The sequence below is a fragment of the Thamnophis elegans genome, chromosome 5, assembly GCF_009769535.1.
Source record: "Thamnophis elegans isolate rThaEle1 chromosome 5, rThaEle1.pri, whole genome shotgun sequence".
In the NCBI taxonomy this organism is placed as follows: domain Eukaryota; kingdom Metazoa; phylum Chordata; class Lepidosauria; order Squamata; family Colubridae; genus Thamnophis; species Thamnophis elegans.
Genome location: NC_045545.1, coordinates 31,677,696 through 31,821,874, shown reverse-complemented (window position 1 = coordinate 31,821,874; position 144,179 = coordinate 31,677,696). Strand labels below are relative to the sequence as shown.

Genomic DNA, 144,179 nt, shown 5'->3' with positions numbered 1-144,179 from the left:
AACCTTCTTAAGCACCATTAGCTTATTCATTTTAATTTGATTCCTGCTCAGCACCCAACAAGGGATTTGCAGATTCTTAAAGAACATGTACCTCAAAGAATATGTTGCCGTTAATATCTTTTCCCCCCCCAACAGTCACCTGAACTCTGGAGAATGCTGCGTCAGTGCACAGAAATATAGCAGGTAAAATATTTTGTCTTTCTTACTGATGGCTCTGAACTGATGGGAGTTTCCCAGGATGAAAGCAGACTAAAAGCTTAGCAAATTATTATGCACACTGAAGCATAATAACCCACAGGTAGGGTTTCTTTTACTTAGGAAAAATGCTCCAGCTGATTTTCCCTTTAGCTTTCTAGAAAATGCAAATTCTAATATATTTTTTCTCTCCCCCTGCTTACAAGTGAAGGGAGGGTTTTAAAAAAAGCCACACACTTATAGGAAGACAATTTCTCTCCCCCACCCACTCATGTCAATTTAGGATGTCTTAATTGGGATTGGGATCTGATGCCAGAATCCCTCCCTACTTCCCACAAATATAGAGGGAAGAGGAAGAAACTGCCAAAGAGCCAGTTTGGTCTAGTGGTTAATGCACCAGCCTAGAATGTGGGAGATCATGAGCCCACCTCAGCCACGAAAGCCAGCTAGGTGAGTTTGGGCCAATCACTCTCAGCCCAACCCATTTCACCAAATGGGGGAAATAGGAGGAGGAAGTGCATTGGATATGTTCAGTGAAAGTAATAAAGGCGGGATACAAATAGATAAAAACAGACTTGCAAGATTCTGTTAACATAAGCCAGTGATGGCAAACCTTTTTGGCACTGAGTGCCAAAATATCGCATGCACATCGGGGCTGCACCTGATTGTCACGCGTGCATGTGCACCAGAAACCAAGACGAACAGGCAAGACCGCATGTGCTGGGCGACATGGCTTCATATGCCACTTTGGCCATGCGTACCATAGGTTTGCCATCACAGACATAGACAATAAAACTAGTACTGACCTATACAATGGTTTCTGAATTTGGCCTCTCTTGATGGACCTACATTTGGCCTGATAGTTAAATGAATATTTGGGTTTAAGAGACAAGAACTTCTGGGCCTTCCTTCTCTTGGTCCCTTCCTTGTAACAAGGTTCTTCTTAATCCTTTCTTTCAAATATAATGAATATTTGTTAGCATATTTCAATGGCTGGGCTAAACCAATAGTCTGCATCCAAGGCAACTACAGTATATTATTTTACTTTTTCAGTGTAAGGTTCTACTGTGTGTTCGCTTGGGATTCTTTCAGTGTTTATGTTCAGGAGCACATCCTATTAACAAGACTTCCTGCAGAATATAAAACTCTATAGCTATGGAATAGTTTGCCTTTGGAACTGAGACAGTTCGGGAGATTTAAAAAAACCTCTTTAATCTGTATGGCCTAAGTTTCTCAGATGCAGTAAGTATTATTAATTTGTTCGTTTGGATTTTATTGAGGTGAGTCACCTAGAATGACAAGTAGGGCCAGGCTACATATAAATTATCATGATTCATCCTTCATTTTAACCTCTATTTCCCACAGACTATTCATTTGTTCTTAGCAGAGCAAAAATCCAATACAATTGCAGAGTCCTCAGCTCTGCATTCTTTTGTTTTCTTTTTAAAAGACAGACATGGATAAATTGGACCTTGATCTCTGCTGTCCCAAGAAACTATTTATTGAACTATTTGTTGATCAGCATGAACCTGCTAGATCTGTGATGATGAACCTATGGCACACGTGCCCAAAGTGGCACACAGAGCCATGTCGCCAGGCACACGGGGCATCGCCTGTTCCTCTTCCAGGTTTCTGGCATGCATGCATACACGTCAATCAGCTGGCCTTTGTGCGTGGGGCAGTGCTGGAAACCACATGTTCACTCCGGAAAGTATTCTGCTTTCCAGAGTGAACATGTGTGCCAACCAGCTGATCAGCACGTGCATATGTGCAGCAGCAACCAGAAGACTTGCTGGCGCGTGCTCCGTTCATTTTCCAGTGCGTGCATGCCCTCTGGGAAGCTTGTCTCCTCTTCCTAGTGGCGGCCTAGATGAGCGCGCAAAGTACTCCCTTTTCAGCACTCAGCGCCGAAAAGGTTCGCCATCACTGTGCTAGATAGTAACAGGAGAAAAGCTGGAAACTATTGGGTCTGTTAAATCCAGTGCTGCAGACTGAACGTAAGTATGAAAAATGCGACCCAGACCCAAATGGTTTCATGAATCTATAAATGAAAAATTGATATTTAGAATTTTTAATAGGTTAGCTAATATCCCAAAAAGTTGCTTCTCTTATGCAAAATAGTCTGCTACTTTAAACCCCAAAGGCAACGTGTTTATTTTGTTTTGTTTTAATTTATTGAAAGGAGAAATAAGATAGCTTAGCTATTCAAATACAGAGGGAAAGGTAAAAGTATAGTAGAAATAGCACTTAGACCTATATACCGCTTTACAGTGTTTTATAGCTCTAAGCAGTTTAGAGTCATCATTTTGCCCCCAACAATCTGGGTCTTCATTTTACCGACCTCGGAAGGATGGAAGGCTAAGTCAACCTTAAGCTGGTGAGAATTGAACAGCTGGCAGTCAGCAGAATTAGCCTACAATACTGAATTCTAACCACTGCGCCACCATGGCTCTTAGTAGCCTGATATACGCTTATCTTTTCTTAATCCTAATTGTTACAGAAAAATATATACTCTGAAAACATTCCAATTTAGGACACTGCATAAATGGTAAGAAGAGAGTCACTGCTGATCTTTGCTTTCTTGCTGAGGTCATCCCAATTCACTTTACTTGATGAACTGTCTTCCCAAATAAATAGCTTTTAGGGAAAGGAGCATCTTTCACCAGGACTAAAAAGGCGGGAGTTCCAGCTTTTACAAAATACCTGCAAAACAGTATTTAGAAAATCATGTTCTGGTCTTAGCTACCTTATATATTTAACTATATTCAAGAAAAATCTAGATTGGTGTTTGAAAATGTTTGCTTTATAGGACTGTTTCTATAATTCCAAAATTGGTAACTACTACTACAAACCTACAGGTTAGATCAACTTTTTCCAACCATAAGGTCTCCAGATGATGTAGCACTCCCTTAAACTTCCATCCCAAGTATCTATGTTTGTGCTGAATTCAGGATAATGGGAGCCTAATTACAACATTTCTGAGGGGGATTAGCATGGGGAAAAACTGTTCTGATACATGCAAGAGATTTTTGAAGGAAATTAATAGGCTATCCCAGTATATAGAGATGTTTCACCTACAGATATTCTTGACAGAATATCTAATTCACCCACTGTCATCTAGTAGGTGAATTAGGTTACAGATCCTATAACCCTCAGCCAGCAGAATGATGGGAACTGTGGTCCAGTGTATCTGGAGAGCCTAACAGCTTCATTCAAGTGGAGATTTATCATGTCAAGAGTGAAGAGCACCCCTGGCAGGTCACTTTGACATGCCAGTCATCCATAAATATAGCATAAATGTCTTCAATAAAAATGACAGTCATGGGGCGGCTTCGAGGGGAGGAGCTGCCGCCGTCGGGAGCTCAATAAAGCTCCTGCCAGGACTCTGGTTCGTATATCTCATAAGATCTATAGATATCTCCCCTTTCTGGCAGAAAGGGGCAGAGAGGAGGTCAGTCGTTAGGATCTCTTTGTAATTCATAGCTTTTCTTTTTGCTGTGAATGGAGAAGAGGTTCAACATTAGCTGAGCCTTTACTCCGGCCAGTTTTCCGCGCTGCCTTTTTTGCAGCCTAGGCAGATTGCCTCCCCCCCCAGGACAAAGCTAAGCTATTTAAAAGCCAATCCGGGCGGGGACCATTCCCGAGGAATTTCTTCTATTACTATTTAAAATACCAGCTTCAATTTTGCAAAAGGCTCCCTTTCTTTTTTAGCTGCGTCACAAGATGGCGATCTCGTAGCTTTTGTGTTTGATCTGACGTAGCTAATTGACCCTACCCTCCTGAAGGCTTCTCCGTACTAATTGCTAAAAGATTAACTGAGGGGAGCACAGACTTTGATTTTTGGCTCGCTTGATTGCTTGTCTTTTATTTTTATTCTGGAATGGCTCCCAAACCTAAACAGAAGCGCTTCCTTAATAACATATCTCCAAAAATTGCTATGAAGTCGCTACCCTTGTCTCCTACACCCTCCACGGGAGACTTGCTAACACAAGAATTCCTTCTCAAAACGCTTAATGATTTCAGACAGGAGATTAATCAACTGATATCGGATTTATGTGATCAATTTGATGCTAAAATTGCTCAGGCAAAGCAGGATATGATCGGAGTAATGACAGTCATGACAGATTATATTGCTGAAACGGAAGACAAATTGGAACTTTTGGAAGAAACTAACCTTAATCTGATATCAAAAATTCAAACGTTAGAACAGCAAATTGAAACTGCTCAAAAAGAACTTGTCATGATAAATTATGATAAGACTGCCTTTGCTATACGAGTTAGAGGACTGCGTGAAAACCAACAGGAGAATTTGAAACAGACATTCTTTGAGGCTTTCAGTCGCTTGGTGGGAAGTCCGGGACTTAACTTTGATTGGCAGATTCAAAGAATTTACCGCCAGAATTCCTGGGTAGCAAAACAGCGACAGCTTCCGAGGGACATAATAATATACTTTACTACAAGGGAATCTAGAAATGAGATAATACAGAGGCTTTACGGAAAGAGGTTGATAATTGATGGGGAGGACTTGATTGTTTTTAAAGAGATACCATTTCAAATATTAAGAACAAGAAGACAGTACGCTTTCTTAACCGAAGAACTCAGAAACTCTCAGATTCCATACAAATGGGAAGTCCCAGCTGGTATTACAGTTACATTTGGCAATCAAAAACACCGCATTAACTCCGTCTGTGAAGCCCGAAAATTTTACTACGAGACCCTGAAGGCGGGACTTCCTGATTCATCCGGATCTGGGGAGAGGCAAGGAGAAGGAGAAGACAAACAGCGAGACACGTGGCTACAAGGCGGAGGTTGTTGTTTCTCTCTTCCGGAAGGGCAGAAGACTAAAGAATAAAGACTAAGCGATGTTTTTAAAGTTTTATGATTTCCGTCTGGGATAAAATGGAAAAGTGGCATATCGAGGATGAGACATGGAGACTGAAAGAAGCGTTGCTGATTGTGGACATATATTGTACAGAAGTTTTGTCTGAACTCTAACTCAAATTGTGCATGAACTATTTTCTTAGGCGAGGAGAGCGGAAATTGTGATCTTTTTGAGTTGCGGTTTGGGACGAACGGAGTTGGGAGGTGCGTGGGAGAGGGAAGGGCAGCGAAAGTTTAATTAGATTACCTGGGGCTAGAACGCAAGCTGATGTTTGTTTGAGTTGCTATATCAATATAAAGTTAAGAAAGATTGGTCGGAGAATCTTCAGGAAAGTGGAGTAAACATGGGAGGAGCAATGAATGTGGATAAAATATATATGTGGATATGGATAAAGGCAGGGTGGAAGGTAAAAATTTATATGTGGAGGTGGGTAAGGATAGAAAGGGAGGTGTTGGAAATGAAAAATGAAAGAAGTATTTGAGTTTAATGGTGTTATAGAAAGGTTTGGATATTTGGATAAAAAAGAGATAAATTAAAGGTCTGAATAGATAGACAAAGCAAGGAGACTTTTAGTTGGGGAATTCTAATTGATCAACTTACCTGGCTCTAATACAGTTTGAAACCCTGCAAGTAGCAAAATAATCGAAATTTGGAATGAGTCACATTGTTTAAGATTTACAGATAATGGGAAGCTGTGTTAACGTAGTGGGTTTATTGACCCTTTTTGTTTCTTTCTTCTTTTTGTGTGTGAGTGTGGGTGTTTTTTATTTTATTTCTTATTTTCTACTATTTTTCCTTTTTCTTTTTGGCTTTACTTTTATCTTATTTTTTCAATTTTAAAGTTAGCTGGCCTTATTATACTTAAATGCTTGTTAAAGAATTATGCCGGGCATGGGACCTGCGAAGCCATAAGGGGGTTAGGGAGGGGGGATTATAGGGGGGAGGGGGGAGGGTGGAATTACAGTTTCAATCCTTAGAACAATAAGAATTCACTTGTGTACTGTGGCTCGTTTTTCTTTTTTTTTTTCTTTTTTTCTTTTTCTACTTTTATTGTAAAAAACAAATTGAATTGTATGGATACACCAAAGTGAGGAGAAGAGGGAAAGAGAAGGGAGAAGTAAAGAGGGAGTGAGAGGGAATGTAAGGAGGGTGAAATGGAGGGAGGGGGAGATGTCTGAGGGGGTAGGGAAGTAGAAGAGGGGAATGCTGGAGGGGTGAAAGGAAAGTTGGAGGGGGAGAAGAGAGGGTGTATGGGGGAATGAAGTGTTATGTTGGGTTTTTTTTTTCCTTTTTTCTTTTTTTTATGCACAGTATATAAGTGATTGTATAAAATGAAAATGAAAATGAAATAAAAGGTAATTTGAAAAAATGACAGTCATGGGGAAGCATTTGCATGTACAGTCTTTTAGCTAAACATCGTCACTACAGAGTTGTGTTAGACATTACAATACAACTCAGAAAGAAAGGGTTGCTTGCCATTCCTTATGTGGCAAGGTCTACCTACAGAAATATAGGTAGACAAAACTATAGGATTCTCTCCATCTTTTTTCGTTTTACTTATGTAACTGTTTTAAAATTAAAGCCTTGTTGGGAGACCAGCCAGCAAGTATAGTGCTGTGGTATGGAACCATTAAATCAATGTTCGGAAATATTAAAACTATGTTGGGAAAACTTCAATGAAATATATTAGCTAACTGAGCTAGTGCATAGTGCACAACACAGGCTAAGTTCTGTACTGCTTCTTTACTTTTAATAATGTGTTGTTGATAATCCTATGTTTCTCAACAGTAGCGAGCACGAGCACACACATCAATAAACCAAAGTGCGTGTGCACGTAAACAAGCAAACATGTGGGAAGAGGAAGGGGAGGAGTGGAAACGGATAGCAGGGACAGGCAGATAAGTTTTGTTATCTTATAAAATAAAGCGGAGCAGAGCAGTTGCAAAATAGGAGAAAGAAAAGTTATAGGCAGGAGAGAATTGTTGTTGGCTAATAATAATAAGTGGGCTGACCAGCTCAGCCTTACTTTTGTACATTGCCCTAAGGAAGGTTAAAAAAAAGGAGATAAAAAGGAAAAGATAAAAAAAAATTAACAAAAAAAGGAAGAAAAATAGAGAAAAGGGGATAAAATAAAGGAGGAGAGTAAGCAGTGTTTAGTCTGGCTCATAAATTAAGTTTTGTTATCTTATAAAATAAAAGAAAGAAATAAGTAAAGGAAGGAGAAGGAGAAAATAAAAAAGGGAAAAAGATATCCTTGATATAGTAAAATACTATAAGAAAGGTAAAGAAGAAGAAGGCAGGAAAAGGAATTTTGTTTTGATGATGACACTTAATAAAAATTGGCACCTAATACAGCATTGTTTTTGGTGTTTGTAATAAAAGGGAAAAGAGGAGGGAAAAAAGCACTGTGTGGAGTGCAGATCAAAACGTAAAAGTAGTTGTTAAATTGTGAAACAAATTTAGAACCCATGTCTGAAAAAAAGAAATATACTCATGTTCCGCACTTGCGCAAAAACTGGTGGGCGGTAAGGAAATTTTTCCATCAAGAAAGATCCATTAATGGGTGGTAAGTAGAAAAAGGTTGACTACCACTGAGCTAAACTATCTAATCAGCACAGCCATAAATCACAAGTTCAGTTTGTTTCATTTTCATGCAAAAAGTCCATAAGAAGCTTCTAATCACCAATAAATACAGAAAATGTCTTTTATGTAATCAAAAAAGTAAACAAGTGCTCTTACCTGGATAAATTTTGATGTATTTTCCTTTTGAAATCATGACCCTATTCATTCAATACCTTGCATTCTGAGAGTCAGAATTAATAAAATGTTCTTAGTTGTTTTTATGTTTATTTCTAGTTTTGTATGTTGCCCAGAGGCCATTAGAGTTGGATGGTCATTTTAAAAAAATAAATAAAAATAGCAGCAACAAAAACACTCAAGTCATAGTTCGACATCTCACCTTTTGTGCTGCAACACCTCTAACAATGTGGTTTCTGGGTTTATCTGATATATATCTCCTCTTTCTTCATCCTCAAAATAAAGCTGTTCATTGTCACAGGAGAAACAAACAAATTTAACACATGAACAAAATGATTAACATATTATGCAGACGAGACAGAACTTACTTAAAAAACTAATAAGCAATTAACTGGCTGATGAGAAACTGAAGACTTAATTATTTTATTCTGGTTATGTAAAGGTGGGTGAGGAGTCTTGAGATTTTAATAACTTGAGAACTACTAGGAGACTGTTACTGGACAAGGTCAAAGGGCTATCTAGTCTAGCATTGTGGCAGATGTGATCAGTGAGTTGTGGTCAGGAAGCTCAGAAACAGGCATAGTGGGTAACAGATCCTTTTCACTGTTGTTGGTGCCTAATAGCTTAGATACCAATGAATCAGGAGGTAACCCACAGCCCTCGGAAGAATCTTTGATAGCTTATTCTTCCATGAAGTTCAGACTCCTTTTAAAACCATCCAAATGTGTAGCTATCACGCATCTGAGGGCACAAAATTCCATCCACTCATTTTATTTCCTGGAACTTCTCTACTGAAATACATCACATTCAAAATGAGTTATTATTCCTAAGCTTAATCTTTCTTTTTTTTGGAAATAAAAGATATTTATGACAACCAAGAAGGAATTCTTTTAGAAAGGTTTTATTCACAATGTTGGCTTGTCTAAGATTAATAACTGATCATGTTATGACACTGGGCTAGATATGCAAACTTAATGGAAACTTAATTAAGATGCCATATTATTGCTTTTTTAAATGCGCGTTAGGGTCCATTATGTAATATAAACCTAGAATTTAAAATATCCCTTCTCCAAAAAACTCAACTGAGTAAGCAAGTAATCCAATGTAATATATACATACATGTATACAAATGCAATGTAATTCTAACAATTCTAAGACTATATCATTTTTAAAAAAAAAATTTAAAGTACTGACTGTGCTTTTGTACCTCTAGTTTTTTAGGAACGTATTTTCTTTCTGTATCCCAGGCAGGAGATTCTTCAAACATAACAACTAAATGGTCAGAAAATCTGAAACACAAAACGCATTAAGTGAAAATAGTGCTTTAGCCACCGGAAGTGTTCAACTTGAGCAGTGTTTTGCTTTGTTATTTCAAACCAACTTAGTTTCATTAAAAGCTGATAATGGGTAACAAAATTTTCAGTATTATGGCATAACCCTACTCTATTATTTCAAAGAAAGATCAGAATTTCATTGTCTTTTATTTAAGGCTGTGTTACTAAAGTCAAAAGTGTCTTATGTACCAAAGAAATAACATAATCCCTGCTTCACCATGAAAATGAGGTTTCCCTTGGCAGCTTATGCTATATGGTGGAAGGGCTCCTGTTTGGTATTATCTGATAGAAAAGAGCATAAAACATTCTGGGAGTAGAACAAGGGAGACTTACAGGATCAAAATAGCTGTCCTGATTTTCCCCAGAATGGTAGGTAAAAACTAAAGCAGCCCTAGAATTTTTCCCTTCCTATTGCCTCAAGTGTCATCATTTTATCTTGCTCCAAGTGCAACTACAGAAAGACAAAACAACCAACCAACCAAAACAAAGTACGGCTGAAAATGATCCAAGAAAACATTCCATTTTCCCTTTCACCAAGAGAAAAGAGAACAGCAGTTCCTCAAGAATGACAGGAGTGCTCTGCTCATCAGAACCTCTCTATGTCTACAGTATCATGGTTGAAATACTTAGAACAGGGTACATTTGCTATTCCACTTCAACATGTGCAACTTTTTTTACAATGGTAGAGGAACTAGGTATTCAAGATGCTTGGCGAGGAAGATACCTGGATAGAAATAGTACCCATTTTATTCGAACAGACACATGTCGTGGTCTAGAATAGACATGATGTGGATGTCAATTGATTTACTGTATAATATACAAGACACAAATATTGAAGCAAGCACATGACCCAATGATAATTACATGGAAGGGACAAAAAAAGAAATCAAGATGGACATTACACCAAACAATATTAAATGAAAAGGAATTTCAACAATTCATGGAAAAGGAAAAACAAATCAAAGAAATTGATTTTCTTTTTTAAAAGAAAATAAAAGATACCTCATTACAAAATGTGTGGGATACAGCTAAAGAATATATTAGAGGACTATGTGGGGGAAAGAAAAAGAAAAGACAAGATCAGAAAAAATTAGAAGAGGTGTATAAAAAAACTAGAGACGGAATGACAAAAGATACACAAAATAAGAAAATAAGAGATCAACATGTACAGCAGGCCAGCAGACATAAACACATTCCTCTATATATATCACTGGCATAAACCACTCAGGTGTTGGACTGTGAAAAAAAAATCACACAAACTTGACCTACAATTTAATATGCTATTTTGTGCTTTGAGAAAACATTAACCTGGATTCTTCATGAAAAGCAGAAATGAAGTCAGTTTGTCCATGCTCGGGATACAGGAAGAGCACTGGCCAGGTAAGGCTGCCACTGTCCTCTAGGTAAACTTTGGGCCCACTGCCGTTTTCAGAGCTGAGTCCGTCTAAAGACACCTCTGCAAGGTCTTTTGATATGGCCATCTCATCTGCTGAGGGGATCGGAGACAATTTGATGTTTCGATCCTAGGTCAGAAAAGTAAAACAATCCAGCTTGAGGCACGGATCTAAAACATATCAGGACAGGTTCACATTTCAAGGATTGCTTTTTTTTCACAGCTACCTTAATAGCTTTAAGCAAGGCTTCTTTCTGAGACTGTTCCTTCTTCTCCTGAAATTTTGCTTTTCTCAAATCTCGCTCTTCAATACGCTGCAAGACAAATGAAGTTATGCAGCGATAGTGTAAGAGCTGCCAATGCTTCACCGAACTCTGTATCAGAGGGACTACATGTTTTTATTTTTAATCCATTCTAACCTTAAGTCTGTCTGCTTTTGTTCTTATTTCCAGAAGTTTTTTTTCCTGTGGATCTAATTTCAGGCCCTCCTCACACCATGCCATAGCTTCAGAGAAATGCTTGAGTTCCACATGGCACAGTGCTCCTATAAAAGTACAGCATATTTTTATACAAGTAAAAATATACTTGTATTCCATAGCAAACAATATACTTTAAACAGGCCAATGTAGTAATGTTGGTTATGAAAGTGAAAAAAAAAAGATGGGATGTAAAGACTCAATTGAGGGATTGAACCATTTATCCAAGCCAGAGGGGCTATTTTTCATCATTAAACTACCAGAGATCATCACTCCAGGTGCTTCTATTTAGTTTGTCTCCTGCTGCCAAGAAATGCAAACAACCCTTAAAATTACATTGTTAATATCTGAACGTTTCTAACTTTCCACAAAGTAACACCCTGCAATATGCATGAATGTATTGCTGTGACTCTTTTATTTTGATAAATAGAATTCCCTTAATTACATGGAATCTAACATACTGTGAGAATTGGACATTAAAACAGTAGTGGAGTTTCTTACCCCTTATTATTGCTTTGAGGTGGCTGGGTTTCAGTTTTCTTGCTGCAACAGCATCATTCAGAGCTGAGCGATAGTTGCCTAAAAAATATAAGCTGAATTTAGAGATTTCACCTATGCAAAGCCTCTATAGTGAGATTTTCATTAGAAAAAAAATTTGAAACATTCTGAAATAAGACTAATTTAGTATTGGAATACAAGTATTTTAATTGATTAGGGCAAAATATGATGCAACCCCTCCCTCCAGTTACTCATGTTAATGTTGAAGGTGGTTTATTTTATTAATGTACTTTTGATTTCGTAGTACAGGACAGTTTCTGAGGCTTTGATTTTCCACAGTAACACTACAAACTCTATTTTACCAAAGCTGTATTAAAATGAATCCTCTGAAGAGATAAATGAGCATTAGAACAAATGAATGTCTGTGTGTGTGTGTGTGTAATGCATCACATTACCCAGATAAAAGTGGGTTGCTGCTCTGTTTGTATGAAGTACAGTATTCAATTCCAAGTCACTGCATTTCTTTTTCAGTCCTTCTGTGTAGGATATCACAGCCTTCTTATAATCCTTTTCTTTGAAATAATCATTACCTTCATTCTTATACATCATAGCTTGCTCTGGTGAGGAAAACACAATAGACATCACCGTTTTTAGAAAGCGTCTGGTATGAATTGGTTTAGCCACCAATACAGTTCCAAAGAGGGAAATTATAACCTGTATAATATTAAAATATTATGCATAGTATAAAAGGGTACCTTCAGAACTCTGTTCTCCATCAAAAATGAGAGACTGAAGGCATGCCAGATCAGGATTTTCTTTAGGATTTATTTCAGTAGGGGCATTCTTCATGAAAATTGGAATCTGGTCAAATTCCTATGAACACATAAAAGGTAAGTCAAGATAGCAGGAATGGAAGAAAATAAACAATTCAAAACTTCTATTCGATTTTGAAAATATACCCAATATCTGAAATATCTAGAAGAAAGAAAATTTTGCTTCTCCTGTAAATCTGAGGGCCTCCAGATATTGCAGTTCATTCAGCCAGCATGGAAAAACTGTGGACTTCAATTACACACATCTGGAGGATAAGTTCCTCACACCTGGCATGAAAAGGTAAATGTACTCTTGATTTTTTAAAAGAAGTTTTAAGTTTTCAGCTGTTAACTTTGTAAATGAGTACAGCCATTGTTAGGAAATATTGCATTTAAACTTCCCTAAAATAATTGTCACTAAGAAAAATTATTTATCAGGTTGCTAAGTATCAACACCAATTAGAGGGCAGATTAATCAATAATAATCCATCAAAAGAAGCAGATCTATAATCAGACTAGTTTGACACTGTAGGCAAAAGGATGTAATCCCTGCAAAGATCCATTTAAATCCCCACCTAGGCTTCCTGATGACCGGCATAGCAGATCATAGGCTGTTCACAGGTTCAATTGCAATAGAGGTAGTCCTCGACTTATGACCACAATTTTTTAATATATTTATTTTATTTTAATTCAAACATCACCTTCCTTTAAACAGTATGTCATCTGGATACACATATTTTGTGCAAATATTTTATACTATAGCAATGACAGATTACAGCTGTATTTACTATTTTATCTATTCTTAACATTACTAATATATACCATATCTAATACTATAACAATCCTTTTCTTAACTTATTTAACTTTGTTAAAACATTTTCTCTATTTCATTCTTCTGCTTTTTTCCACTTTTTATATTTATTCTCTAATCATTGATAAAATAATTCCCATATATTGTAATAATCAGATTGTTCCTTCTCTTTAATTTCAAGTGCTAACCTATTCATTTCTGCACATTCTAATATTGTCCTAATCACGATGTCATCCATAGGGATATCCTCATTTTTCCAATTTTGTGCAAATAGAACCCTAGCTGCGGTTATTACATGAATGATCAAATATACATTTTCTATACGTTCCTGGTAAAATCCCCAATTTACAACCACAATTGAGCTTAAAATTTCAGTTGCTAAGCAAGACAGTTGCTAAATGAGTTTTGCCCCATTTTATGACTTTTCTTGACTGTTGTTAAGTGAATCACTGAAGTTATTAGGTTAGAAACACAGCTGTTAAATGAATCTGGCTTCCCCACTGACTGTCAGAAAGTTGCAAAAAGCGATGACACAACTCAGGGACACTGCAACTATCATAAATACATGCCAGTTGCCAAGTATCCAAATTTGATTGTGTGACCACGGGGATGCTGCAACCATCCTAAATATGAAAATCGGCAAGAGGTTAGAATAGAATAGAATAACAGAGTTGGAAGGGACCTTGGAGGTCTTCTAGTCCAACCCCCTGCCTAGGCAGAAAACCCTACACCACTTCAGACAAATGGTTATCCAACATCTTCTTAAAAACTCCCAGTGTTGGAGCATTCACAACTTCGCAAGTTGTTCCACTGATTAATTATTCTAACTGTCAGGATATGTCTCCCCAGTTCTAAGTTGCTTCTCTCCTTGACCAGTTTCCATCCATTGCTTCTGATTCTACCCTCAGGTGCTTTGGAGAATAGTTTGACTCCCTCTTCTTTGTGGCAACACCTGAGATATTGGAACACTGCTATCATGTCTCCCCTAGTCCTTCTTTTCATTAAACTAGACATACCCAGTTCCTGCAACCGTTCTTCATATGTTTTAGCCTCCAGTCCCCTAATCATCTTTGTTGCTCTTCTCTGCACTCTTTCTAGAGTCTCCACATCTTTTCTACATCGTGGTGACCAAAACTGAATGCAGTATTCCAAGTGTGGCCTTACCAAGGCATTATAAAGTGGTATTAACACTTCACATGATCTTGATTCTATCCCTCTGTTTATGCAGCCTAGAACTGTGTTGGCTTTTTTGGCAGCTGCTGCACACTGCTGGCTCATATTTAAATGGTTGTCCACTAGAATTCCAAGATCCCTCTCACAGTTACTAACATTGAGCAAGGTACCACCTATACTGTACCTGTGCATTTCGTTTTTCTTGCCTAAATGTTCCCCCCCCCCCCAGTGCAGTTGCAACTTTGCATGGTCACTAAACAAATGCTTACAAGTCGAGAACTATCTGTATTACCCGGAAGAATCGCTGGAGAACTGCATGCAGCCGTTGTGGCCTTAACAGGGGTCATCCCCTTCCATGTCTCCGACTCTCAGCCCACCTTACAGGGCTGTTCGGAAGAACCAAAACGCCCCTTCGGGACCTCTGGAGGAACAACTGTATAAAACTCTAGGAAAGGGAGACGATCTCGTCCCCGGATCAACTCTTGAAGATTTGCTTCGCCTCTCCCGTTCATTCCAACCAGCAATGGCCACCCGAGACACGAAACGCGCCTCCCAAGCGAAGAGCGCAGCCTCCCGCCGGGCAGTGCCCACCCCCGGCTCCGTAGCCTCACCTGCTCCCACGTCGTGGGATCGAAGGCCCCCTCGTACCGCTGCGGGCCCTGAAATTTGTCGAGGAAGGCATCCCAATCCGCCTCCTCGTTTTCCGCCATGTGTGAAAGCGTCCTTCCCCTCAGCCGCTCCGCCCTTCCGGAGGCGGCTCTTGCAGCCGAGAAAGGCGAACGCGGGCTGTTGGGGCTTACAATGATGCGAGGCCGGGGTTTCTCTCCTCGCCTTTTCTGCTACCAGGCCCGCTGGACTACAGCTTCCATTATCCTTACTTGGGTGTTTACTCTACTACAGCGGTGGCTCAGAAATTCTGGGAGTTGAAGTCCACAGGTCGTAAAGTTGCCCTGTTGCCCTGCTTGCCCATCCCTGCTCTAGTTAGGAAACCTGGCTAGAGAAAACAATTGTAATATAACCCAGTGTTTCTCAACCTTGGCAACTTGAAGATGTCTGGACTTCAACTCCCAGAATTCCCCAGCCAGCGAATGCTTAAGTGTGTACTGCCTAGTTCACATTTGTCTAATAAAAGATTTCTGCCTTCCTGGTCCATCAGCCCAATGACACTGCTTTTAGAAATAGCAATAGCATTTAGAGTTGCAGACTGCTTCACAGTGCTTTACAGCCTTCTCTAAACCACTTACAGAGTCAACCTATTGCCCCCAACAATCTTGAATCCTGATTTTACCGACCTTGGAAGGATGAAAGGCTGAGTCAAACTTGAAACCCTGTGACTCGAACTGCCCAACAGCTGGCAGTCATAGATTACAACTCTCATTGTGTAAACTCTTGAAAGTTTAAAATCCTGCATCTGTTCAAGGCTGAGATATTTTTTTCAGCGTAACTGCTCTCACTTTGCTCCACAGCAAGGTGGCAGCCACGACCTTAGCTAACTTCATAAAGCAGGCTCACTTTGGCTAGTGCTAGGATGAGCCACTAGCAGAAAACCCCTGTAGGACTGTAGGTGAAATTAAAATTTAAAAATTACAGGAGGTGACTGTCAAATAATGTCCGTTTCCCCCCCAGAAGACACCATTGATATGTTATGAATTTAACGCAAGGGAGATTGTTGTCTCTCTCCCCAGCAACACTTATCCAGGTAGAAGTATAGGATATACACAACGTTTGTCTCTATTACTAAGTTTATTATCTGAATTCCTAGAATACATTGAATTAGCAGCTCACCGAAAGGTTCTGGGTTTGCACATCAGCCTGAGACAAAAAAAGACCCAATCTCAAGAAAACTGAATTTAATATATAGTATGAACACTTACTCTCGTGGTAAATCTAAGAGTATGTTTTGGAAAATAGGCCTAATGAGTTTGGCGGCATTTTGAAAGGTGCATATTTAAGACTACAACTTTATGGGCAGGTTCTAGAATAGGTTGTCCCAGATGCTTTTTCAAGAGGCAACTGGATTTTCTTTCTTTCAAAGTCCAGTTGCCTCTTGAAAAAGCACCTTGGAGACAACCACAACCTGGATGACTGAGCATTTCTAGACTTCGTTCTAGACTAGGGATGCTCTAGAACAATGGTTCCCAACCTTTTTTTGGTCATGCCCCACCTAAGCATCTTTAAAATCCTGATCCCGTGACATATAATTCTTAGTTTACTCAAAAAGTGAACTCTACTCACGTGGAGGAAGCCTAAAAGGCCATTAACTTAGTTTAAACAAGGTTCAAATTGCCCCATTAAAAATCCAGTTGTCCCCCTGTGGGGCATGGGCCCCACATTGGAAACCACTGCTCTAGAACAAAGTTGACCTTAGCGCCAGAGAAACATCAAACTAATTTCTCTTGGCCTCCAGACTAATTTTCTAGAAATTGCTAGTTTGGATTTATGGAATAATCAAGTAGTTCCTGCTTTCTATATGACAGGGGTGGGACCACTATGGCAACTTTACAACCTGTGGACTTCAACTCCCAGAATTCCTGAGTTAGTCAATTACAGGAGTTGAAGTCCATAGGTCATAGGAGAAGGAAGAAAAGAGAAAGGGGAAGAACCCTGAATCAGAGTGGACAGAAAAGAATGGCCTGTTCCAGATATATTTGGAGGCTCTTTCCCCTCCTTATTTTAACTACCTGTAATGGCATGTCATCCACCAGTTTATTTTGAAGGAAATGAAGAGATTGCCTTTCTGTATTGAAAACAATGCCGTTGCCTAATGAAGTCAGCCTAAGGTAGATTCTAAAGCAGGCAGAACCTTATGATCAAAAATACAAGGCAAACACTTTCATTAAAAAGTTTGATTAGATAGGCAGCTTGAATGACAGAAGACTTTTAGGGGCTTGCACTCCACGGGTCTGCCTTTTGATGTTTCAAATCAGTATCTCTCGACTTCAGCAATCTTAAGAAACGTGAACTGCAAATCCCAGAATTCCCCAACTATCATAAGGTGTTCAGGTCTACACTTAAACCTGCTGAGGCTGAGAAACACTGGTTTAAACTATATCAAAAATAAAAATGGAACTCAAAACATTGTGGTAACACACACAGAGGTAATCTACTCTCATTTAAGGAAGGGAGCAGCTTTTTTTTAAAAAAAAAGTACTTAGGAATTCTATGGAACTTTTTATAGGGAGAAGTTCACACAGTCCAGAAAACCCCCTCTGTACATTGGCCTGCTGTTTCTGTACCTGAAATGTACAGCTAGCCTAAGAGAGGCAGTTTGGTTTAATGGTTAAGGCCTCAGGCTAAAAAGCAGGAGACTATGAGTTCAAATCTTGCTTTGGCCATGAAAGCCAGCTGGGTGACCTTGGGCCAGTCACTCTCAGCCTATCTCACTTCACAGGGTTGTTGTTTGTTGGGAAAATAGAAAGCAGCAGAATGTATTGGACATGTTCACTGCCTTAAGTTTTCTAAAAATAATAAAGGTGGGATATAAAATAATAAGTAAATCAAAAAGCAGGTTAGCTTATAGTAGAAATGTAAGCGGGGCAAGAGGCTCAGAAGAGACCCCCCCTAATTTTGGGGTTATAAAGGGGATGTGGGGAGAAGGGCCCAGACGATTCTGTTCATGTAAACCTCCAATAAAGTACAATTATCTTATCTGAACATGTTTCCTATCTAGCCTACTTACCTAGTATGGGTGGCACATACAAAGCTTCAGAAAGAGAGGAATCATTCTGCTTCATTGTGGTGCTTGGGTTACAAACTAGAAATTAAAACAATAAAAAATCCATATACTCAAATTATTGTATGTTTTGGTATGACAAAGTTTTAATATTTTAGAACCGCCAGTACCCCAATCCAGTTTTCAGGGAATGTGGACTTTACGTAGCAAGTCAATTGTAGCCTCTTGGTAAGGAATACGGTTTCACACCGTGGTTTGGTTGCATACTTCAAGAGAGGAGGGTCATTCAAAGCCTTCTTCCCACATACTATAACAAAAGGATAGCCAAGTTTGTCAGCGTCTTTAACCTTTTTCCAATGGTGAACTGAGTCCGGTCATCCAGCACAAGTTCTTCTTTAAGTTGGGGTATGGCTTCAGCAACACACCTGTGTAAATCCTCTATGAGTTCTGTTGTTTTGTCTGCCTTACTGCCACTTTTGGGAGGAATAAGGCAAACCTGATAAGGTGCTATGAGGTTTGGCCAACGAATGGCATTCTCTGTTGAAAGCAACTCAATGGAGGCGGCAAGGATGCGGGTGACACCCAACCCATAACATCCCATTTCAGCTAGAACGGGCACATTGTCAGCGGTTTGAACAGTAGTTTTAAAAACGGAAGAATATTTCGTTCCCAAGAAGAATGTGTGGCCCACTTCAATTCCTTTCTTCTCAACCAGCTTTCCTTTGCAAATGGGGCAATGCATCTCATCTGACTTTACTATCTCTAGATTGGCTGAAAAGTCACAGTTGGTACATATCGCCAATCGGTCCTCACCGACATCCGAAGGTAGCTGGAATTCATGAGACAATGTCCCTCCGATGCTTCCTGTTGCTCCTTGGACTTTCAGAAATTGAAGCCCCAACCGGCTGAATATGTTGCAATAGGCTTTACACACAAGGGAATAGGTCTGGAGTGCGGCCTCCTCAGAGACATCAAAGCTATACATATCCTTCATGTAGAACTCTCGGCCACGGAGTAACCCAAAACGAGGTCTCGGCTCATCTCGAAACTTCCTTGTCACCTGATACAACAAAAGAGGAAGCTGTTTGTAAGACAAGGAGCCTTGAGAAGCTACTAGGTCTGTGATGGCCTCTTCATGGGTAGGCCCTAAACAATATTCTTGACTATGCCTGTCTGTCACTCGCAGAAGCTCTTTACCCATCAATTCCCATCTTCCACTGGCTTTCCAGAGCCTTCCTGAACATAACGTGGGCAGGTTCACTTTTTGGCCACCTATGGCTTGCATTTCTTGGTCTAAAACTTTGATAAGCTTCTCCATCGCTCGAACGGTATAAGGCATATAGTAATAGCATCCAGGGTTGGCAGGACAAATCAATCCAGTCTGTAACATCAATGTTTGGCTTTTACACATTGGTTCTCCAGATCTGCTCTCCTGGAATGTTTCAGTGTCATCCCGCAGGTTCATTTGTGGAAAAAACTTTTGTTTTTTATGAAAATTGCAGTAAGACCTGTAACTCTGTCTTTGACAGCACATGACCCAATTAGCCAGACAAGGCAGCACTATTTTTCCTGTTTTAAAAAGTTGTTCCATTTTAAGATTCATTTTAACATTCATAGAGGAAGCTTCAGTTCCAGATCTGCAGGAAAAGAGAAAGTAACAAAAACTAATTTCACATAATTAAGCTTATAAGCTACACTATGCTGTATGACAAAACAATTTACACTACATTGATTGACAAGTAAATAAGAATTATTCTGGATGATATTGTAAAATAGTATGAAAATAAAGCATTTCTAGAAAAAAAAACTTGAAGCTTGTTTGCAGAAACTGTCTCAAAGAACCATTAAAAGTTATCCCACCATCTCATGTATGATAAATAAAATGGACATCTTAAATCCTCATGTGAATTTAAATATATTTATAAATGGTAATTTTCTCCAGACCCTCCAATCAATTGGTATCAGAATAGGAAGAATAGAAAGAAACCCAAGTATCTTCTTAATCTACTTCTTAGCTAAAAAAAAAAACCCAAACATTTTCCTTTTTTAAAACCCTTCAGGGAAATATAAGAGAGAGAGAGAGAGAGAGAGAGAGAAAGTGGGTAAAGGAGAGTGGAATTTTCCTTTTGTATTTTATAATATAAACTTGTTACAACAATTTCTTTTTATACTATTTAGCTAAATAGTAGTTTGGACTTTAAAAAATGTAGCTGGCATTTTAACTAGATCCATCCTGAACTCCAATTGAGCAACAGACATAAAACCAGATTCTCTGGTTGATGTTGTAAATTGTGTAACTAATACAAGGAAATATAATGCAGGAATCAGCTAGCTTTGCAGCTGCTGAAGTGAGCTGAAAAAAATAACTTCAGAAGCATCCAAGAAATTACATACATTAATTGATTTTGAGTAAAGTTTTAATATTTTTGGATATCAATTTTTAAATTGCATACCTATTACATGGAAATTGGACAGACAGGGGTTATGTATGTCTTTCTCATTGCCAAGAATCCTTTAACATTGGAAAGACACATCAATGGGCCAAATTACTTAGTAGATTGATAGGGCTTGCAACTAGAACAAACATAGAATATATTGAAGGGCATAATAAAATGTGCAATACTTTATTAGAACTGGACAAAAAAGTATGTATGCATTGAATTTATTTCTGGATTAATATATTGCTTTCTTTTCTCCTTTCCTTTTTTTTCCACTGTTGCTTTATTTTTATTTCTTCCGTTTTACTAAAGCAATCCTTACCTTAGTAAGCACACAACTAAATAAAATATATTTAATATTAAATATACTAACTCCTATTTAAATTTTACTCCTTACTATGTATCTAAAAGTAGGCTACGTTTTCATTATCTTACTTATAAAGTAATATATATATATATAGTTGTTACAGTGCACACATTTCTTGTAACATTAGATCTTGCATCATTTTGATGCAGAAAGAAACAATGAGTTATTTAATACCACCCAATATTCTATTTTCAGTGTTATCCTATATTGCAACAAGGAAGCAAATAAGCATTATTAATGATGAGTTAATTGTGTACAACAATTCTAACTCAAGGCAAAGGTTATCACATTTTGGAAAAGACACATCTCCATTTAGAAGACCATAATGATGGAAAAGGCAGAAGGAAAGAAAAGAAGAGAACAAACAGCAGCAATGTGGATGGCCCGGATTACAGTGGTGATGGGTACACTTTTGGAAGACTTGAAGAGTCAAATGGTGACAGATATCCTGGTCAAGGTCTACATTAGTGTATTTCAACCTCAGCAAATATAAAATAAGTGAACTTCAATTCCCAGACTTCCCCATCTAGTGTGTCCACACATGTTAAAGTTGCTGAAGTTGGGAAATGTATGGTTGGTCTATGTATTTGCTAAGTTGGTCTATGTATTTGCTAAGAGTCAACAGTGACTTGATTAAATGTAATGAATCAATCAACTATAAAGAATGGAAATGGGGAATAAAGGATCTTTATTCAGCCATATCTTTACTTTAGTTGCTTTTCAGAATGAGATTGGCATTTTAGCAATAGCACTTAAGACTTATATACTGCTTCACGGTGTTTTACAGCCCTCTCTAAGGGGTTTAGAGTCAGCATATTGTCCCCAACAATCTGGGTCCTCATTTTACCCACCTCGGAAGGATGGAAGGCTAAGTCAACCTTGAACCTGATGAGATTTGAAATGCCAAATTGCAGTCAGCTGGCAGTCAGCAGAAGTAGCCTTCCAACCACTGGGCCAAAGTGCTTGGGATAATGAAAGCATAGATGTAACCCCTGCCTGCCACTTTTTTAAAGCAGTTACATTTTATCTCAGGAACAATCCAATCTTTCCTTAGCTGTGGCAGGATCCAAGGGAAAAGATAGGGCAGGTTTAAAGACTCACAGGCAGGTATTGCATTCATGTTCCTATGCATTCCAAGCACTTTTGGGATACTGGGATACTTTTGGGATACTGAATATGAAACTTTGCAGTCTTGTAACTCACGGCTTGCATGGCCAGTGAAGATAGCTAAGGAGAACTTTAGTTCAGCTATATCTGGAATAAGTTTTCTAACTATGCTTTACTACAGCCATTCCCAACCTGATGCCTTCCAGTTTTCTGGAAAAGTATGGGTACAGGTAGAGGAGGTTATTCCAATGCGTACTTTGTTAAATTAAATGCTTCTTGACGTTTTTTGTGAAGATCATCAGCAACAAGCCTCCAAAGGAAGAAATTCTGGGAATAAGTCGCACAGCACGCAATGGGCATGGAAGATTGTATATTTCGAGAGATTCAACCTAGAAATAAGGAGAAATTTTCTGACAGTGAGAACAATCAACCAATGGAACAGCTTGCATTAGGAAGTTGTGGGAGCTTCACCACTGGAAACTTTCAAGAAGACACTAGACTGTAATCTGTCAGAAATGGTGTAGGATCTCCTGCTTGGGTGGGGGTCGGACTAGATGAGAAGATCCCTTCCAACTCTGTTATTCTGTTATCTGTTACTCAAACTGCACCGCTGCCCCAACTGCAGATATACAGCTCGGTGTCTACAAAACAACAGTCCCGTGAGCAAACTCGCCAGGAACAGCCCGAAAACAAGCTGCCCCTCTTTCATGTTGCGTTCACTTACGGCACCGACCGTGGCCAGGATCGCTTTCCTCGTAAAACTCACCGATGCCATTCAATGCGGAGCGTGACCTTCCAGCAATTGCGCAAGTCCTGCGAGTAATTCGATTACAACTACGCATGCGTACACATAGTTTCCTTTTTATTTTGGAACGCTTCCGGGCTGACGCAGTGAAGCAGGCTTTTCCCGCGTCTAATACTCTTGGGGGAATAATGGCATATGTTTCTGGTCCGAATTCCACCATGTGTCATATTAAGGAGGCAGTGCAAAGCTATTTTTTATTTACATTTTGACGGCAAGCGCACGCACACGTTCGCCAGGTTTTAAATCTTACTTGAGACATATGCCTGGTCAGAACATTGGATATAAGCACGACATTCTGTTATATACCCGCGCCCACGTTTTGGGGTTATAAGAGGCTTTGTTTTTCATACCTGTTAGGTTGCTAATATTGCAATATTCTTTAATTTAATAGCTATTATTGAAGGGCTAGCCCTCATCTATGAATGAGCAGAAAAGTATTGCAGCATGGAATTTGCTTCTGCGTTGATAGGCATCCAGTCTACATCGGGACTGAACTGGATCGTTGCGCAACGGTGCAGTCCAGATGACATGTGGACAATGCGTGATGGGCAAAGGAGAAGCTGATTATTTTGGCTTTGCTGTTCTTCCTGTTCCCCGCTTTTCCAGCTGGCGGGAAGAAGAAAAAACCTTCCTGTCAGATCATATCAGGAATGGGCAGGTCCAACTGCAAGACTTTCCGCCGATTTCTAGTCTTGTACCCTTTAACCTCCACCCCATTCCTTGTAAAAATAAAATTAAAAAGAAAAACAGATTGAAGAGAGAGGAATCACATTCAGTATTTGGATTTAGAACTTTTCTCCCCATATTTTCCTTTAGCACCAAGACCTGACTTCCCAATTCTTCAATGTCCCTTCTGTTCAGGAGGCAATGGTCTGTCATTACATGCTTTCTATTTCAATCTTGCAATAAACTGGTAGGAATTAAAGCAGTTATGCTGAGCAATTCTGTACTGCAGTGCTGTTTCGATAGACTTAATTTTACTACTTGGCTATTGATTTTATCATGAAGGATATAAAGTGATAAAGAACTCTCTGACAAATTGAAAGACAAAAAAGATAAGTATAAAAAGTAGAAAGGGGGGGACATAACTAAGGCAGAATATCCAAAAGCCTCGCCAAAGCCCTGGTGCTGTGTCCGCCATAGAGGCATGCTGCGGGACGCCTCTATGTCGGACACAGTGGCAGGGCTTTCGGAAGGGCTCTACCACACCAAGGGAGAACCCATCTTTGTCCCCTGTCCTACAAAACAGCATCAGAAGGAGGAAGGGGCAGATTATATTAATGAAGACACCCCACACTTAAAGTGGTTCCCCTTAGACAGGAAACGGAAAATGATTATAAACATGCCTGCTGAATGGTCAGCTACCTCGCTTTACCAGTTTTGGGTTGCCAAATTCAATTCAGACACTTCCCAGCTGAGGGATTTCCTACTGCCCAATAAATGCGTTTATTTATGGGAATGGTTCCGAAACATAAAAAAAAAAGTGCCAGCCCACACGTCAGCAGAGGCAGGTAAAACACACACACACACACACACACACACAAATTACTTACAAATTACATTAATTTGGAATTCCTCCCCCTCCCTCCGACCCACATACCTTTTCCAGCTCTTTCACAGAGGATTTCAACTTGCTCTTGTCTGCCATGATGAAAATGTAAAAATGTAAAAGGTAAAAAGCAAGAGCTGCTGAGGTCAGGCTGGGCTAGCTGCTTGCCAGAGTCTCCAATGGATGACTCTGCTTAACTGTTTAAAAAAGCCTCTAAAAAAAGTGCCCTCTACAGGAGGAGGCGAGAGAACCACGTGCCTCACTACATAAGGAATTTTTCAGCTTTTAACCCTTGCTTAACTATGCTCGAGTGATCATAAAGATAGACTAAATGAGGCACGTGGTTTTCCCGGCTCCTGTAGAGGGCACTTTTTAAGAGGCTTTTTTAAACAGTTAAGCACTAAGCAGAGTCATCCAATGTGACTCTGTCAGCAACTACCTCAGCCTTTTTCCTTTTACATTTTTTTTTCTTTTCATGATGACAGTGGTGAGGCCCTGCCTCCCCTGACTGCACGTCACTGCCTCCCGATCAGCTGGGACTCGGGAGGCAGAGAACAGATGGGGGCAGGGCCAGTCAGAGGTGGTATTTACTGGTTCTCTGAACTACTCAAAATTTCCGCTACCGATTCTCCAGAACTGGTCAGAACCTGCTGAATACCATCTCTGATGGCAGCCCTTGGTTTAGCTTCCTTTCAGACAGAGAGCTATGCTTGGACCATACCTGTTCTGTTCTCTGAAGGAGTATCTGCGTTTGGCTGGCATCATAAAGATTGCCCTGGAACAGAGGAAGTTGCAAAATGCCTGACGGAACTTTTTCATTCTGTAGATTTGTAAACCATTCCATATGTTGATCTCATGGTACGTGGAGGGTCCCAATTCTGCAGCCTTTCAAGAGCATGTCTCCAGAATCTACGATACCTTTGGTAAGATTCCTGATGCAAACCCTTTCAAAACCTTTCTCACCACATGTGACATATAGGAGAGGTGTTGTGGATCATGAGGACAATGGAAGATGTCATGCAATTTCCCCCTATTTAAAGTCCTCCAGCCGCAACACTTAAGAACCCCATCTATCATTATCAACAGCCTTGCTTGATGGGAAATCTAGGCTTTGTAATCTATCACAGAGACATAAGATTAGGAAAGCTGCCCAGAACAGTGCCACTGTAAATCCAGAGCAGATTTTAGGTTCTGCAGAGATCTGTCTTCCCTTTTCCCCTAGAAATCACGGTGGCCAATGTCTACTGTTAATTCCAGAGAATTTTTAGTCATGAAAAGAGGCTTTTAGAAAGATATTATCATCTGCTTCCATTTTTAAATATCTGCATGTCATCATGCTCCCATACTATGCCTTTAAATTACCCTTCTAGCCTTTGCACATACTATAATCTGTCTTTTTAATACATCTATGCAGGCTGACAGACAAGGGGATGATAATGAAGGTAAGATTGTGGAAAGGAAATTGGTTATTGTTAAAGCCCATCTGCCCTTTTACTGCTTTGCAGGCTGGAGTCAATTTTTTTTTGACAGCAATTGTTTTTTTAATGTAAAAAAATGGTTGTTTGACAATCCCCATGGACCTCTTTTACCATGTCCATGTTAATAAGTGATCTAAATCATAATATAATTTGTATGTGGTTTAGGATGTTCTGTAAGCCCAATCATTATGGTTTATTTGATATGGCATAGTTAAAACAAGGCAATTGTTTTGGGGCATTGTGAGAACTCAACCAATTTGGATCAGAAAGGACATTTGGACCAAGTGGAAGTATAAACAACTCTGAGTCCTCTGAAGTACTAACTCTTTATTATGGCTTCTGTAAACACTATCTACTTCATTAAATGTGTAAAATGTTATCATCAATTTTAGTTAGATCACGTGAATATGGAGAGGGAGAGGGGGGAAAGCCGAAAGAATTATCTCCTCTTCTTATTGTCACTTGCTCTGCTTTGATTCTGCAAAAGTCTAGACTTGAAGAGGAGTGAATGTTTGACACAGCATTAATGTGGAAGCACTGTAAGTTTTGAAGTATGATATAATCAGGGGTGAAATGCTCTGAAGTCTGGTTTGCTTCATACATGCATGTGCGCCAAAAGCACACTTCACGTGCATGCGCACCGTGGGCACTAAGAAGCCTTTTCTGAGTCTGCAAAGGTAAGTAGAATAGCGAAGGGGGGGGGAACAGCTGTGCCACGCAATTTATATTCTGTAGAAAGCAGGATTTCCTGCTTTCTAGCAAATATACAGTAAATTGTGCGGCACAGCTGTTTGTCGCATAAATAATTGTTGGATTTTTTTTTTTTTTTTACTTTTTTAAAGCATTCGGATGAACCGGTAGTAAAAAAATAGTAAAAAAAAGGTTTTTAAAAAAGTTCCGACAATCAGCTCTGTGACAATCAGCTGTGCCGCGTGATTTCTAGATGCGGCACAGCTGATTGTCGCAGAGCTGACTACTGGTTTGCCCGAAATAGTAGCATTTCACCCCTGAGTCTAATTCAGAAGAGGAGCTCCTAGATTTTGATTGAGGGCTGTGAAAATTTTCTTAGTGGCAGGAGCACTGTTTCTCAAATTTGACCATATTAAGATGAGCAACCTGGGTGAAAAATTCTAGAAGTTGAAGTCCACATACAGTATCTTAAGGTTGCCAAAGTTGAAATCACTGAGTTAGACTGTACATTAATTTATTAAAAAAGACTACCCTTTGTTAGATGTATTGAAGAAGATAGATACAATTATCAGGGATGCTTTAATATGGATTCCTACATTGAGTGGACAAGTTGGGCTTGATGACATCAATGGATAAAAAGAGGAATTTGTCTTTTTTTAAAAAAAAATTAAACTGTGTCTATTTTTCTTGTCTAAGATGATTGGATCTCAAACCTGGGATGCTACATTTACAATTTTTGGTTTCTAGAGGTATATTTTCCTATTATATTCTTGTTCAATTGTCGTGCTAGAAAGACTTAACATGGTTTTAAAAAGCTTTTCCAAGTTTCTGGCCATTAACATAATATGTGATGTATCTCAATCTCATCTTCAAAGTTAGAAGTGTTTAAAGAGATCATCAGGATATTTGACAGTTTCTGGTTTTAGGAGACAATGTCAAAAGATAGGCCAGGTTACATTAACAGACGAAAAGTACCTGTTCAATACCTGTTCAGGCAAAGCTTTGCTTTTCCCCAGGAAGAGATATTCCAATGGCTCTCATCTGTTTTGGGCGTTTAGATCTTTGATCATTGATCAAATGGATTTATTTTGTGGGAGTTGCAGCCTAAACAATATCTGGAAGCACCAGGTTGGGAGATAAACACAGTGCAAATATTTTCAAGTTATCCTTCAATTGTCCTGGTTCATGATAGCATGTCACTTTTACATAATATTTAAAAAACAGGAACCTTATTGATAATAGAAATATTTCTGAGAATCAGGTTTAGCAAACAAAGCATCAGTGACGTGTGGTGAGGTTTATGGCTGGTGAGGCACTGATGTCACACACACACACAGGCAGATGTCACACAAGGGCCCTTCAAAGACTAAACATTTTTTTTTACTGGTGGGAATTAAAACTATCCTTTTCCTCAATGGGACTCATATTCAGACAAAGATTATTAAAAAAATATCCTTTCCTTTCTGAAGCCTGGCTCTTTCTCTGCACCTATTGGGAGGGGGGGGGGGAAAGGGGAAATGCAAGCGGCAAGGCCAGCCTGCCCCTTCTTGTCTCCCACCCCCGCTTCCCAACGGGACAAGAAGGCGGAGGGACTGGTCTTGCAATGGGGATCACCGGGAGGAGCTCTGCAGCGGGACAGATGAACGGAGGGGGAGATCGCCCCTTACTGCTCTGCACCCCCAAACCCTGTCTTCCCTGGCCTGCACCCCTGCGCTGGAAAGGCGAGCAAAACGCGCAACTCGATGCTATGCCGTGCAATGCAAGCGATGCAATGCAATGCAATGCAACCTGCCCAGGCTCCTTTGGGGTTTGGGGGTAATCCGAATGGAGGAGCAGGTGATCCCCGGAGCGGAGGCTCCCGGTGCAACGGTCTTCCGCACTTCAGGGAAGCCTCCTGAAGGTCCCTGAAGGCCTCCGGATGGCTTCCAGGGGGGCAGGGAGGCTGTTTTCACCCCTCCCCAGGCTCCATAAAGCCTCTGGAGCATGGGGAGGGAGAAAAAGGCATGCAAAAAATGGGGGGGGAGCGCCTGTAATGCGTGCATGCACAATGGGGGGGATTGCACATTGCATTATGGGTGCAGCACACCTGCACACAACCCCCCTTGCGCTCCCCCCACTTATGGCACACGAGCCAAAAAAGGTAGCCATTGCTGATATATATATATATATGTGTATGTGTATGTTATGTGTATGTGTATGTGTATGTGTATGTGTATGTGTATGTGTATGTGTATGTGTATGTGTATATGTATGTATGTAGTATGTATGTATGGATGTATGTTGTATGTGTATGTGTATGTGTGTATATAATATATATATATATATATATATATATATATATATATATATAATATTATATATATATATATATATGAGATGATATACAAGATGTTCTAGAGGGCAGAGAGCAACAACAGAGAAGGTCCTCCTCTTCCTAGACCCCACCAGCCAGATAATTGGGCCGATTGGAACCACAGCATGCCTCCTGCTGCACAAATGTGATGGGACATCACACAGTCCCACAAGTAACCTTCCATAACTGAGTCTAGAGCTGAAATATAGATTCTTTTCTTTTATGGAGCAAGCAATCTATTTATTTATTTAGTTTGTCAAATATGTAAAAGATAATAGGTATAAGTATAAACATAAATATGAACCCAGTAAATTAAGTACAAATAAATGGAGACAATAGAACAGGGACGGTAGGCACACTGTGCACTTATGCATGCCCTCTTACAGACTTCTTAGGAATGGGGTGAGGTCAACAATAGACAGTCTTAGGTTAAAATTATGGAGGTTTGGGGATGTAACAACAGAGTCGGTAGTGCATTCCAGGCATTGACCCCTCTGTTACTGAAGTCATATTTTCTGCAATTGAATTTGGAGGGTTTACCTTGAGTGTGTATCTATTGTTTGCCATCTATTATTGTGGTTGAAGCTGAAGTAGTCATTGACAGGTAATCTACAAGAAACATCTTCTTAATATCTTTTTTTAAACTGCTAGGGAGGATTCCCATTCCGCAATCGGGACAACAACTGGATAGTTAGTGACGGCACTGCTGAAGCAATAAGAGCATTGATGTTACTTGAAGAACAATGTCCTTTCATAGAAGATCACATAGCTCCACAACGTATCTTTGATGCTGTCAATGTGGTGGGTGCATGGAACCCCAAAGAGAAAACATGGCATTATGGTAATGAGGTTTCTGAGGGCTGGAGGGAGGTGATAAAACATGCATTTATTTGGAGAATCTCTTCTGCAGGAGTTGGTGATAAATGACAACACTTTCTCTTTGACAAATTTGTCCAAGAAGGGATGGGAGAAAAAGTTTGGTCCATACCCAAACCCCACACACTTCCGGTAAACGTGTGGGGATGGATCAGGACCAAATTTTGTGTGTCAAATTTGTACACAATTTGGGAAACACTTTTTTCCATGTTAAAATTTTGCAAGGCAATCTCAAAGCATTTAAAATATATCAAATATCGTGTTTCCTCAAAAATAAGGCAGGGTATTATTTTCTTTTGACCCCCCAAAATACACATGGCCTTATTTTCGGGGAGGTCTTATTATTTTTAAAGTGCAGGTGACGGCGAGCATGGTCACCTCATGGCTGCTGCTGTCTTGCAATATTTTCAGGAAGAGCTTATTTTAGCGCATGCGCTCAAAAGTCTGATTGGGCTTATTATCCGGGGAGGTCTTATTTTGGGGGAAACAGGGTAATAAAAAAAACTTATAAAGAAAATTGCATTGGAAAAAAAGCAGTCTTTTGAAAGAACAGGCACAAAAATGGATAGTCGAAAAAGAAGGTTAAAAATATAAATGTACAGATTTGGAAACCTGGGGAGAATAAACTATATCCAACAGATTCAGTTGTCTCAAAGTTAAAGGATCAAAGTTGCAGTCAGACTAAAAAAGTTCTTAATTTTCTGAGAGTCAAACTGAATACATGCTGATAAACAGCATCAACAATAATAAGTTAGTCTGATTCATTCAATTACCTTATATTGTCAATATATTAATATATATGTAGTAAAAATAAATTTTAATTAATTAATGATTTATAAAAATGAAACAGATTCTGTTCTGAACTCTCATTTGGCTTTAGTCAATAGCAAGAGAACAGTTAATCTGAGACCATGTTAGGAGTTTCTGTTCTTTTAATCTTCATTTATCTGACATGGTTATGACATAAGATGAGAATGTGAGAAAAATATACATTATATTTTTCTTTTCTGCATGAAGAAAGGCAATTGAAAAAATGGTCAAAACACATAATAGTAACTGAGGAAAAGTATCATGGAAAGCAGAACTAAATTTCTGTTTGCGGCATACTGTTCAAATTAGAAGTGCTGTGAAAAATAGAATTTGATAGCCATGAATAAATATTTGTATGAACTGTTTTCTGAGCATATTTTTCTATTGTGCATAGCATGCATTTCGACTGAGACAGACCTTATCAGAACTTGGGGCATCAAAAACTGGCTTTGGTTTTCAAATGATTGACATGGAACAATGGGTATTTTTAGAGGTGCATTACTATTAATATAATTACACTTGAGCACTTAAGAGCACCCAGATAGTCCCCATTTAGTAACCACAACTTGGACCAGCAACTCACTGAGTGAAACCATAGTTGTGCTTATGATCTTATTTCAGTTTTCCTTTCCTTTATAGACAGGATATTTTATACCTAAGTGATCTTGTGTGAAATAACTATTGTAGTGTGATTAAATTATTTGATTAGGATTACAGGTAGTCTTCCATTTACAGCCACAACTGAGCCCAACATTTCTGTTGTTAAGTGAAACATTTATTAAGGGAATTTTGCCCCATTTTACAACCTTTCTTGCATCGGTTGTTAAGTGAATCACTGCAGTTGATAAGTTAGTAACCTTTTGTTAAGTGAATCTGGCTTCCCCATTGACTTTGCTTGTCAGGAGGTCACAAAAGGTGAGCACATGATATTGGAATACAGCAACCATCATAAATTTGAACCAGTTGCCAAGCAACTGAATTTTGATCACATGATCATGGGGAAAGGTCGTAACTGTGAAAAAAGGTCATGTCACTTTTTTCGGTGCCTTTGTAACTTTGAATGTTCACTAAATGAACTGTTGTAAGTTGAGCACTACCTGTACCAAGATTTAATAATATTTGGCTAGTAAAATCAGTCTTAATGAATTGAAATGACACTTTTTTAAAGGAAGGACTAAATCCGTGACGGTGAACTTATGGCACACGTGCTCTTCAGGAGGGCTCCTGAAGGCTCCGGAGGGTGAAAAACGGCCCTATGGATAAACCGGAAGTCACCGTTCCTGAGCCTCCAGTTTGCCCATAAGGCTGGTTTTTCATCCTCCAGAGGTTTTAGGGAAGCTCCTGAAGCCTCCGGAAGACTGTTTTCGCCCTCCCCAGGTTTCTAGAAAGCCTCTGGAGCTTGGGGAGGACGAAAAAAGTATGCCAAAAATGGGTGGCAGGGTTGTGACACTTGTTGCACATGCATGTGCGGGGGGGGGGTCATGCACGCATGCGTGCTGGGGTCGCGTACATAGCATTATGGGTGTGGCACGCCCTCACATGACCCTCCTGTGCTCCCTCCGCTTTTGGTACACAATCCAAAAGAGGTTAGCCATCACTGGACTAAATGTTCCTTTGAGATTTAGAACTGGGATCATTTGCTGATCTGCCCTCAACTTTCCTCCACATCAAATATCCATAAGTAACTTCAAATATTGAATAGGCAGTACATAAACAAAAAGAATGGTGATCTACTTACTCTTAAGTTTTAAGACATCTATGTGTACAAATATTAACCAATATATTTTATTGCTTGATGTAAAGGAGAATATAACGCTTTTTTTCAAAAGTGAACTTTTATAATATTCCGATAGTGACAATAAAATATCCATCATTCTACCTGATTCATAGTACATACAACTGGACCTGCTAAAAACTTGTGGGGCCTGCTAAAATCAGCTGTCTAATGATAGGATGGCCTTTGAATTTGTGCCTAATTTTTGTGGGAGGTGTCTAATAACGTCACTTCTAATGCCACCTGTTTCTTCCCACCTCTATTTCGCTAAATGTGCAGATCCTGAACATGAGAAATTCCGATGGAGGTTTTTCTTCTTATGAAACCAGACGTGGAAACTGGCTGTTAGAGGCCGTAAACTGCGCAGAGACCTACGGTAAGAAGAAATTATCAGATGTTATCTGCAAAATTCAGATTGGAGATCCTGATTGGAATGTAGCATGGATACAGGCTCAGGAAATGAGTAAATTCCTTCATTTCCTTCCGGATTGAGAGTACTCTCAATCTGTACCGACAGGCATAAGTAAACCAAAACCAGGAATTGTGTCTGGAAAACTCAGGCTATCCAGTCCAAAATAGTAATTGTTTCAAATTCAAAGAAGGAAGATGAGATGAATTAAGGAAGTCTCTCAGCAGTGAGCAAAAACAGGTTATTAAACCAAAAGACGTGAACATCATTTAAAACCAACCACAGGCAATCATCACTTAATAATTGACTCATGTATCAACAATTTTCAGTTACAACTGTGATGAAAAACTAACATTGCAACCAATCCTCACTTTTATGACCACTGAAGGTCTGGAAAGGAAAGGAAAGATGAAATAAGACCATAAACACAGTTTGGTTTCTCTCAGGGACCACTTAACTTGATGAGTTACTGTTCCAGGTTGTGGTTACTAAATGAGGATCACCTGTGTGCTCTTAAGTGTTTGTGTCGTTTTAATATAACTGAGCTGAGGAATCATAATATCTTATATAGTTGTTGTATTGGCAGTCATTTAATGTAGCCAAAATGAAGTCAGCCAGCTTCTTTGGTCATAGAGAGGCTAAGATACTGGAGTATTGCTACCAGAGCGTCCTATTTGAGTTTCCTAGCTTCCTACAACTACTTGCACATGTGACGCTTGCTTTGAAGATGTTCCAGAAATTATAGGGAGATCACAATGCCATCACTAGCCTCTTGATTAAAATGTAAATAGATACATAAGGGTTGTGCAAGTTATTATGCATGTTTATGAGTTTAAGGATTCAGGTTTCAGAACCTACCAATAGTAGATGACCATGCTGAGCCTGCGGGAAGAGTTAAACATCTCATCAGTCTTGAGTTCCTTTGCACCCAGATCTCTAGTCATTTGAATAGCCTTTTTTCCTGAGTTATTGCACTTGTCACCACTTCTTTGAATAGTAATCCCCTGCATGAAAAATATGATTTTGACTAGAAAGGTGGAACCTTTTCTGAAATAGAATCTATACCATGGGCATTATACTTGATAGCTCTTTGCAAAATAAGTGAGTACATAAAGTCTATTTTCCTGCAAGTTTGTGGGCTGCAGAGGTAGCAAGGGGTTCTCTGCCCAGTTGCTGGGTGGGTATGGCCATGGTAGGTGGCCCAGTTGGCCTCCTACACCACAGCGGGCGGGGGGAGGTTTCCCTCCCCGGACTCTGGAGGCTTTCCTTGAGCATCTGGGAGGTGAAAACAGCCTCCCCAGGCTCTGGAGGCCCTCTGGAGACTGGAAGCTTCTGGTAGGCCCATTTTTTCCCTCCCTGAGCCTCTATGTGCGCCTTGCACTTAACTGCATCCAAAACAGGCCATGTGGGGACTCCTGGGAGAGGTGGATGGGACCAGCCAGGAGTGGAATTTGGGGGTTCTCCAAACTGCACAGAATCTTCGCTAGAGGTTCTCCCGAACCCCTGCGAACCTCCAGCAGCTCACTCCTGGCTTTAAGAAGAAAAGAACTATTGTTCTGTCCTTGTTTTCATCATTAGGCTTGCTATTTTTCAGTGAAATGTTTTTAGATAATTGGTACTATTGTAATCTAATGCCATTAATAGAAACCAATAGGAGACACCTACCGTATTTTTGGAGTATAAGACGCTCCGGAGTATAAGATGCACCTTAGTTTTTGGGGAGGAAAATAAGAAGAAAAAGAATTCTGCCTCTGCCTACCAGCATCCATGGTATTCAGCACATGGTAACAAGGTCAGCCAATGAATAGGCATAGCAACTAAATCAGCCAATGAGTGCTATTTGCTCTGAAATTTTCTCTGTCAGCAAGAACGAGACAGGAAGGAGCCTGGGTTAGCCGATAACTGAAAGTGAAATTGCTTTGTTTTGCTTGTATTTACTGCTACCTGGAAAACCTGCTTTTGGTAATGTATTGTATTATTATTATTTTGAATCCTGCTGAATCGGTTACTGAGCTTTCTGAATGTGATTGCTGCTGCAACTCTGACCAGCCAGATCAGCTTCAGCACTTATTGCAGCCTGATTCAGCACAGCTGATTGTCTGCTGGATCGGACTGCTGGAATACCCCCAATCAGCTGCAGGGATTGCCACAGACCATTGCTGCCTCTATGCCTCACGTTTTTGGCCTCTGGTAGGGGTAGGTGGGGCTACATTCAATGTATAAGACGCACCCAAATTTTCACCCTCTTTTTTGGGGGGGTAGAAGATGCATCTTATACTTCAAAAACTTTCTTTATGTTTTCCAGGTGACTGTATGGTAGATCACACCTATGTTGAATGTACCTCATCAGTAATGCAGGCACTGAAACATTTCCAGAAGAAATTCCCAGATCACCGGAGAGAGGAAATCAGGTAGCTGAAACAAGAAATCCCTGAAGCTGAGAAAGAAATCAGTGTTGTAAATTGAAATAGACTTTACTTAGAGCTTAGTAATAATGTACTTATAAATCTGATCCACATTGCCTGTTAGGTGAATCTTGCAACCCTGTGCCATTACATTTTGAATTGGCAAAATTCAGTATAAATTTTCTTAGGGTTCATTTTCATGTCTGCCTAGCCACAACCCATAAGTATCCTAGTTTAATTCTCAGTGGGAGGGGAGACAAATGAGGAATCCACCAGTCACTTACTTTAACTCATCATTAATTAAAACAGCAAGGATAGCAACCTCTTACTACTGAGGCAAAAAGGGAAGAGGAATGAGGGCAAAACAGTGTGTGCCACCAGGGACGTGCAGTCACTAGAGGCAAGGGAGGTGGAGCCTCACCACTCTCCTCAGGAAAAGAAAAGAAATTTAATTTTTTTAAAAAATAATTAAAGCCAAGATAGTTGCTACCAGATTCCAGGTCACAGTGGCTTGGTGTCTGCTTAGTGTTAACCAAAGCAGGAGGCGAGAGAACTCGGGGTCTCTTTTCCATAAGGAATTTTTCGCCTTCTAAAAGTTAAGAAAGAGTTAAAAGGCAAAGAAGTTCAGATGGAAAAGAGGCACTAATTCTCCTGCCTCCTGATCTGGAAGCAGCCAATCATGTCTTCTTGAGCATGCTTACGTTGGGCGGGTTATTTCAGAGGGCGCGCTTCAGAGGAGAGAGGAGTGGGGGAGGAGGAGGCTCGCTCTTCACCCCTCCCCAACCTTCCCAGGGTCCAGATTCCCTTTGCTGCAAGCCTTGCTGTCTCTTGCATCCCAAAGGTGGGTGGGTGTGGAAGCTTTGGTGGCCCCAATTCTTCTCTGGGGGGTGGGGGGTGTCTCCTGGGGCTGCTGGCTAGAAAGACTCCCGAGGAGCGACTCCTTCCCTCCTAGTCCCCCTGTGGGTGGCTGGAAATGTCCGCGCATTTCAGCCAGCCACAAACACTTAGCCGGGGGTTTCCTTACAAGAGCCAGGCGGGAGAAGCCCTCGCTTCTTTCTTGTGGAAAGTGGGCGGCGGGGCACTTTGCATTGCGGGAGCTGCCAAGCGCCTTTACTGCAGACCCGGGCGCTTGGCGGCTCCCGCGATGCAAAGTGCCCCGCCGCCCACCCGCTGACCCGGCCTGCGGCCGCTGCTTCTCCAAGCTCCGCCGCTAGAAGTCTCGGATCGCCTGGGGGAACGCTGAGTGAGAAGCTTCGCTCCGCTCTCACTCAGCTTTTCCCCAGAGGCGATCCAAGACTTCAAGCAGTGGAGCTTGGAGAAGCAGCGGGCAGGCCGGGTCAGCGGGTGGGTGGCGGGGCACTTTGCATCGTGGGAGCCGCCAAGCGCCTTTGCTGCAGACCCGGGCGCTTGGCGGCTCCCGCGATGCAAATTCCCCCCCCACCGCCGAGGCCGCAAATTCCCCCCCCACCGCCGAGGCTTCGCAAAAGGATGCCCAGCTGAGCCTCACCAGGCATAAACCTCACCGCACGTCACTGTGTGCCACTATACTTTTCTGCCATTTCAAGGACTAGTAGGTTACACTTTAATACTGCCCAAGAGTGGCCCAAAAGCTAGCAATTAAGTGACATCTCCCTAAATATTTAAAACACAAATACCTTCCACATCAGAAAATGATTTAGAGATTGGATAGTTCACTAATGATTTAACATAGATAAAATACAGAAGTGAAATCCCATTACTGAAAAGATCAAAGTTGCAATTCTGTTACTTATTTTGGAGTCAGTTCAAGAGAAAAGAGGGAACTGTTAACTATAGTTTGACAATGCAAATTCCCTCTTTATAATATTTAATTAATTAATTCTTTGCCATCCATCTCGCTGCAAGGTAACTCGCACAGACTATTCCTGGAACTCTGTCTAATTTCACAACCTTCCAATTACTTTATGTTTAGTTGTTATCTTCAAACGCCCACATACCTTCAGGTTTGCTCATGCACTATTTCATCTAGATTTATTTCAGATAAATTTACAAGGCCATTTTCTTTTGCTCTGTCCTCCCTCTGAGCAACCCATGATAAAATTTCATAAATAGTTTGATTTAGAGATTATGCTCCAAAAGAGGCTAAATAATAGCATTTAAGACGTCAAAGTTCATACCACGTCCTCTGGAAGTTAATACTTTTAGTAGCTTACAAAGAGATGGACAGTATTCAAGTTATTTTGCCTTCCGGGGGGGGGGGGGGCAGCCGGGCCTGCTATAACACAAATCACCACTACACAAGTTCTGCCACTGTACAGGTAGTCCTCAACTTACCATCACAATTTAGTCCAACATTTCTGTTGCTAAGCAATTCAGTTATTAACTGAATTTTACCTAATTTTACAACCTTTCTTGCCACAGTTGTTAGGTGAATCACTGCAGCTGTTCAGTTAGTGACATGGTTGTTAAGTGAATCTGGCTTCCCCATTGTTGTTGCTTGTCAGAATATTGCAAAAGATGATCACATGACCCTAGGACACTGCAACCATCATAAATATGAGTCTGTTGCCAAGCATCTGGATTTTGATCACATGACCATGGGGGTACTGCAGTAGTTGTGTGAAAAATGGTCATTAGTCACTTTTTTCAGTGTCGTTGTAACTTCACTAAATTAATTGTTGCAAATTGAGGACTACCTATGGTTTAAATAATTAACAAGTGAATCTTAAACCTCTCCTGGTTTAGAGGCCAGTCCCTGGAATCCAAGTTTTTTTTAAAAAAATTTTTATTTTTTTGTTACATAAATAACACATACCCACAACAATGAAAAAAAAGAACAAAAAAAAAATAGAAAAAAAACCCATCACATATAGCATGTCATTTGGTTACAAGTGTTTTAACATTTATCATTCTTATACATTTATTATTTCATTTAATAGGTTATAATATATGGTTTGGGTTGCTTTGTTTACCATCCCTTCCTCCTGTTATAACACCACCTTATTTACCCTTTTTTTTCCCTTCCTCCCTTCTCTACTTTCTTCCTTCCTGCTCTCCTTTCCCTTCCTTCTTCCCTTGCCTCTCCTTCGCTCCTACTCTTCCTTTTTCCCTTCCTACCCTCTTTCCTTCCTTTCTCTCCCTTCCATCTTCTTTTCCTTTCCCTTTCCTTTTTCCCTCTCTTCTCTACATTCCTCCTTCCCCTTCCTTCTTCCCATACCTTTCTCCTACTCCTGCTCTTCCTCTTCCCCTTTCTACTCTCTCTCCTCCTCTTTCTCCTTTCCATCCTCCTCTCCTTACCTCTTTCTCCTTTCCCCCATCTTCCTTTCATTCTCTCTCCTTTTTCCCTTTCTTTTTCTACTATTGTTGGTGTTTCTATTTTAAATCTCAGTTTATGTTTCCTTGGAATGGTACTTCCGCCAACCCAGATATAATTTAGTATCATTTCTTATTCCCTTACCTTTACTAATCTATCCTAACTATATTTCCCCCCACAGACACACTTTGTATCTCTCTATTATATATGCATTTATATATTTGATATACACAACAATAAAAAAAAACACACACAAAAACACAACAAGTACATGTTATAAAAAAGTATATCAGCTGGTTACAACAAGTTTTTGTGCATCTCTTCCATTAATTCATATTAATTCGAATGTCTTAACTCAAATGTTTACTATATTAACATCATCATACCTCCACTTTTAGTTGACTACAGTTGTTTAAACATCCTTCATCCTTAACTATACCAAAGATTTAATCCATAACCACATGGTGGCATTTCATTTACTTATTTATAAAATCCTCCATTAACATTAAGTCCTCATATCCTGTTTTAGGTAAACATCCATAATATTTAATACCAAAAATTTCATCCTCCATGTATATAATTTATTATCATTCTCCTTTCTTTATTTAATTATATCCTATATCATGCCTTTTCCCCTATTAGTTAAGATTTAACTGTATATAGTTTTATTTTATTTTTTATAATAATTATTATTGTTATAATAATTTTATATAGTCCAAATATATTTCTAACCTTCCCTTCTCATATCCAATTATTACTTATCATATCAACTCAACATTTATACATTACTATCATTATCAATTTTTATTCATCTATACCTATTGCCAATGAATTTAACTAAGTTTAGCTAATTTTAAGTTATACTCTTCCATCTATCAACCTGTATCTCTCCAATAACAGAACAGTCTTATATCTGCTGCCTTTTGTGGGTCCAGTTCTCCAAACATCTTTATGAGCAAGTTCATACGACGAAATCTTTGCACTTTTTTGTCTGTAATGCTTCATATAATGTTGCTGCCCCTCTTTATTTCCTTTATCAATTTGTTTTTAATTCTCAGTGGTAGTATCAAATGTTTTGCAGATGGTATTTCATAAACTGTGAGTTCTTTGATGCTTCCCACTCCTCCCGCTCCCCATCTTTTGAAGTAAACTTTCAGTCCACTTAATTCCTCTTCAAACATTCCATTCTTTCCTCCCTCAGAAGTAAACCAATTATCACGAGTATCAGGTTCTTTATCTCCGAGATTCTTATTTTGTATTTGAAAAACATTCTCAATTTTTCCTCATACTTTGTTGCCAAAAACACCAAATAATCCAATCTGAATTCTATCTTGTGTGTCAGACAACTTCTGTAGTGCTGAAAAATCATTTGAATAGACACTTGAATAGACGCCATGTTTGTACGCAGTTAGTATTTTTTCTTGAGAGCTCTGAAGTATTTGCAAGTAAAAGCAGGCTGGAAGCTGTGCAATCTTATCAGATCTTAAGCCAATACAGCCAAGCAATAAAAGTGTCAAGTTGTAAACAACCAAATTATAATGAATTGGTTTACAGCCCCCTTGCAGATCCGAGGAGATGTTGGAGTAATCTATCCTTTGTCTGTGTGAATAACATTTAAAACATTTAAAAGGTAGGATAACCACCGTCCAAAAACCAGTAAAAAGATCAAAATCGCCGCTAGATTCTTCTGTTCTTTAATTTAAATTAGTTTGAATTTTTAGGCGGTCCATTTTTCTCTGAATGATAAAATATTCTTACCAGCTGGAAACACTTTCCTCTTTCTTTAGGGCTGTCTACAGTTTCAGTTAGCCTTGTGGCTAATCCGGAAGTCACTGGCAAAGGAGGTTTTTCCAGGTCCCCAGAGACTTTGCGAACATCTCTGGGACCACTGGGTCTCCCCCTACCTTTCACTGTCTCTTCGGGACAGCTTGGGTCCAAAAAGGGACCGTCCAAATGCTTTGGAATAGAAGGAGTTTCAGGAGTAGCCTGAAAGTCCGTCTTCTCACTGCTAAGCCCCGCCTTCTTCCTCTGGAATCCAAGTTTTAAAGTCTTGATCACTGAATGTCATTTTTTCTATTGACACACCTTGATTAAAATTTCATCCAGAAGCTTTTCAGTTCTATAGAATAGAATAGAATAGAATAGAATAGAATAGAATAGAATAACTTTATTGTCACTTTGAATGTACACCAATTAGCATACATTAATAATGAAATTTCATTGCATACAGCTCTTAAAGGGTCACCATCTCCAGTTTTACTACATAAACATGACAAGATAAATAAATAAATGAATGCAAAATTATGTATATACCAACATATATATGACACAGAGAAACAAGATTACAGCACAATCTAGTTATACATGTTTATGGCACTACCTTAACCAAACCCTTTTCTTTCTTTCTCTTCAGTGATACACTCCATAAGGCTCTGCAATATTGTCGTAATACACAGAAAGCAGATGGATCCTGGTTAGGGTGAGTTGCTTCTCATTGCTACTCAGTGAATTTAGTTGCACTGTGCTGATAACATTTTGAAAAGTTTACTTTGACAAAAGAAAGGCATCTTTAGTTTGTATTCATCCAGTGCTTTGCACAAGTGACACAACCATTTAAAAACATCCTACGTTAAGACACAATGGGTAAAACATGTTCAATTATAGTGCTGTGCAACTTGAATCAAGTGGAGGGTTGCAACAGGGGATCAGGGCCCATTTTGGATGTAAACTTTGTAGGAGTCGGATTTAAAGCAGAAGTGGTATGCTGCCGGTTTGCACCAGTTTGGATGAACTGGTAGTGGCGTCAGTGTGAGGCTCCGCCCACCCACCCTGACATTATCACAGACGTTTGCTCCTACTACCAAACTGATAGTGAAGATAATAGGATACCATTACTGGTTTAAAGCTATAAAAGCTTCCTAACTTCCCCCAAAGAGGGAACTGCACCCATCACATTATCTGCACTTTGTTCAAAAAACATTGATCTTAGTACATTTCCATACTTGATTGGTTCATGGATCTCTCTTCCTTGCAGGAGATGGGGTGTGTGTTTCATATATGGCACCTGGTTTGCATTGGAAGCATTTGCATGTTTGGGATACACTTACCATAATGGGTAAGTAAGTTGCTTTTCTAGCAGAATATTAGGCTCAATGATTGACTGACAGCACCTCAATTTTTTACTTTGGAATGAGACAGGTGGACATAAATTTATTCTGCTTTGTTGAAAACTCAATGTTAACTTCCTAAATTAATCTGGGTAGTTCATGGCCCATATTTCATATTTTTATAAGATTTAGAAAAATCTTATTCACTTTAATATAGATAACTATACCAGGCAGCAAATACAAAACAAATAAACCAAAAAAAAAGCATACAAATTAATTTTGATATGCTATACACAAATGGTATGGTGAGGAAGAAAAACTGTTTAAGAAACAGCACTTTTAACAGCATGTTATTCTATAATTCCGTTCTTTCATTTAGTTTCCAAGTTTGGAGAAGATATTGTGAAAGTTTGAAGGTATGAAACGGTGAGATAGGAAATAATCATGCCAAAGATAAAGCGATTTCTGAGTGTTACATATTTCTGATTTCCTGCCACTTTCTTTTCATTATACATAAATAAAAATAAGTCATTTCACTAGTAGTTTCTCCTGCTGGTTTTCATCATAAATGTTGTGTTGCCTGAAATTCACTTTTAATGGAACCCAGTCCCATAATGGAACAGATCAAATCACAGAACCATAGGATTAAGAAGGGACCTTGGAGGTCTTCTAGTCCAACCACCTGCCCAAGGCAGTTATCAACTACATCATTTTTAAAAAGAGCATTAGTATGTGTCATATTTTCCAGACTGGCATGCAACGAGGTGACCAAGGCCTGTGCCTGGCTGGTCTCCAAACAAATGAAAGATGGAGGTTGGGGAGAAGAATTTGAATCCTACAAGTTTCGCAAATATATTCAGCATACCATTTCCCAGATCCACCAGACTGCATGGGCTCTGTTGGGATTGATGGCTGCTAGGTAAGTGCAAAGACCAGTAATCCTTTTGGATGTTTTAATTTGCCAAGCAATTTCCAGAAGATACATGAAACTTAATTTTCTCTTTTGTTGAAATGTTACTGGCATTTTAGTAACATCACATTAGAAATTCTATAATCTCTGGACTCCAATAGTGGAGGAAAGAGTTATAAATAACTACCCAAAGTTTTAGAGGATTGTTGGTTTCATCCTGATTGTCAGTTTTGGAAACCATTTTTATTTTAGCTTCCTGACTGCCACATATTTTAGCCTGGATAATCGGGAAGGGTTTTTGTTGTTGTTGTGTTGGAGCGGTGGAAACTTAGCCATAACAACATTCTTTACTCAATTGTCAAGGACAATTGCCTGCACCTGGATGGGAGTGACTTGGGATAGTTTCCAGTTGTGTTTGAAGAATAGATTGGACCATGTGATGAACTTGTGGGTGTTGAGCAGGGTTGTGAACTTTCAACTGGGTGGGGAAAACTTGAATGCTTTCAGATTTGGGTTTTCCCAGATGTGCCAACATCACATCTCAATAAATTGGAACTTTGAGGAACTTCAGACCTTGGAGTTTTATTTTGTTGAGGATGTTTATTGAAACCTTGACACTGATCTTTCTAACTTATCATAGTAAAAAAAAATACAAATCGTTCTTGTTCTAGAAAACCAAATAGGACTTTCTGACTGAATGGCTGCTGTCAGAACGAATGACCATTGTTCCATTTGCTTTGCAGGTATCCCGATGTTCATGTTCTAGAAAGGGGGATCCAAGTTTTGATTGACAAGCAGCGAGCCATTGGGGACTGGCCTCAGGTGTGTGAATAGCTGTAGTTTTTATCCAATCAGGTAGAGCAGGGTGGCTCATATGGTTAAGACGCTGGGTTGGAGGTTAGCAAGCCTGTGTTCAAGATCTGAGCGCTGTTGCACAGTGGGGTGGGTGCCCACCATTCACTCCAGCACCTCAACGCGGACATGAAAGGAGCCCCCACAAGTGTCCCTCAGGCAACAGTGATGTCACCAGCTATCTGGAGGGGCCTTAAAAAAGGGTGCCTCTGACAAGAATGGGACAGGACCCAATCAGGTCTTCCAAATGTACAAATGCAAATACTAAGAGACTGAGATAGTTAATATTCTTTTTGATGTTGTTACTGCTGGAAAGATGCTCCCCCACTGTTGGTTTAATGCAACATCTGTAATGCATGAACATGATAGCAATATGATAGTGGGGGGGGGGAACCTGCTAATTTTTGCTGTCCTCTCCCTTGCACTGGACTAGCCCTTTCCCCAAAAGCTTTCTTGGGAGATATCCATCTAAATGAAAACATGGAAACATTCACATTCTTAGCACAACATATAAGACCAAGACAAAGATTAGTATGATTTGGTAGGGAAGGTGTGTTCATGTGTCCTTCAATCAGCAGCTTTCTTTCAACACAAAGGCAGCGACAATGGTGAATTCATTTGCTTAGATCTGGTTTTGCTATACAGAATTTGGATATTTGCTCTGAGATGGCAAAACATTTTTGGTCAAGTACTTAGGAATTTATATTTCAACCTCAAATGGGAAGTTATATAAGTATAATTATGAACCACTGTGGTATAGTATACAGACAGAGATGAAAAAATGGGAGAAGTTACAGTTATCTCTGCTGGGAAGAATAGCAGCAGTGAAAATGAATATTATGCCTAAATTTTTATTTCTTTTTCAAACGTTACCAATACTTAAAAATGATGCAAATTTGTTAGAATGGCAGAAGGTTATTAATAAATTTGTATGGGTAGGTAAGAAGCTGAGAGTAAAACTTAAAATAATGCAGTATGTGCGTGAAAGAGGAGGCTTGAAACTACCCAATTTAAAACTATATTATGATGCAGTAATTATATCTATAATTAGTGATTGGATCAACTTAACAGATGGTAGAATACTTAATATTGAAGGGTATGATTTGGTATATGGTTGGCATGCTTATTTGCTATAGCAAAATATTTTTCAGAGGACTAAGTTACACATTACAGTTCTAAAACATGGTGAAGTAAATGTTGGCACTAGTATTACAAAAAAAAGAAGAGCTGTACTGATTAAGAAAGATTAATTTTCTTTTTCAACACCCTCCTGGTGTCTATCTTCCTCTCTGCTGGCTGAGGAGATTATCTTGCCTAGTCTAATAACAAGACTGCCTTGACTCCAAAGAGTTAGAGAGCTGATGCATTCACCTTATTATCAACTAAGTTCTGGGCAATGTATGAAAGAGGCTTGCTTTTTCTATGAGTAACTATCACATCCTGTTGTTTGGGATTTTATCTTTAACTGATAACCCAGTATATATATATTCGTACATTTTCACGGGTGTAGGTATGCTGGTCTTGTTGTATAAGCATAAGCAGGCTTTCTAGGACATTTCTTTCTTGCCTTTTCTTAGGGTGACATTGCTACCGGATTCTACAAAGCTGGCATCCTCCATTATTCAGCCTACCGCAACATCTTCCCTATTTATGCATTGGCTCGTTTTACCCATCTTTATCCTGATAATCCTCTTGCTAGCCAACATCTGAAGAATGGACCAATAAATAATTTCAAGGAGGGCCAGACAAAGAAGCACTGAAGAAGATGTATCAACATTCCAGGAAAAGTCAGCTTTGCTGTTTACACCATCATAAGATGTTTATCTTAACAATTTTGCTGAAGTATCAACTAACTGGCTTTTTAAAAAAATACTAGATTAGTAGACTGAAATACTGTATTCACATTTTGCATTTCTATTATTTTTTTGTAAGCATCATTTTCTCATTGCCTTCATGTCAAGTAATAAGGAGAGAGGCAAGGGAGCCTGCCATTTTGTGCAAGCAGCAGTACAAAATACTTGTGTAGAAGTGAGTTTTGGCTGATGCCCAAACCAGTTAACCTAGCTGTCTCTGAAAATTTGCTCCTCCTGATTGCCACCCCACATGAGGAAGAAGATTGGGGGAGGTTTTTGCTAGTGGTTTTGGGGATGGAGGAGACAAGAGAGTAAGAACGTTGAGTATATTCATATTTGTTCTTGATGTGGCATAAATAAAGATAACATAATTTTATAATATCCTGTTTGTATCAAAGTAGATACTGCCAATGACAAGAGTAAATTTCATGGTAATAGTTTCATGCCAGCTCAAAAACCATTAGGTAAAACATTGACTTGGCCATGAAAAATTGTCAGAAGATGCTGGCAGCTGGTAGAGAACAGGGAATTTGAGAGAATCAGAGAGGCAATTGAGAGACTATGAAAGCTGAAGTCTAAAACAAGTGACAGATTTCAAATTTAGGGAATGGACTGAAGATATATAAGGCATATACAGTATGTTCTTATATTGTAATACAGTTTGGGTCCTACTCAATGTCTTCTGGAGATCTTCCAGAACCCAACATATATTTGCCATAATTCTATTTTGTACATAAGATAAAGATATATGAGATATAAGACATAAGATAAAATATAAATGCAGTAGTATAATAAGTAAAATTGACAAAGAATTAAGCAGGTGTGCATGCATGTACTACACATTCTCTTTGTCACAAACCCACACAAATAGTTAGCACTTCTTTGATTCCAACTGAAAATGGTTTTTTGAATTAAGTAGGACTTTTAGAAATTATACTGTATGAATTACTGTTGGATATTTAATTTAATTTGGGGAGACACACACACACACACACACACACACACAAAGATGAAGGTGATATGATGAAATACCTCAGGATCTGCTTTCGTGGTATGCCTGCATAGCTTCTTTGTAAATTGCCCAGAATTGCATTACTGGGAGAGGTGTGGCATATAAATTTAATAATGATGAAGATAATAATATAATAATAATAATAATAATAATAATAATAATAATTGAAAATCCGTTTAGAACAAAAAATCAAAAAATTAAGAGCAGATGCTAGTAACTTAAAGAACATGCATGAGCAACGGCTTAAAAACAACAAAACCATAGATCGGCTAATCAGAAGATATAGATTGGATACAAGAAACATCAATGAAGCTGTAGAGATTGTAAAACAGCAGATAACAGCAACATCTAGAAAAATTGAAAGATATGAGGCACGAATCATCCAATATAAACAAAATCAGCAATTTCGATCAGACCAACGGCGTTTTTATCAAAGTCTTAATGTGAATGGTGACACCAAAAGTGAAAAACCAGAAAAAACAGGCCACAGTTGAATTCTGGAAAGAATTGTGGGAAAATGCAAAGGACTACAACAAGGAAGCAAAGTGGATACATGACTTTGAGAAAAGCATTGGCACAAACAAATGCAAGTATTAGAAATAACAACTGAGATGGTCAAAAATCGAGTGAAAAAGGTAAAAAATTGGACATCACCTGGAAAGGACCAATTACATGGTTTCTGGCTCAAATATCTGACCAGTTTACATGCAATATTGGCCAGGCAACTGAATGAAATTTTACAAAAGGGCCAAATTGATGAATGGTTGACAACTGGAAAAACATACTTGATTCAGAAAGATGCAACTAAAGGAACAACACCTGAAAACTACAGACCAATAACATGCTTGCCAACAACCTTCAAATTACTCACAGGCATTATTGCAGATAACATGATGGATTATTTGGAAACAAGCAACATCTTGCCAGTAGAGCAAAAAGGCAACAAAAGAAGGAGCAGGGGCACAAAAGATCAGCTTCTAATTGATAAAATGATATTAGAAAATTGTAAGAACAGAAAAACGAACTTGAATATGGTCTGGATTGATTACAAAAAGGAATTTGACTCACTGCCACATAGTTGGATCATAAAATGCTTAGAAACAACTGGCATTAGCAAAATACATCCTTTACTGAAAAGGCGATGAAACAATGGGGAACTGAGTTGGTGGTAGGGAATGAGATCTATGAATGGTTAATATCAAGCGAGGAATTTTCCAAGGTGATTCACTTTCACCTCTCTCTTCATCATCGCAATGATCCCACTATCAGTAATTAAAAAAAATGAAATTAGGCTACCAAACAGCCAAAGAAGCTGAAAAAAATTTCACATTTACTATATATGGATGATTTGAAACTCTATGGAAAGTCAGAAATAGAAATCCAATCATTGACAAACACAGTCCGAGTATTCAGCACCGATATTTCAATGCAGTTTGGCATGGAAAAATGCGCCACTGTATCCATAAAAAGGGGCAAAATCACTGCATGTGAGGGAATTGAAATGCCCAATGGCCAATTAAATAAATGCAAAGAAAATGAAGCCTACAAATACTTAGGCATTCTGCAGTTGGATAACATCAAGCATGGAGAAGTAAAAACTATTGTGAGGCGAGAGTACACCAACAGAGTTAGGAAAATTTTGAAATCTAAATTGAATGGTGGAAATACAATCAAGGCCATAAATACCTGGCAATACCAGTTATAAGATACACAGCTGGTATAGTTAACTGGACACAAGCTGATTTGGACCTTTTGGACCGAAAAACCAGGAAACTAATGACAATGCACTACAGTTTACATCCACGTGGTGATACTGATAGACTATATCTGCCCCGAAAATCAGGTGGCAGAGGATTATTACAAGTGAAGCAAACAGTTGAAGAAGAAAAACATACACTGGCTGATTATTTAAAAGAAAGTCAAGAACATCTATTAATGAAGTAAAGAACAAAAATCTACTGAAGGCCCAACAGACGAAACAAGAATACAGAAAAGAAGTGATAAAATCAAGAATGGAGAGTTGGCAGAACAAAGCACTGCATGGCCAATTTCTGGAAAAAATAAAAGATAAAGTGGACAGTGAACAAACTTGGTTATGGTTAACAACAGGTACATTAAAGAAAGAAACAGAGTCACTAATCCTGGCTGCGCAAGAACAAGCTATCCGCACAAATGCCATTAAGGCCAAAATCGAAAAATCCTCTGATGATGCCAAATGCAGACTTTGCAAAGAAGCTGATGAAACTGTTGATCACATACTCAGCTGCTGTAAAAAATCGCGCAGACTGATTATAAATTGCGGCACAATTCAGTAGCACAAATGATCCATTGGAATTTGTGCAAAATTATAATATTAAAACAGCAACAAACTGGTGGGAACATCAGCCTGAAAAAGTCACCGAAAATCAGATGGTCAAGATCTTGTGGGATTTCCGTATACAAACCAACAAATACTGGCGCATAATACACCAGACATCACACTGGTTGAGAAAAATAAGGTCACAATCATAGACATCGCAATACCAGGTGATAGCAGGGTCGCCGAGAAGGAACATGAAAAAATCGCAAGATATCAGGACTTAAAAATCGAAATTCAACGACTATGGCACAAACCAGCAGTGGTAATTCCAGTGGTAATTGGCACACTGGGTGCTATTCCAAAAGCACTGGAATTACATTTAAAACAGTTAAAAATGACAAAATCACCATCAGTCAAATGCAAAAAGCCGCACTGCTTGGATCTGCACGCATATTAAGAAAATACGTTACGACGTCCTAGGCCCCTGGTGGGGCCCGACTAGTAACCAATGCCAAATCCGGCGAAACAACTGGCCGCTGTGATACAATTGTATAATAATAATAATAATAATATATAATAATAATAATAATATAATAATAGTTTTTGTATTAGACAACTGATTCACACATTATCTATGGGGAAGGGTGTTTTCCATATTTAAGAAGCTGTAGCTTGCATTTGAAAAATATTTCTTATGTGTGTTTATGTATATAATTAAACATTTAATGGAGATAGCTTAAAAGTGTAATGAGTGATAAATTTTTCATCTCAGATCAGACCAAGAGCAGGTGATTAAATACCAATTGTGCTGGCCATGGGATATTTTGCTCCAGAAATTTTTATATTCATAATGGGGTTTATGCTGCAATTGTCATATTCTGATATGAAGATCATGGAATATTTTTTCTGAGTTGACATACACATTAGTTTGCCATTTGAATAAAATCAAAATGTTTACCATCATTTTCTTCCAATAATAATTTCTAATTTAAGGCATATGATAGTGTAGTTTTATGTTCTCTCTTTCTGTCACGGTGAAACGCTCCAGCTACCTGGCCTTGATTTTGTTGGGGAAAGACTCATTGGTGAATTATGACATTTTAAAAAATAAATTACAAATGTTATAGAATATAAATGGAAGCAAAAGAAATATTCCATATACTAAAGATATAATCAGAACCCTTGCACATCAAATTCCTAAATTGTCAAACAAACACAGGTTTATTTTTATATCTAAGAAGCCAATAACCTGGGCGTTGCCTGGGTATTTATTATTAGGGGGAAAATGTCTGGACCAAACGTAATTTCTAATGTTGGATTTTCCCCCTTACCAGAGGGAGCCCCCTTATGGAGTACTGTGAAGCCATTACCATAGCAATTTCACTGTGCTGCACAGTAGAAGCCATTTTAAGGCACAACAGGCTGTATATTAACAGAACACACACCCCAAGGAGTTTTAGGGGTGCCCCCTTGGTATTTGTTTCCAGAGAGTAAGTCATCTGCGTACCAGATTTGGTTCAAGTTGCTGCAGGCATTCCAGAGTCATGCTGGAACATACACACACACAGCCGTAGCACAAAATGTGTCTTCTCTACACAATGCTATACCTGTTCCCTCCTTGGGATAACAATAGCTTCCTCATTCAAACTAAGACAGCAAGATTCTTAAGTGGCTTGTAACACACATGAGAAGTTGTGGCCTTTCAAATGTTACTGAACTCTTAGCATCCCTAATGGACATACTGGCTGGTATGGCTACTGGGCAGTATAGTTCTATCTGCGAGGGCTGCGGATTCTCTATCCCTGTTCTACATCTTAACTCCTTTTCCACATTAATGACCTGTAATCTGCTAAACAATGGAAACTGCAATAGTATTCATTATTGTTAGAATAGCTTCAAGTAGATATCAAAGAAAAAATAAACAGGGTGGATCTGCATAGCACTTAGACTGAAGGACCACTAGGAAAAATAGGAACTGTAAGCTAGACTGGGAAGTTAAAAATACTCCTGGAAGAAGACAAGTCAATCACTTCTATCATGTGGTTAGGAAAACCACATGGATATTAAAAGTCAAGCTCAGTTTGAAGGAGCTTTAGTTACCTGGAGGCTTAAATGGGACTGCAGTATAAATCAGGAATCTTCAAATGTTTTTGTCTAAAGTTTAGATTCTAAACATATGTTAAACAACTGTAGTGGCACAGAACAGTATTGCAGGCTAATTCTGCTGACTATCAGCAGTTTGATCCTGTTCGGCTCAAGGTTGAATCAACCTTCCATCCTTCCAAGGTTGGTAAAATGGGGGACCCAAATAGTTGTGTGCAAATGCTGACTCTGTAAACCACTTAGAGAAGGTTATGAAGCGATATATGTCCTCTGGCTAAAGAACCAATTTTCATATGCTAAGATCTGCAGTTCAAAACCGGTTCTAAGGTGAGGCTGTGGTACAGTATCAGCACTATGTAAATACAGACTCCCCGGCTTAAACATTTCACTTATTTTTCATAAGTTCTTTGTTCCTTCCTCTCTTTTCTCTGACACCTTATCTGACTCTTGTAAGAATTTGATTAGGTTTAAAACAAGTACACTAATTTTGCTCCAATGCGAATGAAGATAATACGCTCAAACATTCTATATGCGCAAGATTCAATGCACCCATATTTCTGAATGTATTTTTTTTTAAAAAAAGACACAGAGAGAAAGAACAGACATTTTTGAAGATCACCATAACTCTGGTTTCTCCAAAGGTACATAAGGTTTTTGAGTCTGTAGAAAGTATTATAGCTCTCAAACATACAGTTTCTTTCTGCTTAATAAAGAGAGTTTAACTACTGGGTAGTAGATAAATGAAGAAATACTTGAAGCAGCAGGTCAAAAAGAGAATGAACGTTCACTCAGTCTGGCTCGATTAAAATCACATTTCATGGTCTCAAAAAGCAGCTTCACCAGTTCTGTCTTCCCTCGAGCCAGCATAGCTTTGGAAAGTTCAAGCACCTCACTGGTGTGATGCCGACAGACCAATCGAAGTTCCTGCTGCACTTGCTGGCTTGGATATTTCTCTTCCGCCTTCTTCACCCACAGCTCTACCTCCTTCATTAGCATCTCCACGTTAATCCTCTTCTGAGCAAACAGGGTAAGCAGCAGCTCCATTAAGTACCGGAAGCTCTCTCTGTGTGTGGAACCCACATCGTCCAGCTCTATGGCTTGCTTGAAGCACTCCATGGCTTCCAGAGTCTCGTTTTTAATCCAAAGACATTTCCCTTTCAGCACCTGGAGTTCAGGCAAGACATTTCCCAGGTCTAATTCCATGGCTTTAGTAAAGAGCACAAGGGCTTTATTGAGGGCATTTTCATCCACAAGGAAAAACTCCTGCATAGCATCTACTCCCAGGTAGTAATATACCTAGAAATTTTAAAAATGAGAGAAAAAAATCCCAAGGTCATACATGTTTAAAAAAACATCATCTTTTTATCAAAAAAAATCAAGAAGTCTACAGGATGTGGAAAAACGCAATCATAAACTTCAATGCTTTAAGAAATCCCCCCCCACCGCATCTGTGATGGATCATGAAATATTTCACAAGGAGGAGTATCTTGAATTGCAAAGTTTTAACAACTTTAGCATGAGACTCTGATCAGTCTGCAGATATGAAGAATCAGCATTTTTTTTTCTTGTTTCTTTGGTCAACATACAATGAATTTAATGATTAGGAAGCAAGGAAGTTCTGTTCTTCTATACTTTTAGAAGTTTGGGGTTTTTTTCTTTAAAAAATGCGTGTGTGTGTTAAATCTTAACAGAGATATTTTGCTGGGATTTGGGCCTCAAAACTCATAGAAAATGTTAGATCTATTACTCAGCAATATGCCCCAACTTGCTTGCACTATCTTGCACTGCTAGAAGGTATGTGAAAAGGATATATGGATGAAGTTGGTCATGCTTGCCTTGGACAGACTCTTTAATAGAGAATTTTCCCTAAGATAATGCTGCTACAGAAGAGGTTTAATAAGCCAATGCAGAAGCTACTTGGCAGAAATGAAAAGAAGACCATGCTACAAGAATAGAAACAACAAAAAAAGTTGGCGACACTGAATCAAATCGGGGGATGTTATCAAGAAAAGTTCTGGGATGGGAACTTGTCAAAAACAAGAGATTGGACTTCCATTTGTCAGAAATGGTGTAGGGTTTCCTGCTTGGGCAGCAGGTTGGACTAGATAACCTACAAGGTCCCTTCCAACTCTGTTAATCTGTTAAAACCAGCAGACAGCCTGATCTCCCCAGGATGGTGGTTCTCCATAAAGTTGGCAAGAAAAAAGCAGCACTTCCTTGCTTCAATAAAGCTGAAATTTTCAGAATACATCAGCCCAAATCTGCCCAAAGTACAAGGATCATACGATCTTGCTGCATCGCTGTTAAATAAAGATACTTGGGCTGTGTGGTTAAGCTGGTGAATGTGGTTAGATTATTTCTATGAGCTGGATTGTGTTCAAAGCCCCCAGTGCTGGATTTGGTTATATGCAGTTGTGGTTTAACCCTGGAACTCCACTCAGAGTCACTTTTGGGAGATGGATACCCTTACTATTATTACTACTGTACAGAGGTGGTATTCAGCAGTTTCTGGCCAGTTCTGGAGAACTGGTAGCGGAAATTTTTAGTAGTTCGGAGAACCAGTAAATACCACCTCTGATTGGCTCCCGCTCCCATCTATTCTCTGATTCCCGAGTCCCAGCTGATTGGGAGGGAATGGGGATTTTGCACTAACCTTCCCCTGGAGTGAGGAGGGAATGGAGATTTTGCATCAACCTTCCCCTGCCACACTCACCAAGCCACACCCACCAAGCCATGCCACGCCTACCAAGCAACGCCTACAGAACCGGTAGTAAAAAAAAATTGAATCCCACCACTGTACTGTACTACTGCTATTACAAAAAAAAAAAAAAACACCTAAATTTACGGTTCAGCAGCACATAGGAAACAAAAGAGACCTAAGAATTTAGGGTAATTTCTCTCACTATCTCACGTCCATCATTTTTGTATCTCTAAATTTTATGTTGTTCTGTGAGGGTTTTCTAGAATAAATGAAGGTGAGGAACATCCCAGCTGTTTACCCCTCTACCCAAAGTGGCTCACCTAACACCTTCCTTAGGACTCTTTACAGTGTCATGTGTAAATATGTATCTAAACCAGAACTTAACTGGATTGCGTGTACAATATATGTATATGTGTATGTCTACATGAATGTATATCTATGGTGTATGTAGTAGAACTTTTAAATCAACAAACCTATGCTTTAAATACAGTACATTTGGTCTCTGACTAGTGTGGTCTTTTTAATCTGATTTTTTTTCTACTAAAGAAAAGTATGTTGAATGTCTGTTATTTTCTGCTGGTTTTAAATATTGCAAGTTGCATTTTTAAAATTACATTCTGTTTTTCTCAGACTTAGAATATTTTGTGACTGGTGTGTGTGTGTGTGTGTGTGTGTGTGTGTGTGAAGAGCAGTCAAAGTAACATAAGCAATATTGAAGCATTTTGGTATAGAATCTCCTCACATCGGTAAGGAGCTGAGTGTCCGATTTGATGTTCTAAGTACTTGTGGATATTGCTATTCTTGATTGGCTGTATCAGTTTAATAAATCCATAAACAGGTATTTTTTAAAATGGGAGCAAATCGATTTTGAACAAATAAACAAGAACATTTTTAGCTCTATATTGTAGTTTACTGAATAACAACATTTTATTATCTGGTTAGGTTTCTAATCTATCATCACCAGACTTCAAGGATAGCCTTTTAAAAGAGGTTCCAACATCATTGTTTCTCCTTGTGCATCTCACCTTTCTTTCCATCAATCCTTCTGCCTGGTTTTGTCAAGAAAAAACAAATAGAATAGCTACCCAAAGCCTTTGGTTTGCTACCCAAAGTAGTTTAGTATTCTTCGTCTGGAAGTTCCTGAAAATAGTGAACTCAGTGAAAATATATGGACAGCATAGATAATTTCACTTACTTGGCCGAGATCAACGTAGGTTTTCAGGCAGGGGTGGACTTTGATGACTTTTTCAAGATCAACTTTGGCCCCCAAAAGGTGCTCTGGTCTGGCATTTCAGCCAAGCCCATCTTCACACGTTCCACATCCCGTAAATACAGTTAATCAGCATCTAAAGATAAATGTATAGTGCTCGTTGACTGCTGAAACCTTGGGGAGCTGCTGAAAGAGAGAAATTGACCTCATGTGGCTTTCTCGCTTTTGAGCTCCTAGAAGGGAGCAGAGGGGTATGATCAGTCTAAGGACAGTGCCACCTTAAGATGTGTGGACTTTAACTCCCAGAATTCCCCAGTCCACATCTTAACTTGCCAAGTTGAGAAACACTGGCCTAAGGAAAAAGTTGCTAACTAACACATTCACTTAGAAAAATAACAAGTGGAAAACTACCAAACAACTATATCAAGGCAGATGTCTATGGAGATTCAAGATTGTTTCTTGAAAAAAGCACCTTTGGGCATACCAAGGAAGGGAATTTGGGTTGAAACCTAGGGTTTCTAGGCGAGGAGTTCTGAAACCTTCAGACTTTCAATGTATTTGGTCAAATTGTCTGCTACAGCTCCTTTTAATGTCAATGTAATATATGTTGTGTATACAGTTAAATGTATATAGCAATAGCAAAAATAGCACTTAGACTTAATATACGCTTTACAGTGCTTTACAACCCCTCTACGTGGTTTTACAGAGTCAGTATATTGTCACCCAACCAATTTGGGTTCTCATTTTACCACCTCAGAGGATGGAAGGTTGAATTAACCTTGAGCCTGGTGGGATTTGAGCTGCCAAATTGCAGGCAGCTGCAGGCAGCAGATGTAGGCTAGTACTGCACTCTAACCACTGCACCACTGAGGCTCTTTTACCTTTTTAAAAAAATATGTTCAATTGTGTCAAATAGTTTGATGTCATAAAATATTTTTTTTAAAAGGCATTGGATCAGGGGGGGTTTCGACCGGTTCGCACCGGTCCCTGCGATCCGGTTGGTCGCCAAACTCAGAAGTAAGTAACTTCCGGGAACGGCGAAGCCCCCGCCCCGCGCCCGCGCGCGCCCGCACACCCGCGCCCGCTCCTTACCCGGTTTTTACAAATTCTGCGCTTCCATGCATGCGCAGAATGCATACAGCGCCTGCGCGATCCTCCAGGAGCAGCTGGAGCATCGCGCAGACGCTAGTACGCATGCGCGCGCTGCGCACATGCACACGCACACCGCGTGCATGCGCGAGGATGCCACGTGCGGTGCGCGAGGACGCCGCCAGCCTCGTTCCAACCGAACCGGTTGGAACGGGGCGAGAAAACCCACCCCTGCATTGGATCCTTTGGAAATGCTATCACTGGGAAGGACTGCACTAACAAAATAAGCACTAACTTTTAATCATCTATACAAAAATATTCCCAGGTGTTTTGCTATGTGACCAAGTGAGTTGTTTTAAGGGCAAGCTACCTACCTTAGCACGCATACAATATGCCTGCCAGTTAAGTCCTGGATCAGGGATTACATCCAGAGCCATGTTGCAAACTGCCATTGCCATCTCTAGCTTGCCAAGGAAATGGAAGATTTTTGACAGGCGGTTGAGAACAGGCGGATTATCTCTAGCAACCTCTATTGCCTTAAAAGCAAATACATTTTCTCCATTAATCATCAGTTGTCATGAACAGGGAAAATTATTAATTATATTCACAATTTGGACACAGGTTAAAAGGTGGAGTTCTTTGGCCACTTGCATTAGGTGGCAAGTGAGTCAAAGAAAGGATTTCTCTACTATGTTAATATTTGTTGTTACTGTAAAAGCCTGGCTACTCATTTTGACTTAATGTCCAAGAAAGTTGTTGAATTCAGCAACCATTTTCACAATCACCCGCACCTGGATGCTGCATTTGATTACATATTCCATAAACATTAGCCAGGTGATTGGGCTAAGACGGTTTGTAGTCCAAGACATGTAAAGTTCCCCAGCTGTCTGCCAAGACATTTTAATGCCACTTTGGACATGCCCTCATCTTTAATTCATGGGTGAAAAAAACTTGGTTAGTTCCCTATAAGGAACTGAAGATTTAGCAAAGCATAGAACAGCAATAGGACTTAGACTTATATACTGCTTAATAGTGCTTTACAGCCCTTTCTAAGTAGTTTACAGCTTAGATTGCCTCATTTTACCGACCTTGGATGGATAGAAGCCTGAGTCACCTTGAGCTGGTAAGAATCAAACTGCTGGCAGTCAGCAGAATTAGCCTGCAATACCCCATTCTAACCACTGTGCCACCACAAGAAAAGGCATATTCAATTATTTTAGACTTGTTAATGTTTAAAGCTTTAGGAATATTTCTTATATCAGTGAGCTAGCATTATAGTAGAATATAAGCAGATGAGCAACATGCCTCCTCTTCCTCCTTTATAATTGTGAAGCTTGGAAGAAGCTTTTTGCTTCTCTTGCTTGCATACAAAGGAGATGATGAACCAATAACATCATCCTTTCATTATGGTCCTAAAGTATTTTTTCTGGGTGCACTCTCCTTGTTCTAAGTACTCCTTCCTATGTAAAAAAAAGGAATGGGGCGTAGTATGTGTTGTCCCCACATTTCTGTGTGGACTGAACTTCTCCCCACATCAATGCCCCAAACTTCCTATCTTAAAAATAAGGTTTGAAGTATTGTCAACACCTCTTGAAGAAAAACTGCATGAACAGGATTGTGATCAAGCAGAATTTCCTGTTTAGCATTCTGCAGATACTCATGCAAATGGCTGAGCTTGTACTATCCAATGCAGGCTGAGGTTGCTAGCATAGAGATGGATGTACCAAGCTCAGGTTAGCTTACCACACAACCACAATTCTTTGTACTTGCTGCTAACTAACCAATCAGCAAGCTCCCTTGCTATGCATTTCCCCTTCCCCTTGCAATGAAGTTTAGGTGTTTGTGTGCTCAATTTAGGATTGAGAAGGGAAGGATAAACCTCACTCACAGTGTTGGGAGAAGCAATTAACTTTGAATCCCACTTGTAAAATGGAAGAAAATGGCAAAGGAAGATATAGTGCTAGTTATGTATTATGCAGTAGGAAGAACATTAAACAAAGAAGCATCGAATATATATGAGCCATGGTGGCACAGTGGTTAGAATGCAGTATTGCAGGCTAAGTTTGTTCACTGCCAGGCGTTTGATCCTGATAGGCTCAAGGTTGACTTAGCCTTCCATTTTTCCGAGGTTGGTAAAAACCCAGATTGTTTGGGGCAATATGCTGACTCTGTAAATCACTTAGAGAGGGCTATAAAGCACTATGAAGCAGTATATAAGTCTAAATACTATTGATATTGGAATATTGTCTTTTAAAAAATGTTGGGAAACTGGGTACCATTCCGTCTTTGTCTTTTGTAATGATTAATTATATCAGCTACCTTTCCAAGCAATCCAGGGATCAGTTCCAGCATAACCACAGTCATTAATGCCCAGGGGAGTAGTTGAGAAAGAATATTTCCTTTCTAGTAGCATCCCAAGATAGCACCAGGCTACAGCTAGAGAAAAGTAAGATATACTTCAGACCAGATCATTCCATTCAAAAATAAAGGTGAAGTTTTTGCCTTATTATTAATCTTAATTTCTACTTTTTAATGGAGATAGGTCCAGGGATGATATAGGTATAGAAAGGTTTTCCACATCAGAAAATTCTGATGCATTCTAGCTAAGCCAGCTTACTGCTGGTTAATACCTGGATGGAGACCCTCAAGGCAATATAGACCTGTAGGGTAGACTGTGAAATTTAAAAGATACCCTGGAGGATAACTCCAAACTACTTATGTAATTCTGCCAAGATAGTGACTTGATGGACAGAGATATGTGCATCAAGTCACCGAGAGAGTTGAGTTCACTCATGAGATTCGTGCATTAGAGCATTCCTCTTTTTCTTCTCTGCTTCTGTACATCTAAAGCTGATGGAAAGTAGAGATCAGCTTACATTTATTGCAGCTCACATTATGTAAATAATTGCAATAAGTAAATGCCCACATACAGTCCTTACATATTCATTGTTCTGTTTATATCGCTCTGCATTTTAAAAAAAGTCATTTGTATGCTTGCATATATTATTCTAATCAATAGATGCCTGAAGTGTGTTTTTTTTTTTTCAAATGAAAAGACTCTGGGGTATAGCAACAAAAATGCTAGAAGAGTATAGAATGTTCTTTCAGATCCATGACATTATTGAGACTAAAGCATTTGAGTATACAGAAGTGATTGCAATCAACCTGGGGTAACCCTTCTGATAATGTTTATGAAATAAGACAAACTTCCTAATGGGGAGAACAATTAACTAATGGAACAGCTTGCCATCAGAGGTTGTGGGTGGTTCATCACTGGAAGTTTTTAAGAAAAGACTGGAGAGTCACGTGTCCAAAATGATATAGGCCAGGGTCTCCTGCTTGACCAGGGAGTTGATTAGAAGACCTCCAAGATTCCTTCCAGCTCTTTTCTAATTGATTGACTGATTGAAATTGAGCTGGTAAAAAATGGAATTGTGTACGTATATTTGTATGTGCATTTGAGCGTTATAGAAAATGAGCCATATTGGTCCATGGCAACAACCAGTCTGTCTTCCCTCTCTTCTCCTTCTCTATCGCAATTAAAAAACCTACATCAATTGAGACACTCTATGGATATGATCAAGTGAGTTGCTGCATACAAGCTTATGCTTTGTCGAATTGTTAATCAGAAAAGATGCTACCAGATTTTTGGGTGTGTATATGTGTGTGGCAAGCAAATACATGCATTCTGGCAATGGTATCCCAATGTTCTGACCTGGCTTAATCCTTGCAGGCTAATGATCAATGAACCATTTCCCCTACCTCTGTAGTGTAGATTAGATGACTTTAGTACTTGTTGAAGCAAAACCAGAGTTCTGTTGAAAGCCTTCAGTCTCTTCTTCTCATCCTCCCCTTTGTTCATCCACACCCTATCTAGTCTGAAGGCAAAAAGAGGAACTAATATCATTCACACATACAGATGTGTATATGCAGGATTTGCTGAACTGATTGGCAACATACTTTAAAAAAAATTCTTATAGCCGTGATGGCGAACCTATGGCACGCTTGCCAGAGATGACACACAGCGTCCTCTCTGTGGGTACCATCGCTAGCTGCTCTTCTGGTTTTTGGTGCACACATGCACACCAGCTAGCTGGTCTTTGCCGGCACCGCAGCACCAGAAAATGGCCAAAAAATTGGCCATAAATGGCCTGAAAATAGCCGCCAAAACAGCCTGGAAAACGGTCCAGAAAACAACCCCCACAAATGGCCTCAAAATGGCCTGAAAACTGCTCCCAAACACCCAAAAACAGGTATGTGCGCACTGGCCCACTGGTCTTATGTTTCTGGCGCTCCAGCGTGCGTCTATGCACATGCGTTCCAGTTTGGACACTTGGTGCTGAAAAGGTTTACCATCACTGTCCTATAGAATTATTTTTTTAAAAATCAAATGTTGGAAATGCTTCTTTGAATCCCGTTCTTCCCATCCCTTCTAGTGGTCATACTTCTAGAGAGTGATATGGTCCAGAGGAAGCTTGTGATATCGTTGGGAATAAGCCACGCCTGTTATCTTTTGATTCATTCTTTTAATTTGATAATGGGAGATCTCCAAATTATTCCCAGAGAAGTAAGTAATCAGATATGGAAAGCTTTCAGACAACCAACTTGCCCCATTCAAATCATTATTTTCACCCCCTGGTTTAAGATCAGTATTGCTCATCCCTTGCAATGGAAGTCAGTTGTGTCTGACCTGGATATAGAGATTGACTGTTTGTGTGCTGGGTTCAAATTACCCATAGCAATTTTCCAAGAAAAAGCACTGCCTAATAACCTCAAGAAGTCTCGAGGAATTTTATTGTTTCTACTAGTACATCTAGGGAATTACTTTCACAATGACTACAAACACTGATTCAAACCATGCAACATATATTTTAGCTAATGTCAGATTTCATCCAGGTATTCATTATTTGGACGGATACAACTGAGCCTAAAATTTCTGTTGCTGAGACATATTTTAAGTGGGGTTTGCCCCATTTTATAACCTTTTTAGCCACAGCAGTTAAGGGAATCACTGCACTTGCAGTTGTAAAGTGAATCTCGCTTCCCCATTGCCTTTGCTCGTCAGAAGGCTGCAAAACACGATTCCATGGGCACTGCAACCATCATAAATACATGCCAGTTGCCAGACATCCAAATGAATTTTTATCACATGACCCATGGATAACACAACAGTTTAAGTGTGAAAAATGGCCATAGGTAACTTTTTTTTTAGTAACTCTGAACTGTCCCTAAAAGAATGGTGGCCAATTAAGGACTACAACTGTCTGTGCTATAGCTTTCAATGGAACAAGAAGTTTCTGCCAGTTTGTCCCAAAATGTTCTCGTTCTGTTTTTAATTTTGATATCCTTTCTTTGTGGAGACAACTGATGGTGAATCTTTACTCTGGACTCCTTCCGTGCCTCACCTGATGTGCAGAGTGGCCATGGCAAAGTACCAGCTCCATTTCTCCTCTAAAGGTATCTGAAAATTGGGACGAAGGGAGGGAAGGGGAAAGACAAAGGAGTCTGATTAGGCACTGGGGACTGAGTGATCACATTCCCAGTACCAGTCATTTCATGAAATGAACGATTGTAGTTGTTAACCATGTTCTTGCTGCAATCTACAAACCATATGACACAAAACTTAAAGTCCACCTCATTTGATGTAATAAATTCAAACCTAAAATAAAGAGCAAAATCAGTTCATCAGCTCTATTAAATATTGAGTAGTAATTATTTGTCCTGTCCTGTAAAGAGGAGACTGACATTAAAAAGTATTAAAGTATATATTTAATGGAATTATAAGGGCAACATTTTTAAAAATGCAGGTAGAAATTAATGCTACAATAAAAATCAAACAAAATTAGAAACAGAGAAAAAGCAGAAACAAAAGCTGAACAGTTTATACCATATGCAAATTCAGATCATTTCTTGTGGCTGAATATTTTCATGCATCTATGGTATGTAGTTAACAAATTCAGTAAAATTGGTCAGATGGATTATCTTCATTGAGAAAACATCATTTTCCTACAAATTATGCCAGTTTATGCAAACGTGTCATCTTTAATAAAGTAAGTAGTAATTGATTATAAATCATAGGGTTACTTCACTAACATTTTTTTAAATATAGGTGATAGTTCAAAAGGACACAAATACAGGAAATAAAAAATTGATTTTCATATTGCAGAAATCTCAGGGTAAAAACAATATTTTACTGTATATGTCCAGTTTAAAATACATTTATGAAGGTTATTTTGATGCCATTCTGTTTTCTCTACTGCCTAAGAACTTTGAATCTTGCACAATGGTATAAAATTAAACATAGACCATCCCTTTAGTGTAAATATTGTGCTATAACAAGTAATTACAGTTTAGCCACCTGTCTTGTGTTGTGGCCTTTAGTAGTTGGGAGTACAAATTGAGCATTAAAAAGAAAATAACTTCGTGACAGCCGTAAATCAAGAAAATAAGAGTAAGAAAAATAACAAACAGCAACTACCTATTCCTGGTCCTTGGGAAGGACTTGACAGGTATAGAAAAATTCCACATCGAATCTAAATATCTGGCTGACTGTGTAACCAACCACACAATAATAATATAACATGAAACCACAACATCTGCCTATGCCATGTCCTTGGAAAGGGCTTGACAGGTGGATAAAAACACCACATCCAGTCTAAACATCTGGCTGGCTGTGTAATTAACCACAACAATGAAGATCCTAATTAGAAAATGGAAAGTTAATACTGTTTGGGATGGATCAGGGCTGTTCAGAAATGTCCTTGATATGCAACTTCAAATGTTTTAACCTATTAACCTAAATCTTTCCTGCCCTGATTATTTCTGGATATTTCTTATAGCCATAAGGAAAAGTGGTTATAAAATGCTTCAGCCAACCATGAAGCAATTAGTTATGGAATCCCAAGGCTTATGTATTTACTCTGTTTAACTCCTTCATGATCAAAATTGTGGTAGACTGTGAAGACCACGCTAAGCCATCAACTCTACTTTATAAGCCAGAAGCCTAGGTTCTCATAGTATGCTAAGCCATCAGAATAGCTCTATACCTTCCACAGAAAAACATAAAATTAAGATTCCGCAAATCCTTTTCACATTATTACCCATTGGTGCTGCCACTTCCTCATGCAGGACCAGGAGCTTGGTGATCACAACAGTTCTGGACAAAGTCCTAGCTCAAAGAATGGCTTATATGGCTTATAATGAAAAAAGCCTAAATGTTTTATTTAGTGTCATAAGCATAATTGAAGATGTACCACCTGGTCTAATTACTTGCAGTTTTACCCAAGAAGGCAATAGATAAGTGCTTTGTCTTGATGCTGGTGAAGATCATCTTACATCTTACAAGACCAGCCTTTTCCCCAGCATGGTAACCTTCACATGTGTTGGTCTCTTCCAGCATGGTCAATATTCATGGTGTCTAGGGATATCAACACAGCCCAACATATTTAAAGAAATTACCCAGAGAAAAGCTGGTAGGAATTTTCTCCTGGTACCACGTCATACCGGTCATAGAATGCTTAAGAATCCACTTTGTCTCCTCCCACTCTTAGCTCCCAGTGTTGGCGCCTATGTGGGTTTTGTTCAGCATGCAGGTAGTCCTAGACTTACAACACAATTGAGCCCAAAGTTCCTGTTACAAAGTGAGACATTTTTAAAGTGAGTTTTGCCCTGTTTTACAACCTTTCTTGCCACAGCTGCTAAGTGAATCACCACAGCTTCTCCATGGACTTTACTTGTCAGAAGGTTGCAAAAGGGGATCACATGATGTCATAAATATGAGTCAATTGTCAAGCATTCAAATGTAAATCACGTAAACCATGAGGATGCTGCAAAGATTGTAAGTACGAAAAATGGTTTAAGTCACTTTTTTCAGTGCCGTTCAGAGGTGGGTTGCTGCCAGTTTGGCCCAGTTTGGCCAAACCAGTAGTGGCGGTGGCAGGAGGCTCCGCCCAGCCACCCGAGACTTCTGCACATGCACAGAAGTTTTGAGGGTGCACATGTGAGGTAAACTGGTTAGCAACCCACCACTGGTGCCATTGTAACTTTGAACAGTCACAAAATGTAAGTCAAGGACTACCTGTATATGATAGAACTCCAGTCTCCCACTAAATACAAATGATACAAAGATACAGGATAACTTAGTTACCTGCTTTCCATAAGCCAGAGCCTTGCTGTAGAGAGTGAGGCCTACAGTCAGTTTCTCCATCTTCTCTTCTTCATTTGTTAGCCTGATATCAAAGGCATAAGCATAGCCCTGTTCAGCCAGGCAACGGGCTGCTCTGTCCTGGTGATTTCCCTGCAGCTTGTCTTCTGAATCCAAACCCATAAAGTGGGAGAGCTGCTCAGTGCACTCAGCCTCTTCTTGCTCCTGGTTCAACCTGTCATAGATGTAGGCCAAGTTGGCCCAAGCGTTTAAGTTCTCAGGCTGCTCCTGAGTGATATGCAAAAAATCTCCTTGGCTTGCTCCACTTCCTCCAGGTAGAAGGAAAATACCCCGAGAAGGTTTTGAATGGCATATTGCTGTGAGCCAGTTTCAAACTCCAACTCGTAGAGTAGACTTTCTCGTTTCAACTTCAAGTCTCTCCCTTGGAAGCTGATTGGTGCAGAAGTTTCAAAATTTAAATTCATATCTAGATGAAAGTGACCAGGAATGTAGTCCATCTCATCAATAAGAGTGTCAATGTCCACGGCGGTGTCTTCCATTTTCCCTGCTGGAAAGACTCCTGACCAGTCCAGGAGTCTTCAATCAGCAGCTTTCCAAGATTTCCTCTCTTTCTCTCCGTCTTTCAAATTTGTTTGCCTTTCTGAATTCTCCACCTCTTTTTTTTAACCAGTATTTCTGGTTTAACTGCTGATTCACATGATGCCTGCAAAAGGAGGAGCCGGATTAAATGCCTGTTCTTCCTTAGTCAACCTGCTGCTTCATATTCAGCATTTGCTCAGTGAATCACCCAAAGTAGAAATCAATTCTAGTGGTCAATAATCAGCAAGACTGAAAACCATCACAAGGTAAAGGAGAGCATGAAAATCAGGCATTCTGACTAAACCGTAGTTATAAATAAAATGGTTAACAGTTCAAGCTACAAGCTGAAACACTATTATGCATTTCATAATCAGTTGGCTAGAAAACAAGCAGAGATCTTTCTCCATATCATCTATCTGGGATCTCCATGCATTATGATGAGTTTGGAGCCTAAGAATCACCCTTGGCTGGGAGCATACTTCAAAACATAGAGGGTGTGGCCAGACAAAAACTAACCTTCATTTCATTTACATTTAAATGAATAAATACAACAGTTCAGGTATGAATAATAAAATTAACATAATGTAATTAATAATTTTGTGCTTCTGCTCCATTAAGTACCATAATTTAGAAAAATATTCAAGGAACTGGAAACTTTTTTTGTTTTTGGGAATATATTTGTATTATTTTTACATTTAAAACAATGCAGTACCACGAAGTCTAAGTGACCATACATTCACATTATATACAGCTAGTCTCAACCATTAACTATTAGCCTACTTAATACATTGTCTATCCTTCTGTCCAATCGCAATATATACAGTTTGTGCCAGTCTTGTCACCTTGTCTTACACCTTCAAAATATTCTGATTCCCCTTTATTTTTAAGTTCAAGAGTGAGCCTTTCTGCTTCCGCACAGGGCAACACTTTTCTGATTATATCTAGCTGTGATGGTGTTTTTTTCCCCAATGTTGTGCATAAGTTATGCGCACCGCAATTAGTACATGTATAATTAGATAAACTGTATCTTTCTTAAACCCCTCTGGCATTATATCTAGGAGAAAAATTTCTGGTTTAAACAAGATTTGGTCTCCCACCATTTGTTCTAACCATGATTGAATCATTTTCCAATATTTTTTGCCTCATTGCACGTCCACCACATATGATAAAAAGTGCCTGATGTTTTTTTACACTTCTAACAGTTTGGGGCCAGATTTTTAAACATTTTGGAGAGCCGTGCTGTGGGATGGGGATGCCATCTGTAGAACATCTCATAAAGATTTTCTTTATAAGTCGTAGCCATTGTTAGTTTCAGATTAAGTATCCAAAGTTTTTCCCACAGCCAATTCCACATTATAACCGAAATTTTTCACCCAGGTGGCCATAGTTTCTTTAACATGTTCCTCCCCCTTATATTGCAACAAAAATCTATACAATACTTTGATCAGCCTGTTTTCTGTCTGTATCAAAAGTTTATCCAATATTGTGTAATCTTTGACAATACTTTCATTCTTCCTATCCTGTGCAAACCTTGATTGGATCTGTAAGTAAGACCACCATTCTACCTGTACCCCTTGTGATGCCAATTCTAATCTAGTTCTGATCTCCCGCTGTCTGTTCAATAACTCTTCATATGTAACTATATTTTCCATATTAATTAAATTTGGGTGTATGTATGCTTCCATTGTAGATAGCCAAATGGGTGTTTTGGTATAATGGTCGTGTTTAATTTTGTTCCATATTAATAACAGGACTGTCTAATGTAGTGTCTATTGAAATATTTGTGTGCAGATCCTTTTTCATACCAAAGGAAGGCATGCCATTCTACTTGGAGGTCAGGACCTTCCAATTTGAGTAATCTTTTATTTCTCAGCATTATCCATTCTTTTAACCATGTTAGAGTGGCTGCAGTATAATAAAGTTCCCAATCTGGTACACCAAATCCTCCTTTTTCCTTAGTCTCTTGCATAGCCTTGAGTTTTATTCTTGGTTTTCTTCCCTGCGAAATAAATATCGAAACCAATTGATTCAAATCCTTAAAAAAACCTTTTTCTAATTTAATAGGAAAATAACTGAAAAATGCTGCATTCTGAATGGTGTATTGTAAGTTTCCCCTCCAAAAAATGTCTTAAATTGTTCAAATGTTAAATAGTATGTGCTCTAGAATACTAAAATACCATGCTACCAACAACAGAATGAAGCATTATATGTTAAGATGACCCTTCCAATGCATTATCTTGTGTTATTTCTTCAATGTGTATAAAACATAGGTTTAATGGGGAATGGTTCATTAGCATCAAGGCCAACCCCACTAGCTGAGAATTATGTGAGTTGTGGACTAATGCTAGGGTTTAACAATTATGGCGTGTGTCCTCCCTAAACATATCCGTGCCATTCCTTCTGCTATCCTTTTTTTGCTGTTACTTTACAGGTGCCATGAAAGACCAGCTGGAAATGAACTGGTATTCATATGTACAGATACAATCTAGATATAATGAAGATAGAAAAACTAAAGGTCTTTATAATAAAATGACTGAGTTAGACAAAATTTTAACAGGCACTGATGAAAAAGTAATTAAAAAACTATATGGATATTAATTGGAGTTTAAACTGCATGAAGAACAAGTTAAAGAAACTATGATAGCCTGGGGAAAAAACTTTTAGGTATGGGATTGACTTAGAGAATTGGCAGAAATTGTGGTCTCAAAATTACAAAATGACAATGTCTACTGCATATAGAGAAAACTTGTATAAGATGTTTTACAGGTGGCACCTACCTCCGACCAGAATCGCAAGAATGTTCAAGAATAAATCAGAAAAGTGTTGGAAATGTCACCAGATACCTGGCTCATACTACCACATGTGGTGGACTTGCAGTGAAGCTAAAAGATACTGGACTAAAATCCACATGTGGTTGGAGAAAATGACACACAAACAAATAGACTTTAAACCAGAGGTCTTTTTATTGGGATCATACCAGAAACCTACAACAAAGACTTAAAATATCTGATTGTAAATGTGTTAACAGCAGCCAGAATTGTATTTGCAAAAAACTGGAAAAACGAAACAATACCAAAACAGGAAGAAGTTATCCGAAAAATAATGAACTGTGCTGAAATGAGTAAATTGACATTTGAAATTAGAGAGTAAGAGGATGAACAATTTTATAAGATATGGGATTTGTTTTATCGGTGGCTAGGGGAAAAAAAAACTTTGGAAATGAAAAATGATATACTTATGCCTTAATTGAAGAAAGTAAATGATGATATAATTATGCTGTGAAATAATCTAACAATGACACAATGAAGAATTAATATAAGGTCTGGGGATATAATGTATAAGGTTAAGAACTTATTATAATGATATTTTGCTGCTGATAAGCAATTCTAATAGGGGAACAAATGAAAACTGGTATATATAGGCAGCGATGCTTTGTTGAAAAGATCTCTGTTTGAAGGTATGAAATGCAAAGTTAACAATAAATATAAGTATACTTTCTGGGGAAAAATAATGCTAATGTTAACTGAATATATATTGTAGAATGAAAATGAGGCCTTTAGTTATATTAGATGAAACATTTGAGACAGTAAATATTTGAAGATGCAGATGTTAAAACACCTGTAACCAAACGACATCTTGTATGTGATGATGGTTTTTTTTCTTTTTTCTTCCCTTTTTTGGGTCTTTTCCCTTTTTTCTTCTTCTTCTTTTTTTTTTTAAATCCTAGGTTATTGTGGTGTCTATTAAATATACAACAGAGAGATACGGGGTGTGTGTATGGGGGGAAATGTAGTAGGGATGCACCTGTAATCAAATGACATATTGTATGGGATGATGGGTTTTTTTTCCTTTTTTTTGTGTGTGTGGGTTTTTTTCTTCCCTCTGCCTTTCTTTTTCTATTGTTATGTGATTATGTTGTCTATGTAATACAAATAAAATAAAATTGGAAAAAAAGAAAGACCAGCTGGGCAGGATCTAACCATCTTTTCCAAGCATAGCCCAAGACTGAGCTGGAATAGCTGCCAGCAGCACTGACAAGGCTTTGTGAAGAGAGCTGGTTGCCCTGAAGACACACCTCTGTTAGGACCATGGAAACAGAAGCTCCAGCGTCTAGTGTTGTCATGGCAGTGAAATTCCAGAGCCATTTTCTTCTACAGCTGCCAATCAGGAAAGTGATCCTTCTTTTCCTTTTCTTCTGGGCAGCAGAAGATGGAAGATGGGTTCAAAAGGCTTCACAGGTGCCCCTTTTTGGACTCAACAAGCCAGGTATGGACAACTTCAGCAGGATTCGAGACAGGTGCATTTGTGTATCTCTCTCTTTCTGTCTTTACACACACACACACACACACACACACACCAAATGTTGAATTTATTCTTCCATGGTGCAAAGTAGCCAATGATCACACAAGGCAGGAAATAGTTTATTCTGTTATAGGTAGTCTGCAATTGACAGCCATTCGTTTAATGACCATTCAAAGTTACACAGCACTGAAAAAAGTGACTTTTGGCTACTTTACCCAATTAGGATTGTTGCAGCATCCCCATGGTCGGGTGCTCAAAATTCGGATGCTTGGTAACTGGCTCTTATTTATGAGGGTTCTGGGGTCATGTGATCCCCTTTTGTGACCTTCTGACAACCAAAGCCAATGGGGAAGCCAGATTCAGTTAACAACTGTGTTAATAACTTAACAACTGCAGAGATTCACTTAACAACTGTGGCAAGAAAGGGGGCTCAAACTCTTCCATACTACTACTAACTGGAACCATACCTGCAGAAGAGAACCATGAAAGAGAGTGTTTGCCAAAGAGAGTGTTCCTGGAGGTAGCTCATAAGATATATAAAGATACCATGACCAATGGCAGAGAAAAGCTTCAGAGATCTAGTAGTGTCAGGTTTTATTCCCCTATCCCTGTCCTACTAAAAATCATCAATAAAGAGGCTTAATACCACCTGGACCTGAAGCACAACAAAAACAGGCTCAAATAATCTCTTTCCTCCAGTGCCATTTGCAGTAGCAATCCTACTGCTTTCTCCAAAAGGGGAGGATAGAAATGGATTAGAACAGATAGAATAGAATAGATAGAAAATATGAGCAATAAAAGCAGAAAATATCGACACTTAATTGCTCTTATCAACATGGTATAAGCTTGAATATAGACTCCTATCAGTGCTTGGTCAGAATCACTCCTTATTTTACAACAATAGTACTCTACACATCTCTTTGCTTTGTTCGTTTCCTGGAACATCTTGGAAAACCACAGGATGCCCTAGTAAGAGTGCATTCAGGTACAACTTCCATGTTCCAACAGGGATTAAGGTCTTGAGAAAGCTGATTTAACAAGGGCCTCTGGAAGCCCTTCTGATTCCATCAGATGCCCACAGTATCTTCTGTGAACTCAGTTTCACTAGTAAAACTTCACAAAGATTTCCTTATACCTGACAAAAAGTATCCCTGGATATCAGCAGAGTCTCCTGAATGACATTTGCCATTACTCTTTTGATGTAAAACCTGAACTTCAGTCAGACACCTCTAAGAGGGGAATACCCAGGTGAATACTCAGGTCTACCTGAGGATGAGGCAAGCTTTTTAATTGATAGGCCAGGCATTTAGCAACATCCTGTCCCTTTAATCCCATCCCAAATACATGAAGGGACACAAGTGCCACAGTGATTTGTGTTCTAGATATACTTTATATTCATATAAATAATTTTTAGGGTCTATTATCATAATATGAGGAACATTCTTCATTTTGCTCTATGACGGGGCCAGTTTAAGGAATTTGGGGTCCAATGCAACACCAGTTTGGAACCCCTCCACTGCACATAGTTTAATATTGCAAATGGATTCCAGGAAAAAGAGAGGGAGGAGGAAGAGACAGAGTTTTAGAGAAAATAGTACTTTGCATTGACAGAATGATGTGGGAGGGAACAGAATGAAACAGCATTACTTAGTAAAATCTTGCTTGGAATTACCCTATTGGTTGATCGTGAAGCAATGGCTGAATATATCTGCCCTTTAATCCCTCACCTGCTGGCCCCCTGCTAAGGTCCACTCATTTTTTCTGAAGTCCAGAGTACCTGCATCTGATGCCACCTCCTTAAATCAGCTCTGCTCTATTTTTCATAGAAAGATGTTTGCAAAGTGGAATCATGAATTCCACGTAGAAACAATGTCATCTGGACAACTTGTAACTGTCCATTAAACATCCTCTACCTCAGGGGTTTTCAAACCCACGAAATCTGTTTCTTTTACACCTGGGACCCCAAGTCGAGAGGCAAAGCACAAGTGAGAAAGCACTGCCTGGATTTGAGTGAATTTTTGTTGTTATTGTTACTCTTATTTTCTCAAATAAATCCCATCAAGTTCTGATGGGCCCATAAAGTTCCACATGTGTGGAAATTACCCACACATACATGTGAGCTGACTTCACTACCATTCCTATAAGATGCCCCCCACACCAATGGTGGGTTTCAAACTCTTTTGGTACTGGTTCTGTGTGTGTGGCTTGGTGGGTGTGGCAGGGGAAGGTTACTGCAAAATCCCCATTTCCTCCCGATCTGCTGGGACTCAGGAAGAATAGAATAAAAGGGGGGGGGGCAATCAGAGGTGGTATTTACCAGTTCTCTGAACTCAAATTTCTGTTACCGGTTCTTCAGAACTGGTCAGAACCTGATGATTACCACCTCTGCCACACACAGATAAAAGTGATCCTGAGTGGTAACAGGGGCAGGAAACTAACAGGAACCACTGGTCTACTTAGGCCAAATTGTTACATTCATTGACCTTATCTCAGAGGTAGTAGGGCTAGCATGCTGACCTAGTAAGAATTGATAACTAATACCAAGGTCATCAGGTTGCTTTATCAAAAACATTTCAACATCGTGCAATAATTTACGCTGTGTTTGCCTTTCTTTTTCTTTTCTTTGTAAGGCACTAGGCCAAAGGTATATAAGCTGTGGTCTAGTTTTGCTTAAGGCTGTTCAGTTAGTTGCTAAATAGCTGTAGTTGTTTGCAAGCATAATAAGAAGCATATGATACATCTTCAAAGTGATTTGGTTCGCTTAAGAGAGTTAGATTTTGCCACAACTCATGGAATGCAGCTTGAAAAACACTGTTGTAATGATTCAAATAATGTAAATCATTTTTTTACACTTTGGAGTTGGAATAGGGTGTGTGTGTGTGTGTGTGTGTGTGTGTGCTTGCTTAGTATGTGTGTTTAGAAAAGATGATTTTGAAGCTAAAACATGAAATGAGTTATTTCATTTATGACCCATCTTTCCTTCAGGGCTCCAAATGGTTTGCAACCACACACCTTCCTCCTATTTTATTCCCACAACAATAGATCTAGAATGATTCCTGTCAGCTGGAATGCCATAAGTCTTTAAAAATCTGACTTTTCTCTCTGGTCATTGAACCCTCTTTTTTTGGGATGGCCTTTGGCATCTATGTTGTCCAGATATGGAGGCTTCCTTCTATGTATTATTGTTTTGATTCTTAACATTTAAGCCACCCAGAATTGCTTTGGACAGGAAAATTTAGACGACAACAGCAATGAACATAATCATTCTGCTCACACAGCATTGTAAATGTGAATTCAGCATGGGCTGAGAGACAATTTCTGGCTAAAATTATCTAGTGGTTGAGGCTAAAGAGCTACCTCTTGGTTGAGGCTAAACCTGAATTTGGACTTCCCTGATTCTAGATGAACATCTTAACTACTCTGGCTGTCATCATTACACTTTTAGTTCTGTCATTTGGTTGAAATTTGATATTTAATTACATCAACAATTTCACAGTTCTTTTCCAAATTACAGGCTTAGGTGGCATCAGAAAACTTTTAAAAATGAAGATAGGAAGTTCACCTCTTGTTATCAATAGGATTATTAATCCCTATAGTTAATATTAATAAATAGTGTTTATGTTAATAATATTGCAACTGCTTCCAGAAGGCAAAAGAAAGCTTTTAGGGTGAAACTGATTAGGATCATGCCTGTTCCAGACAGCAGCACAAGAGGGTTGAAGTGTGCTAATTAACTAATTAAGGTTGTAGAACTGAGCTTGTTAACTTGCTGTTAGCACCTTTTAGGGAAGTACTGCACTGCAGAGAACAGTGGTTTTAGGAAGTGATAGTTTGGGGAGATAGCTTGTTTGAGCAATTTCTGTGTCTGCAAAGAAGGAAAATGATAGAAAGGGGGAAAGCCAAAAAAATTACCAGTTAGGCCAGTGGTATCTAACTCAAGGCCGGGGGGGGGAAGCGGATTTGGCCCATGGGGTGCTTAGATCTGGCCCACAGGCCTGCCCTGGAAACAGCGAAGGACTGGCCTGCGGTACCCCTGCCAGCAGAAAATGGAGCTTGAGGGGCCTCCCGAGCTCCATTTTCGCTGGCAGAGGGTTGCAGGAGCTGAAAACGGAGCCCAGGAGCCTGTTTTTGCTGGCAGAGCACTTGGGCCCGACATGAGTGACGTCGAGCTGGCCATGACTACCTTGGCCACACCCACCTAGACCCTCCAAGGTCAAATACAACCCTGATGCAGCCCTCAATGAAATTGCAATAGCACTTAGACTTATATTACCATTTCATAGTACTTTTACAGCTCTCTCTAAGTGGCTTACAGAGTCAGCATATTGCCCCCAACAATCTGGGTCCTCATTTTACTCACTTAGGAATGGAAGGCTGAGTCAACCTTGAGTCGGTGACAGTTGAACTGCCAAACTGCAGCTAGCAGTCAGCTGAAGTAGCCTGTAGTACTGCACTCTAACCACTGCGTCACCTCAGCTCTTAGAAAAGCAAGTTTGACACCCCTGAGTTAGGCAGTCAAGCATAGGATACCCATTAGGTCTTAGATTTTCAGGAATTATTAATAAAATGCTTTATACTACAGCTTAAATACAGTGTCTCAAAATCACAAATGTTTCACAACATAATAGGTAAATGGAAAAGAACATAATATTTTTTCAAACTGTTTATTCAAAATAGTTTTCCTATTTCCTTGTCTTAAAAACCACACAGCATAGATATTTTTATACTAATTAAGTAGTCTTCCTTAGCTCAACATCTTCAGATGTCTTCACCTATACAACTCATTACCACAAGCCAGAAGGTGATTTTCTTCTCACATGTTTAGAGAGTGTCATGTTGATGAAACCTTCTGTATAAACACTTGGATTTTAATATAGGTTTTAATGTAAATTACTATGAATTATATCTGATGAAATAATTTCCACTTGTACAATGACATATCCCTTTCTCTCTTTCTTGCTGTAGCCCCATGTTTATACGTTCTCAGATCTGCTGTGTAGGTTACTGCTGCTGTAGAGCAGATTTGAAATAAGCATGTGAAAAAAAGAGAGGAATTAGTTCTGCAAGCAGAGGTAATTAGATAAAGCCCTGTGTTCAAATTCTGTAGATCAGAATCACCTCATGAGCAACCACATATAGGAATATTAGAATTTCCACATTGTAGACTTCTAAAATTGGACTGGGTTTGGTGCAGAACCCCTTGTACACCAAGTTGCACCACTAAGTATTGGCTATGCTGGTTGGGATGGTTAACAGCATGCAAGTTCTTCATCCCATTCTAATTTTGGAGTCTCCTACAACAAAACATCTGTACCAGAGGTGGGTTGCTCCCGGTTTGGCCCGGTTCAGCCGAACCAGTAGTGGCGGTGGTGGGAGGCTCCGCCCACCCACCCGGACACTTCTGTGCATGTGCAGAAGTGTTGCGAGCGTGCATGTGAGCACGAGCCAACCAGTAGTAACCGGTTAGCAACCCACCACTGGTCTGTACTCGCCTCAAATGACTGGTAAAATTAGAAGCTGACTGCAAAGGGACCTGACATAGTATTTTTGTCCTGCTTCCTTATTTTATCACAGTGACTGGCTAGTTTTTGTGGCTAAAATATTACCAAAAGCAAAGAAAGATATTTTTGTTTTTGGGATATTATTCTTCTGACTGTATATTTTTAATGTGTTTTCTTCTTGGTTAGATTTGATGTATCAGCCATTTATCCAAATTGCAAGAAGCCCAATACTTACCTCCAGGCCCCATACTGTAAGAGTGTCTGTTCAAATTTGGTGAGTATATTTCTTAATGTGTCTCACATCCTCAAAGTACAACTATTTTTCCCAGTTTCCTATCTATGTGGTTGAACAAGAACATACAGTTTTCACAATCAAAAAAATATTTTTGAAACCAAAACAAATATTTTTTAACTTTCCTGTCGTATAATTCTCTGGAACTTTCTGATTCACACAAATGTTGTACAAAAAGATGTGGGAAAGCTACAAAAATAATCATCACTACTCTCCAGTGTCATGCATTCTGATATCCCTTTTTTATCTCCCAACACACGGTTGTATGTAAAGATCTCATCCCTATCCCAGAAATTCTTCTTCACAATATAATGCTTTATTGCTTTTTCCATTAACATACATTGTTTTTCATTTTGTATTTCCAAAAATGTGGAGCATGATGACTAGCTATTGATTGCTTGGAATACAAAAGATGCAGCCATGTTTTGCAGAAATCACACAGAGAGAGCAGAATGGATGTATCAGCTAACAACTGGAGAGAAATGTCAGGTTAGGTCAGGGCAGGGGGTGAAATTCTCCCGGTTTGGCCTGGTTTGGCCAAACCAGTAGGGATGATTGTCCCTGGTTCTGTGAACCAGTAGTAAAAAAAAGCTTCTGAGGATTGTGTAATTCAGCTGTGAGCCGCGTGATCGTGGGAAGCTTCCCCCCGCCCCCGCTTTTTAAAGCATTTTTTTCCTGCCGGTTCGGGCGAATAGGAAGGAACAAAATGCTGTTAAAAGTGAAAAAAAAAGCTTCCCACAATTATGCAGCTCCCAGCTGATCCATGCAATTGCCAGAAACTTTTTTCCTCACTTTTCAAAGCATTTTTTTTCCTGCCTATTCGCCCAAGCCAGCAGGAAAAAATGCATTAAAAATGCATGGTATGACGCATGCGCACGGGGCGCATGTGCATGCGCAGCACACGTGTCCATGTGGATGATGCCGGGCCCGTTCCAACTGTACCAATTGAAATGGGATCCATAATCCACCACTGCCACAGAACCATAGATTTCACCACTGGGTCAGGGGTGTCAAACACGAGGATCACGGGCTGCATCTGGCATGAGATGTGGCTGGATCCGGCCCACAGGGCTATCCTGGTCTACCCAATGTGAAGAGGAAAGATTAGGCCAGTGAAGCTTTGGCCCGGTCTATCCAATGCGAAGAGGAAACATGCCAGCAGTTTGGGGAGTGGCATCAAGCTGGCCACACCCACATAGTTGGCCACACTTGCCAGTCCGTCATGCCCACCCAGCCCCCCAAGGTCAACCACAGCCCTGATGTGGCCCTCAATGAAATTGAGTTTGACATCCCTGGGTTAGGTTATTGATATGTCTGGGTTTTGTTTAATGTCAGCCATTCAGAATTGACCAGACTTGAAATCAAAGTAATGCATATTTACGATATTTTTATTACAAGGTTGTAATAGCAGAATCTTGCAAGTCTGAAAAGTTGTCTCCTCTCCCTCTCTTTATCTTTGGGAACTACTCAAAATTTCCATTACTGGTTCTCCAGAACTGGTCATAACCTGCTAAATACCACCTCTGATCTGGATGGCACATAGTTGTTGAAAACTGAATTGTAGTGCTTTGTACCTGATCTAGTTCCAGTTAGTCTATTTTTTCCCCACTGTATCTATGAATGAGAGAACAATATTATCTTCATCCTTTTTTTAGTCCCGAAAATTAGGACCGGGCACCTACGTGATCGATGATGGAAGCTTCAGCTCCACTGCCTTAAAGAAGAGAGCATCAAGCTCTAGCTGGGCCAAGGCTCAGGAAGCGGCTAGACTCACCGAAATGCCACATTTTCAATTTAAAGAAATATGCCAGCAGGAGAAAGCTCGGGTGAGTGGATCTATTTAGGTCCACAGCACTGAGTGCTGATAATAGACTTTTCCAAGCATTCATTGAATCAATAAGATCTCAAAATGAGCAAGATAACAAAGCTGTTTGTTGTGGCTCCAGTACGTAAATTCCTCATATATGCTTCATTTTCAGGCCCCAGCTCATTGATATTAAGGCTACCGGGTCTGTCTGCAAATGTATGATTGACCACTAGATGCTGAAAATGATTCTTGAAAAATAATTTCTTTATTATCAGGGAGTTAAAATTATAAGAGACCTGGTAGACTTGTAGTATAGTATGGGCTTTCATGCATTTCCTTGAATATAAGTAGAAATATCTTTGGAACTGTAGAGCCTGTTTAATCAGATAAGTGAACCATGAAGGGGACTATCCATTTTAATAGAATTTAATCCCAAGTTGTTGTTTTTTTTTTGAATTACAGCAAGTCTTCCCCTTTAGGATTACCACACTGTAACCCAGTGATGATACATCCTTCTCAGCAACACTAGAATTCAGAACAATGAATTCCATCCATCTGTCTGTCCATCCCATTTCTTTGTAACAGTATTCTCTTATGTAGTCCACTCAGCAATGGTAAATATTAAGTTAAAGGATCTCAGAAGGTAACTTGTACAATGATGTGCAATTATTCTCAGAAACATATAGGTGTTGTGAATAATTTTATTACTTTCCTCCAACATTTTTGCAACCTTTACTCAAAATCTTCTAATTTATGTAAAATTCTGCATTATATGAAATTATCTATGATCTACATCCTGGGCTAGAGACAGTTTTTGATATTCCTTTACTTTCAGTTAGTGAACATTCCAATTTCTGCATGCCAGATATAATCCCTACAACTCATAAAAACAATCTAATGTTTTTTTGACCCACAGATCCCTGGCAAACACATTCACTGTCCAGTTGATCATTTGAGCATTGGGGAACATGTTATTATAGATGGGAGGAGACAAGATTCAAAACTCACCCTAATCAAAAATTCCCACTGTTCTTAGGAATGATAAAACTATAGTTGTGAGCCAGAATGCTCACATGCAATATGTATATGTGTATGTCTCTCTCTTCCTCTCCCTCCCTCCAGCCTTCCTAACAGTTGGTAGCATCCATTTTCTCAACTATGTTCTTATGTTTATTTTTCTCCAAGAAAAGAAAACTGGGACCTGGGACTTACAATCACACAGATTTTCTGCAGCTCATGGAAAGTAAGCCACGCAGTATTAGAGGAATTTGTGATACTGGAGCAGTAAGATTTAAAGACTACATGAGGGTATGATCTAGTTTTTTATTTTTGCTGTAACTAATAATTGGAAGAACATTAAAAAATAAACTAGGTTTATTTTATTATTAGGCTAGAAGGATTCATATATTCTATTACCCTTAGCACAGCCATTTGATTAAGGTGTATGTAGTTCGGCACATTTAAATGATGGTTAATGGGATAAACTGGACTACAGTTTCTTTGTGAAACATAATCATTGAGAAAGAAATAGTTCTGGACATTGATAATTAAAACATGGAGAGATGGTATGAGATCTAGAATACTTCATTATAACTGGGGGGGGGGGGAGTGGGATCCTAAATGAAGAACAGCAATTTCCAACCAAACAGAACAAAACAACCAAAAATTCATGTTTATAATATATTTTAATTTGCTGAATATGTATCTTTTTCATTGGTTCTTGCTGTGGCACAGGTCTAAAAATAAGATTATTTTAAAGCCAGTTGAAGATTATTTTATTTCCATAATGGAACTTTACATCTATAAAATCTGCATGGTAGAAAACATCTCAGCATCAGATTGCTGCCTATTTTTAATATATATTTCTTCATGTTATTTGGTCCAGGTTTTACACAATTAATCTTATTTTTTGAGTTTACACTGCAGATTGAACCAAAAACAAGTTGGGTTCACACAACATAGTTGATTAAAATATCTCTAGGTACAAACCATATAAACCCAGCCACATCCAACAATTTAGAAGACAATGCATTGGGAAATTTCACCAGGACTCTCCAGTGCAACAGTGGGAGAAGAAGCAGAACTCAGATGAGTTACTGTAATGTAAGAATATGGATGTTGAATATTGGAAGCTGAAGTTTCTCCCTACAATTGGAAGTTACACTGCATTGTTGTCTAGTACTCCTGATTACAACACGGAACCTAGTGCCTTGCTGGTTTAAATTATAACTACCTATAAGCACCAGCAAGCATGGTTTGTGGTCAGGAAATATGATAATTGTTGGCAAAAATTCTGGAGGGTACCTGGTGATTTATTTTGGGTCTAGTTAGTCAATGTATTGACTAGACTCAGGTATTTTGCCTACTAATATAATAATGACTGTGACAATGATGGCTATAAGAAAGCAAAGGTGTATGAGTAATCCTTTGTTGTTTTTAGGTTGATCCCTCCTCTCCCCCCCCCCCCACTATGTTTTCCCCATCAAAAAGACTGCTGATCAAGGGACAGATCACTCTTTCTATAGATCTGAGCTATTTGCCTGGAAAGAGTTTCTTCTCTCATTCAGCCTTGGGCTTACTCAAGGGTGTACAGTGTACAGTGTACAGTGACTGTTGGAATAACTATGCCAAGTGGCATCTAAGGTGGGCAGGAGAACAGTAAAGTAGATCAAACCAGCAGTTGCAATGATGAGAATGAAGCCCTGGCCCTTTTACACATGTATCAGCATTATGTGTTTTTATGTATAAAAGGTGGGATTTTGATTGCATGGATGCTACCATGAATCTTGGGGGGGGGGGGTAGAAATTACCACTTCCTTGCTACTCCACCTAGTAGAAATAATTTCAGCTTAGTGTCATAAAGATGTAGGAGAGTAGAGATCATTCAAGTGCCAACCTTATTTGGTAGTTATTTATTCATCTTCTTTATAGTTGGATAATTCATGTTATTCTGGCTTGAAAATATCAAAAGTTTTAGTCTGCTCTCTATGTTGTTGTCTGCAAGTATACTATCCAGCTGTGATTACATGGAGTACTGTACCAGAAATAGGCCAATTACATTTTAATGTATTGTGTTATGCAATTCAGCATAATCCTGCAATGATGCAAACTGGCAACACTCGTGTAAAAATTGCATGATGTAAAACCTGTTTTAAGTACTTGTGTCTTAACATCATTATAAATATATGAGACACATAGTTATGCCCTGATTTATGTTCTTCATTTGTCTTCCTTTCAGTGGTGGGATTTCAAATTTTTTACTACTGGTTCTGTGGGCGTAGCTTGGTTGGCATGGCATGGCATGGCATGGCTTGGTGGGTGTGGCAGGGGAAGGATACTGTAAAATCCCCATTCCCACCCCACTCCAGGGGAAGGTTACAACAAAATCCCCATTTCCTCCCGATCAACTGGAACTCGGAAGGCAGAGAATAGATGGGGTCAGTCAGAGGTGGTATTTATCGGTTCTCCAAACTACTCAAAATTTCCACTACCGGTTCTCCAGAACTGGTCAGAACCTGCCGAATACCACCTATGCTTCCTTTCCTCTTGACCTCCAAGCCATTACTCTGATATCTTTGGTATTCTCCAGTCAGCTTTATGTCTAAAACAAGCTTGCCACCTCCTTGACTAACGGAATCCAATTCATTTGTTCAGATTATGTAACCCTGATAAGAGAGACCTAAGATTGGCATTTGGGTTACAGATTGCCCATTTTCGTCAAAATAATGTGAAATCCATACTCTCTTTGTGAAATCTCTGCTGGCAAATCTCTATGTATTGCATGTATTGAAGAAAAAGAAAGAACAAGTTTGAAGAAAAAGATACACCTTTTATTCCTGATGCTTTTAGAAGCTACTGCCAGGTAGACAACATGCTTCCTCAGCAATGAAATTACATTTCTTCACCAGAAAAATGTTGACAACTGCTGTAACTAACAGGCTGAGGTTGGTAACTGCAACGCAAGAGTGACTCATGGTGGCTTAGTAGTATTACCACTATTCTACTTGCTAGAAAATAATTAGCTATCTAATACAACGATAACTGCAGGATTTTCCATGTTGCTCTAATACTTTCATTTTACTAGGATGACAGTTGTCTGACTTTCCGATGGTTTTCCAAGGAAGATTTTAGTATTTATTTATGGTTACCCTTTCTCTGTCTGACACTACTAGCTGTAATATGATAGTCCATCATACAGTTACGGAAGACTGCACCCCATTAATATATTCCCCAAAATATTTCATCCCCAGGAAAGTCTTGAAGGCAGGGGTAAGGGCAAAAAAGCCAAGATGGCAGCCATGGACACACAATCTCAGTGCTGCCCCTTTTCATATTTGCATCAAATATGCAACACATATAAAAAGAGGTAAGATTTTGATTTCAGGGTTATGGCTGCCATCTTGAGTTTTCTTTTACCCTCTATCCCATCTTTCTGCAACTCACTGTCATCAATGTGGCAAATCTTATGCTTGCAATATTAATTTTATTATTCTATACTTGTAAACCCGGTATGTGAAGTGCATATATTAATGACAGGAAATCAATTTTAGCATTTTTCTACTTAAAAGGGCCTGAACTGTTTATTATGCAGGAAAAACTAAAATATAGTCTTCAGACTGATGCTTATCTAAGCACCAATGAATGAACATAATACGTTTCTCCATAGCATGGCTGCTGTGCTTGTTATTGCAACATAACAAACAAAAGCCAAGAAATAAGTACATTTCCTCTTCTGACAAAGTCTTTATATAGCATGTTTAAGGAGACAAAGGTCAGGACAAATATATTTTGTAAGCACCACAGCTCAGTTAGCGTTGGTGAGGAATGCTCTTAATGCCAAATAGCCCTGGGTATATTTTAGGTTAAACTGTGCTTCCCTGGTGACAAAATTATAAAACTTAACCAACTCGGTTGTATAGTTATCAACTCAGTTATATAGTTATCAACCCTCATTCAAACAATCCACTGAGAAAAACTGTTGAAACTATAAAATGGCAGAAAAAACAGCCTTCTTCATGGTCGAACTCATCCCCAAGACCTGGCAGTGCAGAAAACCTCTGCCAAGTAGTAGTTATACTACAATAGTAGTGATTTAACCCAAACTATGTTATCTGCTTGATCAATGGAAAAGGAGCTATTGATGTAATGAAATTTTGCTTATGTTCCCCTTCCATAAGGATTGAAAGAGGTATCAATTCAGTAATTTCTCCCAAATCTGGATCAGCTAAGAAACATTTGTCTGTATTGTGTGGAAGGCCATATAGCGAGAAAGAGCTTTTGTGGGTATCTAATATACCCTTTGATCAGAATTCCAACAATAGCATATAGTCCTTGACTTAAGAATTTCAGGCAACCATTTCCTGAGCATGTGTCTTCCAGCATAAATAGCAATTTTTGTTAGGAAATTTCGTTGAACTTTTAGAAATAATCTTTTGCATATCAGTAATCTTTCAGCCGCAAGTCTTATCCACGGGAGCACCAGGAAACAAGTCTGCTCCTGCTTCTGCATCCCTTTCCCCAACTTAAACATAACCATATGCCTCTCTTTCCACTATAACATAGGACTTTGTTTCCCTGAGAAGACTTCAGCATGAAAAGGAGGGAAAATCTACCTAAAGAATGGCTGATAATGTTATATAGATCTCATTAGGTCATATTAGAATGAGGTGGCCGGATGGAGTCACCAAAGCAGTAGGCGTGAGCTTAAATGGACTCCAGAGGATGGTAGGGGACAGGAAGGCCTGGAGGAACGTTGTCCATGGGGTCGTGATGGGTCGGACACAACTTTGCAACTAACAACAACAAGGTCATATTAAATTAAATAATGATAGTCAACCTTGGACATACATATATATAAAGCGCTATCTCTCCCTCCCTCCCTCCTTTTCCTCCTCCCTCTCTTTTTCTTGATACTCTTAGGAATGTTATCCTGGCCCTGGCACCTATGGAAATCCTTATGTCAAACTACAAGAAAGGGAACAAACCCCAGTCACTGATTTAGGAATAATGGATAGTAAAACTCCTAAACAATTCACCTTGATCCATGCGGCAAGTATATCCTCTTGATTTTCCACCTCACTGCTATATGTGATTAATACTCCCATATAAGCAACAACTCAACAATTCATTTGTTGAATATGGAGTATGAACCTTTCCCCTTCTATACCTCTCTATAGTCCAACTGTGCTTTGGCAAAAAATTTAAAAATTATTTTTGCTTGCATCCTCCTGAAGCTCATCACACCTGAGGCCATGAATGGGACAAGCATAAATCATTTGAAGCCAAAGAATCCAATGACAGCTGCAAAACCAAACTGCTCAAAAGCTCCTTCATGTTACTGGCACAAAATTGAATAAACTTTTCTTAATGGGTTACAAATAGCTTTGCAACCATTCAATGGCAGTGCTTATTTGACCCTTACTTGACCCTTGTATGTATGTATGTATGTGTGTGTGTGTGTGTGCGTGCGTGCATGCATGCATGCATGCATACATACATACACACACACACACAGTACATACATACATAATACATATATATATATATATATGTATGTTTGTGTGTGTGTGTATGTGTGTATGTGTGTATGTGTGTATGTGTGTATGTGTGTATGTGTGTATGTGTGTATGTGTGTATGTATGTATGTGTGTATGTATGTATGTATGTATGTATGTATGTATGTATTTAGTGTCACAACCCCTGGTATGCCCAAATATGGGAGAAAGCATATTGCTTCCTTTCTCTGTCTATCGGCTCATTACACACACACACACACACACACACACACACACACACACACACACACACACACACACACACACATATATATATATATATATATATATATATATATATATATATATATATATATATATATATATATAATGTGTGTGTGTTTGTAGATTTTCATGGGTGTAGGTATGCTGGTCTTGTTGTATTCGGGTATTTTCCCATGTAAGATTGAGATTGTCTTGGCAATGTTTCGGCGAGGTCTCACTCGCCATCTTCAGGCTGGGCTTGGGGCTTAAAGCGTGGTCGGAGCGGATGACTTTCTATAAATCTTGGTGAGTGTGTAGAGTGCTGGCTTTGTTTCAGTAAGTGGAATGATTGGTCGTGTGGTTGTATCATGATTGGTAGATTGGTGCTGATTGGTGCTGGCTGTGTGTCTGTTGTTGTTTCCTGTTGTAACGGCCTGGGTGATGGGTGGGGCTCATTTGTTGACTAGGGCTGGTTTCCAGATTTGATAGGCAGGAGGTATCATCACGTTTATTCATGTTGTGGGGTGTTTCTCTATTTCAATAGCTTCCATAATTATTCTCTTGTTGAAGTGTTCAGTTTTGCAGATTAACCTGGTTCCTTCAAAATTAATTTCATGTCCTCGAGGAAGAGCCAACGTCATGACGGAACATCATGCAGACTCGACAGTCCAAGTCCGCCAATGACACTTTTGCCCTTGGATGGTCTGGCAGGACCTACACCATCCCGAAGAGATGGTGACTGGGAAGGCAAAACCTTGCTGGTTGCAGGGACACTGCAAAGTCCCTGATTGACCCAAGGGTAGCACTTCTAACCGGCGGCAAACAGGCAGCCCCTAGGCTGACATAGTCGGAGACGGCTGCCAAAGGAAGAGAAGAAGTGAAAGCGTTCCATCTGGTGAGGTTTTTCTTTCTTTCTCAAGATTGCCCTAAGAAACTTTTTTTAAAAAAAATAATAATAATTAGTCCTCTAAGCAAGAACAAAGCAGCAAATTTAATCCCTATTGGACTGCCTTAGAAAGTTTGTTGTTCCTGCTTGTAATGATGTTTTGTGGATTGAAGTGATTACAACATTTCCTGTTTCTGCGCTTGAAGTTTAAGGACTGATCTTTTTTCCTTTATTTTTTTTTAGTACCTTAACTTTTTTCTTTTGGCTTGAACTAAAAAAATTTCTTACTTTAACAAATTTCTCCTTCTATTTGTTATAAAATCTTATTAAAGATACTTAAGGAAAAAGCATAAAAAATAATAATCGAATCTGCCATTTGGAAGCCTAAGCCTGAAGTTGTTTTTTTTTTTGAAATAATGTTTCCTTTGTTCTTCTCTATTTGGCTTCACTGACCTTGCAACGGAAGGGTTTGGACTCTTGTTTATAAAACCTGATAAAGACTCAAAGGTATGAACAGCGTTTTGCAGGTGCTTTTGGAAAATATTTTGGCACGTGAAGCAAAAGAAAAGAAAAAGACAAGAACCCTTCTACCTTAAAAAACCACAAAAGAACTTGTGCTTAAGATTTAAAATAAATATAGATATATCCCTCAAAAACTATTCACAGGCTAGAGTGGCAGATCCCTTTTTCTTTTTCTCTATATTCCCTTACATTTTGAAAAATGGATCAATATTCAGATGAAGAAAACTTACTAATCCAAAACATCCCGGCTGGATTCCAAAACATATCAGAAGGACTTGAGAGATTTGATAATGAATGGGATAGTTTATGGGGCATCACAGTAAAACAGGAGGTGGTTGGAGCCCCAGAGATTAAAGAAGAGAATGAAAATATAGAAAACAAAGACAAGATGCTAGATGAACCCATTAATGGAGTAAATGTGAGTGAAAGCAAAAAGAAGGGAAGCTGGAAAAGTGACTTTGACAACTTGGAGCTTTTTCCCAAAATCCAAGCCACAGGAGAAAAAAGAGAGCGAAAAAGATGGAATTAAGAAGACAAACCTATCCAGAAATAAGTTTGACAACCAAAGTTAAGCCTGCATTAATAACAACTCAAGGGCAACAAAACTACATGAGAGATCCTTCAAGCTACAAAGTGTGGAGAGAAGTTTTAAATTCTGAAAAGGTGCCAAAAAGAGAATTGACACAACTGCTGGCGAAAGAGAAAGGACCGTTTTGCTTCTGGAAAGACACTGGTTGATAATGCTAGTCAATGATAATAATCAGCTAACCTTTGATGATTAATAAGTAGGGATTTTAGTATTTTGTATTTTCTAGACTGTTTTAGATTATCATTGAATGTTTATTCGTTAACATATAAATTACTATGATATTAATAATGAAACAATAACCTTAATTAGGATAAATAACCAGGCCACAAATTGTAAATTGAGATTTGGTGAAAAGACTTATAAACCTTATAAATTTTTGTTTAGATCTTGTTATGAAGGTATATATAATTTGGACCAGAAGAGAGGAGACATGTTATGAACAGTAAACAATTGGTTCTTTCTTTTTTCTTTTAACTATAATAATAAGGAAATGTTAATGCATACTTTTGGTGATTATTAACTAGAAATGTCAATATCTTTTAGACTGTTTTAGATCTTAAATGGTTATTTTGTTAACACTTATATTAATAAGTTTCTGTTTAGAGATGGTTATAAAGGTAAATCTCTTTCAGGCCTGTGGAGAGGAGAGGTGAAAAAAATAAATAATCTTTAGCTAACTACAATAATAACAAAGAAATGTTAATTGATAATATTCAATGATACAAGCAAGTGCGAAAAGTAAAATGGACAGAAGCGTTAATTTGTGAGTGGGAGGAGAGGGGGAGGGAATGTTAGATATATTTTTAACAATGTCAGTAGGTGGCTGTGTCCTTAAAACTCTATTAAATGAAAATGGTGGAATAGTGATAGTAAAATATATAAATTCTAAAATGTACAATTTAAACTGAATGAAATATATGTGATTGTGGAAGAAATGCACGAAATATACCTGTAACCAATGGATACACTTTCTACAAGATGTAATGAACGATGATTTTTTGTGTGTTTTCCTTCAATAAAAACAATAAAAGTTTCTTTGAAAAAAATAATAATTTCATGTCCTGTAGCTTTAAGGTGCTGGAAAAGGGAGGAAGTTTTTTCTTTTTTTTTCTTACTGCGTTCTTGTGTTCTGCTATGCCAACATCTTAAGAAACCCCAAAGACAAAATCCAGCTAGAAAACCAAGGAGTCTACGAAATACCATGCAAAATCTGCCCTGCAACATACATAGGACAAATGTACAGGAAAATAAATGCACGCTCGCCAAAATGTTGCTAAGACAATCTCAATCTTACATGGGAAAAAACCCGAACATAACTATTTCTAGATAGGGATCAATGTTCACCTGCCTAAAGGTAGCTGTTTACATGTGCCTCTGTCTGATACTTTTTCTTCTGATTGACTTTAGGGAAGCGGTTTGGGACCTGGTACTTACAATATCAAAAATAGTATGGATGAGATGTTGAAACGTGTGGTCAGTATTCGAGGTCCCTATGAAACCTTCACTGGCAACAGATCAAAGCCTATGGTTTCTGGACATTTTGCTGGTGATGTATGTGTTCTCCCTTTTCTGCTTGCAAAGAGTTCTCCACAGTTTGGTTAGTGATATGTAGACTTCCCCAACTGAATGCTCATCAGATTTATTAGATTAACACTTTGATCCATGATAGCCATTGGCCATGTTGCCTATGGATGATCAAACCTGTAGGTAAAGATTTGGGAAGACACCAAATTGGGGAAGGCTACAATTTGACCGAGACAACTTCAACAATGGAGTTAATCCTTTCTCCCACTCACTTAAAAAAACCCTCTAGGACAGGGTGTCCAATCTTGAAGACGTTTGGATTTCAATTTCTCCAGCCAATAGACTCTACGATTTTAAGAAGAATAGAATTAAGAAATTTTCTGGTTGGGAATTTTCTAAAAAAAAAAAAAGTGATAAATGCTGTAATATTATAACTGAAACAAATAATGAGAGTCAAGTTACATTTTGCAATCCTGTATTAGATATGCATTATATGAGACCTACACTCAGCTATTTAAGGAAGTTTAGATTCAGAAAACTGAATATTTCAGTGAAAATATCACACTGTGTTTCCCTGACAGGAAGACAACGCTGAATTTAAGACCATTTTCAGAAAAAGGAAGATCAGAAAACAGAATGTTTAATAATGGGTTTATTACTACTCTGGAGGGGTGCTAAAACTGTGCTTCAAAGGAATCTGAACAACAGCTGACAAGTGTGGTGAAGCAGCAGAAAAAGAAGTGACTTTGGACATCCTTACCATAACGCTTGCATCAAACTAGGCTGCTTTTGATCCCTGGTTTAGCACTCTTCCAGAGCAGTAGTAAATTTATATTCAAGAGAAGCATGAGTAAAAGCTGAAGTCAAATGAATATAACCAGATTACACACATGTCTTTCAGCTATTTGGTTTAAGTCTGGTTTCAAGCTTGCAGTAGTTCTATGATAGATTAATTGAATTGAATTGAATTGAATTGATTTTATTTGTAGGCCGCCCTTTTCCCTGAGGGGACTCAGGGCGGCTCACAGAAAACCAGGGAGGGGGGAATACAGCACTAAGACGACAACACATAATAAAATAATAAGCAACATGCATACAACATTCGGGCGGGGTAATGGTCCTTATCCCCAGGCCTGACGGGTGAGCCAGTTCTTCAAGGCTGTGCGGAAGGCCTGGACGGTGGAGAGGGTACGAATCTCTACGGGGAGCTCGTTCCAAAGGGTCGGGGCCGCTGCTGAGAAGGCCCTCCTCCTTGTGGTTGCCAGCCGACATTGGCTGGCCGATGGAATGCGGAGGAGGCCTAACCTATGAGATCTTATAGGTCGTAGGGAGGTAATTGGCAGAAGGCGGTCTCTCAAGTATCCAGATCCACTGCCATGTAGGGCTTTATGGGTGATCAATAGCACCTTGAAGCGCATCCGGAGATCGACAGGTAGCCAGCGCAGCTCGCGGAGGATAGGTGTAATGCGGGTGAATCGGGGTGCACCCGCGATCACTCGCGCGGCTGCGTTCTGCACTAGCTGAAGTCGCCGGATGCTCCTCAAGGGCAGCCCCATGTAGAGCACGTTGCAGTATTCCAGCCTAGAAATCACGAGGGCCCGAGTGACTGTTGTGAGGGCCTCCCGGTTCAGGTAGGGTCGCAACTGGCGCACCAGGCGTACCTGGGCGAATGCCCCCCTGGTCACAGCCGCTATATGATGGTCGAATGACAGCTGTGAGTCCAGGAGGACTCCCAAGTTGCGAACCCTCTCTGAGGGGTGTAAAATTTGACCCCCCAGCCTGAGTGTTGGATTAATGGCCAAATTTTTGGGAGGAAAACACAACAGCCACTCGGTCTTTTCTGGGTTGAGCACAAGCTTGTTAATCCTCATCCAGTCCATGACGGCTTCAAGCCCCCGGTCCATTACGTCAACCGCTTCATTGATTTGGCACGGGGCGGACAGATACAATTGAGTATCGTCCGCGTATTGATGGTATCTAATCCCGTGCCTACGGATGATCTCTCCCAGCGGTTTCATGTAAATGTTAAATAGTAGGGGGGATAAGACCGAACCCTGCGGCACCCCATATTTCAGGGGCCTTGGGGACGATCTCTGCCCTCCCACTAACACCGACTGCGACCTGTCCGAGAGGTAGGAGGAGAACCACCGTAACACGGTGCCTCCCACTCCCACCTCCCGCAGTCTTCGCAGAAGGATACCATGGTCGATGGTATCGAAAGCCGCTGAAAGGTCAAGGAGGACCAGGATGGAGGGGTGTCCTTCATCTCTGGCTCTCCAAAGATCATCCATCAATGCGACCAAGGCGGTTTCAGTGCTGTAACCGGGTCTGAAGCCTGACTGGAAGGGGTCTAGGTAGTCTGCTTCCTCCAAGGACCGTTGGAGCTGGAAGGCCACCACCTTCTCAACAACCTTCCCCAGAAAGGGGAGGTTGGAGACCGGGCGGTAGTTGTTAAGGACAGCTGGATCTAGGGATGGCTTCTTCAGGAGGGGTCTCACCACCGCCGCCTTCAGTGCGGCGGGGAAGTTCCCCTCCCGAAGAGAGGCGGTTACAACCGCCTGGATCCAGCCTCGTGTCACCTCACTGCAGTTAGAAACCAGCCATGAGGGACACGGATCCAGGGCACAGGTGGAGGAACTCACAGCTCTCATGGCCTTGTCCACATCCCCGGGGATAACCTCCTGAAACTCAACCCAGAGCTGTTGAACTTGGTCCCCCTGGGTCTCGGCTGGAACTGCGGGTGTGGAGTCCAAGTCCGTCCGAAACCGAGCAATTTTGTCCGCTAAGAATTGGGCATATTCTTCAGCTCTGCCCTGCAAGGGTTCCCCCGCCTCCCTTTTGTTCAATAGGGAGCGGGTTATCCTAAACAGGGCGGCTGGGCGGGACTCAGCGGATGCGACCAGGGAGGCTATGTGTGATCTTTTAGCTGCCCTAAGTGCCCTAGTATATTCCCTGGTGCAGGTGGTTACCATTGCTCGGTTCGGTGCGGACTTGTCGGACCTCCAACGGTGCTCTAGGCATCTCCTCCGGCGCTTCATCTCCCGGAGTTCCTCGGTGAACCAAGGGGGTCTCCGGGATCCGCCGCCTCGGAGGGGCCGCAGTGGCGCAATCCGGTCGAGGGCCTCTGACGCTGCCGAGTGCCACGCAGCAGCCAGAGTTTCTGCCGGACTGTGGGCGAGGGTATCAGGAATAACCCCAAGCTCTGTCTGGAACCTTACTGGCTCCATAAGACGCCTGGGGCGGAACCATCTGGTCGGTTCCTCCTCCCTACAGTGGGGGTTTGGCCTCCGGAAGTCGAGCCTCAGTAGGTAATGGTCTGACCACGACAGGGGTATGATGTCACTCCCCCTCAGACCAAGATCACACATCCACTGCTCCGAGAGAAATACGAGGTCAAGCGTGTGTCCCGCTGAATGGGTTGGGCCTCGGATTACTTGAGTCAAGCCCATGGCTGTCATGGAAGCCATGAACTCCTGCGCCCCATCAGAGTTTTCACCGAGCGACGGCAAATTAAAGTCCCCCAGGACCATCAGCCTAGGGAACTCAATTGCCAGCTCGGCTACTGACTCGAGGAGCGAGGGGAGGGCTGCTGCAACGCTGTTGGGAGGCAGGTACGTTAGCAGCAAACCCACTTGACCCTTGAGGTCCAACTTTAACAGCAAAGACTCACACCCGACAATCTCCGGAGCAGGGACCCTACGAGGAACTAACGACTCCCGGATAACAACGGCCACACCCCCACCCCTTCCCTGGGCTCTCGGCTGATGTAGCACCTGAAATCCTTCTGGGCACAGTTCTACAAGGGGGACTCCTCCCTCTGGGCCCAGCCAGGTCTCAGTAATACATGCCAGGTCTGCCCTCTCGTCTAAAATTAAGTCCCGGACGAGAGGTGCTTTATGTACAACAGACCTGGCATTTAGCGACAACAGCCTGAGACCAGGGTCCTGATTACTTGCGCCATCTGGTCTTGGAGTGGGGCTCCTAGGGCCGGAAGGAGGGATCTCTGTGATGTAGCGAACCCTCCTTCCCCGGTAATGGCCTGCCCTAGAGTCCCCGCCGTATCTGCCCCTCCCTGTCACGACCGCAATACCCCGACCCTCTCCCGTGTCTTTAGTCCCCTCAACCACCCCCATAGCCCCCGCAATTCCCGGCAGGTCCTCCGAATCAAGCACACTCATTTATACACTCAAGCAGTCCCCACGTAATAATTAAAAACACATAAAAATACAAGAATCATAGGGTAATAAAAGTGGGATCATCCAATTCACACATACAATCACATGTACTACACATGTACTACAGATTAGAACTACCTTTTCCTGAGAGGTGGTGATGTTAAGAGGTGATGGTGGAGAACAGGCTTCGTGGCATAGGAAATGACCAGTGGTGGGATTCAGCCAGTTCACACCTCTTCAGGAGAACTGGTTGTTAACTTTCTGAGCAGTTTGGTGAACTGGTTGTTGAAAGAAATCATTAGGGGAGAGAACCGGTTGTTAAATTATTTGAATCCCACCACTGGAAATGACTGCATCATCCTTTGGCAGAATAAATTACATATAAAGAAGAATATTTGTAGCTCAGGGTTGAAATGATGGGTCCTTGGTGCCCTCTGAGCTTGGCCGTTTTCTTGCAAGTGTTTCATTAGTTTCATCAGATGCTATATGGTTTGAGTAATGAAACATCTGCAAGAAAACAACCAAACTCAGAGAGCACCAAGGACTTCTCCCACAAATAAATTAGAAGTGGCAATTGGAACAATCATTTCTGATGGCACACAGAGGGAAGAAAAGCAATTTAGTTGAGTCATGGGGAAAATTTTGTAGACAGCAGTTAAAGTTAAAGTAGATCCACAATATTACTCACATTCTAGAAGTACTGGGTGAAGTTGAAATTAAACGGGGCATTTTCCAAGGCAATTCCCTTTCACCCCTACTATTTGTACTCTCAATGCTACCATTGACAATCATTTTGAAAAAGATGAACTATGGATACAAACTTACAAAGAAAGGACTGAAAATTTCGAACTTGGTGTACATGGATGATTTGAAACTGTTTGGTAAAACAAAAGCTGAACTGAATTTATTAATTGAAAGCACAAAAGAATTTAGCCAAGACATTGGTATGCAGTTTGGAATTGACAAATGTGCAACAATGGCAACCAAAACAGGCAAGATCATAGAAGATGATGGAATAGAACTTGAGAATGAAGAAATGATAAAGGCAGTAAAACCAGAAGAATGCTACAAGTACTTGGGGATTTTAGAGGCCTCTGACTTAATGCATAATAAAGTCAAGGAATTAACTTCAGCCAAGTACATTCGACGAATACGCAAGATATTAAAGTCCAAATTGAGTGGAGGAAACATCATAAAAGCCATAAATACCTGGGCTATACCTGTGATTCGATGCTCTGCAGGAATAATTGACTGGACCCAGATGGAGTTGGACAATTTGGACAGAAAAACAAGGAAGCTTATGACAATAAATCATGCTTTGCACCCTAAAAGTGATGTTGACCGATTATATCTACCAAAAGTAGAGGGTGGTCGAGGACTCCTACAGACTGTGGAAGAAGAAAAACACAGCTTGAATGATTACATCCAGAAAAGTGAAGAACCAATGATTAAGGAAGTAAATAATGGAGGCCTTGTAAAGACAACTAAGTCAAAAGCTGAATATAAGAAAGAAGTAATTGAGAAGCGAGCTGGAAATTGGAAAAACAAAGCTATGCATAGCCAATACTTGAAAAGTATAGAAGGCAAAGATGACCAAAAGCTAACTTGGAACTGGTTAAGATCAGGAGCGCTGAAAAAAGAAACAGAAGGCTTTATTTTGGCAGCTCAAGAACAAGCCTTAGCCACAAACTGCATGAAGGCAAAATGTTCAACATGTTACTACCAACAGCAAATGTCTCCTCTGTAATGAGGAAGACGAGACAGTCGACCACTTGATCAGTGGGTGCAGCAAAATTTCACAAACTGACTACCTACAATGCCATGACCGTGTTGCTAAGATCATTCATTGGAAATTGTGCCAAAAGTTTGGATTTGAGTACAGCAAAAACCACTGGGAACATCAGGTTCAGAAGGTTTTAGAGAATGAGAAAGTCAAGATCTTGTGGGACTTCAGAATCCAGACTGACAGGCACTTGGCCCACAACACACCTGACATAACAATAGTTGAAAAGAAAAAAGTATGGTTCATTGACATTGCAATACCTGGAGATGCACGAATTGAAGATAAACAGCAAGAAAAAATCACAAAGTACCAGGACTTGCAAATTGAAGTTGAACGACTGTGGAAAAAGAAAGTGTCTGTTGTCCCAATTGTAATTGGAGCCCTTGGAGCAATACCTAAAGGGCTACCTCGCTATTTGAAAATTCTAAATTCACCTGACTTGAACATTCTGACTCTACAAAAAACCACCCTATTTGGAACAAACTTATATCCTCCAACGTTACCATAACAGTTAGGACTCGAGCTGTTGAGCTACCAACCAGCCACGAAGGCTGTGAATCTCACCAAATATTAACCACATAATAATACTAATACTAACAATAATAACATTAGCAGCAGGAGCAGTGGTTTCATTTCTGATACTTAGTTTAGGTCAGTGGGCTTTGATAGACTTAGTCTACTCAAAGTCTTGATTTTGCAGTTGTTCAATTGGATTGATTCCAACTTAATTTAAAATAATTCTAAATATATGAAAAGCTTTGGTCCTATAAATAAGTTATCTGAACACTGAAACCATAGATTCTACAAAAACTACTATTATGTATCATAGATTAATGTATTTGATTATGTGCTATTATGTTGATATTGACTCTTATGACCACATAGATACATTTTCTCCATGGAGGTCGGTCCCTAACTTGGTCCTTTAGGTGCCCCCATCGCCACCATAACTGAACCCATCCACCTTGTTGCTAGTCATCATTTTCTCTTTCCTTCAATTTTTTTTCCAGCATTAGAGCCTTCTCTAGAAGTTAGAGTCTTTACACAATATATCCAAAGCAGGATAATTTGAGCCTCATCATTTGTTTCTTACAGGATTCCAATTACACTGGGAGTTGTTATCTATATTATATTTTCCCATAGTAGACACATTCCTTTGAAAGGAGTGTTTTGATTTGATGCAGTTTTGTCTTGGGTTAATTGTTCACAGATTGCTAAATGTATGCACACCAGAGGTGGGTTGCTCCCAGTTCAGCCCGGAGCAGGTGAACCAATAGTAACGGTGGCAGGAGGCTCCACCTGCTTCTTTTAATTTCTAAAACAATATTTCCTCTTATTTAATCATGGCAGAGAAAAACGTCTGAGCTGTCTGGTTGCAATATCAAATCCTTCCTGGATGAACTGGAGACAAGGGAGAAAAAGAAACATGGTGTTTTTAGTAAATTTTCACGGGATCCTGAATACCCAACTGAACGGATCTTCTGGTCCAAAATTGGCATGTTTCAACGTGAACAAGTAGGTTACTTTCCTTGGCTTCTTCAGCAGCAATCCAGTATTGATTTTCTTCTGCCATTACCAATGTGGATGGGAACAAAATGATGTACAATTTGTTTGTTTTTTAAAGAATGTATTTCTCTTTTTTCTTCTTTTCAACGTATCAAAATAGTTTCTCTCAGCAGAAAACATTAAAGGAGGCCCAGAATTATATTTGCTAGGCAGCTGTGGAAAGAAGAAGAATGGGGCCAACTGGCAAGCAAATCTTCTCTGGGATGTTTTTCTGTCATGTGTGTTTAATGAGGATGATGAACATATAGTAATACCAATCAATAACAGAAAATAATTGCCTGTTCTTTTTCTTAGTTCCAAACAGGACCAGGCTCCTATGACATAAAGCCCATTAAGAGAATAGAATATAAAAACCAACCACCGTTCTGGATTGGTGCAAAAAGATTTGACCGAAGAGCATATCGTCTCTGTTTTGGAATTACGGTAAGGGAGAAACATGAGTATGACTCCTTTTGTCCAAGACACCCAGTATGTATGGAGCTTCTCAATCATCCAGGTCATATAGATGGTCCTTGACTTACAACGGTTCATTTACTGTTCAAAGTTAAACGGTACTGGAAAAAGTGACATTAAGTTTTTCACACTTACGAAATTTGCAGCCTCTCCAAGATGCATGTGATCAAAATTAAAATGCTTGGCAGCTGACTCATATTTATGACAGTTACAGTGTCCCGGGTCACATGATTGCCTTTTGTGACCTTCTGACAAAGCAAAGTCAATTGGGGATGCCAGATTCACTTAAGAACAGTGTTGCTAACTTAACAACTGCAGCGATTCACTTAACAATCGTGGCAAGAAAGGTTTTAAGATAGGGGCAAAACTTGCTTAACAAATGTCCTGCTTAGCAACATAAAATTTTGGGCTCAGTTGCGGTTGTAAGTCAAGGACTACCTGTAGTTGTCCCAAAGGTGCTTTTTTCCAAAAGCAACTGACTTTTCTTATAGGTATTTTTTTGTCTTTGAAAACATTTCACTTCTCATTGAAGAAGCTTCTTCAGTTTTTCAGTTCAGAATAGAAGAAGCTTCTTAGATGAGAAGCAAAACGTTTTTCTCAAAGGAGAAAAAAACCAAGAAAGTCCAGTTGCCTTCTAGAAAAAGCATCTTTGGAACAAGATAGCCTGTAAGACACACCCAGCAGAATGTCAATTAGGGAAGGGAGCAGGGAATTAGAAAGACAGATGACAACTACAACTGGGTTTACCTTGCGTTGCAAAAGAGATGGGATTTACAGGGCATGGTTATAACCATCATCTTGATTTTTGGGATGCCACTCCTTCTGCAGATGTCCCTGGGAGAGAAATAATGAGTCTCCAGTAGTTCAACTGTTATTTCCTCTATATTGGATTTAGGGCAATTTCTTAGTAGCTTAAGAGTGTGATATTTCCTTTGCCCATCGATCCAATCCTTTTAAAATTCTGGTGTGCCAAAGGGTGGTGCTAGTGATATATTTGTTTTCCTTATGTCATTTGCATTTATCTGAGTTACTACGGTGACATTAGAAGCACTCAGGCAGCTAAGAAACGTTTCATTTAGAAAAAGTCTAACTTCCCCACTAATCTGGGCTCATCAGCAGTTTAGGCTCAAGTGGCTGCAGCTGGCAAAAATAGAATTCCGATTTTCATTTGTGAATCCAGGACAAGGCTTAAGAAAGTATCTGCCTGTCTAAACAAAGATTCAGGCTATATATGCTAAGTGATTGGAACAGGTTTCCTCTGATTCATTGCATAGTTGTCTGCATATATGGTGTGCTACATGAAATAATCCTATTTATGAGCCACGGTGGTGCAGTGCAGTAGTGCAGGCTACTTCTGCTGACTGCCAGCTGCCTGCAATTTGGCAGTTCAATTCTCACCAGGCTCAAGGTTGACTCAGTCTTCCTAATACCACTTTATAATGCCTTGGTAAAGCCACACTTGGAATACTGCATTCAGTTTTGGTTGCCACGATGCAAAAAAGATGTGGAGACTCTAGAAAGAGTGCAGAGAAGAGCAACAAAATTGATTAGGGGACTGGAGGCCAAAACATATGAAGAATGTTTGCAGGAACTTGGTATGTCTAGTTTAATGAAAAGAAGGACTAGGGGAGACATGATAACAGTGTTCCAATGTTTCAGGGGTTGCCCCAAAGAAGAGGGAGTCAAACTATTCTCCAAAGCACCTGAAGGTAGAACAAGAAGCAATGGGTAGAAACTAATCAAGGAGAGAAGCAGCTTAGAACTGAGAAGAAATTTCCTGACAGGACAATTAATCAGTGGAACAACTTGCCTTCAGAAATTGTGAATGCTCCAATACTGGAAGTTTTTAAGAAGATGTTGGATAACCATTTGTCTGAAGTGGTGTAGAGTTTCCTGCCTAAGCAGGGGGTTGGACTAGAAGACCTCCAATTCTATTCTATCCTATCCTTCTGAGCTGGGTAAAATGAGGACCCAAATTGTTGGGGGCAATATGCTGACTCTGTAAACTGCTTAGAGAGGGCTGCAAAAGCACTATAAACAATATATAAAGTAGTATATAAATCTGCTATTGCTATTGTGCAACAATTTCTCCTCAGAGGAATAGCTAAATAACAAAGATCACTCTGGCAAAAATACAAGCTCAGTTCTATCACTAAAGAACTGCTGAGCTTAGGGCAAACAATGTTGAAGCAGATGATCCAACTCATGTGGTTTAAAGCAACTATGGAGTAGGTCTTGGATGAAACATTGATAGCTGATCTATAGTAGCTTAACTTCTCTATTCTTCCAAAAAAGAATAATCAGACCCATCATTCTTTGATATAAAGCCAAAATATGGTTATTCTAAGAGGCCTCTGTATAATTATATAGTTAATCTCACTGTTCTCTTTAAGAAGAGCCAGCAGTTTCTCCTTACAAGAATACTACTGTAGTATCCATACAATATTCTCAACGTAAATATATATTTACATTGTGCATTTCTTGGCTAGCAAATGTAACTAACAAGCAGAACGGGAGTGCATAATATCAGACATGTCACTAGAAGGCAAAACCACAAAACTCCATCTCACTGGTCATGTCATGTAGGAGAATTCACTGGAGAAAGCAGTTATGTTTGTATGAGTTAGTTGTAAAAGGAAACCAGGCCAGGAAACCAAACATGGTGGCTGGAGACCATCAAAGCTGACATCAGTCAGGGAATAGAAAAACTGAAAGAAATAGTGCAAGATTGGAAGATGTGGAGAGATCTGGCCTATTGAATCGCCAAGAGTTGGACTCAAGTGAATGGATATCATCATCATGATCATCATCATCATTATAGATTTAGATCAGATAAAATAGTATGTATCTTCCAACATTCTCTGCACAAAGACCAACTAGTTTCTATTATATGAATTGGAACAAACAGGTGATAATCATATATCCTTCAAGGGTATGGATATAATTTGTTGGATCTTTTGTTCAACTTTAAGGGATTTGGTCAAAGTTAAGATTTATACTGATATCAAGTGCATTTGAGACACAGCATGTGTTTATTTGTTTGTTTATTGAATTAATTAATTCTTCCCCCTTCCATTTGTGTAACCAATTCATGATAACTTTTGAGATTCCACCAAATTGCATTGTAATTTTAGCAATTTTATCTATAAATATACTGTTAAGGCAATAAAATGCAATCATGGAATAATTGAGATATGTTTTCACACTATGGACATCAGTTGGAGAATTGTCATCATTTTCAACACAAAGCATTCTAGCTGAACATTCAGTACAAATTGCATTCTCAATGTGGCATGGCCCCAGACATAGCAAGAACTAACAACACATGATTGGAAACCACCTCTGCAGTACCTCTGCAATAGATGAAAGGTAATTTGTACTGAAGGATGCAAAATACTTCATCCTAAGCAAATTTTTATTCTGGTGAAGCTAAGATGCTCAGGATTTCAGAGTGCAAGGGAGTACTTACCACCCTGTGAAAATCATAGTGTGGTAAGAAGGATACATTTTTGTATTGTTTTCCAACCTAGTCTTGTTGCTTCTCCAGCTTTGTTTTATGCTGTTGAGTGTTGTCTGGGCTGCCTTAGTCACGTCTTTCCTTTGGTGATCATTCCAAGATAATCTTCCAAGTAGCTTAATTCCATAGCTAGTAGGGCATTTCAAATTTTTCAACTTTAAATTTCCAAACATTAGGAGCGCTCAAAAGTTGTGACATGCCATGGCGATTGTAAAGATATTTTGATGACTTTACTATAATTTAGATGTGCTTGATATGTAAGTACATAAATATCATAACTTTTTAACATTTGTTAACGTTTGTTTCATTAGCTGGCCCCTAGAATTCTTCCTTCTTCTTCTTCAACTTCAGAGAAATCCATGTGGGGTTTTTTGACAACAATATAGGAGCAATTTGCCATGGCCTTGCTTTGAAGTGGGCAACCAGGAAGATTTAAACACTCACTATATCCACAATGCTCTATTTTACAGAATCCTGTCGGTGTTGGGCGCTATGACACCACAAAGCATGAGAAACATTCAAAGAAGTTGAGATACCGTTCCCTTTATATGAACGAAACACAACGTTATCTTAGTAACTTGGAAAGGGACAAGTGTTTACAGTAAGTGAAACATGATAAGAATGACAAATCATTTTTTTAAATCCCCAAGCTTCCATCAGTTTTGGAATTTTTATTTTTAATTTGCATGCCTGACCTTGATATCTAATTGTTTTCTATGTATCCTGTTTCCCAAAAAATAAGACCAGCAGTAGTCTCTGCTGCAGCCCACCCCTACCTTGCATCCAATGTTTCTTCTTTTTGTGATTAGACCAGAGGTGGTTTCTGGAGGGTCGGCCTGGATCGGACAAACCAATAGTGGCAGTGGCAGGAGGCTCCAGCCACCCACCCAGATGCTTCTGCGCATCTGCAGAAATGTTGCGCGAGTGACCAAGCAAACGGGTAGTAAAAAAAATGAAAACCCACCACTGGATTAGACTAGCCATCCTTTACATTGAGCGAAGTCAAAGCTCTGTTCACTTATAAACTGAGGTCATTAGGAGAGGTCATTAAGTTATATAACCCACCTCCATGAGTGGTATCACCCAGTTTCCAGCGAAGAGAAAAAAAGACAGACTCCACATGTTATCCAAATAATTTTTAAGTTTAGTGATTCATAGAAAAAGGTATACAAGGCAACATCACCAACCTGTCAAGATAAAACTTTCAAAACAGACAAAAAAAACCCAACCCAGCTCCACAGAGACAAGGAACAGTCAAATCCCGGGCTGGGGCTGGATGCTATCTCCATCCTATTAGAAGAGGCATATCAGGTAAGTTACCAACGCCCTTTCTCAATAAGGGCGGAGATAGCATCCATGCATGGGACATACCCAAACCATACAGTCCTCAAGGGTGGTTGATAGACTGTTCCGAAACTGACCCACCTGACCAAACGGCCTGCAAAACCCACCTGCCAAAGGAAGCAACTGCAGATGCAAACTTATCAAGTTTGTAATTGTGGATGAAAGGGGATGGAGAGGTCCACGCAGCTGCCCTGCAAATTTCATCCAGGGAAGCCTGTGTTGCCCACATCGTCGTGGTGGCTGCACTTCTTGTAGAATGGGCCGTCACCCCTGCTGGCACCCTCTCCTGGCATGAATCGTACGCTGCTGCAATGTAACGTCTGACCCACCTGCCAATGGTAGCCACCGAGACCTTTTGGCCAAGGGAAGAAGACTGGAACGAAATAAAAAGGGCCTCTGATTATCTGAATTCCACCATGTGATCAATGTAAATTTGCAGCACCCGACACACATCTAAATTGTGCACCAATGTTCCAATTCATGCCTGGGTGAGGGACAAAAATTTGGTAACACTACCTCCTGTGTGTGATGGAACCAAAAAGCAACTTTCGGCATAAAGGAGGGATCCAGTCTAAGGACCACCCCGTCCGCATGGAACCTACAGAGGTCCTCCCGCACTGACAAGGCATGCAGTTCAGATATATGTCTTGTTGATGTCACGGTCACCAGGCATGCTACCTTCCAGGTAAGGAATTGTAGGGATACCTCCTGAAGAGGCAAAAGGACTTCTTCCCCAACTCCGGAGGCTGCTAGGGCCCAGGAGATAATCACCTCAGTTCGCAGCAGCAAATTATTTGCTGTTGTGGCGAATTGAGCAGCGTGGGGAAAAATTAGTTCCCAGCCAGAGTGAGGGAGAACTTCGCATGTGCCTGCAATTAGCAGCCTTGCTGGCAGTCAAGCTTCAGAGCCCTGAATCTGGCAGTACTCACAGTCAATGAAAGCAGAAATTTCGAATTAATCAAGTTCGTAGCAATATATATCAGAGATGGAAAGGATAACATGACCGTCCCAGAGTGGACTGAGTCGGAAACTGGGTGGTACCACTCATGGAGGCGGGTTATATAGGGGTTAATTAATTAGTAATCAGACTCAGTCCAATCAGAGCACGGACAGTGTCAACCCATGCATGGATGCTATCTCCACCCTTATTGAGAATTGTAATTGTAAGTTTATTTATAGGCCGCCCTTTTCCCTGAGGGGACTCAGGGCGGCTTACAACTTGTGGGGAAGGGAATACAGACAGTGACATATAAAAACAATACATAATTAAAAAATAGAAACAACATTCATCATTCGGGTGGGGACGAATTACAATCTTTAACCCCAGGCCTGACGGGATAGCCAGATCTTGAGGGCTGTGCGGAAGGTCTGGAGGGTGGTTCTCCAGTTGTTCCTTAATTAGAGCTTCCAACAGTCTTTAATCAGTATGTCCAATTGTTAGGGATGCTAATTCAGTAATATCTGGATGAACATATGTTCTTAACCTTGGCTTTGATAAAGGATAGAATATGTAAACAATTTATTGATTTTTCCCCCCCACAGGGAGAGGATCACTCCTGTTAATAAAGGTCGCCAGAGCAACCCAAACTCTGCCTAAAAAAATGTTGCACCTAGGAAAAAAATACTCTTAAATCATGTATGAGTTGTATGGCTACGTAGCTTGGTCAGCCTAACTGCAGGACCTAAAAACTGAAAACCTACACTGAGAAATCTCTTATTCTTGACTAATAAGCTCTTGGAAATTTGGGCACTCACTTTCACCTTTTAAAAAAAAAATCAAGGTATTTGTTAGAATTTTGTAACTGTAGAGTTCTCTTTTAAAATCAGTGTGCTGCCATAATTATGTCAATACTATATTAAAATTGCTAGAAACTTAAAATGCTTGGTATTCATTTAGCAACTATTTGTAAAATGTTGTCTTTTATTGAATTAAAAAGGGCTATTATTTTCAATTCTAATTCTCACAGGCCACAATTGTATCAGGGTGTGTTTGTTTTTTACTGGATTCTGGTAAAAGAGTGCAGATCAAGGAAAGCTTGTAATGCAATAAGGAAACAACTGCAGTTCAATGTTTAATTTTTAACAATAGGGTCTCGTTAGAATCCATAGCTTTCAAGAATTAAAAAACTTATATAGGAAAAGATCAAATCATGGGCTGTTCCCAGTGGAGAGAAATTACTGCTCTCCAGTCGTTTAAAAATAATGTCATATTAATGTTGTATCTAGCATTATTGGCAAGCTGTTATATTCTTTCTTGTGTTTCTTGAATTTATCAGTTCATATCCATTAAACAGCCATTATGAACAACACAAGGCTTCCCTAAGCTGTATTTACATGAAAATCCCGGAGTCCTTCGGGATTGGGCGGCATATAAATTTTAACAATAAATTTTAACAATAAAATAACTATTTCCTCTACTCTCAATTTTATTTTTAAAATGGGGAAGGCAGGCAATCTTCTCTCCTTTGGCACACAAGGGCTGGTTGGTCCAGTCTGAGATCAGGATTGCTCCTACATCTACACATGTTAAGTTTAAGAAAGTGAGCTTGACTCCTGTTCTAGCTGAAAAGCAGCAAAGGTAGTTTTATCATGGGTGGGAGGTAGGTAGCAACCCGGTGGTGTATCCATTCCAGAATTGATTCAAAGCAGTGGTGGGCTGCTCTTATTGTTGCTACGGGTATGCTGATCAGTCTGTTCGTGCACAAGCCTAAAGTGCACTCTGCACGTGTGATGTGCGCTGCACACACATGCGCAATCCACCGCTCCTGTGACATCTAGCTGTTTGTAGGGGTGCGCACAGGCACTGCATGCTGTGTGCACATTCCCAGTATGCCTTCTGGCATAAAAACAGCCTATGGAGCACGGGCGGGCGGGCGGGTGGGCCAAACAAACCATCATACCGGTAAGCTCTCAGCTGCTCCTGGCCACTACAGGTATGGCTGTACCTGGCCGTACCTGCAGCAACCTACCACTGATTTAAAGATATGTGTGAATAGATAAAAGCCCTCTATGGATGTTTGCAACTGAACAGAAGAGCAAGCGATGAGTGTCACCTCAGCTAAAGCTCTCCCTCAGTGCCCCAAGGAATAATTGGCTAAAAAGTAGTTACTCTAATGGAATTTAGGACTCCTTTTTGCCTAGAATGATCCTCATTTGGGAACAAAGGATTATAAATATGGATTAATGATTCAAGGACATTGTCTAAATGCTCTATGCAATGACTGGTGTGAACTGATGCCAGTGCTATAAACTCAAATGTACACCTAAAAAGCAAATCAAAACCTCTTGTCTTGGCTGAAACATACCCATGTTCCAATAGTGATAGCTTTATCCCATATTACATGCTCAAGACTCCAGGGCCACAAGCTGCTCCTGCACTCACAACCTCTCTAGAAAGCTTCATATTGTTTTTACTGTTGCTTTATTAGATTTTTATTACACCCCTCTGAGCCAGTTATAAAAGAACTGTTTATAAATATACTAAACTTAAGTGCATTGCATAACATTTTGGTTTTGTTTTGGATTGCAGCCCATGACAAAAAATGTGTATTTTGCTTTATTCTATTGCATCTCCCCTCCTCATAGTAATTGAGTGGGTTTTTCCATGGTCACAGGAGTGATAAAGTGATTCAGGAGAGTTTATATTAGCATAGATAATTATACTAAAAGACCGTTGGCTTACCTGAATGGTCGTTCTCTAGGCGCTGCGGGAGTGTCCAAGCACGGGTTAACTTCAGCTTGCTGCCCAAGGAACTGAGTTTTAAAATGGTTGTAGCTCCGCCTCTTGGTTGCCTCAGAGGCCCAGTTTTGAAAAACGAAGAAGATCCAATAGTCCATAATTCGAACCAGTCCAAGTCCAAGACATAAGGTGAAAAACACCTCGCGGCCCCACTGCAAGGGTGGGGTTGGACACTCCCGCAGCGCCTAGAGAACAACCATTCAGGTAAGCCAACGGTCTTTCTCCTAGGCGTTGTTTGGAGTGTCCAAGCACGGGACATGCCAAAGCTATGTCGAACTCGGGAGGGAAGAAGAACTGTCCAGGGCCGCGGTGCTTGCCATGACTCTCTGCAAAACTCTCCTCCCAAACGACGCCTCAGCTGAGGCGAACATGTCAAGCCTGTAGTTCCATATGAATGGAGACAGACTGAACCACGTAGCAGCACGGCATATCTCCTCAATTGGTGCTTGAGTAGCCCAAGCAGCCGAAGTTGCTGCGCTCCTTGTAGAATGTGCGGTGATGCGAGGAGGTACGAGCCTGGCCTGAGTTTCGTAAGCCATTTTGATACTCACTTGGAGCCAGCGTCCTATGGTAGAGGAGGTGACCTTCTTCCCCATGGAGGCAGGTTGTAATGACACAAAGAAAGCTTCTGACTTATGAAATGGGGCAGTCCGCTTCATATAAATGCGTACCGCCCACTGAATGTCCAACTTGTGCCACGTTACTTCTCTCGGGTGCCTGGGACATGGAAAAAAGTCTGGAAGTATCACCTCCTGGGCTCTGTGAAAGACGGTGTTGATCTTTGGGACGAAGGCAGGGTCCAGCCGTAGGATGACCCTATCGGAGTGGATGATACAAAGGTCACCCCTAACCGACAGGGTGGCCAACTCCAATAACCTGCGTGCTGAGGTGATGGCCACTAGGAAGGCAGTCTTTAGGGTCAGGTGGCGCAGGCCCACCGTCTGCAATGGCTCAAAGGGAGGCGTGGCAAATGCCTGTAACACAACCGTCAAATGTTGGAAGCCCCTTTTAGGAAGCCCCGAACCTAGGGATGTCTAAAAAGTGGTAACTGAGAGTCTGTGGACAGAATGGTGCCCAAGGCGGCCACCTGCCGACAGAGAGTGTTGGGTGCAAGGCCCTTGTCTAAGCTGTCTTGCAAAAAGTCCAGAACTCTTGGGATGGTTGCGGATGAAGCAGTTATCTGGTGGTTCAGGCACCACTGCGAAAAGGACAACCAAGTCGCTTTGTAACTTCTGATGGTGGAGGGTCGCCTAGACACCTGAATAGACTGGATGACTCTGTCAGAAAAACAGTGAAGCCTCAGGAGGTCCCCCTCAAGTGCCAGACGGCCAACTGCAGCCACTGGGGCTCCGGGTGTTGAACAGCCCCCTGGCTGAGGGAGATCTGCTCCTGAGGTATTCGCCACGGTCGGGACACTGACAAGCTGACCAGGTTGGCGAACCAAGTCCTCCTTGGCCAGTGAGGAGCCACTAGCAACACCTCTGCTCCCTCCTCCAGGATCTTCCATATGACCAGCGGGATCAAGGGAAGGGGGGGGAAGGCATACAGTCGACCAGGAGGCCAGCGGGACCGAAGAGCATCTGTGCCTTCCGCCCCGGGACAGTGGAACCTGGAGAAGTACCGGGGAAGTTGTATGTTGGTCGGCGAGGCGAACAGGTCGACCACCGGATGGCCGAATCTCTGGGATAGCTGGAAGAATAGCCCCGGGTGGAGTCGCCACTCTGAGTTTTGGATGGTGGTTCTGCTTAAGCAGTCTGCTGTTACATTGTTTACGCTGGAGATGTGATCCGCCCGTATCGAGGCCAGATGTCTCTCCGCCCAGCAACCCAGAGACTCTGCTTCTGACATAAGGGCCAGGGACCACATGCCGCCCTGATGGTTGATGTAAGCTTTGGCGGCTATGTTGTCTGTCAAAATCAATACATCGCGGCCCCTGACCTGATCGAGGAAATGGCGCAAGGCTAGGCTGGCCGCGTGAAGCTCCAGCCAATTGATGTTGTGGGCAAGCTCCGCTTGCGACCATCTGCCCTGGACCACTGAGGTCTGTAGGTGAGCACCCCAGCCAAAGAGGCTGGCGTCTGTGGTTATTATTTGTCGCTCCGGTTCCCTGAAGCAACAGCCCCTGAGGAGGGCCTCTGACTGCCACCATCGGAGAGAACGGAGGACCTTTGGGGGGACCCGTATCACCTGTCTGGAGTTACTGGCCTTGCGTCTCTGGAGAGGGAGCAGGAACCACTGGAGCTCTCGCATATGTAACCGTGCCCACGGGACCACCTTAATGCACGACACCAGCTTCCCCATCAGTTGGGAGAGGGAGATGATCGACGCTGATCCAGTCAAGTGGATGCTCCTCCCCAGAGCCCTGATGCTGTCCACTCTCTCCTGCGTGAGACTTTGCAGGTCTCGGTGACCGTTCCGAGGTGCTGGATTCTGCAGGTCGGGGTCAGGTGACTTTTGGCGAGGTTGACTGAGAACCCGTGGAGCTGAAGGACCTTGATGATAGTGTTCAAGTCACTCTGGGCTTGCCCCCTGGATGGCGAGTGGATAAGGATGTCGTCCAGGTAGCATTCCAATCTCACAGGAAGGGCACGGAGATGTGCAGCGACAGCGGCCAGCAGCTTGGTGAATGTCCTCGGGGCCGACGAGAGGCCGAAGGGGAGGGCCCTGTACTGGAAGTGGCTATCGGCGAACTGGAACCTCAAGAACTTGCGATGCGCCAGGTGTATCAGAACATGCAGGTATGCTTCTTTCAGGTCGATCGAAGTCAGCAGATCGCCTTGCCTGACGCAGCCCAGGATGGTCTGAAGGGACTGCATCTTGAAGCGCTTGTACGCCAGATGTTGGTTCAGCTTCTTGAGGTCCAGAATCGTCCTCACCCCCCGATGACTTGGGGACCAGAAACAGGATGGAATAAAAACCCCTGCCTTCCTGACCCCTGGGGACTTCCTCTATGGCCGCTATCTCCAGGAGATGGTCTATCTCCGCCCTCATAAGATGGAGTTTGTGGTGGATTTGGGAATGGGGCAGCAGAGAAAGGTTCTCGGGGGAAGGGATAGGAACTCCATAGTTAATCCATGGCGGGCCGTGTTCCTGACCCAACTGTCCGTCGTGGTCTCCTCCCACTGGGTGGCATAGAGTTGGAGACGGCTGCCTATGAGGGGAGTCCTGTGACAGTCACTTAGACTTCCGAAAGGATTTGTTAGAGTAACCCCCTCAGAATTGCCTAGGTGATAATGGCTCTGACCATAGCGGGGTTGAAGAGACCTGAACTGGTGGACTGCTCAGGGACAGAGCTCTCATCATCAGAGAGAACCGGGGCCTCTATCTCGGCCTCCTCTAGGTCCGAGACCTCACTGATCCCCATGGGTGTGGGAGAGGCCTCCCTAGCCACTGGGGCCTTTGGCTTAGCTTTGCGACTCACATCAGCGATGGTCGCTACTGCAGGCAGTTTGGCTGCCAGCTGTTGCATGCCATCTGATATGCCACGTGAAATGCCATGGGCCACTACCTCCTCCATGGCCCTGGATAACAGGGCCTTCTGACTTTGGGGAGGAAGGGGCTCTAACTCAGACGGGGCCAAGGACTCCTCCTCAGCCCCAGAATCCATATCCTCCAGGGAATCTCCAGCCATGGAATGGATCGGAGACCCCAGAGAAGCCCTAGAGGGGTTGGGGGGAAAACCAAAATCCTCAGCAATAGGGCCTGAAGGAGAACCTTCCTGCTGGAGGATATCTACGGAAGACCCTACCCCCGCCTCATTAGCACTGGAGCCCCCGGACAGTCTGTGCTGTGCAGCCTGGGCCTTCTGGAATTGCTTCCCCAGGGCCTCCTGGCGTCTCACAACCATCTTTTCCTCAGCCTTAGAGGCCTTCCCAGCTGTGGGCTGCTTCCCCTTGGAAGGGGCACCCACCCCATTACCCTTAGCCACTGGATTGGGCTTGTTGCGCTTGCTGGGAGTAGGCCCAGTCTGGCTGTCTTCTTGCCTCTCCCTGATGCTGCCATGAGGGCTTGCTTGCTTCTCCATGGCACTGGAATGCTGAAGGTACAGGCCTATGGAAGGGATGGGCCAAGGCCAAACGCTGGGGCACTGGTGGAATAGGGCCCAGAAGCGCTATGAAGGGAGGGCTGATTGGAGCTGGCTAGAATAGGTAGCCAAGCGCCTGCAGATCCACGCTGAGGCAGGTAGGGTGGCTTGACAGGCCAAGATTCCCCGCGGCCGCTGGAAGGATCAGGAGGGAGAGAGCCTGCCTGGTCACCCAGAATGAGGCCCTGTGCTTACGGCGGCCCTCCATGGCAATCTGCACGTTCGGACAGGCTGCATGGCAAGGTTTGGGGCCGTTCACGTGCGCACACTCCTGGAGCGGCAACGGGCTTCGGGGAGCCTAGCGCTCCTTGCGAGGGGGATCCTAGCCTTAAATCACACCTTGGACTCAAGGGCGGCCGCCAAGCGAGTCCCCGATGCGGAGAGCTGCCCGAATAGCCCTGGGACTGGCAGCGCTCCAGGGAGCCTGTCTGCGCGACTCAAGAGTCCGGGGCTCAGATGGAGGCTAAAAGACAGGACTTTCCTAATGCTATCCCCTTACAAGAAATAATAAAGGAACAAAGGAGACTAGAAAGGAAATCTAAAAAATAAAGGGAGCTACACTAAACTACACTAAACTACCAAACCGGGATCCAGTTCGATGCCCAAGTACTGGAGCCCAGACAAGAACGTCCTATAGGGCGACTGAGTTTTTTGAAACTGAGCCTCTTAGACAACCAAGAGGCGGAGCTACAACAATTTTAAAACTCAGTTCCTTGGGCAGCAAGCTGAAGTTAACCCGTGCTTGGACACTCCAAGCAGCGCCTAGGAGAAAACATTAATCCCCAATAAACATGTGTACTTCTTGAATGTACCCTTCCTTTGTTCTCATGCTTCCCCCTGGAGCTTGCTAGCTAGAGAATTCTGGGAGTTTAAATCCACACATCTTAAAGTTGCTAAGATTGAACAACATTGCTTGGAAACTTAATATTGAATGATATCTGTGGCACTTTGTTAACCCACAGACACTTAAAATATTAAGTAATACGGATAGTCATTGATTTATAAGAGTTCGTTTAATGACCGAAATTGTAATGGCACTGAAAAAAAAGACTTATGACTGTTGCAGCATCCCAAAGGTCATGTGATCAAACTTCAGACACTTGGCAACTGACTCGTATTTATGACGGTTGCAGCCTCTCAAGGTTGTGTGATCCCCTTTTGCGACCTTCTGAGAAGCAAAGTCAATGGGGAAGCCATTCACTTAACAATTGTGATACTAACTTAGCAACTGCAGTGATTCACTTAACAACTGTGGCAAGTAAGGTCATGGAATGGGTCAAAATTTACTTAATAACTTAGGAACAGAAATTTTGGGCTCGGATTACTTATATTTGATATGGAGTAGAAATAAAATTAAGAGTCTACTGAAGCATCTTTGGGAACCAAGCACATTTCTATTCTCAATATATTTAAATATTTTTTGAGAATCCAAACTTGAAAATAATGGAGTTTGGAGTAAGATGGTGACAGCCAGAGAAAGTCCACTAATTAGTATTTCTGACAGCACAAATAATTAGTGTGGGCATCCTAATCTCATACATTTCTGCCTAGGACTATGCCTTAAATCAATAATTTTTTTAAATCAAGGATAAGAAATCAACTTTTTTCTAATTTAAATATTAACTAACAGTAATGATAGCAGATCCAGACATACCTATGAATCCTACTGCACCAAATGACTTATGATATTAGATCAGTGGTGCAATTCAACTGGTTCTATATGGTTTGGGTAAACCAGTAGTGGTGGTGGCAGGAGGCTCCGCCCACCCGCCCAGATCGTTTTTGACACTTTGCACCTACGCAGAAGGTCCTGCGAATGCATGGAGGTGGCACGTGCAAGTGAAGTGAGCGTGCATCCTCATATTTGCAAATTGGTAGCAAAGGTAAGTTGATTTCACCCCTGTATTAGAAGTATAATAATGGGGAAAAAAATACTGTCAACACAATTTTATTCAGGCACACCATAGCTGTAATTATAAGGAAATAGTACAAGTTCTGCCCAAGTGCAGCAGTACAATATCACTGACAATTGCAAAACAAAGTATACTGATGCTGTTATTATATTTACCTGCATGATCGGAATAGTGTGCTAGGATTGTTGCAACAAAAATCAAACTTGCAGATACAGTAATACCTTGATACTCAACTGCTTTGAAACTAGTTGAATTTGTATTCAACATGTTTGAGGTGAAACTTTTGTCCCGGTATTCATTGTTTAATACTCAACGCACAAGCTAGAACATGTCAACATCAGCTGACATGTGATTCACTACATTATTCCTTATGATTGAAATTTGTTTGGTACACATTGTTTTTGGTACTCATCACACCTCCTGGAACCAATTAGTCATGAATACCAAGGTACCACTTTACTTATCGTACTGTGTATAACCTGAGCACGTTCCAGAAATTACACACAAATATTGAGCCCAGTCTAATTTCTGATTTTGCTTCCGCATTGAACTTATGCCTGATGCTCTGCTGTCGTTATGCAGATATTAACAAGTTCCACCATATGGGAATGGTTCTCAGACGTCTGGGAAGGCACTAGAAAAGTTGTAAGCAAGTTTTTCTCTCAAGGAATGTTTAGATTTCAACATGGATATGAGCAATTTCTGGATTAGTTTAAAACAGGGGTCTCCAAACCAGGCAACATTAAGACTTGTGGACTTCAACTCCCAGAATCCATCAGCTAGCATAGCTGACGAATTCTGGGAGTTGAAGTCCACATGTCTTAAAGTTGCCAGGTTTGGAAATCTCTGATCTTACTGGTTCAGTCTAAACCAATCTCTCCAACAACTGTTTAAAACTCATAGATAATTCCGATGTCAAGATATTATAGGTGACATCAAAGTATTACCCTAAGTACAAATAATTATTTCTTTGTTAGAAATGTGCATATCTTAGTCCTTGGATCCAATTTTGGTTAATATTAGTGACATTAAAATATACACAAAACTCAAATAAAAACCCTTTAAAATCGTGTAATCATCAACTGTTCTTAGGGCTAGCCAATTACTTATTTGCTGTAATATTGAATTATAGGAATACATTTATGCAGGAGATACTTTTCTAGCTTATCTATTGTCAATCCAGTCAAAGAGCAGAGGAAGGATATGGAAAAAAGTTTGAGCATAAACTATCTCAATCTGAAATATGAATTGGAAGTATTCCAAAGCGCAGGACACAATATGGGACAAAACTCAGAATACTATTATTTATTCCACGGAGTTTTGTTTCAAGTGTTTCGATTATCAACAACATCCAGATAATTATAAAAATTGATATATCAGTAGCATGTCTGATGGTGAAAGCTCCCAGCAACACTGTCTTTACCAGTAATGTTAAGTGTTAGGTGGGAAGAGATTAAAGAGATCCACCCTCAAAGTAGTTTTTTCAAGCATTTCTTACACCTACTGTATTCCTGAAAATAAGAAGGCCTAAAACAATCCAGTTTCTTTCAGGTGATCTAAGGCACTAAACAATCTGAGTAGAAGAAAAATATGACAAATCCTATAACAGTAACAATGGAAAGAGGAGTGGGGGAAGAATACTTCTTCTATAATAATTAACCATCTATCATATAAATCTTCACCACCACTCACAGGTAATCCTTGACTTGCAACAGTTTGTTTAATGATCGTTCAAAGTTACAACTGCACTGAAAAAAGTGGCTTATGACCGTTTTTACACTTACAACCATTGCAGCATCCCCATGGTCTTGTGATCAAAAGCCAGATGTTTGGCAACTAGTTTTCATATCAATGGTTGCAGTGTCCAGGGGCTCTTTTGCAACCTTCTGAGAAGCAAAGTCAATGGGGAAGTAAGATTCACTTAACAACCATGTTCTTAACAACTGCAGTGATTCACGTAACAACTGTGCTAAGAAATGAGGGACAAGCCATTTAACAACTGTCTTGCTTAACAAGAGAAATCTTGCACTTAATTGAGGTTGTAAGTCAAGGACTACCTTTACCATGAATTTCATGAACAAAATAAACATAAAATAGATAGACATGACAATGAATATAATACCTTTGCTATTTATATCAGATTACTGATAGCCCTCTTTACTATTAAAACAGAAGTACAAACTTGTACTTTGGAGAAATACATTATGAAACCATTGAGTCAGCATTCATAATCCAAGAGACAGATTACTGGAAGGAAAAAAAAGAAACCAACGGTAACATTTATAAACAAGGGGGGGGGGGGCTTTTAAAAAGTTTTGTCTTCTTCCTAGGGACATGTCTGTAATAGTATTTTTTTTCCTGCAGCACATAAAACTAATGAAAACTGTCAAAGAAGAAGAACATACACTAATTAAAAAAAATAGTCTCCAATCCATAGTATTCAAAGTGTTCAGACAGGTTATAACTATGACTTTATTGCAAATTATGACTTTTCAACCCTGGGCAAAGAAACTTATCTGATATAGGCAACTGTGACATTAGAAAGGCAGTTTTATTTGGCACAACTCTCAGAAAGAGCCTATGGTACATCTGTATTAGCAGACCTTGCATACATCTCCCATTCATTTTTTTCTATATGTTATTCTTCTATTTTAAGGTTCTGATTTTTCTATTCCCCTTCTACTAAATATATCAATCTATACCTAAGCTATCATTAAACCACAGTGGTCATAAATGGAAATTCCTAGAAAGAAGATAAAGAAGCATACACGTTTTTAAGACAAATACTACCAATTATATTTTCATACAAAGGCAGAAGTATTTCTTCTAAATTTCACATTTTAAATGGAGTCTCTGAAGTAGCAACAAGGGATTATTTTTTTGAAAAGAGCAGAAGAAATAGTTTTTATTTAGGCCCAAATTTTCCCAGTTGTTTCATGGACCAGTTGGACTTAATGTCTTGCGGCTTTGCAGACTTTATCATACACTTCAGGAAAAGCCTTGTTACACTGAAGCTCTTGTCTCAGTTTGTGATATAGGGAGCCATCAAACATTTCCCAGAATTCTTCGCGGGTCATATAGCAGTCTGCATATAACATCTGAAAACTAAAGGAAATGAGAAAGATGTTAAGAGTTCTTGCGAAGATGACTATTAAGATGTTTAATTTAATAGCTGGAACAGTAAAGTGTATAATAGGCCAGAACACACAGTTATAGTTCATTGGTTGGAGAGTGCGCGCTCCTGCATGAGGCAATCTACATTATGATTGGTTGCTGGGTGTAAAGGGGGAATTCCTCTTTTCCCCCGTCTTTTTCTTCTGTCTGCTCTGTATGCTGTTCTGTGATTTACCTGACAATTTATGTCATGTTTTAGTGATATTCCTGACTATCTTGTCTGCGGCAAATATAGATGTAAATATGTTTATTTATATAAAACTACAAGTTTCTGTCTGCATCTCTGACTTCATTTGGACAGTCTGCATATAACATCTGAAAACTAAAGGAAATGAGAAGGATCTAACAGCTGTTGCATTAGAAGGCAGCAATAACCTTTGCCTGCAAAACAGGGCAAGCCACTCGGTCAGCCTTTAGTTCATGTTTTGTTCTAACAAACTAACCAAGTCTTTCATTCAGTTGTGTGTCCCAGCGATTGTGCTGCAGAACCAAAGTTGAACTACTGAACAGAATAGCAAGATAATGAGGAGCAATCATGGGTAACTAAGAATTCAATTGCTAGAGAGCTCTCATACTCGTACTCATACTAGAAACAACTCTTTCCCAAGGTTTAGATCCTTACCCATGAACGTTCCTCACAAACTTTTCTAATTGTCTGGTGGATGCCATGGCTTCGAAGTGTTTTGTCTGGGGCATCCCATAGGCCCCCACATCTACATAGAGTTCCTCTTCATCTCCTTTTGGATGAACCATTCCAGGATTGTGAGGCAAGATGAATGGACACAGCCATAGGGGATAAACCTAGGGAAATCAAGAGGAAAAGATGCATGGTAGCACAGTGGTTAGAATGCATTATTGCAGGCATTATTGCTCAATGTATGGAGTTCAATCCTGACCAACTCAAGGTTGACTCAGACTTCCTTCCGAGGTTGGTGAAATGAGGACCCAGATTGTTGGGGTAAAATGATGTAAACCGCTTAGAGATGGCTCCAAAGCACTGTGAAGCAATATATAAGTCTAAATGCTGTTGCTATTCTATTTTATTCATTTTATGGAGGCTACTATTGTGCTTTCTGAATCCTGCCACTGATACAAGAGGTTACTATAAGCATTATTTATTTTTGGGTTTTACAGAAATGATCTTCATGTATTAAGTAAGAAACTAATCTTATTCCTGCCCCCATGACATGTCCTTGGATTTAGGAAAGTTGGTCTTACTTTAATGACACTGTGGAAGGTTTGAATACATTGTTCAAGACTCTTCATGGGGATCATCATGTCTTGTATCACATGGTGCTGCTCATAGAGCTTTCTCATGGATTCGCCTTGAGTCAATTTTAAAAGGGAGATTTTAGGAGGAACCATCCAGCCAAAGAGATAGCGAAAAATTGGATGATTGCCAAATGGGATGATGTCCTGTAAGAGAAACAATGCTAGTAATAAGAAAAGGAAAGATTTAATCAGTATAATTACATACATCAGCAACTTTAGTCAGTTTTTTAAATAAATTCTCCATGACTGAATGTGGTTTGAAGGCCTGGCTCTTTCTCTAGTTACTGAGTAGGGTGAGGTGTGCTCTCCCTTATTCATTCATCTTTTGTTTTATCAGGAAACCATGTCTTTTCCTCCGTTTGTACTTGTTTTACGTCTCTGTTTCTATTTCTATATGCTCCTCTGCTTTTGCTGATTAGTGACTTTAGAAATCTGAATGATCAATTTATACATTTGTCAAGATTATACTGGATTGGAATAAGAAGAGTTAAGGAAAAGCTTTAAGAGCTAATTGGGTGGTATAAGAACCAGCTCTTTAAAAAGAATACCAACATTTGTTTTAAAAATCTTCATGAACTGATATCCCAGATTCTTGATTAACAACAGATCTGGATGAAGTGAGAATGCTAAGAAAAAATAGTAGACCTTATCTACACAAGGACTATTAAATCCACTATCATAGATACTAATTCTTCCTCTCTATCCTTTTGGCCATGAACTATTTACTGGCTTGAATGACCAAACAAGTTAGCCAACTAACATTTTACACATGGCATCTAGTTTAGGTTTGCCTGTTGTCTTGGAAGAGAGAAAAGAGAGGCATTAGGTATTAAGGGTATTCAAAGCTTCAAATGGGCATTTTGCTTCAAACAAAGAATTTGTTTGCAAAGCAGTTTGGCCACCTTACTTGGGTGAGAATGAAATGAAAAAACAATGCTGCTTCACCCAGCTCTTTTCCAAAACTCATTTCAGACTTCTGCAAAACATATCTCTCCCAGTGCTTTTATTTTTACTGTTTTTATATATACTATATGTTGTTGTTTCTTAAATCTTGTCAGCCACCCAGTGTTAGTTGATTAAGATGGGTGGCCATATACATCTGCAGAGTGAATTAATAATTAAGAGAGAAACTATCCATAGGATACTCTGACAGAAAAGCTGGTCTCAGGTATCCACATTGTAATAAATTACAAGTAGATACTTACCTGGAGCTCCCAGAAAATGCTCCTTGTATGCCTATGATAATAATCTCTTGCTGGAATATATTCTGTTCCTGTGATATTAGCTTTCAAATAATTCTCCACATGCTTAAAAAACCATGGCTTGTAGTACGTCCCAATTCTGTTGACCTTAATGGAAAGAACAGGGAGATAATGAAAATGTAATTCTGCTGAAGGATAGCCTTACAAAGTTATAGTTTAATTGAAGATGTGTTTTAAGAATGAGGCAACTTTCTATTATTGACATAATGCACCAAAAACACAATGCATTTTGTTTGACACCACATTGAATGCATGATTGTATAGGATTAATATTGGCATTGTATCATTTCTACAAATGATGATTATTCTGTATGCCAATACTGGACATTTACACTAAATGTACCTCACTCACAAGAATGCAGACATCAAAGGATGAAAAGGCCTGCTGGGCTGGAACCCTTCTAATCATCATGTCAAATCTTTCCTCCCATATTGCAATTGCAATTCAACTGTTTTCAACAAATATCGTAATTTTAATTTGCAAAGAGCTAAGAATGTTTTAATTCATTTGTTAGGTTTTTCTAACTTGATTTCTGACTTCGATTGTCCCCCTGTCAGCATAGATATTGACTTGCTGGAGACATTAGATCTAGTTATTTCAGAGACAGTTTTAAAGCCATACGCCAGTCCTACAGGACTTTTAAAATTATTATTCTGCATGGAACAATAGAAAACAATTTTAGGGCAATGTTTTTCAAACTTGGCAACTTCAAGATGTGTAGACTTCCTAGCTAGCCATAGTGACTGGGGAATTCTAGAAATTGAAGTTCATACATCTTAAAGTTGCCAAATTTGAGAAACACTGCTCTAGGGGGAGACATAGTCTTTACAATACATAAATACGCACTGACAGTATAAATGGACTCTCTAGTTTTTAGAAGAAACAACTTGCTTTTTCCACAGATAAAATACAATTTTGTCATTCTGTCTCCTGTGTCCCTTTTCACTTGACAAGGATAATAAAGTTAGGTTACCTTTTCTTGTTCAGCTTCATTGGTCAAAACTCCAGTCATTATGACAGCCTCTTCCGAAGAATACACAATGCCCTCTACAAAATGATTTTCTTTCTTTTCTGATTCTTCAGCAAATCTCTTGCAGATGGCTTTCAGTCCTCTCACGGGCTCATAATGTAATTTCACATAGTTCTTAGATGGGATCATTTTTATTTCTGCTGCAACCAGAAAGCCTAATGTGCCACAGGACCAAGGCACTGCATAAAACAGATCTGAATTCTCGTCCTGTAAAAAGCACACCACACTAAGCAGCAACTCAAAATAGAGCTGGCATAACTTCTTAAATCATGACAAAGGAATATAATTTCTTACCGGGGTACATCTCACATAGCTGCCATCGGCAAGAACAAGCTCGCAGGCCACACAGATATGCTGAAATAATCCATAGATATGAGAGGAAGATTCAATCCCAGTTCCCATGAGCAGACCACCTATGTAAGAGACGATAATTAAGTATGAGATGAAATACATGCTAAGCTTTACAGAACAGTACTTCAGAACAAGAGAATCTACAGCAAGCAAAACAAAAGAAATCATATAGGCATGGAACTTCTTATGCTTAACATTCTCGTATGTGAAATTATGACTGAGTTTAATAAAAGGAATAGTCCTTATTTCCATGTTCCAAGGCTTCTCACCTACTGTAAGATCATCAAGTTCTGGTACCACTGGAATAGTCCAGCCCATACGATTCAGGTGTGCTGTTAATTGCCCCATTGAGACCAAAGGTTCCACCCGAACAACCTACAACAGAACACATTTTATGGCTTAGATAACACCCATCAGATTGCATTTGAACAACAACAATGTATACAGTAATAGGATCTCAACTGGAAGTGACTGATCAGGAATACGACCCTAACATCATAGTGATCAGCATGATGAAAAATGTCAACTCACTCTGTATCTGTTATATAAAAAAGGCAGATTCTATTCTTGGAATCGTTAGGAAGGGATTTGAAAATACAGCTATTGACTATAGCAAGTGCCCTTATGAAAATTAGGATCACATCACACTTAAGAGATCATCTACAGTTTGGTCATTGCATCTTAAGGATTATTATAAAGCTAGAAAACAGAGACCACCAGAAGTCCAGAGCTGGAAGTAATTGCAGTGCTGGGGGAAAAAATATCCTGGAAGAAAACAATGACAATCTCATAGCAAGCATATTGACTAGATTTCTTCAGCTCAAAAGCAATCTCATCTGGAAAATCCCCAAAATACCTGTCGCTCAGTGTCTACGTTTAAAATATCCATCAAGTTGATTGTGATGTTCTTTAGAGTCTTCTTGTACTTCCCAATACGAAGAGACATTGTAAGCCAGCCAGGACGGCCTGTGCACATGTATGTTTTTTGGCCTTCTGCTTTCCATTCTCGAACCTACGAGAAAAAAAAAGGAATCATTTCCTTGTACAGGGACAGCTTGAAGCTAAGACCAAATAGGTATTAGCTTTGGACACCAAAACTCAGGGGGTGCCAAAACTGTCTCTCCTTCCAAATCATTCTAAAAATGTAAATCTTTGCACGGTTTGGAGATGGCACTATCAATCAATGTAGCCTAAAGTCATAAACTGATATCAACCTCATGTATTATTAAGAAAATTACTCCCAATTTTAGCTGTTAGCAAATAGCTTGCAAATAGGAAACTTAGTTGTGACTGCTTCCTTACAATATATAAAGTTTTCAGGGGAAACATGTTAGGTGAATGACAACTAAACATGCATTGTTTATTAGCTAAAAATCAAGACCAGAATAAGAGCTAAAGGAGTCCAAAGCACTAGAATCTTATGTCAGTACCGAGGTATAATTAATATAAATTTGTTCCACTTTAATGTTGAATATTATTGAATATTATCTCAGATTTTAAATAACAGTGACTCTTATAGAGAATCAAGAAACTATAAATAAATAATAAATTGTTATTAGAAATAATAGCAGATTTGCATAGATGGGCTTCACTCATATCGAGTATCTGAAGGGGGGGTGGGAAAGGATTGAAAATCAATGTTTTGTTTGGTATAACATTCAAGTAAATATTCCTAAGCTTAAATTTAAAGCTTTACCATATCAGAAGCTATAATTGTCTTCTTTAGTTAATGAACAGGCTGTCTAACAGATGTCTAACACCAAAAGCGTAATTGCATTGTCTTGCTCACAATTTTGCCTTTTTTTAACTTGCTGTGCAGATGGCGCCTGAATTATAGCTCTTTAGGAATGAACATAGTCAGTAATCCTTGTAAGATAGAGAGTGTACAAATATAACTACATTGGAAAATAGACTCTACCTTTCAGTTGGGTCCAAAGAAGGAACAGCAAGAGAAAACCCCAACCCATCTTCAGACACTGTATGAGTCTCCCAAACCTATTTCCAGGAAAAACTGGGCAGTGAGATAAGAGGACATTTGGACATCCAGCTCATTTGTGCGGTTCTCTCCCTGCCTGCCTATCTTTAGTTGCCCTTTATGCCATGCAATGGAGAGCTTTAAAAAAAAACTGGAGTATTGGACTTTCCTATCATGCTCTATTTGGCCACTGCTAAGTTCTTGTCTCCACCATCACTTTTAGAGCTTAGCTTTCCACAAAATGCATTTGTAAGAACAGAAATCCCAGAGTTTCTCCCAAAAGCAACACAATTGTTTCATGTGTTGTACTTTTACACACACACACACAGGCATGCCCATTCCTGACTGCTTCTATGACTACTTTCCCATACTATTTCACCTTTATTTATGCTCCCTGTTTCCTTTTCTTGCATAGTCAAACAATTCCCAGATACCCATAGATTGTGCACAGTTCCACTATCGTGTTCTAATCTTTCAGGTTGCTGGAAAATTGGTTTTCTTGCCTCCTGCTGCCACTTAACCCCTGGTTGGTTGTGCTGGAGGAAGGGAAATAATATTCAACCAGTAAGGGTAAGTCACATGCTTTGTTGCTCACTGCCAGAATCCCCCCCTTCTTCTGGAATGCTTTATGCCACAAGGCAAACCATAAGGGTATTTTTCCATGTTATATGCAGGGCCCAGCATAAGCATTGATTTGCAAGGCCCACAATAAAACGAAATCAGCACATTATCCAAGATGAATTAGCAAAGTTAGTTGGCAGAACCCTAAGTCCGCAAGTCAAATTTAAAGAGTTCAAAAAGGATACAGATCCAAGGAACAGAGATAATGCTCACCCATGTATGAATTTTCTTTTATTACTCTTGTTTTTTCTTGTTTAGATATATGACATTTGAACCTCACAGCCTCATTAAGCTGTCTTATTACAACAATATGCAATGTAGCACTACTAATTCTTTTCCCAAGCAAGCCAATATAACTGCAATGGTCAATAGTTTTTAGGGGATCTCTTTTTGGCAGGGTGGGGATGGGAGGGGGTTATTTACTATTATTTATTGAGGTTTTTTTAGAAAAAAAAAATTAACTGCATGATCACAATATATTATTTTCAAAATTATTTCTATTCGTCTTCTAGTGTTGTTTCTGTGTTTTACTATTAAAAAAGTGAAAATAACAAAATATATAATTGCAATAATGGAAACCATTCTGGGAGTTTTTGCACAATTCAAATGTATCAACTGTAAATATCCAGGGGGAAAAATATAACAAAGCATCCTCCTTAGTCAAACCTTTGTTTTTTTTCCTAACAGAAATACCAGAGATTACCAGATACAGAAACACCTTCAAACTCAGTATCGCAGAATAAATGCCATTTTCAGATTTTAGACTTTAAAAACTCTTCCCACCCACCCCCAATAGTTTTGCTCATCCCAACTTGATTTTATATGTTCAGATATAAAAAAAGCAAGTCATGCTTTTGGGGAGCATTCCCTCAGCTTTTGCACCACCCAGGTGTGAAGCTGCTGGTAGACATCCAAAGAGACAGAACGATGCAACAGAGAAGCACAGGAAAATGGATTGCCCCGAATTCCATGCTCCTGCAATGAACCCAAAGCAGCAGGTCAATCTCTAGAGGAGGAAAGGAGCCCCACCTTCAGCCTCTGCGCGAGTTCTCAACTGCAGCTGCTAGCTTAATGCGGGTTGCAAGATCACAAGATCACCCAGATTGTCTGCCGCCCTTCACGCGATCAGGAGTCACTTTGACAATTGGTACCGATCTCCCCACGTCCCGTCTTGCAATTGAGTCGCGCCTCCAAGCACCTGTCAAGAGGGGACATACCGTCTTCCCTCCCCTTCTCCAGCCACACTCCAAAACTGTGTGCATGTATTAAGAACACCGGCAGGGCGACAGTCTTTTCCGCCCGTCTCATTCCCCGTTTGGCTGCAAAGCGGTTTCAAGGAGCAAGATTCTATCCAATCTATGGAAAAGCGCGTTTGAATCAAACGTAGCACCGAGTTTGGACTGGCCCACGGCGCAAGAGACTCGGGCGAGCCGAAGCGGAGACCGCCCACGCGATTGACTCGAGTGTTTCCGAAGAGCGAGAAAGAAGGGCGGGAGGATTTCTCCGCCCATCTCTCCACCTCAGCCTATTAGGGCAGAGTTTGGCAATGAAGCGCAAACTTGGGATTCCAAGCTTTGTGCTAACTAAAGTTGGATTCTAGGATGCTTTGTATGGATTTTTTTTCATAAAGCCTGTTTTGTCACAGCGAATATTTCATTCCATCGTTAATTATAACCACTCCCTTCGCCTTGAAACATGGACATAAATAATTACGTTTCCCCCCCCCCAAAAAAAAACCTCCCGCCCCTATGCTGTAGGAACCAGAATTTCAGCTAACTTGAAAATCCAGTTGCTAGCTTAGCATAAAATAGTTGCACTGTACATTCAACTTCGAAGAAGCTCATTCTTTCACTTTCCCTCATTCTGGCTTTGGTTGCTGATACTTTTTTTGTGAAGTGTCATGAATTAACTTTTGTCTTTTTTGTTTTGTTTTTGAGATCCATGGGAACTCAAGTGGCATACAATTCTGAATCAAGAATCAAGAATGAATAAAGAAATGTCTTTTGTTATCACTTGTCGTCCCCTCCCTGAAAATAAATCTGGGAAGAAGCATATGATTTAATGTAAATTATCTTCTACACCTCATGTGTTTTGGGTAATTAATCCTAGCATTAGCTTCCAACCTACAAGTAGTAATATTATATTATATAAATAAATAAAATGTTACAATAGCAGAGTTGGAAGGGACCTTGGAGGTCTTCTAGTATAACCCCCTGCATAGGCAGGAAACCCTATACCACTTCAGACAAATGGTTATCCAACATCTTCTTAGAAACTTCCAGTGTTGGAGCATTCACAACTTCTGGAGGCAAGTTGTTCCACTGGTTAATTGTCCTGTCAGGAAATTTCTCCTCAGTTCTAAGTTACTTCTCTCCTTGATTAGTTTCCACCCATTGCTTCTTGTTCTACCCTCAGGTGCCTTGGAGAATAGATATTGGAACACTGCTATGTCTCCCCCGCTAGTCCTTCTTTTCATTAAACTAGACATACCCAGTTCCTTCCTATGTTTTAGCCTCCAGTCCCCTAATAATCTTTGTTGAATCTTTATGCATCTTTATTTAACATATTTAGAGACTGTCCATTTCCCTCCTAGAGTGACTCTGAGCCGTGTACAAATAGATATTTAAAAACAGAAAAGCTATATATAAATATCATCATAAAGCAGCTAACAAGAAGAAGAAATAATTAAAATCCAGAATTAAAAAGACAGGGTTGGGGGCTTCAGGGAACTAACCGGCCCCATGACTGCATGCCTCTCTGTGAAACATTTAATAAATTGTCAATTTTTAAACATGTTTTAAATCCAGAGGATGGGTTTTTCCAAGTTAGTGAAATTTGTGAAAAAACAAGGAAATTGTCCCGGGTTGGCTAGTTCATTTAAAACCACTAATTCTATATGTGTTGCAAAGGAAGACAGTACAACATTAAATTCTGTGAGATTTGGAGCCGGAGACTTCATTGCTGGTCCCTCAAAGTTTGTATCAGGATTTGAAGACTTCTTGCATGGAGAATAGTAAGCACTGAGATTTTGGACAACACCCCAAATGTGATTGCATTCATTTGATGCAATATCAAAGGGGTGTGATGAGAGAACATAAGCAGAAACCAGTTAGCAAATATGACATGTTTGGGAGGAATGCTGATGTCCACACCCAGACCACAGGTGGTTAGTACAGAGCCCATAAAAACACCCTACTATTCTTGAGTCCTTGTGTTTTTCTGGTGACTTTATTGTATGGTTTTAATTGTTTTAATGTTTCATATTGTTTGTATGATTGTTTGATTATTTTTGATACTGTTTGTTTTCATTGTAAGCCACCCAGAGTTATGAATGTGAGATAAGACAGCTATAAAAATTGAATATAAATAAATAAATTAGTTAACTTCCAGGTACAAATTGTTTTTACTCTTTTTATATTCGATTTTTTATTTTTTGTAAGGCACAAGGCAAGGTTGTCCCCTATCCCCACTGTTATTTATATTAACCTTAGAGGTATTAAGCCAAAATGTTAGACAAGATAATGAAATAAAAGATATGAGAATTTAGGAGGAGGAATATAAGTTACAGGTCTTTGCCCATAGCAAACAGGACCTAAATTAATTACAAAGATAGAAGAATATGGGGCAGTTGCGGGTTTGAAAATAAATAAAGAGAAAATGAAAATATTGGTTAAAAACTTTACAGATAAACAAAATTTACATAAAGATGAATATGCAAATTGTAAAGAAAGTTAAATATTTAGGGGTACAATTAACAGCAAAATGTGTATCTCTCAAAGAAGATAACTTTGATAAACTAAAAGCATAAATTAAAATAGATTTGAAGAAACCCACAATTGTCCCTATTGGGCAGAATAGCTACAATTAAGATGAATATTCTGATTATTGTACCTGTTTCAGATAATCCCAATAAAACCGGGGGAAAATATTTTGAAGAACTACATAAGATGATATTAAAATTTGTATGGCAAGGAAAAAAATGAGAATAAAATTAAAAATGCTACAAGATGTTAAAAGTAGAGGTGGTTTTGATCTTCCGGATTGGGAACTATACTACCAAGCATCGGCACATATGTGGGTGAAAGAGTGGATTAATTTGAGGAATATAAGGCTTTTAGTACTAGAAGGTCATGATCTGCAATTGGGATGGATGCCTTCTTATGCTACGAGAAGGGTAAGATACATAGCTATTTCCAGAGGCATTACATTAGAAATGCATTGCTGCAAATATGGACCAAAATCAAAGAGCAACACTACTTGGAAGCGCCAGTATAGTTACCCTATTTTTCAGAGTATAAGACGCACCAGAGTATAAGACGCACCAAGGTTTTGAAGAGGCAAGTTTAAAAAAAAGTAGGTAGGTAGATAGAGGGATATATATATATATATATATATATATATAGAGAGAGAAATACAGTGGGTAGGTAGGTAGGTAGAGAGAAAGAATAGTTAGGTAGTTATGTAGGTAGGTAGATAAAGGGGAGGAAGAGAAATACAGTAGGTAGGGAGGGAGGGAGAGTAGGTAGGTTGGTTTTCAGTCCCTCTAGGAGCTCAGCCGGTAGGTTTGAGTTGGAAATTAGAGACACTACTGGGGCGTCCACCTCTGGGAACTTCAGGATGTCCTCCATCTTCCCCTCCAGGGCATAGAGGGACCTGTCACCCCCACTGGGGTTGGTCAGTGTGCCTGGCTGTAGCCACTGGCGCTGAACCACATCCATAAAGAGGTCAGGCACAGGAATGACCTCAGGAGCTGAGACTGTTTCTTTAAACAGCCCATGTTTGTGATCTTTGGATGTAGAAGCCTGTGCAGCCTCAGGTTTAGAAGTGAGGCCTAGCTCCGTAGCCGTCATAGCCTTGTGCAGGATTGATTTAAACAGCGACGGCTTGAAAAGGCCGGTGGAGGCCAGCTTGTCAGGAGGGAGGTCTTCGTCTTCAGACAGAACGAATATTTCCCCCTCCTCCTGCTCAGAGCTGGAAGAATCAGAATGAGAGGAACTGGATGAGCCAGAAGTGGAAGGAGGCTCTTTAGAAGTGGAAGGCTTGGGTTTACGCTTCTGCTTGGAAGCCTTGGGCTTGCGTGAACCCCTATGCTTGATTCCTTCAGCTATCCCTTGGGAAATAGCCAAGGATATCACCTCCCTCATCTCAGCTGAAAGAGCAGGACTTTTTCCCTTCTTTAGGCGTTGCTTGCTAGGCCTGCCTTGGTCAGCTCTGCCAGAGCTGGACTCACCCTCCTCACGCAGGGAGTCCTGGATGGAATCACGTTCCCCCCCCCCCGATGGAAGAGCTAGGGGACTCAGGGTAACCCCAAGAAGCTTCTGGAGAGGGATCCCTGGAGCCACATTCTTCCCCCAAAAGAAATTCACTGTTCCCAGGGGATTGGGCCTCCCTATCAGGGGAGGAGATATCCCTGCTGTGGTGGGTAGGGGTAGGTTCAGCCACCTGCTGGGGGCTAGACACCTCCCTGAGCTCCACCGAGGCTCTTGCAGTCCCTGGAGAAGGCCTATCACTAGAGCCCTTGTGCCCTTTGCCTTTTTTAGCTGAGGGATCCAGCTTGCTGCGCTTGCTGGAGGGCCCTGCTTGCTCCACTAAGGCCTCCCTGCATTCCTCCGCCATGCTCAGGACACCGCGGGGCCTGGGATCAAGCTGATGCTGGGATGGGCTCACGCGTTGGCCTCACAGCTCAAAGAACGCCTTGCAGACTCTTCGGAAGAGAAGGGCCGCCTGTTGGTCGGGTTCCTTCCTCCCACCGTCCTCGGATCTCCGAAACTTAGCTTCTGTGGTGGAGAAGGCCAGCCAGCTCCCCGGATCAGGCCCAAGCCTCCCTGCGGCGATCTGCAGTCGCTGAGGGCCGAAACGAAGCTCTCCTTAGGTCGCAGCCACTCTTCGCTCTCCCACGAGCAAACAAACTCCTCGCCTCACAACCGCGCTCTGGAGTGATTCGAAATGGCGCCGGCTGCGCGTGCAGCCACCTCCTGCTCTTTTTGGCTGGCCTGAGGAGAAAAGCGCGTGAAACAGCCAACCGTTGCCGCTGTTGTTGGGCAGAATGCAAACCGCCCGGGCCTGCTGCGAAGGCCTCCCTGAGTAATGGTTGGGGCTGGGATGGTTGGGGCTGGGAGCTTGGCTGGAGGCCTGCGAGTGCCCCACCGCCCCCACCGCTCGCCAGCGGTCGCTGGACAAGCGGCTGACAGTCCCCTAAGGCGCCTCCAACCAGCGGAGTCAGGGGAAGCCCAGATGGCCTCTCAGCTGCAATCCAACATGCACATTAGCTGTAATTCATCCAAATTCAAGGTATAACGTGGTTCACAGTGGGAATATTCTCCAGCCTATCTGACCTTGGACTGGAGCACTCCCAAAACAGTCCCTACGGGCAGACTGAGTTTTCAAACTGAGCATGCAGAGGGAAAGGGAGGCGTGGTCAACAGAAAAACATCACTCAGTCCAAGGGCAGATAGGCTGTGTTAACCCACTCTTGGACTCTCCGAACAGTGCACTGGAGAATAGGTAGGTACGTAGGTAGATAGAGGGGGGGGAGAGAGAAATACAGTAGGTAGTTATGAGAGAGAGAGTAGGTAGGTAAATAGAGGGATTGAGAGAGAAAGAGAGAAATACAGTAGGTAGGGAGAGAGAGAGAGTAGGTAGGTAGGTAGATGTTTCCAGGTATATTTATCCATGTGCTGGAGAAGGAAATTGCTGGCAATCTGCAGCACCTAAGACTTTGTTTCTGCTGGCACAGCACTTGATCAATCTAATTCTCATCAATCACTCTAACTAAAGAGCTTTCTGAAAAGGAAAAAAAAGGAAAAAAAGAAGGTTTTGCACTCTGCAAACCTCCCAAAAACGCCCTGTGCTCCTGGAGGGGTGGGGGGCCAAAAACGAGCAAAAAACCAGCTGTTTTTTTTCCAAAAATGGGCTCTTTTTGTCAAGAAAATTGCATGCATAGCCTTATAGAGGCTTATAGTGCTCCTGGGGGCCGTTTTTGCTCATTTCTGCTCTCTCCAGCCCACAGGAGCTCTCTGAAAGCCTTCTACAAACTATGCACAGCCATTTTGGTGAAGGGGTGGGGCTTCGGGAGGCAAAAAAGGCTGTATTCAATGTATAAGATGTACCCAAATTTTCAGCCTCTTTTTTTTGAGGGAAAAAGGTGCGTCTTATACTCCGAAAAATACGGTATCTACAATGCAGGTTTGGATATATCCTAATGTCGTCAATATGGATAAAATTATAAGTTATAAGGACTTACTAAACGGAAGGGGATAACTAAAAACAAAACAAGAACTAAAAAGATTAGGAATTGACTTATTATGGTGCCCACAATTATAGATACAATCCAGATATGAAAAAGATAGGAAGGAGTATGGGTTTTATAATGAACCAAATGAGCTGGACAGGGAGCAGATGAAAAATTAATCAAGAGGAAGTACAATTATTTATTAACTATCAAGAGGAAGTACAATTATTTATTAACTATCAAATTGGAGGAAGAACAAGTAAAAGAATCTATGATAATTTGGGCTAGAAATTTTGGTTATACAATAGATTTGGACAGGCAGCAGAAATTATGGAATAGAAATGATAAAATCACAATGTCAACAGTATATAAAGAAAATCTCTATAAAATGATTTATAGATGGCATTATTCACATGCAAGATTAGCGAATATGTATAAAAATAAATCTGTTAAATGTTGTAAATGCAACCAAATGCCAGTTCATATTATCATTTGTGGTGGACATGTCCCAAAGCAAAAAAATACTGGAAGAAAATACACATATGGCTGAAAACTATGACAAAACAACACATACACTTGAAACCTGAAACATTCCTGTTGAGCATGCTTCCAGGTAACTATAATAACGCTAACATATATTTAATTTTGCATATTCTAACAGCAGCCAGGATTGTATACACACAATACTGGAAAAAAGTAGAAACCCCCTACAGATGATAATATAATTAAAGAAATTCTGGAATGCGCAGAAATGGATAGGTTAACTCTAAAAATCAAAGAAAAAGAAAATTCGGAATATTTTGTGACATAGGAACTTTTCTACAAATGGTTAGCTGACAGACACAGAGGTTAGATGAGTGGATTTGATGCAATAAGCAAGGGGTGTGATGAGAGGACATAAACGGAAGTTAGCAAATATGACATGTTTGGGAGGAATGCTGATGTCCATACCCAGACCCCAGGTGGTTAGTACACAGCCCATAAAAACACCCTACTGTTCTTGAGTCCTTGTGTTTTTCTGGTGACTTAATTGTATATTTTTTAATTGTTTTAATGTTTCATATTGTTTGTATGATTGTTTGATTATTTTTTGATACTGTTTGTTTTAATTGTAAGACACCCAGAGTTATGAATGTGAGATAGATGGCTATATAAATTGAATATAAATAAATAAAATGGTTAACTCCCAGGTACAAATTGTTTTTAATCTTTTTATATTTGATTTTTTTTATTTTTTGTAAGCTGCCTAGAGTAACTGAAAGTGAGTGGGCAGCTATATGCATACTATAAATAAAGTAAATTTTCTTAAAAATCATCACGTTGAAAAGACAGGCTTTCCTCCAGCTTTGCAAAGTCACAGGAAAACCTCCTCTAGTACTTAAATTCAGGCAGGAAAGGTGTTAAATAATGTACATTGGCTTCTTTAAGCACCTTAATGAACAATATTGCCTTTTTATTAATTAATTTTAGATTAAGAGTAAGAATCATAAAATAACAGCAAGAGAGTTGGGAAAGAACCTTGGAAATGTTCTAGTCCAACGTGGCATGACAAAACCGCAGTCCACTAAAGCGCGCCCGATTAAAGCGCGTCTCTGACGTCATCAGCAGCGCGACAAAAACGACCGCGGAGAAAAAAGGGCGCTTTAAAAAGCGCTTTTAAAGCAAGCCGATTCACAAAAAGGTAAGGGTTAGGTTTAGGGTTAGGTTAAGGGTTAGGGTTAGGTTTAGGGTTACGTTAAGTGTTAGGGTTAGGTTTAGGGTTAGGTTAAGGGTTAGGTTTAGGGTTAGGTTAAGGGTTAGGTTTAGGTTTGGGGGGGTTAGGTTTAGGTTTACGCGTTAATTTTAGCTTTACCGCTCACAGCGTGCTTTTTTCGTCGTGCTGTGATGACGTCAGGTACGCGGTTTCGTCAAGCGCGCTTTAGTCGACCGCGGTTTTGTGGTGGAACCCTAGTCCAACCCCTACTATGGCAGGCAACCCTATACCATTTCAGACAAATCCAATCTCTTCTTTAAAACTTCCAGTGTTGCAGCACCCACAACTTCTGGAGGCAAGCTGTTCCACCAATTAATTATTCTAAGTATCAGGAAATTTATCCTTAGTTCTAGGTTGGTTCTCTCCTTGTTTACTTTCCATCCATTGCTTCTTGCCCTGCCTTCAGGTGCTTTGGAGAATAGATTGGCCTCCTCTTCTTTGTGGCAGCCTATTACCATATTGGAAAACTGCTATCATGACCCCCCTCCCCCCCAAGTTCTTCTTTTCATTAAACTAGACATACCCAATTCCTGCAAGAGGTCTTCATATGTTTTAGCCTCCAGTACCCTAATCATCTTTGTTGCTCTTCTCTGCATTCTTTCTAGAGTATCAACATCTAAAATAAGTCCTCAAGTAAAATTTAAATGAAAAGCTTTACTTAAGGCGATTGGATTTGGAAACGAGCAGCAAAATATGATAAACCTAAATAGTAAATTATGGATTGTTCCCATATTTCACCCTTCTAATAAATGCAGTTTACCTTTTTCAAATTCAATATCAGAAAAATAAATATTGAAAGATTCACATAGACAGACAGACAGACAGACAGACAGACAGACACACACACACCAGAGATCCTGTCATGGTTTACTGAAACTGAGGGAGATTAAATGAGGGATGCTCAGAGCAGGGGTTGCCAATCTTGGCAACTTTAAGACATATGGACTTCAATTCCCAGAATTCCCCAGCCAGCAATTCTGTAATTGAAGTCCACATGTCTTAAAATTGCCAAGATTGGAAACCTCTGCTCTAGAGCCTCCCTGGTGCTCAACCAAGGATGAACTTTCTAGAGTATCAACATCTAAAATGAGCGGAGCAGAGAAGGGCGGCGCCGTGCTGACATCGTCCATTGCTGAGTCGGTGAGAGGCCTGGACGCCTCCCCCTCCTTTTTTTCCATCGCAGCCTTTCTGATACCACTCCTGTCCCTCTCCATTACCGGCGAGCCTTACCATCTCCCTACCCAGCATTGACTCTCCTTCGCCTCGGCTGGGGCCATCTGCTCTGGTCATTCTATCTGCCCTCCCTCTGACTGTTTGCTGCCTGCCATAGCTCCAGTTAATTAGGTAGATTTAGTTAGGTTTAGGTTTATAGTTATAGATAGTTTAGGCATAGATTAGATATAGATTTAGGATATAGTTTAGGCATAGATTAGATATAGATTTAGGTATAAGTACTGGAGACTACCATCTGTGGGTGCTCTCGGCCTTGGGGCAGGGCTAGTGGAGACCGGGGTTGGGGTTGTGGCTAGGGTTGGGAGTAGAGTTAGTGTGGGGGCTAGGGCTAGGCTACGCTGGGGTTATTAGGATTAGGCTGGTGTAGGGTTAGAATGGGTGAGCTTAGTTTGGGTTGGTGTTAGTTTTTGGTTTAGGCTTAGAATTAGGATTAGCTTTAGGTTAGGATTAGGTTTAGTAGTAGGATAAGGTTGGAATAGGGCTAGGAGTGGTAGATGATGGCAGCCGTAGGGGTCAGGACTTGGCTCTGTAGGAATTGGCGCCCTTTATCCTGTTTTCTGGAGCAGCTCGGGCCAGTCCCAGACGTTGGCCCCACAGACTCTCCTCCCCTGGATTCTGGACCCTGCTCAATCTTAGGGGAAGGAGAAGAACTACCCCCCGACACGGGGCCATAAATTCTTTGTTGGATCCGGAGGGCTTAGGACTGGAAAGCTGCTGTGTACCAATAGCGGACCCTTATCCCGTGCCCTCTCCGCTTACAGCCACTTTATATGCTACTGACTTTGGACCTGTGGCCTGGGAAGCTCTTCTAGGACTCAGAGGAGGGGAGAAGAGCGGAGCAGCTCGCCCCCCATCTGCACACCATTGTCTTACATCGCACTAGCGCAGTGCTCCGCGAATTTTTTAGGAATGTAGTGTGAATGGTATGCTTGGTTGATGTTTGCACCCAATTTTTTAAAATTCATACTGTTGTATTTTCTGTGTTTAACTTATTTCGTGGGGACTGCATGGGTGAGTGACTGCGTGTGTATGAGAGGGTTGAGAGTATTGCCTGGTGTCTCCTCCACTGAGTGCCACTGCAGAAGTGGTGGGGCCCAGACTTACTTCCCGTCCCAGAATGAGTGTTAAGGATTGCCTGCTGGATGGTGCGGGAGCTGTGGGAGGGGTTGCAGGATCTACGGTAGCGGGGGAGGGCCGGAGCATTATGGTCACTATGGGGAGGGGCAGGTATGACGGGAACTTCAGGGCTGGCCATTACGCAGGAAGGAGGGTTCGCTGCATCACAGAGATCCCTCCTTCCGGCCCTGTTAGTTCCACTCGAGAATTGTCAGGGCCCTGGTCTCAGGCTGTTGTTGCTAAATGCCAGGTCTGTGGTTCACAAAGCTCCCCTTGTCCGGGACCTAATTTTAGATGAGGGGGCAGACCTGGCATGTATTACTGAGACCTGGCTGGGCCCAGAGGGAGGAGTCCCCCTCACTGAAATGTGCCCAGAAGGTTTTCAGGTGCTTCATCAGCCGCGACCCCAGGGAAGGGGTGGAGGAGTGGCTGTCATCGTCCGAGGGTCTTTAGTTCCTCGTAGGATCCCTGCTCCGGAGTTTGTCGGGTGTGAGTCCCTGTTGATGAAGCCGGACCTTGGTGGTCAAGTGGGTCTGTTGCTAACGTACCTACCTCCCAACAGCGTTGCAACAACCCTCCCCTCGCTCCTCGAGTCAGTAGCTGAGTTGGCGGTGGAGTTCCCCAGGCTTATGGTTCAGGGGATTTCAACCTGCCTACACTTGGTGAACGCTCTGATGGGGCGCAGGAGTTCATGGCTTCCATGACAGCCATGGACTTGACCCAAGTAATTCGAGGTTCGACTCATTCAGCGGGTCACACACTTGACCTTGTATTTCTGTCGGAGCAGTGGAGATGTGATCTAGAGTTGAAGGGCATTAAAACCTTGCCCTTGTCATGGTCTGATCACTTCCTGCTGAGGCTTGACTTTCGGAAGCCAATCCCCCACTGTAGGGAGGAGGAACCGATTAGGTGGTTCCGCCCCAGGTGCCTGATGGACCCAATGGGGTTTCAGACGGCGCTTGGAGAAATACCTGACACTATCGTCCACAATCCGGCGGAGTCCTTAGTCGCTGCTTGGAATACAGCGGCGGCGGGGGCTCTAAACCGGCTTGCGCCTTTGCGACCTTTCCGAGGCGGCGGATCCAGGAGGGCTCCTTGGTTTACCGAGGAACTCTGAGAGATGAAGCGCCAAAAGAGACACCTAGAGTGCCACTGGAGGGCCAATAAATCTGAGTCAGACCGAGCACTGATGAGAGCCTTTATTAGAGCCTATCTCGTGGCAATACGGGTGGCGAAATGTTCGCATTTTGCCGCCCTTATTGCATCCGCCGAATCGCGCCCAGCCGCCTTGTTTAGAATAACCCGCTCCCTCTTGAAAGGGAGGGATGCGGGTGACCCTCTACAGGATAGAGCTGAGGAAGTTGTTCAGTATTTGATGGATAAAGTCTCTCGGATTCGGACAGAGCTGGACTCCAATTGCACGATACCAGCCGAGGTACCTGGGGAGGGTCTTGAGCATGCTTTATGGATTGAGTTTCAACGGGCTTCTCCTGATGAAGTGGACAAGGCCATGGGAGCGGTGAGTGCCTCCACTTGTATACTGGACCCGTGTCCCTCCTGGCTGGTCTCGACCAGCAGGGAGGTGACACGCGGCTGGATCCAGACAATTGTGAACACCTCTCTCCAGGAGGGAATCTTCCCACCCCTCCTAAAGGATGCGGTGGTGAGACCCCTCCTGAAGAAATCGTCTCTGGACCCAGCCATTTTGCGCAACTATCGTCCAGTCTCCAACCTTCCCTTTGTAGGGAAGGTTGTTGAGAAAGTGGTGGCCTCGCAACTCCGACGGTCCTTGGATGAAGCCGATTATCTAGACTCTTTTCAGTCGGGTTTCAGGCCTGGTTACAGCACGGAAACTGCTTTGGTCGCGCTGATCGATGATCTCTGGCGGGCCAGGGGTCACCCCTCTATCCTTGTGCTTCTTGACCTCTCAGCGGCCTTTGATACCATCGACCATGGTATCCTTCTGCGACGGTTGCGAGAGGTGGGGTGGGAGGCACCGTTTTGCGGTGGTTCTCCTCCTACCTCTCGGACAGGTCACAGTCGGTGTTGGTCGGAGGGCAGAGATCGACCCCAAGACCCCTCAAGTATGGGGTGCCGCAGGGTTCGGTCCTGTCCCCCCTATTTAACATCTACATGAAGCCGCTGGGTGAGATCATACGCCGGCACGGGATTAAGTATCACCAATATGCAGACGATACGCAGCTGTATCTGTCTGCCCCGTGCCAACTCAGCGAAGCAGTAGAAGTGATGTGCCAGTGCCTGGAGGCTGTTAAAGTCTGGATGGGAGCAAACAAGTTGGCACTCAATCCAGACAAGACCGAGTGGCTTCTGATGTTCCCTCCCAAAGATTGTCCAACTGTTCCATCTCTCAGGCTGGGGGGCAAAATTATACGCCCCTCAGAGAGGGTTCGCAATTTGGGAGTCCTCCTGGACCCACAGTTGACTCTAGAACACCATCTGTCGGCTGTGACCAGGGGGACCTTTGCCCAGGTCCGCCTGGTGCACCAATTGCGACCCTACCTGGATCGGGAGGCCCTTCAGACAGTCACTCATGCCCTTGTGACCTCAAGACTGGATTATTGTTATGCGCTCTACATAGGGCTGCCCTTGAAGAGTGTTCGAAGACTCCAATTAGTCCAGAATGCAGCCACGCAAGCGATTGTGGGTGCACCAAGGTACACCCATGTTACACCTATCCTCCGGGAGCTGCACTGGCTACCTATTAGTCTCCGAATCCGCTTCAAGGTGCTGGTCGCTACCTATAAAGCCCTACATGGCATCGGACCTGGGTACCTGAGAGACCGCCTCTGCCGATTACCTCTCTCAGACCAATTAGATCGCAAAGGTTGGGTCTCCTCCGGATTCCATCTGCCAGCCAATGTCGGCTGGCGACTCCCCGGGGGAGGGCCTTCTCTGTTGCAGCTCCGGCCCTCTGGAACGAGCTCCCTGTTGAGATCCGGACCCTTACTCCCCTCCCGGCCTTCCGCAAAGCCACCAAGTCCCGGCTGTTCCAGCAGGCTGGGGGGAGCTGAGAAGCATCTACCTCCATGGAAATTGTGAATGTTGGTTTTATTTTTAATATGTTGTCTTTGTCTCGTTTCCCCCTTTCCCTTGTCTTTTGTGAGCCGCCCGGAGTCCTCAGGGAGTGGGCGGCATACAAGACAAACAAACAAACAAACAAACAAATAAATAAATAATAAACTTGACCAAACATGAGTTAGAGCTGCTATTAAAGCCTACCTTGTAGTGATAAGTGTGGTGAAGCGGCAGTACTTCTCTACCCATATTATATCGAGATTGATGTCCCAAGATTCTATTTTGGTTGTCACATAGGTAAAGGGGTCCAGGGAACCTTTGGGAAGTTGGGTGGAGCATCTCAGTCACTCATACTCTAGTCACCTCTACTTTGGGTTAGTGTAATGCTCTCCACAGTATTTGGACCCTTCAACTCCTAGAAGAGCATACATTACATCTCTGCTTTAGCAGTGGCATTCTCCCAAGTCCAATTCAAAGTGCTGTTTTTGATCTTTAAGGCCCTTCATATCATTGGACTAGCATACCTAAGGGATGGCCCTTCCCTGATTACATTAACCTGCCCCATTAGATCTGGCAGAGAAGGCATGTTGAGATACCATCTACCAACAAGTTACATTTAGTGGGTCCCAGGAGGTTCTTTGTTGCGGCACCTGAGATATGGAACATTCCCCCCCCCTCTTTCTCTCTCTCTCACACACACACACACAAACACACACACACAGGTTGCCTATTTTACTGGAAGTCCTTCAACACTGGATTGTATCACCAGGCCTCAGAAAACTAAAGATGTTTCTAAAGTATTTTGAAGTCTTATGACAATTAGTGAAAAAATGCTTTTGGCAAACAGGAAAGACACATTGTTGGAAGAGGCTACTACAACAGGGGTCCCCAACCCCTGGGCCGTGAAAATGGCAGACAAGTGCGCACAGCTCCACTTGTGCAAGAGGCAGGCACACTCACTCACACGTGAAGCTCAATTTGTGCGAGCAGAACCATTCCCTCTTCCCCCGTGCTGCCACCAGTCTGCAAAGCTATAAAGTTTGGGGACTGTTGTACTATAGTATCTTCTTTCTTAAGGAATTTATGGAGAACAAGAAGTTACACCATATACCCACAGATGTGAAATGATAGCCTATTATTATAGGGGAGAAATAAAAGTAAAATGAGATAGTGGTATAATGTACCCCTTTCACCAATTTTAACAAGCAGCAAAATACTTGCCAGCTGCTGCTAAGTGTGTCCTAACAATTAAGCCTGGAACACAATTGATGCCTTAAATTAGGTTGACTAAGTTCAGTCAACCTAATTTGCAGCCTTAACCTCCCATTTGTATAGCATCAGATTAATAGCATGTTCTCCTCAGAAATAGAATAACATTCTTCATTGGTCAAGTGTGAAGGAATTTATCTCCAGTGCATAAGCTCTCAGTGTTCATACAAACAATGAAATCATATAATAAGAAGATATCAATAGGAGAAGGTGGTAGGAAAGATGAGAAAGATAATAATAATACTAATAATAATACCGCCATATTACATGGGTAATTATCCTTAGAGATGAGAGAGTGCTGTGGGAATTAGGTGTTTAGCAATGATGGCATGGGAGAAAACTGTCTCTGTTTTTACTTCTTTTGGCATGCAATGCCCTGTAGCGATGGTCTGCGGAGAGGAGTTGGAACAGTTTATGCCTATAATGTAAAAGGGATGTAGGCATTTTCTCAGCCCTCCTTCTGACTTGTGCAGTATACAGGTCCTCAATGGAAGACAGGCTGGTTGCAATTGTTTTTTTCTGCAGTCCTAACTATCTGTTGAAGTCTGTGCCTGTCCTGTTTGGTTGCTGTATCAAACCAAAGAGTTATAGAGATAAAAATGACAGACTCCAGAATTCCTCTGTTGAACTGTATCAGCAGCTCCTTGTGCAGTCTAAACTTTCTGAGTTGATTGTAGGAAGAACATTCTTTATTGTGCCTTTTTAATTATGGTTCCAATGTTAGGTGTCCATTTCAAGTCCTCCAGGAATATAGAACCCAGAAACTTGAATGTCTCTACTGCTGATACTGTGCTGTCTAATATTATATGAGGTAGGAAGAGGGTTACTCCTAAAATCCACTATCATCTCTACAATTTTAACTGTGTTCAGCTCCAGATTGCTCCAGTTGCACCACAGGTCCAGTTGTTCAACCTCCCATCTGTATGCAAACTCATCACCATCTTGAATCAGGCCAATGACTGTTACATCATCTGCAAACTGCAGTACATTAACAGAGGGATCCTTCAAGATGCAGTCATTGGTATATAGAGAAAAAAGTAATGGAGAGAGCACACAGCTGGGGGAGCAGGGAGATGTCTGTGCTAATTAAATATCCTGCAAAGTTACAAAGCTAGAAAAGGAATGATATAAACCTACTTGGTGTGGCAGTGGAGATACAGGAAGGCAACTGGTGCATTCTATTCTACATAGTTTTACAAAACCACTTCAGCAATCCACAGATCTTCCACTCTGAGTCTTCATTAGATTTCTAAAGAAGAAGCAGAGTAAACCCAACTACTTTCAATAAGGTTTACCTTCTGCAGTGGAACAGCTTTCCCTCTTACTTACATCCCTGCTTCAATCTGACTCAAAATGCATTACTCCGTCCATACCCTGCCATTCTCCCTCTCTGTAACTTATCTGCTCTCTGCTGCCAAGCTGATTATGTTTAAAAGCTCATTTGGACGACAGTGCTACATTTCAGCCTTCTACTTAAAACAATCTGACAATCTGTGCTAAATCACAATCTTTGGGATGGGTCTTAAGTAGCCTAGCCAACTAATAGCACATTTCCAAGAGAGATGTACAAAAGGACTTCGCATCTCAAAATGTTGCAGCAATTGGACACACCTCCATAAACATTTGTTAAATTAACTTTATTCAAGGATTCACAGAATTCCCAGGTACCCAGTTAGACTGCACCTGGAAGTTGTAGTTTGTGACATCCTAGTGGGGATCCAAGTTGTTTGAAATTGTTTCTATCCTAGTTTTGAGAACTCCAGCAGTGGTATGCTGTATAAGATCGACTTGACTGTCTATATAAGTTGTCAGCAAAAAGCAGATAATGAAAAGCCTATAAATTCTTCCTCAGCCAATTATATAGTTGCTTTTCATTGACTTCAATATATAAGCCCATCTTTTCCAATGTACAAACTTTTAACACACTATCCATTTGTTGCATTTGTAATAATGCTTGAACCTTTAAACTTAATGTCATATTAATATGAAGAATCTGCTAGTTTTCTCTGCTCATTCATTTCTAGATAAAATCATTGATCTGGTTTTGCTTTGCCAACCACAGCAAAAGCACTGCATGTAATATGGTAAATATCAAGAACATGGAGATAGTCTGTTTCATGCCATCACGTTAGAGGCATGTGATGTCAGCACATGACATGAAAGCCCACTCTGAAGTAATCATTTGCTCTTGCATGCAAGCCTGCAAAATGCATTTTTAAGCCTAATGAAATGATAGAGCATACTTTTGTATTTGGCTTAACACTTGTTCGTGATAAAGGTATTGCATATAATTATATTGCCTGCATATCTATACATGCATAAAAGGCAAATACCATTCATCATGAAATCTCCAGAACCATAAAATCTACAAACTTGAAATTTGGTACTTACGTTCCTCTTGGCTTCTAGGTGCTCACTAAAAAGGATTTTTTGAAATGACCATCAGATCATTAGAATTTCTTATACAGTAATTAACACGCTTTGATGCTAAGGAGTTCTACTCCCCCTCCCTACCTTAAAAGAATTGCCAGTTGCCTTATATTAACACGCTCTGATGCTAAGGAGTTAGACATTCTACTTCCCTTCCCCACCTGAAAAGAAGTCTCACATTCTGCTACCTCAGTTCAAACTGGCAGACGTTCCACTCCTTCACTCAGGAGTGGTCTGGGGCTCCTTACAGAGTACTAAAGGTCGGTACCTCATCAAAATGTCTACTCCTTCCACCTATGGAACTGCTTCCGGACTCAAGGCGGTGGGAGTGATATTTCCTTATGTGTTTCAATCATCAACCACCACTGAGCCAATGGATTGTAGTCCAAATTCCTCCTGCATAGCCTGATCACATAGTTTTGTTGCGAAGTGCCGAAGTGCAGGTATTCAGCTAGTATGATATAAAACTCAGTGAACAATGTGTAAGGCATTGAAACCCTAAAATAAAATCTGCTGGCATTTTCAATATAGATTGTAGTATCATTTTATTAGCCTGTGAATAGGCTTTAACTTGTAAAAGCATCCTTATTTTGTAGGGTGAAAGTAACACAGAGTCCCTACAGACGGCAGAGTCCACGTTCTACGTACAGAAAATTCTAGATCCAGTCTTTGACATCCCCAATTTTTAAAAAGAGCCATTAAACACCATGAGAAACCACTGGTGAAGGTCCCTTCTGCTGCTTTTGTCAGAAGAGATTCCATATTGTTAATGAATCCTAATTCAATCTTCCAATCCCAGAATAATCGAAAAGAAAAAGCAGGGCTGAATGTTGCTATAAATGGACATGTGGAATTACTATTTCCATCAAGGCATTATAGAAAATAACAAATAACGCCAGGCATGACTAATCAATGGAAACCCTGCATAGATCAATTTCATCATTACCTGCCTGTTTTCTCATGGATGCATTTAGCCTGGTAGCCATAGGCAACGTGAAACTCCATGCAGGTGAATGCATCAAAGCATAGCCAAGTGAGAGGGGTCGCAATGATAGCATGTTCTGGGCATCTATTGCAAGAATCACAAAGATTACCCCTCACAAAGATTCCTCCATATCAGTCCCAAGTGGAATATTCCCTCTGTTCCCTGCAGTTTCAACCACTATAACACCCCCCCCTCAAAAAAAGTTATGAACTGGAGTGGGTTGCATTGTACGATTTACCAAGCTGACCAGTGTCAAGAAGAAAATAGATTTGGCTTTGGTAACATAGTACAAACAAGCAAGGAGGCCAATTAGCATTGGCTTCAAGCATCTTTCCCTACTCGTCCAACTCAGGCACCGCATTGCTAAAAATGCTGAGCTGCCATTGGAAAAATAAAAAGCACATTATAGAAAATAAAAAGTCAAGCGCACCTGAATGATTCCTTTCCTTATCGACAAGTTTTTTTTAACGTTGATCAGTTAAAATCAAAATAAAGGGAACCCGTAAAAAGAAGAGAATTTCTCGTCCACCCAGATTCGTTTTGGCTGAATAATTCAAGCGAGCCAGACAATGCAATTAGGAAACTGCGAGAAGAACGCGTCACGCTCGCAGCATTTTCTCTTTCTAACTGGAGAGCCATACAGAAACACCCTCAGGCTCATTTAAGGTCACTGAAGAAATCGCACCCTGGATTTTAAAGGGAGAAAAAAACTTTTTCCTCCCCCAACTCAAGTAGTTCCTCTGGTCCTCTTACCTGTTTCTGGATGTTCCGAACCCGCAAGTCGTGCTGCCGTGGAGCACAGTGCAGCTTCTGCACAACCCAAGCGCGGAGCTGGTAGTAAATATCGAAAAGGACAGAAAGGGGCAACAGGAAGAGGCAGACGAAGATCCAGCGGTGGTGGACCAGCACGTATTCGATGCCCCTATAGCGAGCCCAGAGCAAGAACAGCAGAAGCCCGATCCCTAGAGACAGCAGGGGCCCCATCCTTCACTCAGCCTCTCCTCAGGGAGTTCGCCAATCCCGCCTCTCTTTAACCCGGACTGGAAGATCCTCGTTGCCCCGCCACGTATTATAATCGCGACTTGCAACAACCTGCTTCCTCCTCTCGGCCCCACCTTTCTCCAGCCGCTTCTTTAGGTCTTGCAATCCAAAACTGCGCCTTTTTAAGGAGAGCTCCAGATTCTTCTACTATGCTACTTCTCCGCCTCCCCCCCCCTCTCTCTGGCTACTAATGCGTAGCTAGTGGCCCCTCTTTATATGCGGCGCTCAAGGAACCCCAAAAGTGCATTCATAAGGTCAGAATAAGATGCTTCCCTCGCCCACTTCCAACCATCACGTTGCCTTCCACTCAAGAACCCCTAAAAGTCTATCCCTAGTGGTCTTTTGACTGCCGCTTTCTTCTCGGTCTGCACCCCCGATGCGAGGTCCCCTTGGTTGAACAGATCACTCGAAATCAACGGATCGCGCCCACCGGCAGTAATCTTTTAGAACGCCGGCAAGCCACCTCCCCGTCAAGCCCACCCCATTCCGCTCTCCCGAGCATCTCTCTTCGGGTTGGCTGACCGGTGAGGAGAGGGATACCGGTCAACCAATGGGAAATCGCCGTTTGGATCGGATCAGGCGCCGAGCGGTGGGATTGGCCGAGGCAAGCAAGGGCCGCTAGAAGGGACGAGGTGGGGGGGGGGGACCCAAAACTGGAGATCGGGCTTTCGGAACGGCACGAGCGTGAGTTAGCGCGAAGAATGGACTCTTTGTCGTCCGCACCTTCGGAACGGATTTGCAAAATGTGTTTTGGCCGGAAGAAGGGCTCAACCCTTGAGAAAGATCCAAATGGAATGTAGCGTTTGAGCATGGGGAGATTTCCTCAGGTGTTTCTTCAGGATCAGATCCAACAGGATGGCATGTTTGTTGAAAAAAACCGCAAAAGGATTTCGTGGCAGGATCCAATCTGATTTTGCCCCGAGCTAAGAAGAGAAACTTGCTTTTTTCTCCCGACTGGCAGCGCGGATTTAAACCTACGCTATAGGGAAGGGAACAGAAATTAATTGATCTTTACTATAAGTAGTTTGGCTGCTTCTGAGTAGCCATAAATGCTGATGGGGTGGGGTTATTTTGGGAGAAATAAAAATGCAGGCTTCATTACATTGTTCACGGATAGTTTCCTCCCTGCAAAAGATGCCTTATCCTTCACAGTTTGTACGAGTGAATATAGCTCTTCACCTGCCCTGTATTACTAATTATAACCAGTCTCTTCCCCATGAAATGAGTTTAGAAAATAACGCTGGGCAATCAACCGTTTCTATAAGCTTGAAAATGCAACTGGCATGCTTGCATGGAAGAGCAGCCAAGCATTGGCACAAGCACCGTGGGGGTCCATTTCAAGCCACGCGTTGATTGGTGGCACATTGCCTGGAATGCTCTCCTGGTCTCCTCTGTCCCCCTGGCATGATGTCAAGGCACGAGGCAAACCATCTGCAGGATCTGGGTATTTGCCATATTACATGCAGGGCTGAACAAGTCAGGAGTTTGCAGCGCTTGGACATAGCGAATTCATTACTAGGCAAAATAAAACCAAATGGATCAGCATGTTACCTTGAGTGAATGGGCAGAGACAGTTGGCAGAGTTCTTAGACTGTACTCCACCACATTTAAAGGATTTGAGCAGGATACAATAGTATGGCAGGAATACCTTTCAAGGCACGCGTTGACTTTTGGCATGTTGCCTGGAATTCTGTGGGTTTTTTAAGTGTGCCCCAAGAAGTTCCCCAAGACTCTCCTAGTAGTCTACGAAATCAAAGTGATTTGCCAGATATTTTAATTTTTTTTGTAAAACTGCCACTCTTCTCATTAGTATTTCTAGTTGTTAAAAATTATGATTTTTTCATGCAAAAAGGTTTATGTTAATGTTTAAGGGGTATAATATTCTTATAATCTTATTTTCACATGATACAATAAATATTCATTGGTTTCATGATTGTTTAAAATTACAGTTTTATGGAAAATCGGACTTAAAACTGGTCCTCGCACTGATGATTGTTGCAGCACCCCCAAGATCGCGTGATCAAAAGTTGGGCACTTTGCAACTGGCGTGTATTTATCAAGGGATCCGTAGAGATACTCGTGAAACTTTTTAATCCCAGACACCGCAGCCAGAGCTTGTTGATCTGGCTGTAGTTCCTCTCAGTGGAGGAGAATGTCTGGGAATAAAAAGCTATAGGGGCTTCTGAGCCATTGGCAAGGATATGGCTCAGGACAGCCCCCACACTGTAGGGGGGAGGCATCACATGCCAACGTCAGCAGCAGCCTGTCACTGTATTGGACTAGGACAGCTGCTGATGTAAGCATGGCTTTGAAAATGCGCCACAGCCCCCAGATAGTGGCCTTGGTGGTGGTGGTCGCCATAAGTAGGAGCTCTACCCATTTAGAGTAGGCATCCACCACCTGGCCATGGAAGGGACCCTCGAAGTCAATGTGGACCCTGGACCACAGCCCCCCAGGGAACTCCCAGTCCCTAACAGGCGCAGCTGGTGGCGCTGGCCGGGATTCCTGGCAAGGAAAACAGCGGCCAACCCAGGCCTCGATGGCCTTGTCCATCTTGGGCCACCAGACATAGCTGTGGGCCAAAGCCTTCATACAAGGTATGCCAGGGTGGCCCAAATGGAGGCAGTCCAAGACTTGGGTCTGTAAGGAGGGGGGAATGACCAGCCTATTCCCTCAGAGCAAGCATCCACCCTGGAGGGAGAGCTCCAGCTGGCAGGTCTTGAAGTGGCAGAATTCCTCGGCCACCTTGCCTAAAGGCCACCCCCTCTGCACCCAAGTGAAAACCTGAGAGAGAGAGGGGACTGCTAAAGAGTGGTATGCCACATCAGAGGCCGATAGGGGCAGGTCCAGCATCTTGATGGACAGGATGGAAGAGGCCTGGGAGGGGTCTGGTTCAGTGGCTGGGAGAGCTAAGGACAGCCCCCACACTGTAGGGGGAGGCATCACATGCCAACATCAGTGGCAACCTGCCACTGTATTGGACTAGGACAGCTGCTGATGTAAGCATGGCTTTGACAGCCGTGAGTGCATGTGCCTCGCAGCTACCCCAGCACCAGGCCGCCGATCGGTTGAGCAATCAATGGAGAGGTTCGGCTAGTGATGCCTTGCAAGTATAAATGGCTCATAAAAGTTTAAAAAGCCTAGAAACACCTGCAGTTCCAACTTGGAGGTAGAGTGGGGGCGTTCCTTATGACCTCAAGTTTAGAAGGGGTGGGGTGGATTCCCTGGGTGTCCACAAGGAAGCCCAGGAACTCCACCTGGGGGGGACATGGCGAAAGTACATTTGCTGCGCTTTAATTTCAAGCCTGCGCCCCTAAAACGGTTGAGAACTGTCCTGAGGACTTTGATGAGTCCTGATCGACTGCTGGCAGCGATCAGGATGTCATTGAAGTAGGGAACAATGCCAGGGAGCCCATGGAGCAATCGCTTCATCAGGCTCTGGAAGATTCCCAGGGCAACGGAGATGCCAAATTGCAACCGTTGACAGTGGAAAGCCTCTCAGTGGATATTGATGGTCTGGACGGCAGTGGCCTCATCATCCACCAGGAGCTGCTGATAGCCTGAGCCATATCCAGTTTCGCAAAGATGCAGCCCTGCCCCAAGGAATGGAGCAAGTGCTGCACCACAGGAACCGGATATGGTTTGCCTGGAGGACCTTGTTGATGGTCGACTTATAGTCAGCACAGATAATGATGGACTCATCAGCCTTAATGGGGACCACAATTGGGGTCTCCTATGTGGAGTGGTCAACAGGTTCAATGATGCCCTGCACCAAGAGTTTGTCGAGCTCCGCATCAACTTCGGGCCTCAAGGCAAATGGCATCCTGTGGGCCTTGAGTCTGATAGGGGCAACCTGGGGATCTAAGTTGAGGGAGATGGGGGACGTGGCACGACAAAACCGCGCTCGTCAAAATCGCGGTGATAAAATCGCGGCGCTAAAGCACCGCCGCAGCAACAGCGTGGCAACAGAAGGGCGCTTTAAAACGGCGCCGCGGCAGAAAGCCGATTTCAATTAAGGTAAGGGTTAGGATTAGGTTTAGGGGTTTGTTTTAGGGTTAGGGTTAGGTTTAGCGTTAGGTTTAGCGTTAGGGTTAGGGTTAGGTTTAGGGTACTGAGTGCTTGGGAATGCGCGGATTTGCCCTCCGCGATTATGTCATCGCGGTAGCGTCGTGTTTTTCCTTAGCGCTTTGAACGGCGTGAATTAGTCTTCGCGCTTATGTCTCCGCGGATAAGGGCTTCGCGGATTTGTGGTGGAACCGATGGGGGAACCCTTATATTTACCTAGGGTTCCGTCAAAGCCATCAGCGAATTCATTGATGATGTCTTCGACAGAGTCAGACATGGGGGACGTCTGGTGGACTCCCGTAAGCGACAGCCCCAGGGATGGGAACCAATCCAGGCCCAAGAGAGCAGGCAGTGGCTTCCCTACAACTAAAATGGGAAGCCTGCCATGAAAATTCCCATAGTCTACCCACACAGTTAGCCAACCCAGGGTTCGAATTTCAATCCCCTGGTAATCTTTGAGCATGGTGTCCGCTGGGGTCAGCTGGTTCCAGGTGATGGCGGGGCATAGGCCGGTCAGGATGCTCCACGATAGAAGGGACCTGGAGGAGCCAGAGACCACTTCCATCGTACACAGAGCCCCTTCGATGAGAAGCGAGATGGTGATCTTCTTCAAATCAGCTGAAGCCTTTCTGACCGAGTTGGCAGGGAGGCCTTGCTTCTTAGAGACGGCGAAGCAATCGTCTCTGGGAGGTGGTTGTTGGCATTGTTGGCGTCCTGCAGTGGGGCGGTAGTCAGCTGAGGGTGCAGGTGGCAAGGTGGCGCGGCAAACATGGCCGAGGTGGCTCTTTTTATTGCAGCGGCGACAGATCGATTTTAAAAGGACAGGTGGTGCGAGCATGGATGCCGCCGCAACCCAAGCAGTCACCAGCCTGAGGGTGTATCGAGGCAGGAGCGGCCATCTGTCTGGGTTGCGCTCTGAGGCGATCAACCTGGTCCTCCTCAAGGTCATCTAGAGGGGCCAGCTCGTCAATGAGGCAGGGTTTTGGAGATGGCGCAACCAGTTGTTGGCATCTTTGGATTTCAGCTGTGGACCTGTCAGAAAGTTCTGCGGCCCTGGCTTTGTCCACAGCCATCTGCAAAGTTATGTCCAAGCGGGCCAGCAACCTCAGCTTGAGGCAGATGCCGCGCACCCCGCAAACAAATTGTTCAAGCAGCGAGTCATCCAGGTCTGTGAACTTGCATTGGATGGCCACTGTTCTAAGTGATTGCAGGAACTGGCTGACGGTCTCTGTGTCCTTCTGGACACATTGGCAGAAGATACAGTGGCGGGCTATGCATGATAGTGGTTTTTTAGTTTTGAAATCAAGGTGTCCCACATTAAGGTGTGAACTGCAAGCGGCAAG

General features: G+C 41.1%; 6 protein-coding genes across 6 annotated transcripts; 2 read left to right on the top strand and 4 right to left on the bottom strand.

Annotated features, from left to right (window-relative positions):
* Nucleotides 1-2,689: 2,689 nt before the first annotated feature.
* On the bottom strand, nt 2,690-15,167 carry TTC4 (tetratricopeptide repeat domain 4). Its single transcript, XM_032218869.1, has 10 exons — nt 14,943-15,167; nt 12,291-12,408; nt 11,991-12,152; nt 11,539-11,616; nt 10,981-11,105; nt 10,789-10,875; nt 10,477-10,691; nt 9,042-9,123; nt 8,037-8,119; nt 2,690-2,898 (listed from the first exon to the last, which is right to left on the bottom strand). Exons 1-10 carry the CDS (start codon nt 15,039-15,041, stop codon nt 2,796-2,798), a joined length of 1,152 nt encoding a protein of 383 aa, XP_032074760.1. The 5' UTR covers nt 15,042-15,167; the 3' UTR covers nt 2,690-2,795.
* Nucleotides 15,168-18,157: 2,990 nt separating this feature from the next.
* PARS2 (prolyl-tRNA synthetase 2, mitochondrial) lies at nt 18,158-22,774 on the bottom strand. Its single transcript, XM_032219031.1, is given in 5 exon segments — nt 18,158-18,231; nt 18,234-18,350; nt 18,353-19,641; nt 22,173-22,305; nt 22,683-22,774. Coding segments are annotated over 4 exon segments (1,554 nt in total). The 5' UTR covers nt 22,277-22,305; nt 22,683-22,774; the 3' UTR covers nt 18,158-18,187.
* A 2,932-nt stretch (nt 22,775-25,706) lies between these two features.
* LOC116508967 (lanosterol synthase-like) lies at nt 25,707-44,986 on the top strand. The gene is made up of 9 exons (XM_032217833.1): nt 25,707-25,712; nt 29,443-29,592; nt 32,531-32,627; nt 34,966-35,071; nt 40,771-40,836; nt 41,392-41,472; nt 42,213-42,383; nt 43,118-43,196; nt 44,804-44,986. The coding sequence occupies exons 1-9, from the start codon at nt 25,707-25,709 to the stop codon at nt 44,984-44,986; spliced, it is 939 nt and encodes a 312-aa protein (XP_032073724.1).
* Nucleotides 44,987-51,258: 6,272 nt separating this feature from the next.
* Nucleotides 51,259-64,196, bottom strand: TTC22 (tetratricopeptide repeat domain 22). The gene is given in 9 exon segments (XM_032217315.1): nt 51,259-51,789; nt 54,390-54,469; nt 54,472-54,540; nt 55,864-56,049; nt 57,813-57,929; nt 59,256-59,371; nt 60,899-60,954; nt 63,640-63,944; nt 63,947-64,196. Coding segments are annotated over 9 exon segments (1,710 nt in total).
* Nucleotides 64,197-68,452: 4,256 nt separating this feature from the next.
* On the top strand, nt 68,453-100,852 carry LEXM (lymphocyte expansion molecule). The gene is made up of 10 exons (XM_032217318.1): nt 68,453-68,502; nt 74,226-74,313; nt 75,987-76,157; nt 77,324-77,446; nt 82,058-82,186; nt 86,301-86,444; nt 93,726-93,890; nt 94,236-94,364; nt 98,382-98,512; nt 100,798-100,852. Exons 1-10 carry the CDS (start codon nt 68,453-68,455, stop codon nt 100,850-100,852), a joined length of 1,185 nt encoding a protein of 394 aa, XP_032073209.1.
* Nucleotides 100,853-110,888: 10,036 nt separating this feature from the next.
* On the bottom strand, nt 110,889-139,198 carry DHCR24 (24-dehydrocholesterol reductase). Its single transcript, XM_032217335.1, has 9 exons — nt 138,484-139,198; nt 116,938-117,093; nt 116,351-116,456; nt 116,025-116,143; nt 115,674-115,937; nt 114,643-114,786; nt 113,384-113,581; nt 112,788-112,966; nt 110,889-112,096 (listed from the first exon to the last, which is right to left on the bottom strand). Exons 1-9 carry the CDS (start codon nt 138,712-138,714, stop codon nt 111,943-111,945), a joined length of 1,551 nt encoding a protein of 516 aa, XP_032073226.1. The 5' UTR covers nt 138,715-139,198; the 3' UTR covers nt 110,889-111,942.
* Nucleotides 139,199-144,179: the final 4,981 nt, after the last annotated feature.

Excerpts from the sequence above, each read along its gene's own strand:
- TTC4 (XM_032218869.1), bottom strand. The coding sequence starts at position 15,041 with ATGGCGGAAAACGAGGAGGCGGATTGGGATGCCTTCCTCGACAAATTT. Across the intron at positions 12,153-12,290 it reads TGGAGAACAGAGTTCTGAAG|AGCAAGCTATGATGTATAAG; the intron begins GTACCCTTTTAT and ends TTTCCTCACCAG. Across the intron at positions 10,876-10,980 it reads CAAAAGCAGACAGACTTAAG|CGTATTGAAGAGCGAGATTT; the intron begins GTTAGAATGGAT and ends TTTGTCTTGCAG.
- LOC116508967 (XM_032217833.1), top strand. Across the intron at positions 29,593-32,530 it reads TCTTTGATGCTGTCAATGTG|ATCCTGAACATGAGAAATTC; the intron begins GTGGGTGCATGG and ends CTAAATGTGCAG. Across the intron at positions 35,072-40,770 it reads CACCGGAGAGAGGAAATCAG|TGATACACTCCATAAGGCTC; the intron begins GTAGCTGAAACA and ends CTTTCTCTTCAG.
- LEXM (XM_032217318.1), top strand. The coding sequence starts at position 68,453 with ATGGGTTCAAAAGGCTTCACAGGTGCCCCTTTTTGGACTCAACAAGCC. Across the intron at positions 82,187-86,300 it reads AATTCACCTTGATCCATGCG|GGAAGCGGTTTGGGACCTGG; the intron begins GCAAGTATATCC and ends GATTGACTTTAG. Across the intron at positions 94,365-98,381 it reads GTCTCTGTTTTGGAATTACG|AATCCTGTCGGTGTTGGGCG; the intron begins GTAAGGGAGAAA and ends TCTATTTTACAG.
- DHCR24 (XM_032217335.1), bottom strand. The coding sequence starts at position 138,714 with ATGGGGCCCCTGCTGTCTCTAGGGATCGGGCTTCTGCTGTTCTTGCTC. Across the intron at positions 114,787-115,673 it reads ATGAAGCTGAACAAGAAAAG|GTCAACAGAATTGGGACGTA; the intron begins GTAACCTAACTT and ends CTTTCCATTAAG. Across the intron at positions 112,097-112,787 it reads TTTGTGAGGAACGTTCATGG|TTTTCAGATGTTATATGCAG; the intron begins GTAAGGATCTAA and ends CATTTCCTTTAG.